This window comes from Amblyomma mixtum, chromosome 2 (assembly GCF_055824585.1).
Source record: "Amblyomma mixtum isolate Tamu chromosome 2, ASM5582458v1, whole genome shotgun sequence".
Lineage (NCBI taxonomy): Eukaryota > Metazoa > Arthropoda > Arachnida > Ixodida > Ixodidae > Amblyomma > Amblyomma mixtum.
This window is the reverse complement of record NC_143013.1, coordinates 230,849,210-230,993,388: the sequence shown is the minus strand read 5'-3', so window position 1 is coordinate 230,993,388 and position 144,179 is coordinate 230,849,210. Positions and strand designations below refer to the sequence as shown.

Genomic DNA, 144,179 nt, shown 5'->3' with positions numbered 1-144,179 from the left:
TCGCTTATGCAATGCCAAAGTTTGCGTTCCGTCACCATGCATAGCTACAGGCCGCTCTCGGTGCTTTTGCAAACCACACTTCTCGTCATTTTAAATTTCATCCAACTTTGATTTGCTTGGTGCCTTGTTGGTGCTGAGAAGCGGGAGATGGGTGTTCGGCGCTGGGAAGGCTCCTGCGAGACTAGGCAAAGTAAGCTACAGGCTGTCACTACAACTGAGGACATGCTTCCGTAGCTATGTAAGGAAGGCTACGCGGGAATGGGAAGAAAACCAGTCATAAGGCCTTTTGCTAGGAGCTCCTTTCTTTCCTTTTATTTAGAGACTGACTACATAGGTGTTCAACACAATGGAACCTTTTCCGGGTAATGTCCTTCCGATGCACCAAGCCTCACTTTGGCCGTTTTAACCGACCACACCTGTCTGCTCAGGCGAAACCAGAAACCCCACCCTACCATTGTAAAAGAATTTTCGCAGAAAGGCTCTTAGGCAATCCAAACTGGAAACGCTAAATTGGTGGGTTACTGGGAAATGGTCCATTGTATGACCCCCACATCCTTCTGTGCTCAATGGCTTGAGATGGGTTAACTTTTTTGTGCTTCGGTCCCCGGAACCATGGCCGCATACCTACAGAACGTTCTGGGCTCTACTTTTTGTACGCGGAAAAACGAATACTTTCGTGTCGCGGTGTAGTTTACACACCTGGAGGGGCAATAGAACTTCCCTCCTTTTTGGGGTACTCAGGTGCTGCCATCTATCCGCAGAAAAATTTCAAATCTGAGTTGCCTTGTAGCTGGTGAGCCCTCTAAAATTTCTCCATCGTTCCATCGAGCAGTTAAGATTGAAATAGAAAATCAAAGAGGCTTTTGACGGTAGCAAAAAAAAAAATACAAGGTCACACGTGATTGCGCTTTAGAAATTACTTGGGAGAACACACGGACGACACAAACACTGGTACGCAAACTGTCAACCGAAATTTGCAGCGTCTTGCACACATATATATAAGTTTCACGTGTAAAAGCAGAAATTGCCCCAAAAAACGCAGTTAAACCAGCAACTTTGCAATCATATCAACAAGCATCAAGGAAGACTTTGTCCCAGCTGATCGGTTTATCCTTGTTATTACTATTCCAAGAATTGCATTTCTGGTGTGGAGAACAAAACTGAAGGGTAATTACACAAGATCCTTCTCTAAGTCTTTCATTTAGACATCTGCCCGTCTGGCCCGCATATGCTCGACCGCAAGATAGCGGTGTTTTGTAAACCACTCCTTCACAGCACTCGATGAACCTGTTTGTGTGCCTGTCGCCGCATCAAGTTTTTTTCCGCACCAAGACAACTAAAAGGAATGTGCGCGAAGGTAAATTAAGAAACCAGTCCTAGAGAAGAGCAGTCTTGTGGCGACAGGCACACAAACAGGTTCGTCGAGTGCTGTGAAGGAGTGGTTTACAAGATACCGCTATCTTGCGGCCGAGCATATGTGGGCCCGACGGGCAGATGCCTAAATGAAACACTTAGAGATCATAACTGCAACTGTCGCCAGAATAACTCGCACGGAAATCTGGCACTACGTTGAGCCAGGTGCGATAGCTGCAAACCCCACTTCCAACAGACCACAGTTCTGCTGAAATCCGGAGATAGGGCAATCAGGGAGCTGTGGGAAGCTTACTGCATGGAATCAGGAAAAAGGACCTGTGTAAATGATCCTTCTGTTTTGCTTTCCAAAGAAGAAATGCAATTCTTGGAATAGTAATAATGAAGGTAGACCGATCTGCTGGAACAAAGTCTTTCTTTATGCTTGTTGATATGATTGCAATGTTGCTGCTTTAACTGCGTTTTTTTAACTTCTGTTTTGACATGTGAGGCTTATATATGTGTGCACAACGCAATAAACTTCCGTCGACAATTTGCTCACCAGTGTTTGTGTTGTCCCAAGTCACTTCAAAAGCGCAATTATGTTTGACCATGTTGACTACATACAAACTAGCCCAATTTGAAAACCTTTTAAGAAAATGCAAGCCTGCCGCCTGAACATCTGCGGCCATATTGATTGTTACAGTTAAATCTTACAAATATAAAAAAATTTCGTTGATAAACCCCTTTGCGTTCAACAATCCTTTTGTGCTGAATTTTTTAGTATAGGGTGGCCATAGAAACGCTTCTGCGCCATGAGCCATCCTCCACAGTCGCATCTAAATACAAATAACGAAAAAATTTGCTCAACATTTCTTTATTCTTTTGTTTCTTTCATTCACGCTGGCATAAAAAGGCTAACGCTGAGGGTAAGTACAGAAGATTTTCAAGCCTTTCCATAAAGCCGCCTAGAGTGTTCCATGCGTTGTAGTGCGGACGTCGTAGAAGAAAACTGTTTTCTTTATGTTTTAGTTCCTTTTGCTATTGATTGCCGTGCAGTCACTTAGAAGCTGCTATCATTGGCACGCAGACGTCCGTCGGTATCATAAGTTAGCTTGCAACTAGGCTACCTATCAACATCGACGATGCAGTGCAAAATGCCGTGACAGTGCCTAATCCACTTACCATCGCCTGCTCTGGTCTTTACCTTTGCTGAAGGCGAGAAACAGAATTAGGCATGCCCGGGGCCTTTTCCCATGCTAAACTTGAAACAAAGCTGGTGCAAACCTCTGGGGCCGCGAGTGGGACGTCACACGACTCGCAATCTGCTGACGTCAGTTGTTTCCTGCATCCCCCTTTTTAATGATATTCGAGCTCTGCATATAAAAAGAGAAGAGACGGCAGCGTTTCCTTTGGGAATGGTTTGCTTTGCAGCCATGGACGACGTCGAACACCACTTTCCTCAAGGACATTACGTCACTCGTAACTTATAAACATTCACTTATATATTTAGAAACATGCTGGGGACAAATGCGGAGTTTATACATATCAAAACAGAAGAAAAAACGGGACAAAGAAGCACACAGTACGAGCGCAGGTTGAAACTGGTATATAGCGCCAGCGCCTACTTTCTGCTTGAGCACCAAACACAAATTGCCATCAAAGGCACAATCAATAAGTCACGGTAAGCATGCAGATCCGCTTGCTTCTACTACAAGGGGATGGAAGTTGCACTTGCACATTTATCAGGGCCAGATCCCCACAGAAAGAACTGCGCGAACGGGACACGGATGGCGAAGAGGCAAAGGTGCTCATAAACGCATCTAAAATGAAACAGCTTACCCGTTAAGTTCAACCAAATCTCCAAGGCCTTAGGAATTTTTCCGAACTGATCACTTTTTCTTTGCCTTCCATTTTTGACCGCCGCGACCATCCATTCAAATTTAAGCGCTTGTCATGTCGTACATCTAACTATGCACATTCATTCGTACCACGTACTATAACTGACTGGAACGCTCTGCCATCACATATTGCTACCGTCACTGATGCGGATAAATTTTATAACCTAATGACTGCCACTATCTGTGCTTAAATTTGTGGGTACATTGTTAACTTACTAGTGCATTAGATTTCGGTCTTGTATTCCTGCTATTGATGATTCTCGTTTTATTTTCATGCCGTTGTTTGTGGGACATTGTATAACTTGTATTAACGGTACTGTCTGCTGCTCTGTTCATGTTTTTGTTTTTCCTCTTTGACTCATATGCTTTTATCTGTTTTGTTATGGTTTCTTGTGATTTATTTGTTTACTTTTAATTACATGCCTCTACCGCCCCCCCCCCCCCTATCTAATACCCTCGAACTGAGGGAAATTAAGGGTATTTTGTATAAATAAGTAAATAAATAAATTCCCGCCGCACGGATGCCTAAAGCTTAAACCTTTCAACTGGGCGGCGGCTCGCGCCACCTAGCTGTGATTCGTGAAATTTCACTTTTGTCTTGACTTTTCTTAACCGCCAGTCAGGTCACCTTCGCGTGGTTATTTGTGCCCGTTTCAAATTTATTTTTCCTCCACCGTCTTTAGACCCCAATGCTTTGAGTAAACAAGACACGTTGCTTTCATCTCTAAGCTGAAGCCCTTTCCAGAAAAGTATCAAGTGTTCACTAGTGCCCTCTCCACACGCACCACACGACGTGTCTATCTCGTGGTACCTGACTCGGTATGTTTTGGCTTGGTTTTGGTTTATGACTCGTGCTACGTGGGACGCCGTAGTGAAGGACCCCGGAAATATCGACCACCTGAGGTATTTTAACGTACACTGATATCGCGCAGTACACGGGCCTCTAGTACACGCGCAGTACATGGCTAGAGGCCTAGTACACTGGCCTCTAGCCGGGATCGAACCCCCGTCTTTCTGGTTAACAGCCGAGCGCCATAGCCGCTGAGCCACGGCGGCGGCGCGGTGTCATTGTCCGCAATACACCCGTCCTGGCCTCGAACAATGCTTCCCCTATAGAATTATCCTGGATATATTCTTTGGAAACTTACTGCTCAGAAGTTCTGTACGTTTCCACTGTCGATTCGATTCGCATCCCTGTTTTCCACTGACCCCTCTCTTTTTCTTTAACCTTTTTCTTGACCGACATTTCATGATTTCCCCCTAACTGCTGTCCAGGATTTACTTGTCACTTTACTGGTTCGCTTTCTCAGTGTTGTGTCGAGATTCCTCATGCACAAGTTACTGCAAACTTTCCTCGCCCAGTGCTTTTCCCCCATTTCTCTCAATCGCTCCTCAAATTCTACCTTACTGCTAGCTTCTCTGTTCTCGAATGACTCCCATCCGGTATCACCCTGTACCCCCTGATTTGCTCCATAGCCATGTTCTCCCAAAAGCAAGCCTCTATACGCCGCGTTGTTTGATTTCTAACCTTGCTTGAACATCTGGTCTCATCTACAGGACCGCACTGCAGGAAGTCAGACTATGAACGATCACCATTTTCTAGATCCCTCGTACCACTTCGTACCTATTGTAGTTCCGCAATGCCCTAGTTTTCACGACAGCTGCGTTCCTGCTACACTTAGTCGTTGTTTTTTGAGGGAAGGAAATGGCGTAGTATATGTGTCACATATCTCGGTGGACACCCCAACCGCCCCGTGAGGAAAGGGATAAAGGAGGGAGTGACAGAAGAAATAGGTGCCGTAGTAGGAGGCTCCGGAATGATTTCGACCACCTGGGTATCTTTAACGCGCACTGACATTGCACAGCACGCGGGCGCCTTTTTGCGAAACAACCTCTATGCTGTTGAAGACGGAGGAGCCCTGAAGATGACTGACTCGTTCAGCCCCACAGGTCCGGGCTCCGAAGGACGGTGTCGAACTCCAATATGGATGAAACTGTACAGAAGGTTTATTTTACACATTTACAGTCGCGATGAAAGTGCTTCGATCACAAAACAACATCCCGTTAAATAGGCTTCGGCTTCCCCAGGTCCCTGACTGGGGAATAAAGTTCGGAGATCGATGTCCAATCAGATGGGCAGATGTGTACACTGGTGGTACCACCCAAGGCAGGGTGCGGTGCTGGGCTCCCTCGCTCTCTCGCAGCTCGGTCGATGGGAAGGGGAAGACAGAATCATCATACACTGATGCGTCACTGCGGCAAGTCTTCTGTGCGTTGCCTCCGCGGGAAAGGAGTCTCCTGCAGTCTCTCCGCAGGTGAATGAACGTCCTCAAACATCCCCCCCCCCCCTTCCCACCGGATGGCCGAAGCACGAGACCTCTGTCGAGGACACAGCCGCCATTCAATCAACAGCAACCGCTTGACCTTGCGCAGCACCGCTCCGAGCGGCGACCCGAGGACAGACTCGGTCACACCACCCCCGCCGCTGCTGCCGCCGTCCTAGAATCTTTTCTTTGCGATGAGTCACGTCCGGTACTAATTCTACCCAGGCCCGTGTTCTCCGATCTTAACAATACATTCTGGAGTAGCATGCTTGGCGCATCACCAGGCAGACCTCTCCTTCGTTCATTAAAGTTTCTCTCTCTCCCTCTCTCTGTACACTACGTGAATGAAGACAGATTGCCCTCTAACCTCCATTGTCTCCGGATCCCTCTTTATAGCTTTCCTAGCTCTCCGTCGTTCTCCACCCATACCTGCAGTCTATCCTTTATAATCTTCATCACCACCCTCCAAACCACGACGTCGCTGTTATGGGACAGTTTGTTTCACCTTTGTCCCCTTTCCTATATCAATGTTCACCCTGCTTAGCCGCCAGCCTACGGGGCTTTCCCATCCATTATCATTTTGCTGACTACCTCTGTTAATGTTTGCTTAGATCTTGGTCCCAGTTTCTTGATTATCTTATTTGGAATAGTGGTTCTGTCGAACTGCTACTATATACAGTCGGGTACAACTCAAGAACGAAGCGGCTCTTTTTCGTCACAGGACCCCCTTCCGTCCAATTCCCTCGGCCGATCTTCATTATCCTACTGGCGAGACAATACAGGGAGGAGAGAGGGACATATCTCCTTTCATCAACCACTGCCTTCATTGTCAAATTCTCTTGCTCCTTTAATTGTCAAGTAAAAAAAAGAACAGCGGTTCAAAACAAAAAGAAGAAAATTTGTCTCTAACATTACATGACGACTCTTTTAACTTTTTTTTCTTCAGTTTTTACAAGATAACCCGAAGGCGGCTTATCGGAATTTGCAGCTCACGGCCACCAAGTTATGCCACTGATTATGTTTAATGGCAACGGCATCATGAAGCTCATTGTAACTTACATCTTCATCTGGTTTTGACGGCATAAATCCTAAAAGATACTAAAACCATTGCCGCCGCGGTGGCTCAGTGGCTATGGTGCTCGGCTGCTGGCCCGAAAGACGCGGGTTCGATCCCGGCCGCGGCGGCTGAATTTCTTTGGAGGAGAAATTCGAGGCCCGTGTATTGTGCGATGTCAGTGCACGTTAAAGAACCCCAGGTGGTCGAAATTTCCGGAGCCCTCCACTACGGCGTCTCTCATAGCCTTAGTCGCTTTGGGACGTTCAACCCCATAAACCAAACCAAACTAAAACCATTGCAAGCGTAATATTGCGCAACCTCTTTAAGCAGTTCACATGAACAGGTGTCTTTTCACAAGATCAGAAAGTTGGTCAGATCATTCCAGTCTCCAAAAAAAGCTCACCTGTTTCGTGCAAAAAGTACCACCTGTGACCCACACTTCGCGCACTTTTAGTGGGAAGCTCCCAGACACCCTTAGAGCGTGTGGGGGTAGCGGTCTCGGACTCGAAGGAGATGCCCTCGACTCAGCGTGGCAAGCTCAGTGGAGACCAGCCACCATGTGACAAGAGGTTTTTGGGCGTTCGGTGCCCAGCTTTCGCTGGTCGCAAGCCAGAGAATGGGTCGGAGCCAAAGGTTCACAAAACAAAGTGTATACAGCAAAGAGACGATACAGAGGATTTCACAATCACTAGTACAGACACATACAAAGTGATTAACAGAACAATGCAGCTCGTGCAAAATTAAACTCGAGAGAGAATGCAATACAAAGACAAAATTGCACCTAAAGTGCACTAACACACGAGAGAGAGGTAAAGAAACAAAACACAATTTGTTCACCGGGCACTGCGGCAGTCTGACGACCAGAGTTCCACGACGATGCCATCCCGCAGACTGGCGAACGTTGCCTCGTTGGTCCGATGCTGGCCGAGTGGTGTTTTCCCGGGAGTCGAACGGGCGCGCTTCGATGAAGCTTAAACGGCGGTCCGGACTGACTTGACAGTTGTTGTTGTTGTTGTGACTGAGAGAAGGATGAAAAGGAAATTGCACGGGCCTGCTACTGGCTCTAGCCAAGCCACCACCGCTGCCAACGTGCAGATAGAGGAGAGGTAAGAGAACAGAGGAAAGAGAAAAAGGCAAGAAAAGACGCGCGTCGCAGCAACAACTGCGTCCGCCGGAGCGGACGCTGCTGAAAAAAATCAGATAAAGGCCGTTGTACGATCGCTTTTGAGCGGATCCGCCAGGCAGGCGGACTGGCGGACCGAACGACCAGACAATAGGCATTCGCCCCGTTCGGCAGGCGAAAGGAAAGTTGGTGAACTTCAACTTTGGGGCGGACGAGCGAACCGCCCGGCGACCGAATTGCAGCGATTGGCTGCTTTTTACGTGACGTAGGCATCCGCTCCTGCCGGGCAAGATGGCCGTCCGTCGACTGAACTGGGGAGCGAGGCATAGGTCGTGGCTGTAGTGGTGGCACCTATGCCGCGAGCATACTATATTGGCCACATGTTGATATTACGAGTGTTCAGAGCGACTGCGAACTTCGCGTGCAGCAGCGGCGAGCAGCGACAGTTTCCCGAGTTGAAATCGACGCTGATGTAGTTGACCGAGCGCCTCTTCAAACCGACGCAAGATCTACGCGTTGGCGGTGTCACGAAGTGTTTATATGGAGCTGTTTGTGGTTGCTGCAAGCGTTCCTAATTCCTGCGAGGATCATCACGCACAGCGGCGAACAACAGCTGCTCACGGTGAACTTTTGTGCGTGCATGAGCTGCGTAGCACAGTGACTAGTGTCCGCGTAGTGAAAGTGATTGCGATCGAAGCGAGTGCTTTTACGTCAAGGCAGTGAAATGTGCGCCTTCGAGAGCTCACTACGCACGCCGTGCTTTCCGAATGCTGAAATGAACGTGGCGTTGTGCAGCTAGTCGCATTCGTTTCGATGGTTGCAGTGATCGCGACCGAAGCGTGCACGTGACGTTGTTGCTGGCTACGCATTCGTTAACATTTTGTTCGCGATTCGTGTTGGCACTGTGCTTGAGAATTGCCGTGTGTGCGACGCGACGCGACGCGAGCTTGGCTGCACGGCCGTAGGACTGTTTTGCGGCGACAACAGCGATGTCGCCATCCTTCTGCGCTTTGGTGCTCCATTCAGTACGTTTTGTGATGATGGGTGCTCGGTTTACGACTCGCCGGAGAAACTGTGTAACCTGTGTGAAAACATCGGTGCAGTGCAAATGTATCTTCGGGAGCGTCATTTATTTTTATTTCCTGCCGGCTGTGCGCACATTTGCCTGCAATAAACATATCGGCGTGATGAATGGGTGACTGAACACTTCCGCTAGCCATTTCGGTTTAGGTTGTAACAACATGGTATTACGCGATTACAAACAAGAATCATTGCCGCTTTTGAATCACGACTGATTGACAGTGTAAAAATCTCTAATATGTGCCAACTCATAAGTCTGTTTTTCATGAGCATTTCAATTGATGTAGTGCAGAAAAAAAATAAAAAGTGTGGCAGCAGCTTATGCAATCAAAACTGACCACAGAGCAAGTTGAGCATAACGAGTCTTGATGAAAAAGAAGAAAAAAATATTCAGAAAACCTTTGCCATTTGCTTTTTTTCTCTTTTTGCTTAGCAGTGTTAAGTCAATATTGACAAATGCTTGGCAGTATTCAGTTTAAGTGGGATGTTGGTTTCCACTGCAATCAGAAAAATACAGTGGTCTTGAAGCACCTCATAGACAATGACAGTGTCTGTTGTTGATTTTGCTCATGGTCCTTTTCGATCCGGGGATCAGTGGTACGAAACTGGATGTGTTCGCAATGCTATTGTTGCAGAGCTGCTCGCGAAATCGGCCTTATTGGTGTTAAGCGGTTGTTCAGCGGCGCTTCCTGGGTCAGCCGCAGCACTTTGTTTAACAAGCCATTCTCGAAGCTTTGAGAAGATCTCGTCGATGCACTTGCATATGTCTGTCTGCTACCACCTTCATTTGCCTGTGACTGCTTGCTACAGACATGACTACTTGCAGACTGCAAAATAAGCCCTGTGGAGCTGGTAAAGCTACGCTAGGAACAAAGACGATGGTAACAACATCACTGCACAGGGTAGCAATTCTTGCTCTGTTGTCGTCCCTTAGCACAGTTTCGACATGCCAACTTGCCACCGGTGCACCCCACAGTACGTTATGATCAAGTTCTGTGAAATTTACAGAAAGCAACAACGGGAGAGGAAGTAGGTTGTATAGGCATATCTAGTGCATGCTGTACAGATAGCTTCCTGCCTTATTATAGCCTGGCCCCTCTGTTTTTAATCCTTCATCACCCAGCACCTATGGCCCTATTTGTGTTATTGGCATGTGCTGCAAATCACCAAACACATTTCATACTCTTGACCCTGCTAGATTGTTTTGGCCCATTAAGTTGTTTGATTCAAATCGGCAAGCTTTTAGAAGACATTTCTGCAATAGCCAACTTTTTCTTGTTCTTCACGGCATGCACCTTGACTGCAACATCCCCCTATGATGCTTTTGTTCTTTGCTTTGAAAAAGCATGCGATTCCCCTATTTATGTGAGGCTGGTTTTCTCGTGCTTTAACTTGCATCCAATAGCTCTAAACTGGATCCAAGCTTAAACAGCCAGCCTTCGGCAGATTTCCCTTGCCAATTCTTATGTATCTTGCCTTTTCCTGCAATCTCGGACGTCCGCCAAGGCACTCCTTTGGGCCTCAGCTTTTCATTACTTGCATTATTACCGTTCCTTCAGTGTTTTGTCATATGCCTTCACTGACAGCCATATGGGGTGTGCCATATTGCAATCAATACCAGCATTTCAGTTGTTGAAAACAACAATTAGCATGCCCTGGATTGTCCTGTTTGCTAATGTTACTAAGAATGCAGTAATATTGTTTTTTATTGTCAGCATTACATTTTACCAACTTATAAGGCCTTCCGATAAAGGTATATTCACTGTATACTGGTTCAAATACCTAATAATCCTCATACACCCACCCACAACCTAGGATATTTACACCATGACGCCATGTTAGTATCACCGTCTTCCAAGTTACTTGCATTCAATTCCCCTGTCTGTCATCAACTTGGGTATTCTAATGGCACATGGCACAAATCTAATTTAACTAGAATCCTTGAATTAGTTCAGTCCTGAGCCGCTTGTTTTATTTTCTCACGCCATTTTTGAAGGTCCAGTTTGACAGCACTAAAAGTGCATATTTGAATGTCTTCATCTTATGCAGGTTTTTTTTGCTCCTTACCAACACATCCCCAACTAATCAGTCCCAACTTATAGTCTCTCGTGCACTAGGTGCACTAACACTCTTGTGCCTCATTTAGCTCATATGCCACTGAATTTCAAGATTCGTTTTTGTTCGTGCCACAGAAGGCTGTAACGGTCTTGCATCCCACAAGGCTGTGTATCTTACTGTCCTTCGAAGTGGTTACTACAGAAATCATGCTATAAATTACGAACTCACTGAGCTCCTACCTGGCACACCATTTTAAAGCTCGCTACTAAACTAACGTCATTTAGGACCACTGAGTTGGGATAAATATGAAAACAAATTGATCTGATATAGTGCTCAGTCACTCGGTCACCTCGGCAAACCAGTACAATGCTCTCTTATGCATAACGTGTTCATTGAGAACTTTGTTCATAATTTATTTCAAACTATATCGGGGCAGATTTACACAATAGTAGCATTTGGGCTAACTTTGCACAAGCTAGCTCTAGCTACCTACATTCGCTCACTGCAAAGCTAAACATGCATTAGTGCACCCACCTGTTGTTGACCAGGCTTCTCTTTGTGCTTGTCTGTTCTGCTCAGCTGAGCAACACACTGACTTCATGATGTGGCTCAGTGAGAATTCTACATGTGTATGCTTATGCATGTAACTTGTATATAGTCACATGTACTAAGGATAGTATTAACTGGGCAATTGGTTGAGCTTAAAAGCTCTCATCATCAGATTGCAGCAAAGAGATAGCAATAAAAGACAAAAGTCATCACTGCCTTTCTGTTTTTCTTCGTCATCCTTCGGCCTGACTTCAACTTGGTTTTTTTCCAACTTCCTTATGACTAATGATGGCTCAGTTAATTCGTTTCCTTGCAACCCAGACTGGCAGTGGAATAAGGATATTTTGCTAAGAAATTGGTAATTAGTAACTAGTACGACATTATTCTATATATAACAAGTGGTGCGGATATCGATTAACAAATACAGATTCTCTCTTTTGCTTGCTGCTTTGGGAATCGGAGTTGCCCTTAAAATTTCTCATATTATTTTTTACTGATCAGAAAGGACGTACCTTCAAGATTGCTGTAGAGCTTTACTGGAGAACTTAAGCATCTATGGCCCACACATACTTCAATGGCTTATTTTTCAATTCATTCTGTCCTGAGACATCATAGCTCTTATTTCTGAAAATTAACTTTTTCGCATTCTGCTTCATATGATTGTGTTTGTTTGAGGTAACTGCAAAATATGAAGCAGTTCCCGTTCCCTTGACTATACAAAGCATTCTATCCTAGTCTCCGCCAATATTTGCTATGTAAACTTTCCAAATCGGTTTTTGCATTTCTTTAACCTCTAGGCCAGTGTACTTACTCCCTTATCTAATTATGTATGGATTAATGAGGATGGCACATGTATACTTTTCTGAAATATGGAACGACCACTTTGTTTTAAATTCATGGGACAGTTAAGAATGCTTTGTGGTCATACGCACAATACGCCACCTTGTTTCTGTGCATGTCAACATTGATTGGCTCTCAACAGAACTTTCCACACTTGTTTACTATGCTGAATACTGGTTTGCACAATGTTCACTGCAATGTCACCTCAGGAAGCACTGGTAAAAGGAAGCGGCCTGCCCACTGTCACTGCAGAACAAAAGCGTGCACTTTAGTACAGTGATGCGCACCATATCCGCTTTGAAGCCACTGAGTGGTATTTCTATTTCGATTTCCGTAATGGTGTGAAAAACATGACGACGAAAAAAAATCAGAAAAGAAATCAGTAGTATTGCGTCGTCATTTTTCTGTGATATTGTAAACACCTGCAGTTAACACTGATCTTCCATATTAGTAAAGGTTGGGAACATTGTAATTTCCTCATGTATAGATGCATTCCTATCTGATGGTAACATGCTAAAATATGCTGATTTTTTCATGCATTCATAATACACACATACACATACACCTTTTCTTTAATGAGAGACAGTGGCGTGTTTGATGTCATTTGACCACACATACTATGATGTGGATAGAGTTGAAGTGCGGCGGGAGTGAACATGGACACAAGAAGAATGATATACAGGTGATGCTGGATTTCCTACAGCTGAAGAACCAAGCTGGGCAAAAATGATCTGGTTTGGTTTGGTTTGGTTTGGTTTATGGGGTTTAACGTCCCAAAGCGACTAAGGCTATGAGAGATGCCGTAGTGGAGGGCTCCGGAAATTTCGACCACCTGGGGTTCTTTAACGTGCTATGACAGAGCATTGTTAAAGGCTGTGAACAAGCAGTCCTCATCAGCAGCAGCAGCAGCAGCAGATGCCCTCTCTACAGATGCAACAACCAATCTTGTCAAGGTCACCTTGACGTCAGAAGCAGTAGCATGGACTAAGCCTCGGTACTATTCCCTTTTATCTAAGAGCACACAGAGGCATCTGCTCTACGTCACCTCTTGTGTAGGACAGTCCAGCATACACTTGTCCAGCATACACTGTTCGTGATATCGCTTTGGACAGTTGACAGTATCAGTGAGGTGTTTGTTGCGGGTTGTCTCTTTTTGTTTCATGTTAACTATGCGTATCTATTCCTACAACAAATATTTTTGTTTGCATTGAATTGGCATCTAAGCTCAGCCAACAACCAATGTTCAGTTTTGGTTTTTGGCTGTCAGAACATGTTATCACCGAACACTATAGTCAGATTCAATTTAAGCATGCAGTGAGGCTCTGCCATCTGGACCGCCGCACAGAATTCTTCCGCGCCAAAAAAAGTAGTCCGCTGTTAAAACTTTTATTGTATACTACCATAAGAAGCTTATTACAAGAAAAAATGATAAGCTCTAGAATTCTGATAAATGGATAGATTAATAAAGTCAAACATCGAACAACTTATTTTGTTTACTGTTGTTGGTTAGTGGAGTAATACAGGATGCCTCGGGCCATGACCGAGTGCTAACAACTGCTGTTTCTTTTAAGTTTTATCCTACTATACATGAGGTACGCGGTATGTGAACCAGAATCATAAAATTTCAGTCACAGCAATTTCATCTTGTTCAGATGTTTGATGTGTGTTCCACAAGGTCACCATCCTCAAATCCAGCAAACCATTGTCATGAAATGCACCATTATTTTTTTACTTGCAGTTATGTTGTAGGTAGGCAGCCAACGTCTGTGTTAAAGTACTCCACTCAGGATGTTGGTTTGCTTCTGCAAACAATGGAAACTAACTAAAAGCATGTGTTTGATTGCACAGACGGTTACCAGTTGAAAATAATAACAGTCATATTCACCCGACATCACTGCTATCATTCAGCAGCACAGAGAACCCTACGCAACGTCGTAGGGTTCTCAGGGCGCAGTTCGTCGGCAGCGACGAACTGCGCGACTAATGGCCAGTTCACCCTGTTTGTGTTGCCCATGTAAGCAGTCAAAACCTCTACAGCCGAGCTACTCATCTGGTAGCTGACGAGAGCCGCGTACAAGAACAAGAACTTCAAAAACCACGCCATGGCTCAGCCTAAGTGCCGCCTAAGTTCAGCCTAAGTGCCGGTCGCCTAGGAGCAAAAAAAGACCACGTTTTCGCGCCGTCTGGGTTGCCAACAGGAGCATGCTATTGGACAGACGGCAATGCCGGGTGCGCCAATCGGAACGCTTTAAACCATCCGCCTCGTCCGCCAGCTCCAAAACGGCCAAGGCCGTTGTACGATCGTTTTTGGGCGGATCCGCCAGCGAGCGAACCGCTCGCTTTCGGCCTTCGCTCGGGCGTTGGGCGGAATGGGTGTTGTACGATCATTTTGGAGCTGGCGGACGAGGCGGATGGTTTAAAGCGTTCCGATTGGCGCACCCGGCATTGCCGTCTGTCCAATAGCATGCTCCTGTTAGCAACCCAGACGGCGCGAAAACGTGGTCTTTTTTTGCTCCTCGGCGACCGGCATCTAGGCTGAACTTCGGCATAGCCATGGCGTGCCGAAGTTCAGCCGGCAACAGGACGAAGAACTTTGCACACGCAAAGGTGACGCCACGCGGCGAACCACGGAGATGCGAACCGGTTTCAAAGTGAATCGTCTCGTGGGTTGATGCCTTGATTCCCCGCTGTGCCCGCGCATTGAGCCGCTGCGAAAGAGCTTCCGTACTACTGGGGCACGTGATGGAGGGCGAAGAAACGGGCGCATGTACAGTATGGTAGCACTCGAAATTAAGGCAGGCTGTGACCTGTACATATCCGCGTGAGCGAATTCGGAAGCACATATTTGCGGAATCTGTAACGCGTACCAACCCCACGGATGCCGGGATGGATGCGCGCAATGTCAAGACCGCATACTAGGGGTATTTAAAATGAAGGATGTCAAATTTTCAGAAAGGAATGCTGCGACGGTCATACAATGACAAAGGATAACAATTTAACTGACAAAAGAGATTATGAAGTCTGAATTTATTGGGAGAAGCCCAAAAAACAACTAAGACAGGTGGAAAATGACATTATGGAGGAACATGTACCAGTGAACAGCCTCAAGAGGGAACAGTTATTGATGGATGAACAGAGGGGGCTAATTAGAAGCACTGTCCCCATAATGGGACAGAGGTGTGAAAAGGCCCAGGGAAAGTACCTGAAGGCATTCCTGAGGTTATAATTGAAAAGCAGGATTAATGATAGCCATCATGGGTGAACTGCTGACACTTACTGGGAATTCTTGTATGCAGTGCTGTACAGTTGGATACTAATTACCGCACATGCATTTGAGCATTGATCTTGCATAGTGATGGAAATGGGGCAATAGCTGCTGGGTGGTAACTGGCAAAGGCCAGCATTCTGAAGTAAGAAACAGTACGTGCAGCATGCACTCCATACATGCATATACACAGTGGTTCCTCCACTCTGTCGTTTGTTGCCACAAAATTGTTGCATAGGGTTTTCTGTGCTGCTGAATGATAGCAGTGATGTCGGGTGAATATGACTGTTATTATTTTCAACTGGTAACCGTCTGTGCAATCAAACACATGCTTTTAGTGAGTTTCCATTGTTTGCCGAAGCAAACCGACATCCTGAGTGGAGTACCTTAACACAGACGTGGGCTACCTACCTACAACATAACTGCAAGTAAAAAAATAATGGTGCATTTCATGACAATGGTTTGCTGAATTTGAGGATGGTGACCTTATGGGACACACATCAAACATCTGAGCAAGATGAAATTGCTGTGACTGAAATTTTATGATTCTGGTTCACATACCGCGTACCTCATGTATAGTAGGATAAAACTTAAAAAGAAACAGCAGTTGTTAGCACTCGGTCATGGCCCGAGGCATCCTGTATTACTCCACTAACCAATAACAGTAAACAAAATAAGTTGTTCGATGTTTGACTTTATTAATCTATCCAGGTATCAGAATTCTAGAGCTTATCATTTTTTCTTGTAATAAGCTTCTTATGGTAGTATACAATAAAAGTTTTAACAGCGGACTACTTTTTTTGGCGCGGAAGAATTCTGTGCGGCAGTCCAGATGGCAGAGCTTCACTGCAGACTTAAATTGAATCTGACTATAGTGTTCGGTGATAACATGTTCTGACAGCCAAAAACCAAAACTGAACATTGGTTGTTGACTGAGCTTAGATGCCAATTCAATGCAAACAAAAATATTTGTTGTAGGAATAGATACGCATAGTTAACATGAAACAAAAAGAGACAACCCGCAACAAACACCTCACTGATACTGCCAACTGTCCAAAGCGATATCACGAACAGTGTATGCTGGACTGTCCTACACAAGAGGTGACGTAGAGCAGATGTCTCTGTGTGCTCTTAGATAAAAGGGAATAGTACCGAGGCTTAGTCCATGCTACTGCTTCTGACGTCAAGGTGACCTTGACAAGATTGGTTGTTGCATCTGTAGAGAGGGCATCTGCTGCTGCTGATGTGGACTGCTTGTTCACAGCCTTTAACAATGCTCTGTCATAGTACGTTAAAGAACCCCAGGTGGTCGAAATTTCCGGAGCCCTCCACTACGGCGTCTCTCATAGCCTTAGTCGCTTTGGGACGTTAAACCCCATAAACCAAACCAAACCAGATCATTTTTGCCCAGCTTGGTTCTTCAGCTGTGGGAAATCCAGCATCACCTGTATATCATTCTTCTTGTGTCCCTGTTCACTCCCGCCGCACTTCAACTCTATCCACATCATAGTATGTGTGGTCAAATGACATCAAACACGCCACTGTCTCTCATTAAAGAAAAGGTGTATGTGTATGTGTGTATTATGCATGCATGAAAAAATCAGCATATTTTAGCATGTTACCATCAGATATGAATGCATCTATACATGAGGAAATTACAATGTTCCCAACCTTTACTAATATGGAAGATCAGTGTTAAGTGCAGGTGTTTACAATATCACAGAAAAATGACGACGCAATAATACTGATTTCTTTTCTGATTTTTTTTCGTCATGTTTTTCACACCATTACGAAAATCGAAATAGAAATACCGCTCAATGGCTTCAAAGCGGATATGGTGCGCATCACTGTACTAAAGTGCACGCTTTTGTTCTGCAGTGACAGTGGTCAGGCCGCTTCCTTTTACCAGTGCTTCCTGAGGTGACATTGCAGTGAACATTGTGCAAACCAGTATGCAGCATAGTAAACAAGTGTGGAAAGTTCTGTTGAGAGCCAATCAATGTTGACATGCACAGAAACAAGGTGGCGTATTGTGCGTACGACCACAAAGCATTCATAACTGTCCCATGAATTTAAAACAAAGTGGTTGCTCCGTATTTCAGAAAAGTATACATGTGCCATCCTCATTAATCTATACATAATTAGATAAGGGAGTAAGTACACTGGCCTAGAGGTTAAGGAAATGCAAGAACCGATTTGGAAAGTTTACATAGCAAATATTGGCGGAGACTAGGATAGAATGCTTTGTATAGTCAAGGGAACGGGAACTGCTTCATATTTTGCAGTTACCTCAAACAAACACAATCATATCAAGCAGAATGCGAAAAAGTTAATTTTCAGAAATAAGAGCTATGATGTCTCAGGACAGAATGAATTGAAAAATAAGCCATTGAAGTATGTGTGGGCCATAGATGCTTAAGTTCTCCAGTAAAGCTCTACAGCAACCTTGAAGGTACGTCCTTTCTGATCAGTAAAAAACAATATGAGAAATTTTAAGGGCAACTCTGATTCCCAAAGCAGCAAGCAAAAGAGAGAATCTGTATTTGTTAATCGATATCCGCACCACTTGTTATATATAGAATAATGTCGTACTAGTTACTAATTACCAATTTCTTAGCAAAATATCCTTATTCCACTGCCAGTCTGGGTTGCAAGGAAACGAATTAACTGAGCCATCAGTAGTCATAAGGAAGTTGGAAAAAAACCAAGTTGAAGTCAGGCCGAAGGATGATGAAGAAAAACAGAAAGGCAGTGATGACTTTTGTCTTTTATTGCTATCTCTTTGCTGCAATCTGATGATGAGAGCTTTTAAGCTGAAGCAATTGCCCAGTTAGTACTATCCTTAGTACATGTGACTATATACAAGTTACATGCATAAGCATACAGATGTAGAATTCTCACTGAGCCACACCATGAAGTCAGTGTGTTGCTCAGCTGAGCAGAACAGACGAGCACAAAGAGAAGCCTGGTCAACAACAGGTGGGTGCACTAATGCATGTTTAGCTTTGCAGTGAGCGAATGTAGGTAGCTAGAGCTAGCTTGCGCAAAGTTAGCCCAAATGCTACTATTGTGTAAATCTGGCCCGATATAGTTTGAAATAAATTATGAACAAAGTTCTCAATGAACACGTTATGCATAAGAGAGCATTGTACTGGTTTGCCGAGGTGACCGAGTGACTGAGCACTATATCAGATCTATTTGTTTTCATATTTATCACACCTCAGTGGTCCTAAATGACGTTACTTTAGTACCGAGCTTTAAAATGGTGTGCCAGGTAGGAGCTCAGTGAGTTCGTAATTTATAGCATGATTTCTGTAGTAACCACTTCGAAGGACAGTAAGATACACAGCCTTGTGGGATGCAAGACCGTTACAGCCTTCTGTGGCATGAACAAAAACGAATCTTGAAATTCAGTGCCATATGAGCTAAACGAGGCACAAGAGTGTTAGTGCACCTAGTGCACGAGAGACTACAAGTTGGGACTGATTAGTTGGGGACGTGTTGGTAAGGAGCAAAAAAAACCTGCATAAGATGAAGACATTCAAATATGCACTTTTGGTGCTGTCACACTGGACCTTCAAAAATGGCCTGAGAAAATAAAACAAGCGGCTCAGGACTGAACTAATTCAAGGATTCTAGTTAAGTTAGATTTGTGCCATGTGCCATTAGAATACCCAAGTTGACGACACACAGGGGAATTGAATGCAAGTAACTTGGAAGACGGTGATACTAACAACACGTCATGGTGTAAATATCCTAGGTTGTGGGTGGGTGTATGAGGATTATTAGGTATTTGAACCAGTATACAGTGAATATACCTTTATCGGAAGGCCTTATAAGTTGGCAAAATGTAATGCTGACAATAAAAAACAATATTACTGCATTCTTAGTAACATTAGCAAACAGGACAATCCAGGGCATGCTAATTGTTGTTTTGAACAACTGAAATGCTGGTATTGATTGCAATATGGCACACACCATATGGCTGTCAGTGAAGGCATATGACAAAACACTGAAGGGACGGTAATAATGCAAGTAATGAAAAGCTGAGGCCCAAAGGAGTGCCTTGGCGGACGTCCGAGATTGCAGGAAAAGGCAAGATACATAAGAATTGGCAAGGGAAATCTGCCGAAGGCTGGCTGTTTAAGCTTGGATCCAGTTTAGAGCTATTGGATGCAAGTTAAAGCACGAGAAAACAAGCCTCACATAAATAGGGGAAATGCATGCTTTTTCAAAGCAAAGAACAAAAGCATCATAGGGGGATGTTGCAGTCACGGTGCATGTCGTGAAGAACAAGAAAAAGTTGGCTATTGCAGAAATGTCATCTAAAAGCTTGCCGATTTGAATCAAACAACTTAATGGGCCAAAACAATCTAGCAGGGTCAAGAGTATGAAATGTGTTTGGTGATTTGCAGCACATGCCAATAACACAAATAGGGCCATACGTGCTGGGTGATGAAGGGTTAAAAACAGAGGGGCCAGGCTATAATAAGGCAGGAAGCTATCTGTACAGCATGCACTAGATATGCCTATACAACCTACTTCCTCTCCCGCTGTTGCTTTCTGTAAATTTCACAGAACTTGATCATAGCGTACTGTGGGGCGCACCAGTGGCAAGTTCGCATGTCGAAACTGTGCTAAGGGACGACGACAGAGCAAGAATTGCTACCCTGTGCAGTGGTGTTGTTACCATCGTCTTTGTTCCTAGCGTAGCTTTACCAGCTCCACAGGGCTTATTTTGCAGTCTGCAAGTAGTCATGTCTGTAGCAAGCAGTCACAGGCAAATGAAGGTGGTAGCAGACAGACATATGCAAGTGCATCGATGAGATCTTCTCAAAGCTTTGAGAATGGCTTGTTAAACAAAGTGCTGCGGCTGACCCAGGAAGCACCGCTGAACAACCACTTAACACCAATAAGGCCGATTTCACAAGCAGCTCTGCAACAATAGCATTGCCAACACATCCAGTTTCGTACCACTGATCCCCGGATCGAAAAGGACCATGAGCAAAATCAACAACAGACACTGTCATTGCCTATGAGGTGCTTCAAGACCACTGTATTTTTCTGATTGCAGTGAAAACCAACATCCCACTTAAACTGAATACTGCCAAGCATTTGTCAATATTGACTTAACACTGCTAAGCAAAAAGAGAAAAAAAGCAATGGCAAAGGTTTTCTCAATATTTTTTTCTTCTTTTTCATCAAGACTCGTTATGCTCAACTTGCTCTGTGGTCAGTTTTGATTGCATAAGCTGCTGCCACACTTTTTTTTTCTGCGCTACATCAATTGAAATGCTCATGAAAAACAGACTTATGAGTTGGCACATATTAGAGATTTGTACACTGTCAATCAGTCGTGATTCAAAAGCGGCAATGATTCTTGTTTCCATGTTGTTACAACCTAAACCGAAATGGCTAGCGGAAGTGTTCAGTCACCCATTCATCACGCCGATATGTTTATTGCAGGCAAATGTGCGCACAGCCGGCAGGAAATAAAAAGAAATGACGCTCCCGAAGATACATTTGCACTGCACCGATGTTTTAACACAGGTTACACAGTTTCTCCGGCGAGTCGTAACCCCAGCACCCATCATCACAAAACGTACTGAATGGAGCACCAAAGCGCAGAGGATGGCGACATCGCTGTTGTCGCCGCAAAACAGTCCTACGGCCGTGCAGCCAAGCTCGCGTCGCGTCACGTCGCACACACGGCAATTCTCAAGCACAGTGCCAACACGAATCGCGAACAAAATGGTAACGAATGCGTAGCCAGCAACAACGTCGTGTGCACGCTTCGGTCGCGATCACTGCAACCATCGCAACGAATGCGACTAGCTGCACAACGCCACGTTCATTTCAGCATTCGGAAAGCACGGCGTGCGTAGTGAGCTCTCGAAGGTGCACATTTCACTGCCTTGACGTAAAAGCACTCGATTCGATCGCAATCACTTTCACTACGCGGACACTAGTCACTGTGCTAGGCAGCTCATGCACGCACAGAAGTTCACCGTGAGCAGCTTTTGCTCGCCGCTGTGCGTGATGATCCTCGCAGGAATTAGGAACGCTTGCAGCAACCACAAACAGCTCCATATAAACACTTCGTGACACCGCCAACGCGTAGATCTTGCGTCTGTTTGAAGAGGCGCTCTGTCAACTACATCAGCGTCGATTTCAACTCGGAAAACTGTCGCTGCTCGCCGCTGCTGCACGCGGAGAAGTTCGCAGTCGCTCTGAACACTCGTAATATCAACATGTGGTCAATATAGTATGCCTCGCGGCATAGGTGCCATCTCTACAGCCACGACCTATGCCTCAATCCCCAGTTCAGTCGACGGACGGCCATCTTGCCCCGGCAGGAGCGGATGCCTACGTCACGTAAAAAGCAGCCAATCGCTGCAATTCGGTCGCCGGGCGGTTCGCTCGTCCGCCCCAAAGTTGAAATTCACCAACTTTCCTTTCGCCTGCCGAACGGGGCGAATGCCTATTGTCTGGTCGTTCGGTCCGCCAGTCCGCCTGCCTGGCGGATCCGCTTAAAAGCGATCGTACAACGGCCTTTAAGCGGCCGAAGCCGCGCTCGCCGAAGCGAGAGCAGATACTCATCTGACTTGACAGCGGTCAACGTACTTCTTTTATAGGCTCGCTTCCACGTGTTTGTTCTAGGTGCCAAAGTAGGCGCGCACATACACGCAACATCTCCCGTGTAGTTTCCCTTCCTTTCTCTCGCCGGCCGCGCGTCCTCATTGGTTAAAGTCAGGAGACGTTTCGCGAAGGTTCTGGCTTGTTCTGTCGTGGCGCCGCCGCCGACGGGCGAAGGGGGCGTGTCTTAGTGCACGCAAGGCTACGCGCTTTTCCCCCCGTCAGCTGCAGAAGCGACTCGGATGTTGTAGAGAAATCTTCCGCATGGATGACTCATTCTCTCGGCGCACGCCGCGTCGGTGAGCGGTGGTTGAGGGGAGAGAGCGCACACAGGCTAGGCGCCCAGCGGGGGTTTCCTTCTCTCCCTTTCGGTTCGCGCCGGCGAGACGTGTCCGCGCGGCGCTGTTCTTGCTTCTTTGTTTCCAAAATTGCGCCGAATTTTGTGACACCTCCCGATTTCCCTCACAAGTGTCTGTTCGAAACTAATGTAACATATTTTTTATTCCCACAAAGTAAAATTCCTTTCTCCGTTAAATTTTTCTATACTAACCAACATGGCTTTTTAAAAGGATGTTCATGTGACTTCCAATTAGCTGTCTTTATTAACGACCTATGCTCCAATCTTACGGAAACATTCTTACTGGCATTCTCTTCCTTGATTTCGAACCAGCTTTAGATAAAGTGCCTCATAAGAGAGTGCTACTAAAGCTACTTTGCTTAAATCTTAATCCGTTAATAATAGACTGGCTTTAACTTTTTTACTAACAGAGAGCAATTTGTCTATGCTAACAATTATTATTCTCCTCGTAGCCCGGTCATTACAGGCGTTCCCCAATTAAGATACAATTCTAGGACCCTTGCTTTTCCGCATCTACATTTACGATCTTCCTCTTTAATATTTCCTCTACCATCCGCTTATTTATTGACGATACGTAATTTACCGCCCAATCTCTAAAAGCATACGTTAACATTCTTCAACCAGATCTTAACCGAATCGAAGCTTGGTGCAAGCAATGGGTAATGTAGCAATGGGTAATAATGTAATGTAGCAATGGGCAAGGAATGGGTAATATTGCCAAAACATTTATGATTTCGTTCCATCGCCGTCAGATTCATGCTCCTTCTAAATACGGTCTTCTGGGTTCGGAAATGTCGTCCATTTCTTCCTGTAAGTACTTGGGTAGTACTGTAACGCAAAACCTCGCATCGTCATCCCGTTTCATGAACATCGCTAACAAGGCTTATCGTATACGATCGTATCGTATATCGATATCGTATATCGTATCGTAGACTGCGACATATAAAACCAGGGGTATGCCCCTGGTTTTATATGTCGCACTCTACGATTTGCCACCCCATCCATCCAATCATGAGGATAACTAATATTTGCTCGCCCTAAACAAGAAAACGCTTCAGCAATATTGGACCCTCCCCAGTCTAACCTCTCTTTTAACCTTAGAAGAAATACAGAATAGTGTTATCCACTTTATTTATTATGGTTACTGATACTAGACTAGTGCGTCTACTTTAAAATCTAGACCAAACTTGCCCAACCTTGAAACGCAACAAAAAATTTCTCGATTGCGCCTCTGTCGTATGTTTTATCATTCATCTCTTAGAGATTCAGTCATATCGTATCCCCATCGCCTCTCAAGGCATACTAGTCACCATAACGCCGTCTACGCCCCCATCGCAAGGACTACCGCTCATTCGCGATCTTTTCTCGTCACGTCACCCCGGGTCTGGAAGGACCTACCACAGGACGCCGTGCATCATATAAACGTCATCCATATTAAGCACGCTATCAAGACCATTGTTCTTTAACTACTACGCCCACCCCTCACGTACTGCCCCATACGAGGGGCCTTTGAGGTATAAAAAAATGGCAGTGGCACAGCGTCGGCCTCGCTCTCCTTGGCCGCCATGGTCGGAAGCGAGCGGCGCGGGCAGTTGTGACGTCACTCGGCGGCTCCTCTCCGTCGGAGGCGAGCTTCGCGGCCCACCAGCTGCGCGGCTGTGACGTCACTCGGCTCCTCGCGCATGCGCACAAGAGGCCCCGAAGGCCCACAGCGAAACGGTGAGACAGCGGGTAATGTAGCTGTCGCTACTAAAAGCTAACAGGGTCATCAGAATCGGCCGATGCCATTGATTGGAAGGCGGTTCTTTGACGAGGAAAAGTCGCTTCGTTCTTGAATTGCATCCGACTATAGGAACTTTCTACTCTGCCCTTACCCACTCTCTTTGTCCAAGCGAAACGATTGAAGTAGCCGGTCTATCCTCCTTCTATAAATTACGCGTAGCGTTTCTTCGTTTTTAAAATTTCTTCTGTCATCATTGTTCCCACATATACCGTTGCTTAATCCCTTTCTAACCGAATACCTTGATTTGTGACTATAAAAATACATCTGTTCTAGCCTAGACTCACTATACTGATTCAGTTCAGAGGTTCCAACTGGAGTGACTCTATAATTTCAACAAAACCCCCTCGATACTGAACGTAGCGACACTCTCCTCACTTCGGCCATTTTTGTCCTCAATTCTCCACCGATTTCACTCCCCCACTGGCCACGGCAACCGCCTGCACACGGCACGCTTTACCGGCAGGCACGCTAGCCGTGGCGGTAAAGTAAATGGGATCGCTTGTTCGATGGTATCTCGCTTCGGCGAGCGCGGCTTCGGCCGCTTATCTGTTTATTTCAGCAGCGTCCGGAGCGGACTGGACTCGCCCGATGCCCCCCCGCCCCGCCAAGTGGAGCTGATATGGGTGCCCGCGCACTCCGGGAATCCCGGAAACGAGGCCGCCAACCTTTTAGCCCGAGGTTCTTTAAACCGGGCTACGGTGGCCTCGGATCGGGGATTCACGAAGGAGCGCATGCACTCATTCAGCGAGCTGACGCAAGCCTACAGAGCCTCACGCCAGCTCTACCCCCGCCCCACTCCTCCCTAGATAATAAACAAGCAACACTCTGGCGCAGACTGCAGACACACTCTCTCCCCTCACCCCTTACCCTAGCCCACTATCATCCCTCCTTCCCCACTCCGGCATGCGCGCTATGCCCAGAACCCTTCGCTTCTTCCCTCCACATCCTTTCCCTCTGCCCGGCGGACCCTCCCCCGCGGGACCTAGAGAACCTCAAGACATGGAAGACCCTGCTGCGCTCGGAGGACCCGGCCGTGCAGACCATCGCCACCGGCCGGGTTGCCAGTGTTGTGGACCTTAGGAACATAAACACTTGACTGCAGTGGGGTCGTGCGGGGACCCTGGGGCGTGCCCCGAATTCCTCTTTAAATAAAGTTTTCTCTCTCTCTCTCTCTTTCTCGCGGTGTCCTTCCATGCTCGCGGTGTCCGCCGTGCGCTGGAATCATGCCAACTGTGGCCGGTCCTCCGTGCAGAGCGCAACCTCCTCCGTCATTTCCTTTCCTCAAATTCATTTTCTTCATTACGGCCCCTCGTTCTGTTCCTTCTTTCACTCCCACTTCCTTCCTTCCTCTACAAATGGATCACGGGTGTCCACCGAGATATGCGAGACAGTTACTGTGTAATTTCCTTTCCTCGAATACAATTTTCATTTCCTTCACCACGGCCCCTCTTTGTCTTTCTTCTTTCACTCCCACTTCCTCCCATCCATTACGGTGCGGTTCGGGCGTCCATCGCGACGGTTGCTAGGCAACGGCTCATACGCCAGCATCAACAACACAACAACGCGATTAAGGCGTCCACTGACCCAGCGAGCCAGTTTGCGCAATTCCTTTTCTTAAAATGATCGGAGTGGAAAACGTCAACGCAAACTCCAATGAACATTTTCAACGCCGAACGGGTGACGGCGGCGCCGCGAAACACTACGATAAAAATAGCGACCGCAGTCGCGAAAGGCAATAAAAACCGCACGTGCGGGAAGCCCGCCATGCGCCAAGCGGTTCGGGGAAGGAGTAGTGGGTTGACCACAAGGCTTTCGTCAAGCACACTTTTATAGTTTCCCAACTGTCTTCGGTAATCTTTTTTTTCCTTGTTGGCGCCGCGAAGATTTTTTCACTTTGTGCTAAAAGAACGCGCGAGCAGTCGTGTCCGCAATCAGCCTCGAGGGGCATACGCATTTTGATGGTCTTGACAGGCCACGGACATGAAAATTAAAAAAAATTGGTTTTTGAGGAAAGAAAATGCGCACTATCTGTCTCGCATATCTCGGTGGACACCTGAACCGCGCCATAAGGGAAGGGAGGAAGCTCCGACAGTGCGGGCTGAGTCCAGGAGGGATCGGCGTGGCAGAGCTAAAGACTGCAGCAATGCATCGTCACCACACTTAGATAAAACTTGATTTCTCCTTAGATGGCACCTGTCGTTTTTGCACTGCTTATGCGCGATGATAAAGAATATGTGTGAGCGGAGAGGAGGGACGGGGGGTAATATTCATTTTAAAGGAGGCCTTACTTAAAGCCTTAAAACACCTCTCAGAAGGATCAGAAGCCATTCTGCCAAGGGCTGTTACGCGTAGTCACCTAGAATTGGTGGTGTTTCCACAATTAGTCTCTTTCATACGCAGTGTCTTCCATTTCCATCGAGCAACCATGCCTCCTTGCACTACGCGAACTACTTACAGCGGTTTATGTTAGTACATTGTACCGCTTTTCATTGTTGTCATACGCAGTTTTTGTTGGTGTCTCACCATGGCATTCACGTGGTGCACCTTAATATATAATGTATAACCAGCGTGTTTATCTAAACGGCCCGCTTTTGACTATGCGATGCACAAAATCTTCTCGGTTTATTTCCGTTTGGTAAGTGCTGGATGGCCACGGTTACGTACCAGGAATGTTACAAAGCGGTGAAGCCGGTGCATATGTCTCTGGAATCCCTGCTCAACGGTAGTGTTCGACTCGTGCAAAGGAACGCAGATAGTCTTACATCTGAGTTCCTTGCGGGATATCTTAAATCTCGGTCATTCTTGTACCGCCTGGTTAATGGAGCACGGGTTAAATGTTGCACACGTTCTGCCAATCAAAACATTCTACGGTGGTGGTGAAACTTTATTGCCAGCGGATGCAGAGGAGCAACCGGAAGCCATCGACGGCCGCTATCCCTTGGACAGCGGCGGCGTCTTCAGCTAGCTGGTGGAACTTGATCTGTGTTCCCGGGTCGGGGCTGAACATCAGTAATGAAGTGACCTGCGGGTAGCGACTGCGGGCAGTTCTAAATCATGCGATCTAGATCGGCTTTACTTTCCCATTTTTGCTTTTGTCTGAGTAGAGTCCATACGAATAGAAGCTACACAATTGGGGATTTGGGTAGGTTTTAAATTGAAGTTTCCGCCAGACTTCGGACTGTTGTTTGGAGAGCGTTTTATCTTCTGGGGGGAATGTGTACCTTGCAAGCCTGCAGGGCTGCAGGTTGTCTCTGTAAGGAAATAGGGCGGGCTGCACGACCCAGCTCGGCTGGACAGTTCTAGAGCTAGGTTATAAGTCGTCTGATTACCAACGGAGCCATGAGCAGGCGTCCAGATTAGAAGAATGCCCCGTGCGAGCTGAGAATTCTGCAGCATCCGTGCTGCTTGTGGGTAGATTCTTCTCAACGTGTAGCTCCGTATCGCCAATTCTGAGTCACTGAAAATGCATGGTTTCTGCCGACGATCCCGAAATGGCTGTTCTTCTCCAACATGTGTGTGCTGGGTGTGGATAGTGCCCCAATGTAGCTATTAGTTGGTTACGTATAGCCGGATCCAACTGAAGTAGACAGCGGCAGTTCCCCTCGACGGAATCCTTGAAACTACTGTCGCCGCGGTCAGCCGCCTTTTAACTGCTGGCGTGGCACTGCAGCTGCAAGGCTGCTGATCATGACGTCACGAAAATACGACCATGCCTTTGGTTGGAAAGCCTGATTTGAGATCCATTCTATACGTTATTCTTGCGCTGTATCCGACTTTAGACATTATTTTTGTATGTTAGAGCCAAATAATGGTGTATTTCTGCTGTATATATGCTCCTCTCCACATGGGATTCATCGTTATGCAGTTCGAATTATAGATGTACCGAAATACAATAGGAAAACGACGTTTCTGTGCTGTTCCTTACTATTGGCACGCATGGCCACGCTACTTCTCGTTCACGCAATCATGGCAGCTGTTGAGCCGATTTGTAGCGATCTATGCCCTTGTTACTCAGAAAACGCAATAAAGAAGACGACAAAAAACTGGTTTATTGGGGTTTAACGTCCCAAAGCGACTCAGGCTATGAGGGACGCCGTAGTGAAGGGTTCCGGAAATTTCGACCCCCTGGGGTTCTTTAACATGCACTGACATCGCACAATACACGGGCCCCTAGAATTTCGCCTCTATCGAAAAACCCGTGTCTTTCGCTCCAGCAGCCGAGCGCCGTAACCACTGGGCCACCGCGGCGGGGCACAGGAAATACTATCCCAGCACTAGGCATTGCTAAAGCGTACGTCCGCTAGTCATACATGATCGTACGGTGCTTTGCTTCGTCTGTGTGTCCGCTCTTCCTAGCACGCACAGCCTTTCACGGTATTTCACTGCGTGCTTTACAATCAACTTTGCATGCGCCCTTCGGTATCCTCCATGGCCGCTGAATAGCACGGTCAGCAATCACCTCTTCGTCTCTTTTCGACTGCCTGAGTATTTGCTTGAAAACGCCAACTGTAATGCCGGTGCGAGATTAAAGTGTGCCCGGTTTTTCTGAAGCGCCTCACGCTCGTGTCTCCCTCTTGTATGTGGCTGCAGGGTCCGGGTGCAGATGCCCACAAGGAACTACGCAAGGGGCCGCAAATCCAGTGGATCCAGCCAGCAGGACGTGTTCCAGCCGCGGTTCCGGTATTATGCTTGCAAAAGTGGCCAACGCTGGCGAGGCCTCGTCGCCTGATCACGACTGGACACGATGGCTGCTGCGCTGTGCAGTGGCTGAACTAGCACCTGTGGTGACCGGACATTCCCATCAGCTGCATATCCCAGCCAAAGGGAGCGAATGGTCGAATCCGTGCAAGTGCCATTTCGGGATGCAAGTATCGTTGTCATCGATGCGGCGGTCGTCGAGGTTGGCGGTCACCTAGGAACTATATGGCCCTGGTGCCTTCGCCGAACGGATTGCGCTTGTTTTCTGCTGTATACGTATTTTCCCTTGAGGGAAATAAACGTTATTTTCAGGAAGTGTACTTTGAAATTCCCTTGCTTCATTTGGTGACTAACTCTTCATTTTCCTCCGTTTTCAACCGTTCGTTCTGCGCTTATAGTTGTCCGCTTTGAAGCCATGACCGTGCAACTGAGCCGGTTGAATTACGGGTTGAAGAGTTGCTTATGTCCGCATCGGCAACTTCATGTTGCTATGGCTGAAGTGGTCTTGAGGAAGCTCCGCGCAAACTCCCATGGACGGGGCGGCAGGTTTCCCTCCAGGTAATAGTAAGAAACTGTATTGGTGTCGAGACCGGCGCTGGGGGTTCGTTTCGATGTCAAGTGGCGCCCCTATGCAAAGTGGAACGGGTCGGAACTTGGAGGGGGAATTGATTACTTTTGCCCCCGATGGTACGTACGCAGGTATACCGGGTGTTTTTTTTTAGAAGGTCCAAAATTTTAAAAGAACGGTTCCTTTAGATTTATTTTAACCCTGAGGCTATACTGAGGGCTACGGCGGACGCCAGGTAAGAGGCAAATTACTTTCATTAGTTCGCTCATTAATTGAATACGTTAATTAACATTTCTAATTCTGATTTTAGGGGATATGTTGTATTAGCAGAATTGGAGATCATCTTCCAAATAGTCCAGCCAAGAAAAAAAATTTTTTGCACGCGTTACGAAGCGAGAAAAAGTCACCCTGGTAGGCAGCTTCACACTGTAACACATCGTCTGTGAGCGCCTGTGACGTAGTTCGCTCCGCTCTGCGCTTTGTGTCAGTGCGTTTTTGTTCCAACGCGGTATTCCGTGAGGTCGCGGAGCGAAGCAAAACAAGCAGCGATAGCGCAGGCCGCCCGTCCGGGCTTCAGGTGACGTCAGCCAAGCAAAAAATGTTTGACGCATATAACCCATATTGACGCACATAACCCATGCAGACCTCAAACGGCGGCTTGTTCCGATGACGTCTAAGCACGTTTGGAAAAGGAATGGCGCGAAATCTCTAAGAAGTGCAAGGCTGCGCCCGATCGAACTTAGCTGCCCCCTGTCAACGGCTCACTGGGCAAAGGCACAAATCCCGCGCGAAAATTTTGAATTTCGCCATCTTCCTTCTCAGCGCGGAAGGCGCTTTTGGGTTAAAGGGACTATGCAACGGATTAAAAGTCGCTTGTAAATTTTTTCAATGCTTATAAATGATGCTAATAAGCATTCGCACCAAGTATGAGTCTTCGAAACTGAGCCAGCAATTTACTATGAATTTTAAAAAAACCGCGGTTTTTGAAATTCGCGGGCCGATTGGTGTCTTCGTAGTGACCGATTTTGAAACTAAAATCGGGAAAATAGACTTCACTAGTCCCGTGACGACGGCAGGTCACCACACGCTGTCATTCGCTGGAGCCACGGCGCCACGACGTCACGGGCACACTTCCGGTAGCCGTGAAAATCGACTGCTCGTGCCGCCGCGCGACCCCCTCGGGCAAGCGAGAGCCAGCAAGGTATTGCGTTCGCGCAAAATGGTTTTAATTTACTCTTGCCGCCTGTTTCTGTCGGGAGCCACTCGCAGTGCCTTTGTCGCAGTGGCAAGCAAAGAAATCCGACACGCGCCTCAATCCAGGAAAGTGGAGAGGGACCGGAGAGGTGCTGCTGCAGGGTGCGACAACCGGAAGTCGCAAACCGAACGGCAGCGAATGATGTAATCATGGGCGGGGTCGAGACCCAGGGTTGTTTTCTTTATTTTTATTGTGGTGCCCCGCGTGTTCGAGTTGAGGGGGGAGAGTAGGAGCGTAATTTTTAATCGTCTCTAACTTCGTTGTCATTGATGCTAGCTCAAAAATTCTTGCGCCGGGGTGACGAGTGATGGAAGGCCTATCTCTCGTCTGCTTTACGTAATCTCAACTAACTTATTGCACAGTCCCTTTGAGGCTAGGGCTGCTCATATATCTGCATTTGCTGCTTCCTTCGGTGTTTTACAACTTCCCAAATGAAATACATCACAGATGCTCCAGGAAGTGTCTAAGGCCCATGAAGTAATAACCACCTCCCCTCCAAGTAACTGTCTGCAAGGGAGCTGTGCTGTTTCCGTGCGGCACATGCCGGGAGCCACTCTCCCGTTGAACTGGTGGTGTTGAGATCAAGTATGGTTAAAAAGAACAAGCATGCATTAAAGGTGAATGGAAAAAATACTTTATAGTGTGTGATGCAAAGAGGTATGGAAGTCTAAACCCAAGCATCTTCGTCTATTCGGCCCCCGGATTAGAATTGGGGGTGGAGGGGGGGGGGGAGGCTGCAAGTGAAGCAGTCGCACCCCTCCCCCGCTCGTAGGGACGGTGTGTGAACGTACCGATGTTATCGCGAGATCTGCTATGAGCGCATCTCTATGCACCCGTGATGATTGCTACTATGAGGCTGCACGTTAATCCTGCGGAAAAGCTACTCCGATATGAAATAAAATAAGCAAGCCAAGAGGCCAGAACCGGTTTTTCCACTTTTTGTAAACTGTAGCTTTCATATGAATTCAGCACTCCGCATTATGGCACAGTGCAGGCGAGGTTATGCAAGGACGCCTCTAAAACGGTCTTCTCGAGCCCTGAGCAAGAACGAACACATAGGCACAAGTTGATTTTCTCCGCTACATCCCAGCATAGCGTCTCGCTTTAAAACCGTGCGTGAGGGAAGGGAACAAACAAATGGTCAAAAAAACAGGTTTCTAGTCACTTGTAATCAGTAGCAGCTACCGAAGAGAACTGCGCATGCGCGATGGACCGTTTCTGTATCTTCTAAGTGGTAATCAGGTTGATTCCCAGTGGTAGTGTACCGGGTTTGTTTTCTTCTTGCGTCCTGCGAATTTTTTCCGCCTTTGTTCGCTGTCATCAATCGGCGAAAATGCCCAGTAGTCGAGGTCATCGAACGCAAAGGAGTACCTGCACTTAATCTTTACCTAGCGCCACTTTGCACGTGGAATATGTGAAGCATCAGGCAGGGGTTCAACGCAAGAAACTGCGGCGGGGAATATTCAGGTGGCATGGTCAATGGCACCGGCTTCGCCTTAGTACATAGTTAACCAGAAAGACGGACAGCTGTTCTTTGCCGTAAAAAGCATCAAACATAAACAAGGCTGTTGTTCAGCGCGTGCACGTAAACTACAAGTATATGGTTGTTAAAACGGATGGTGAGTAGATAGCAGTCATTCGCGTATTCGTTCTTGAGAAGGGCTTTCGTATTTTCATTTTCTTTATAAATTCCAATTATAATTGGGACATCGAAACTGCTGCGTTAACTTCCTCCACACCTGAGACTCCACTCCGGAGCTCTAACTGATGTGTATGTTACCATTATAGCGGCGCGAAAAGCTAGAACGTGAGGTACAGAATAACCTACATGCAACCCAAATACTAACCAGTGGCCCTCAAGATAAGGGACACAAATTTTAAAATTTGCGTTTCTGATCTTATGTCAAAGTTTTCTGATCTTATATCAAAATTGCATATTTTGTTGCGGAAGCAACACTACCCTAGTCGCCGAGCAGCTTCGCGGAGCCGAGGAAAGGCCATACTGCGCGAGGAGCAAGTGACGTCACTACGCACAGCTGGCGTGCCGGCGGCCCCGGCACGCTAGGTATGCGCTGCCACTGCGCATCGGAGAAGAGAGAGGCGAGGGGGAGCGCGTGGCAGCGGCCCTGGCACGTAGCTATGCGCCGCTACTGCGCAACTGGCGAACGCGGTAGCGGCACCTCTGAGTCACCCGCGCAGCGACGGTGGCGGCACGCCAGCTGTGCACCGTGCGACGTCAGCTGCTCGGCGACTAGCGTAGTGTTGCTTCCCAAACAAAATATGCAATTTTGATAGAAGATCAGAAAACTTGGCAGTCATGCATTCTGAAACACTACTTCCCTAGCTGCTTGGGGGTTGTTCTATGTTTGGCTAAAATGCCAAGGCATGCTGAGGAGCACCGCAATCCCTCGGAATGACCTCTCTAGAGTCATCGAAATGGAGCAAACAAAGGCGAGCCTAGACTTGAGCAAATAACATTTATTGTCTTCCCGAGAAAATGCATAGGGCAGAAAACAGGGACCAGTCGGCGCAAGCGCCAACACGTCCTAGCACGATGTTCCTGGGCGACCGCCGGCCCGACGTTCAGTGCATCGGTGACGACGATACTTGCACCACGAAGTAATGACGCTTCTACGAGTAGTAGAGCCACCGTAGAGTGGCGCTGTCATCTTGTCCGGTCGGTCAGATCAGCCGACGCAGCGTCGCTTATGGTGGGCACATTGCAGCTCCACAGTCGGCAGCCGGAACCCGTCTCTGCGCTGGAGGCACTCCCTCTATAGAGTGACAGTCCTTGCATGTTGAACGGTAGTCCTGCAGCCGCACGTGAGCAAGAGACAAGAACATAAGACGATCCAGAAAAAAAGGGCAACCTTCATAAACACGCAGCGGCATCGCGCTTGGGATCTACACGAAATCAATGAAGCAGCCGTCAAAAGCCGAACCACCGTTTGCCGACCACGCAAGGCAGCTAGCACGAAGGAAAGGGGGGGTGTCCGTAAGTGAAGCAGGCTGAAAAAAAAGGTCACGCGAAACTATCGCAAAAAGTGGTACAAGAGAGGTGCAACATACTCTGGTCGTTGATTAGCGTGCGTGCACATTGGTAGTAGTAGTAGGGGTTTATTTTTAAAAATAAAAAAAGTGAAGCACAAGAGTGTTGCCTGCCTCGGCAACTGCTATCTAATATCTAAGCACCCGAGCTGCAGCCGGCGGAAACGAAAGGGAAAGGAAGAGGATAGTGAGGAGAAGTATAGAGGATAGCGACAGCAAGAAAGGACAGAGGAGAGCTTTGTACAGTATTTACAAAATACAAAAGTTATCAAGTTCGCGCCGCTCACGCGCTAATGTCCAAGCATTGTCCGAAAATAATTGTGCGAGAGCGGCCACTGCGCACAATCAAGTAAAGCTTTGTGATAGGCTGCTTGGTTCTGCATTCAACCACTGCAAGGTGTACAAAAGCATGAGAAAACACACATCAATGCGTTCGTGTGTACCGTTTCATGCTTATGTGGCTGCCTATGTTTCTCCTACTTCGGTGAAAGAAAAAAATCAATTTCTAATTCATTCCTTATGAGCGTATAGCAAGAACATAAGTCGCTACCAACTTCCTCAAGTGCTGCCAGGAATGCTTGGACAGGAAGTCGCGGACACGTGCCACCGCCACGCAGCCAAAGGCACCACCACCAACGATAGGCCAGAGCAAGGAAACGTCAATTTACCATTCTTATTGACTTTAGTACGACAGGTGAGGCATGGTGCGTAAGAGTAGCCCTGGTGTCTCATTGCCTCACAGGCATTCAGGGCGCTCAGAACTACGTGAATTGGAGCGAGTGCTTAACAACAATTAAGTGCGCGCTGAGAGGATCACAGATGCGGCAGAAACTCACAACCAGTACGCGAAAGTATAAGGCACAGAAAAGCACGCGAAATACGCCATCGGATAGAACTCAAGAACACAGTGGCAAGTGCTCCCCAAAGAAGGTCCTCCAGCCAACAGCACAGACCGATCGTGATGACGTCATCGTCAGCGGCCTTCCACGTGACGGCCACGTGCAGTGGCACGCCATAGCCGCAAGAAGTTCGTTTAGCGCGGACACTGCGGTTTGAAGGCTTCATTTGCGGGGCATTTTACGCTGTTTTCTTGAGGTGTTCTATTTATTTTTATTTATTTATTTCAATACCCTAAGGGCCCATTGCGGGCCATAGGGGGGATTCATCAAAGAAAACAACAAATATACAACACAGAATACAAACGGCTGAAAACAGAAGTAAGCAAGTTAAGAAGGCAGGTACAAGTTAATAAGAGAAAGGAAAAAAAGGCTAGGAACAGGTATTTGAAAAAATGCACATGTAGCAAACCCCGCAAAAAAAAAAACAAGAAAAATCCCGCCTTCGAAAGTTACTAAACACAGAATCTAACATTTTGCGGAACGTTACGGCCGACACACACACACTGGAGCAACCAAAGAGAGAAAAAAAAAGAAGTGAATCACACAGTGATAAAAAAATAATAAGAACGCACATCAACATATGTTAGAATTTTCTAAATAGGACCAAAGAGCTGTTTGAAATGATGATGTTTCAGCGATAGTCGCAATGCTAGAAGGAAGCGAATTCCGAAAAACAAGAGTCAATGTATGCCTGCTCATCAGCGATATGTAATGCCCCCCCTATGTAACGCCTTCGGGCCTTTAAGGGAAACATGAATGAAATGAAATAAATTTTAGCATCGTCGAGCGAACACGGTAGAAATTACAACACCTCGTAGGCACCGTGAGCTGGGAAAAGCAGGAACTTTGTGGTTCGGAAAGTGCTGTCGCTGGCGATGTCACCTGCATAGAATATTTTTGATGAGTGTAACATGTGCAACATTTACTCAATGGTACATTAACCAGGCACCAAAACTATTACCGACAGTTGAGATTTCTTGACAGAATCTCGGGTGCGAGGTCTGAAATTAAAAATGAGAGACGAATGCGTCGGGTTTAATGCTATACATGTGCATGCTCTTAATTGAGAAAGGTCGCATAGCCGCGACCATTCAGCTATTAACAAAACGAAATAGATCGAACAGCTTTTGTGTCTCCGACGATGAAATGGGGGGCGTTAAAATAAACGCAAGGGCAGCTTTACGAAGAGGCTCCATGTGGCAACAGTGGTGAAACACCAATAAGTTTCGGGTATGATAGCAATGGAAGTTTAAGAGGTAATATGTACTAAGAGAAGCTACGGTGGAGGCAGATTCGGAGGAGAATTACAGAAAACATAATTTAGAAGTCAAGTTCACTGAACATGAAAAGCGAACACATAAAACAGTACTTCTTCCAGGTACCTTCGCGTAAGAGCGCTTCAAGTGGGACATTTTCTCCCGTAAAGAAATGCATTTTCCGCTGCGATTCCCACGAGACTGAACCACACACCGTGGGCTAAACGCATTCCTCTTTCTTTGGTCGCGAAAAACAAGAGAAAAAACGACTAGCGTGATCGAAGGAGAAGTTATGAAGCTCCACGTACCTGCATGCGTCTGGTGACGACCCGTTGTTGCAAACTTTGCGACGACTCTCGAACGCAGTCGGCTGTGTTGGTATCCAGGACGACGTAATGCAAGTTGCGGTCCCAGCAAGCACGATTTCTTGCACGTCCTGTGAATGCAAGTGCAGAAAGCCTGGCCCGAACAAAAACGGCCTGTGAGACATCACTGCTAAAAGACGAGATCTAACAATTATTTCATGTGACCGCACATCCTCTGCCCACTATGATGGCCAATCTCACCTTGTGTTGTACCTGATGCAAGCGGCCCAGGCGTATATGCCGACGGCGGGTGATCCTTTTGTGGACGGAGGTTACACTGCTTCCCTTTTTTTTTCCCATAATCGTTTATTCCGAGGGCTACACCCACTGGACAGAGCACGCCAAAAAGTAGTACCCCTGCGGCCAGCTGGAACATCCTGCTGACCAGAGCCTCAGCATAAAAACAAGCCTTCCCTGTTAGCTGGGCTGGCTGTTATGCCGGTTTAATACCCAGGACAATATATAGCCTTAGGAATAATTCACCACCATCAGCAAAATAATTTACCTGACACTTAAAGGGCAACTGCATCACTTTTTGAGAATTTCGCAATATTCAAGGATTCAAATTTATACAGGCTGTAGGTGAGGCATACCAAGTGTTATTGCACTAGCATTTAAAATAATGACGTAATCAGCGATTGAGTTTTGCGCTTCTTCTCAAAGCACCGCAGGAGTGCGGGGAAGTTCAGTGTGACGTCACGGAAGCTATGATTTCAAATTACCGCTGCCGTCAGCCACACCCTGCCGTGCACGGTTGGATGCTGCCAAACGACGCTCGGCGGCCTTTGCCGTCTGTAGCGTTGGTTTTTTTTTCTATCAAAGCAGGTGTCTATGCGTTGGAAATGTACCGATACCTTCGATGACGTCATCAGACGCCCCCCACTTGGTGTTGTGCACTGCGGAGAAGCTTGAAGGCAGTAGCGATTTTAATCGGCGATTACGTCACCATTTCAAAAGCTAGCCCAAAAGGACTTCGCATGCTTTACCCACAAGTTTCACACATTCGACCATTTCAGGCTCATCGATGTCTAAAATCTATTCAGTTGCCCTTTAAAGGCCCCTGGTGGGGCATTATATAATGAAAGGGGGGGGGGGGGGAGAGCAGTACACAAGAAGTTACACTGATAGGTGGCCAAACAGAGCTAATTATTAATCAAAAACACGCAAAGAGACAACTGCAGCGTAAATGAGAAGGAAGCTGTGATTAAACAGAACCAACCATCATACAAGGCGTTTCCAAAACTTCACGGAACTATCCTAAATGACAACTAAGTGGGGAAGCTGATTCCTTTCTTCTATCGCGGCTAGCACAAAAAGTTTTGTTAAAGTTTAACAACGATGCGCTGGATACGCAAAGATTAGAATTCGCCTAGCGTCTAAGCAGACCTCAAAACGGCGGCTTGTTCCGATGACGTCTAAGCCCGTTTGGAAAAGGAATGGCGTGAAGTCCCGAAGGAGCACAAGACTGCGCCCGATCGAACTTGCTGCTCCCTGTCAACGGCTCACAGGGAAAAGCGCGGTTGGCCGTGAGTTCGAAAGGCACATTCCCCGCGCGAAAATTTTGAATTTCGCCCTCTTCCTTCTCAGCCGTTTTTCCGTTAAAGGGACTATGCAACAGATTAAAAGTCGCTTGTAGATGTTTTCAATTCTTAGAAATGATGCTAAGAAGCATTCACACCAAATGTAAGTCTTCGGAACTGAGCCGGCAATTTACTATGAATTTTTAAAAACCGCAGTTTTTGAAATTCGCGGGCCGATTGGTGTCTTCGTAGCGACCGATTTTGAACCTAAAATCGTGAAAATAGACGTCACTAGTCCCGTGACATGCTGTCATTCGCTGAAGCCACGACGTCACGGGCACATTTCCGGTAGCCGTGAAAATCGTCTGCTTGTGCCGCCGCGCGACCCACTCGGACAAGCGCGAGCCAGGGCATTGCCTTCGCGCATATGGTTTCAATTTGCCCCTGCCGCCTGTTTCTGTCGGGAGCTACTCGCAGTGCCTTTGTCGCAGTGGTAAGCAAGGAAATCCCACACGCGCCGCAATGCAGGAAGGCGAAGAGAGACCGGCTGCTGCAGGGTGGGACAACCGGAAGTTGCAAACCGAACGGCAGCGAATGACGTAATCATGGGCGGGGCCCAGTCCCAGAGTTGTTTTCTTTATTTTTATTATGGTGCCCCGCGTGTTCGAGTTGAGGGGAGAGAGGAGCAGCGTAATTTTTTAATCGTGTATAACTTCGTTGTTATTGATGCTAGCTCAAAAATTCTTGCGCGGGGGTGACGAGCGATGGAATGCCTATCTCTCGTCTGCTTCACGTAATCTGCATTTGCTGCTTCCTTCGGTGTTCTACAACTTCCCAAATGAAAGACACCAGATATGCTCCAGGAAGTGTCTAAGGCAGCAACTAAATGCCCATGAAGTAATAACCACCTCCCCTCCAAGTAACCTCCGGCAAGGGAGCTGCGCAGTTTCCGTGTCACCACAAACGCCAGTTTATTTCTGCTTATCAACCTAGCTCGCTAACTCGGAGCCGAGCACCCAAATCCACTGAGCCACCGCGGCCGGTGGGAACGATCCGGCGGTTGACTACCGTGGAATTACCTTCCACGGTAGTCAACTGAGTGGGAGTGAGCTGAGAGGAGTAGTGGATACTGGAGAGCGGCACATGCCCAGTGCCACTCTCCCATTGAACTGGCGGTGTTGAAATCAGGTATGGTTAAAAAGAACGAGCATGCAATAAAGATAGACGGAAAAAAATACTTTATAGTGTGTCATGCAAAGAGGTACGGAAGTCTAATCCCAAGCATCTTCGTCTATTCAGCTCCCGGATTAAGATTGGGGGTGGGGGGTGCAAGGGCACTCTTCACATAGGGACGGTGTGTGAACGTACCGATGTTATCTCGAGATCTGCTATGAGCGCATCGCTATGCGCCCGTGATGACCGCTACTATGAGGCTGCACGTTAATCGTGCGGAAAAGCTACTCCGATATGAAACAAAAGCAAGCCAAGAGGCCAGAACCGGTTTTTCCATTTTCTGTAAAAATCTCGTTTTGATATGAATTCAGCACTCCACATTATGGCACAGTGCAGGCGGGGTTATGCAAGGACGCCTCTAAAACGGTCTTCGTGAGCCCTGAGCATGTACGAAGAACGAACATATAGGCACAGGTTGATTTTCTCCACTACACCCCAGCATAGCGTCTCGCTTTTAAACCGTGCGTGAGTGTAGGGAACAAACAAAGGGTCAAAAAGACAGGTTTATGAGCAAAGTTTCTACTTACTTGTAATCAGTAGCAGCTAGCGAAGAGAACTGCGCATGCGCGAGGGAGCGTTTCTATGTCTTCTAAGTGGTAATCACGTTGATTACCAGTGGTAGTGTACGGGGTTTGTTGTCTTCTTCCGTCCTGCAAATTTTTTCCGCTTTTGTTCGCTGTCATCAATCGCGAAAATGCCCAGTAGTTGAGTTGATCGAACGCAAAGGAGTACCTGCACTTAATATTTACCTAGCGTCACTTTGCACATGGAATATGTCTAGCATCAGGCAGGGGTGCAACGCAAGAAATCGCGGCGGGGAATATTCAGGTGCCATGGTGAATGACACCGGCTTCGCCTTTTAGTAAACAGTTAACCAGAAAGACGGACAGCTCTGCTTTACCGTAAAAAGCATCAAATATAAACAAGGCTGTGGGTTAGCGCGTGCGCGTACACTCAAAGTCTACGGTTGTTAAAACTAATGGTGAGTAGATAGATAGCAGTCATTCGGGTATTCGTTGTTGAGAAGGGCTTCCGTCTTTTCATTTTCTTTTTAAATTTCAACTATTATAGGGACATCCGAACTGTTGCGTTAACTTCCTCCACAGCTGAGACTCCACTCCGGAGCTGAACCTGCTGTAGATTTTACCATTATAGCGGCGTGAAAAGCCAGAACATGAGGTACAGAATAACCTACATGCAACCCAAGTACCAAGCAGCGGCCCTCAAGATAAGGGAAGCAAATTTAAAAATTTTTCCAGCCTGTGTGACTGCAATACGAATGCCCGCATAAACGAGTGACTACACAAGTATAATAAAAAAGAGGATAAAAAAGAATCAGCACACTTCCCAGTTGTGCCGTATCCTGCTGGTGAACTTGAGCAGCTTTGCGAGGAGCAGCCACTTGCGGAGGTCCCCTCGACGACGCAGCCCCCGGATCTTGAGCACGGCCAGCGCCTCGGCCTCGTTGACGTTCAGCGCCATGACGTAGCCACGAAGACAGCAGCTGCAAACACACCGTCACAGAGACAGGAGCAGACTGAGCAACGGGGTTTGGCGTGCACGTGGAGTAAGGGTGAGCACGTGACCATCGCAGCCAATCAGCGTCGAGGACGGGGAGAGGTGGAGAAACGCCCTCTTTCTTGAGCTCTGAAGCATTCTCAGCTTCCCTTTCTCCCTTCCTTCTCCCGAACCTGACATGCAACTGCCCTTGGTAGAGGTCTCTTATTTCCCCAATTCCCTCGGCCTAGTTTTCACCTTCGTGCCTGGAATTTTCACCACCACTAGGGCGTCTGTAGAATTTCTGCGTGCTTTTCGCGGTGAGAAGTCCCACTCGCATGCAAAGAGCTTCGCTCAGAAACGCGCGCTACTGTGTCTTCCTGAGGATGCGTTCTCTCCTCGGCAGAGTGCGTCCTTGAGTGCTTCTATATCGTGCTGTTACTTTTTTTTTAATGCGATGTTGATTGCCTCAGGGCATAAAACGGTATATAATGATAGATGAGGATGCCTAAATAAATGTGCAAATGTTCGCCGATCTAATGGAATCGAGCAGTGGACGATGATGAGGTCCTTGTGTCCAAGCGGTGTATGAAGCACTATTGTCGGGCGAAAGACCCGCTGCCGCCAGGTGCCGAATTCTTGTCGGCTTCAACGCCGGGCAAACCCCTAGCAGGTGGTGGACGTCGGCCTCAACCTGCTACATCGTACTGTTAGCAGATAGCCAGGAAGATTTACAAACTTTGGTTAATTGTTGTGGAGACGAAGGAGACGCTCTAGGTTTCAGTTTTAGCGCAACTAAGTCAGGTGGGATGATTTTCAACGATACAACTCATCAGGCGCTTACAATACAAGGCAACGAAATACCCAGAGTAGCCGAATGCAAATACCTCGGAGCATGAACAGTCTATTAGGGCAAAAGGAAGAGACGCCGGGATAATGGAACATAGGGTATTATGGGGGTACAACAAATATGAAGTACTGAGACGTATTTGAAAAGGAATAATGGTGCCGAGGCTTACTTTCGGAAATGCGGTTCTGTGATTAAGGGCAGAAGTTCAGTCGAGATTAGACGTAAATCACAGAGCTGACCAAATATTTAGGGGAATCCCCCAAGGTGGAGAAGATTTGTAATAAGGTAGTAATTACTCATTGACGTCCACCCGAGCGCAGCCATACGGCCACAAAGGAAAGCTATACAGCTTTCACAGAAACTTCGTAGTTAAAGAAAAAAAAGACCAGGACGAATTTTTCTTTAACAAAACTGAAGGGTAATTACACAAGACCCTTCTCTAAGTCTTTCATTTAGACATCTGCCCGTCTGGCCCGCATATGCTCGACCGCAAGATAGCGGTGTTTTGTAAACCACTCCTTGACAGCACTCGATGAACCTGTTTGTGTGCCTGTCGCCGCATCAAGTTTTTTTCCGCACCAAGACAACTAAAAGGAATGTGCGCGAAGGTAAATTAAGAAACCAGTCCTAGAGAAGAGCAGTCTTGTGGCGACAGGCACACAAACAGGTTCATCGAGTGCTGTGAAGGAGTGGTTTACAAGACACCGCTATCTTGCGGCCGAGCCTATGTGGGCCCGACGGGCAGATGCCTAAATGAAACACTTAGAGATCATAACTGCAACTGTCGCCAGATTAACTCGCCTGGAAATCTGGCACTACGTTGAGCCAGGTGCGATAGCTGCAAACCCCACTTCCAACAGACCACAGTTCTGCTGAAATCCGGAGATAGGGCAATCAGGGAGCTGTGGGAAGCTTACTGCATGGAATCAGGAAAAAGGACCTGTGTAAAAGAAGAAATGCAATTCTTGGAATAGTAATAATGAAGGTAAACCGATCTGCTGGAACAAAGTCTTTCTTGATGCTTGTTGATATGATTGCAATGTTGCTGCTTTAACTGCGTTTTTTAAATTTCTGTTTTGACATGTGAGGCTTATATATGTGTGCACAACGCAATAAACTTCCGTCGACAATTTGCTCACCAGTGTTTGTGTTGTCCCAAGTCACTTCAAAAGCGCAATTATGTTTGACCATGTTAACTACATAGGTTAACTACATACAAACTAGCCCAATTTGAAAACCTTTTAAGAAAATGCAAGCCTGCCGCCTGAACATCTGCGGCCATATTGATTGTTACAGTTAAATCTTACAAATATAAAAACATTTCGTTGATAAACCCCTTTGCGTTCAACAATCCTTTTGTGCTGAATTTTTTAGTATAGGGTGGCCATAGAAACGCTTCTGCGCCATGAGCAATTATCCTCCACAGTCGCATCTAAATACAAATAACGAAAAAATTTGCTCAACATTTCTTTATTCTTTTGTTTCTTTCATTCACGCTGGCATAAAAAGGCTAACGCTGAGGGTAAGTACAGAAGATTTTCAAGCCTTTCCATAAAGCCGCCTAGAGTGTTCCATGCGTTGTAGTGCGGACGTCGTAGAAGAAAACTGTTTTCTTTATGTTTTAGTTCCTTTTGCTATTGATTGCCGTGCAGTCACTTAGAAGCTGCTATCATTGGCACGCAGACGTCCGTCGGTATCATAAGTTAGCTAGCAACTAGGCTACCTATCAACATCGACGATGCAGTGCAAAATGCCGTGACAGTGCCTAATCCACTTACCATCGCCTGCTCTGGTCTTTACCTTTGCTGTAGGCGAGAAACAGAATTAGGCATGCCCGGGGCCTTTTCCCATGCTAAACTTGAAACAAAGCTGGGGCAAGAACCTCTGGGGCCGCGAGTGGGACGTCACACGACTCACAATCTGCTGACGTCACCTGGTTCCTGCATCCCCCTTTTTAATGATATTCGAGCTCTGCATATAGAAAGAGAAGAGACGACAGCGTTTCCTTTGGGAATGGTTTGCTTTGCAGCCATGGACGACGTCGAACACCACTTTCCTCAAGGACATTACGTCAGTCGTAACTTATAAACATTCACTTATATATTTAGAAACATGCTGGGGACAAATGCGGAGTTTATACATATCAAAACAGAAGAAAAAACGGGACAAAGAAGCACACAGTACGAGCGCAGGTTAAAACTGGTATATAGCGCCAGCGCCTACTTTCTGCTTGAGCACCAAACACAAATTGCCATCAAAGGCACAATCAATAAGTCAAGGTAAGCATGCAGATCCGCTTGCTTCTACTACAAGGCGATGGAAGTTGCACTTGCACATTTATCAGGGCCAGATCCCCACAGAAAGAACTGCGCGAACGGGACACGGATGGCGAAGAGGCAAAGGTGCTCATAAACGCATCTAAAATGAAACAGCTTACCCGTTAAGTTCAACCAAATCTCCAAGGCCTTAGGAATTTTTCCGAACTGATCACTTTTTCTTTGCCTTCCATTTTTGACCGCCGCGACCATCCATTCAAATTTAAGCGCTTGTCATGTCGTACATCTAACTATGCACATTCATTCGTACCACGTGCTATAACTGACTGGAACGCTCTGCCATCACATATTGCTACCGTCACTGATGTGGATAAATTTTATAACCTAATGACTGCCACTATCTGTGCTTAAATTTTTGGGTACATTGTTAACTTACTAGTGCATTAGATTTCGGTCTTGTATTCCTGCTATTGATGATTCTCGTCTTATTTTCATGCCGTTGTTTGAGGGACATTGTATAACTTGTATTAACGTTACTGTCTGCTGCTCTGTTCATGTTTTTGTTTTTCCTCTTTGACTCATATGCTTTTATCTGTTTTGTTATGGTTTCTTGTGATTTATTTGTTTACTTTTAATTACATGCCTCTACCGCCCCCCCCCCCTATGTAATACCCTCGAACTGAGGGAAATTAAGGGTATTTTGCATAAATAAGTAAATAAATAAATTCCCGCCGCACGGATGCCTAAGCTTAAACCTTTCAACCGGGCGGCGGCTCGCGCCACCTAGCTGTGATTCGTGAAATTTCACTTTTGTCTTGACTTTTCTTAACCGCCAATCAGGTCACCTTCGCGTGGTTATTTGTGCCCGTTTCAAATTTATTTTTCCTCCACCGTCTTTAGACCCCAATGCTTTGAGTAAACAAGACACGTTGCTTTCATCTCTAAGCTGAAGCCCTTTCCAGAAAAGTATCAAGTGTTCACTCGTGCCCTCTCCACACGCACCACACGACGTGTCTATCTCGTGGTACCTGACTCGGTATGTTTTGGCTTGGTTTTGGTTCATGACTCGTGCTACGGGGGACGCCGTAGTGAAGGACCCCGGAAATATCGACCACCTGGGGTATTTTAACGTGCACTGAGATCGCGCAGTAGACGGGCCTCTAGTACACGCGCAGTACATGGCTAGAGGCCTAGTACACGGGCCTCTAGCCGGGATCGAACCCCCGTCTTTCTGGTTAACAGCCGAGCGCCATAGCCGCTGAGCCACCGCGGCGGCGCGGTGTCATTGTCCGCAATACACCCGTCCTGGCCTCGAACAAAGCTTCCCCTATAGAATTATCCTGGATATATTCTTTGGAAACTTACTGCTCAGAAGTTCTGTACGTTTCCACTGTCGATTCGATTCGCATCCCTGTTTTCCACTGACCCCTCTCTTTTTCTTTAACCTTTTTCTTGATCGACATTTCCTGATTTCCCCCAAACTGCTGTCCAGGATTTACTTGTCACTTTACTGGTTCGCTTTCTCAGTGTTGTGTCGAGATTCCTCATGCACAAGTTACTGCAAACTTTCCTCTCCCACTGCTTTTCCCCCTTTCTCTCAATCGCTCCTCATTTTCTACCTTACTGCTAGCTTCTCTGCTCTCGAATGACTCCCATCCGGTATCACCCTGTACCCCCTGATTTGCTCCATAGCCATGTTCTCCCAAAAGGAAGCCTCTATACGCCGCGTTGTTTGATTTCTAACCTTGCTTGAACATCTGGTCTCATGTACAGGACCGCATTGCAGGAAGTCAGACTATGAACGATCACCCTTTTCTAGATCCCTCGTACCACTTCGTACCTATTGTAGTTCCGCAATGCCCTAGTTTTCACGACAGCTGCGTTCCTGCTACACTTAGTCGTTGTTTTTTGAGGGAAGGAAATGGCGTAGTATATGTCTCACATATCTCGGTGGACACCCCAACCGCCCCGTGAGGAAAGGGATAAAGGAGGGAGTGACAGAAGAAATAGGTGCCGTAGTAGGAGGCTCCGGAATGATTTCGACCACCTTTGTATCTTTAACGCGCACTGACATTGCACAGCACGCGGGCGCCTTTTTGCGAAACAACCTCTATGCTGTTGAAGACGGAGGAGCCCTGAAGATGACTGACTCGTTCAGCCCCACAGGTCCGGGCTCCGAAGGACGGTGTCGAACTCCACTATGGAGGAAACCGTACAGAAGGTTTATTTTACATATTTGCAGTCGCGATGAATGTTCTTCGATCACAAAACAACATCCCGTTAAATAGGCTTCGGCTTCCCCAGGTCCCTGACTGGGGAATAAAGTTCGGAGATCGATGTCCAATCAGATGGGCAGATGTGTACACTGGTGGTACCACCCAAGGCAGGGTGCGGTGCTGGGCTCCCTCGCTTTCTCGCAGCTCGGTCGATGGGAAGGGGAAGACAGAATCATCATACACTGATGCGTCACTGCGGCAAGTCTTCTGTGCGTTGCCTCCGCGGGAAACGAGTCTCCTGCAGTCTCTCCGCAGGTGAATGAACGTCCTCGAACATCCCCCCCCCCCACCGGATGGCCGAAGCACGAGACCTCTGTAGAGGACACAGCCGCCATTCAATCAACAGCAACCGCTTGACCTTGCGCAGCACCGCTCCGACCGGCGACCCGAGGACAGACTCGGTCACACTATCCCCGCCGCTGCTGCCGCCGTCCTAGAATCTTTTCTTTGCGATGAGTCACGTCCGGTACTAATTCTACCCAGGCCCGTGTTCTCCGATCTTAACAATACACTCTGGAGTAGCATGCTTGGCGCATCACCAGGCAGACCTCTCCTTCGTTCATTAAAGTTTCTCTCTCTCCCTCTCTCTGTACACTACGTGAATGAAGACAGATTGCCCTCTAACCTCCATTGTCTCCGGATCCCTCTTTATAGCTTTCCTAGCTCTCCGTCGTTCTCCGCCCATACCTGCAGTCTATCCTATATAATCTTCATCACCACCCTCCAAACCACGACGTCGCTGTTATGGGACAGTTTGTGTCAGCTTTGTCCCCTTTCCTATATCAATGTTCACCCTGCTTAGCCGCCAGCTTCCGGGGCTTTCCCATCCATTATCATTTTGCTCACTACCTCTGTTAATGTTTGCTTAGATCTTGGTCCCAGTTTCTTGATTATCTTATTTGGAATAGCGGTTCTGTCGAACTGCTACTATATACAGTCGGATACAACTCACGAACGAAGCGGCTCTTTTTCGTCACAGGACCCCCTTCCATCCAATTCCCTCGGCCGATCTTCATTATCCTGCTGGCATGACAATACAGGGAGGAGAGAGGGACCTGTTCCCTTTCATCTACGACTGCCTTCATTGTCAAGTTCTCTTGCTCCTTTAATTGTGAAGTAAAAAAAGAACAGCGGTTCAAAACAAAAAGAAGAAAATTTGTCTCTAACATTACATGACGACTCTTTTAACTTTTTTTTCTTCAGTTTTTACAAGATAACCCGAAGGCGGCTTATCGGAATTTGCAGCTCACGGCCACCCAGTTATGCCACTGATTATATTTAATGGCAACGGCATCATGAAGCTCATTGTAACTTACATCTTCATCTGGTGTTGACGGCATCAATCCTAAAAGATACTAAAACCATTGCCGCCGCGGTGGCTCAGTGGCTATGGTGCTCGGCTGCTGGCCCGAAAGACGCGGGTTCGATCCCGGCCGCGGCGGCTGAATTTCTTTGGAGGAGAAATTCGAGGCCCGTGTACTGTGCGATGTCAGTGCACGTTAAAGAACCCCAGGTGGTCGAAATTTCCGGAGCCCTCCACTGCGGCGTCCCTCATACCCTTAGTCGCTTTGGGACGTTCAACCCCATAAACCAAACCAAACTAAAACCATTGCAAGCGTAATATTGCGCAACCTCTTTAAGCAGTTCACATGAACAGGTGTCTTTTCACAAGATCAGAAAGTTGGTGAGATCATTCCGGTCTCCAAAAAAACTCACCTGTTTCGTGCAAAAAGTACCACCTGTCACCCACACTTCGCGCACTTTTAGTGGGAAGCTCCCAGACACCCTTAGAGCGTGTGGGGGTAGCGGTCTCGGACTCGAAGGAGATGCCCTCGACTCAGCGTGGCAAGCTCAGCGGAGACCAGCCACCAAGTGACAAGAGGTTTTTGGGCGTTCGGTGCCCAGCTTTCGCAGGTCGCAAGCCAGAGAATGGGTCGGAGCCAAAGGTTCACAAAACAAAGTTTATAAAGCAAAGAGACGATACAGAGGATTTCACAATCACTAGTACAGACTCATACAAAGTGATTAACAGAACAAGGCAGCTCGTGCAAAATTAAACTCGAGAGAGAATGCAATACAAAGGCAAAATTGCACCTAAAGTGCACTAACACACGAGAGAGAGGTAAAGAAACAAAACACAATTTGTTCACCGGGCACTGCGGCAGTCCGACGACCAGAGTTCCACGACGATGCCGTCCCGAAGACTGACGAACGTTGCCTCGTTGGTCCGATGCTGGCCGAGTGGTGTTTTCCCGGGAGTCGAACGGGCGCGCTTCGATGAAGCTTAAACGGCGGTCCGGACTGACTTGACAGCGGTCAACGTACTTCTTTTATAGGCTCGCTTCCACGTCTGTTTTTTCTAGGTGCCAAAGTAGGCGCGCACATACACGCAGCATCTCCTGTGTAGTTTCCCTTCCTTTCTCTCACCGGCCGCGCGTCCTCATTGGTTAAAGTCAGGAAACGTTTCGCGAAGGTTCCGGCTAGTTCTGTCGTGGCGCCGCCGCCGACGGGCGAGGGGGACGTGTCTTAGTGCACGCAAGGCTACGCGCTTTTCCCCCGTCAGCTGTAGAAGCGACTCGGATGTTCCAGAGAAATCTTCCGCATGGATGACTCATTCTCTCGGCGCACGCCGCGTCGGTGAGCGGTGGTGGAGGGGAGAGAGCGCACACAGGCTAGGCGCCCAGCGGGGGTTTCCTTCTCTCCCTTTCGGTTCGCGCCGGCGAGACGTGTCCGCGCGGCGCTGTTTTTGCTTCTTTGTTTCCAAAATTGCGCCGAATTTTGTGACACCACCCGATTTCCCTCACAAGTGTCTGTTCGAAACTAATGTAACATATTTTTTATTCCCACAAAGTAAAATTCCTTTCTCCGTTAAATTTTTCTATACTAACCAACATGGCTTTTTAAAAGGATGTTCATGTGACTTCCAATTAGCTGTCTTTATTAACGACCTATGCTCCAATCTTACGGAAACATTCTTACTGGCATTCTCTTCCTTGATTTCGAACCAGCTTTAGATAAAGTGCCTCATAAGAGAGTGCTACTAAAGCTACTTTGCTTAAATCTTAATCCGTTAATAATAGACTGGCTTTAACTTTTTTACTAACAGAGAGCAATTTGTCTATGCTAACAATTATTATTCTCCTCGTAGCCCGGTCATTACAGGCGTTCCCCAATTAAGATACAATTCTAGGACCCTTGCTTTTCCGCATCTACATTTACGATCTTCCTCTTTAATATTTCCTCTACCATCCGCTTATTTATTGACGATACGTAATTTACCGCCCAATCTCTAAAAGCATACGTTGACATTCTTCAACCAGATCTTAACCGAATCGAAGCTTGGTGCAAGCAATGGGTAATGTAGCAATGGGTAATAATGTAATGTAGCAATGGGTAAGGAATGGGTAATATTGCCAAAACATTTTTGATTTCGTTCCATCGCCGTCAGATTCATGCTCCTTCTAAATACGGTCTTCTGGGTTCGGAAATGTCGTCCATTTCTTCCTGTAAGTACTTGGGTATTACTGTAACGCAAAACCTCACATCGTCATCCCGTTTCATGAACATCGCTAACAAGGCTTATCGTATACGATCGTATCGTATATCGATATCGTATACCGTATCGTAGACTGCGACATATAAAACCAGGGGTATGCCCCTGGTTTTATATGTCGCAGTCTACGATTTGCCACCCCATCCATGCAATCATGAGGATAACTAATATTTGTTCGACCTAAACAAGAAAACGCTTCAGCAATATTGGACCCTCCCCAGTCTAACCTCTCTTTTAACCTTAGAAGAAATACAGAATAGTGTTATCCACTTTATTTATTATGGTTACTGATACTAGACTAGTGCGTCTACTTTAAAATCTAGACCAAACTTGCCCAACCTTGAAACGCAACAAAAAATTTCTCGATTGCGCCTCTGTCGTATGTTTTATCATTCATCTCTTAGAGATTCAGTCATATCGTATCCCCATCGCCTCTCAAGGCATACTAGTCACCATAACGCCGTCTACGCCCCCATCGCAAGGAATACCGCTCATTCGCGATCTTTTCTCGTCACGTCACCCCGGGTCTGGAAGGACCTACCACAGGACGCCGTGCATCATATAAACGTCATCCATATTAAGAACGCTATCAAGACCATTGTTCTTTAATTACTACGCCCACCCCTCACGTACTGCCCCATACCAGGGGCCTTTGAGGTATAAAAAAAAATGGCAGTGGCACAGCGTCGGCCTCGCTCTCCTTGGCCGCCATGGTCGGAAGCGAGCGGCGCGGGCAGTTGTGACGTCACTCGGCGGCTCCTCTCCGTCGGAGGCGAGCTTCGCGGCCCACCAGCTGCGCGGCTGTGACGTCACTCGGCTCCTCGCGCATGCGCACAAGAGGCGCCGAAGGTCCACAGCGAAACGGTGAGACAGCGGGTAATGTAGCTGTCGCTACAAAAAGCTAACAGGGTCATCAGAATCGGCCGATGCCATTGATTGGAAGGCGGTTCTTTGACGAGGAAAAGTCGCTTCGTTCTTGAATTGCATCCGACTATAGGAACTTTCTACTCTGCCCTTATCCACTCTCTTTGTCCAAGCGAAACGATTGAAGTAGCCGGTCTATCCTCCTTCGATAAATTACGCGTAGCGTTTCTTCGTTTTTAAAATTTCTTCTGTCATCATTGTTCCCACATATTCCGTTGCTTAATCCCTTTCTAACCGAATACCTTGATTTGTGACTATAAACAAACATCTGTTCTAGCCTAGACTCACTATACTGATTCAGTTCAGAGGTTCCAACTGGAGTGACTCTATAATTTCAACAAAACCCCCTCGATACTGAACGTAGCGACACTCTCCTCACTTCGGCCATTTTTGTCCTCAATTCTCCACCGATTTCACTCCCCCACTGGCCACGGCAACCGCCTGCACACGGCACGCTTTACCGGCAGGCACGCTAGCCGTGGCGGTAATGTAAATTGGATCGCTTATTCGATGGTATCTCGCTTCGGCGAGCGCGGCTTCGGCCGCTTATCTGTTTATTTCAGCAGCGTCCGGAGCGGACGCAGTTGTTGCTGCGACGCGCGTCTTTCCTTTCCTTTTACTCTTTCCTCTGATCTTTCCTCCTCTATCTGCACGTGGCAGCGGCGGTGGCTTGGCTCGAGCCAGCAGGCAGGCCCGTGCAATTTCCTTTTCATCCTTCTCTCAGTCACAACAACAACAACAACGGTTCGGCTCTGCTGTGCGTTAGTTTGGATCATTAGTGTGGATTTGTTTGCTTGTTGGTTCATAGTCTTCAAAAACACTGTAGCGCGGCAAAAGACGAAAACACAAAGAATAGAAACGAACACCACAACCGTCCGTGGTGTTGTTTTCTATTCTCTGTGTTTTCGTCTTCTGCTGCACTGCAGTGTTTTTTTATGTTATTTTAGAAACGGTCGCGTGCAGAGATCGCGATGGCTTCTTCATTACCAGACAAGGCTGTTGGGTAGGCATCGCGCTGTCATGGTCATCGCGAAGACCATGCAAATACGGTCTATACGGCAGGTTTCATAAAGATTCGGATTTGCACTGAAGCAGAGGGAGCGGAAAACGGACGAGTACGGATCAACCCGCCGGAGTGGCTCAGTTGTTAAGGGGTTCCGTCTACTGAGCCGGAGTTCCCGGGTTCGAACACGACCACGGCGGCCGCGTTTGAATGGAGGCGAAATGCAAGAGGCGCCCGTGTGCTGTGCGATGTCAGTGCACGGTAAAGATCCCCAGGTGGTCGAAATTATTCGGGAGACCTCCACTACGGCGTCTCTTCCTTCTTTCATTACTGTAGGTATTAGCAGCGCACACGAAACAAGGACGGACAGAAAAGGGAATGAAACACAGCGCAGACTTTCAACTGAGCTTTATTGGAAAAATAAGCGACATTTATACAAAGAATTTTATGCGTAGCATATTGCAATCACTCAGTTCAGCCCTTGGGCGCGGCCGGGCAGTCACCAAACCACGTGACGTCACCAAACCACGTGAAAAAAAAAGGAAAGAAAAAAAAAACTACGGCTAAGCATGGTGTCGGTTGCCACCGCCCCGTTTCAAAGGGGGCGCTCCTATCCATCCATCCATAGGTCATGGAGGAAAAGGTGCTGAGAAAATCGAGTGCCGCCAAGCAATACCTCGCGCAAAAATACCGCGCAATATGCAACGCATTCTTGGCTTAACCAAGCTAAGCCTGGGCATCTTTTTTAACATGTGACTCGGAAGATGTCAAAACGTCCTACTACATGTGCCATCCAAAATCACTGATACTCTAGATAAAACCTGATAAAGAACGTCAGTGATTTTGGATAGCACATGTAGTAGGACGTTTTGACATCTTCTGAGTCACATGTTAAAATATTTTGTATAAAAGTCGCTGATTTTTTCGATAAAGCTCAGTTCAAAGTCAGCGCTGTGTTTCGTTCCCTTGTCTGTCCGTCCTTGTTTCGTGTGCGCTGCAAATACCTACAGCATGAAAAACCAACTAGCCCAAGACAAGACGATTCTTTCATTACCTTCTTTATCCCTACCGTTACAGCGCGGTTCGGGTGTCCAGTGAGATATTTGAGGCAGTTACTGCGTCATTACCTTTCTTTAAAACCAATTTTCTTTCGGATCAACGCAGCCACCACACATTAGGCCGGGCCTTTGAAATCCCCTGGCCATACCCTCCATCCAGGATAGAGGAGGAGGAGGAAAACTTTTATTTCTATTTACAGTGAGAGGTCGATGGGGCTAGCCGGAAGGGCCCGCCCCTTACAAACACTAGGAGGGATCCCTAGTCCGGGATCCCTGTAGCTTCCGCAGCGGCCCGGGCTCTAGCTACCAATGCCTGTTGGGCATGGAGTTCGGAGCAGCCGCGCAGGGTAGCTTCCCAGTCCTCTCGAGTGGGGTGGAGGTGGGGTGGGTAGGCAGGATTGGAAGGGCATGCCCACACCATGTGGTAGGTGTCCGAAAACTTCTCCTCACAGTGTGGGCACGCGCCCGAGAAAGAAGAATTGAAGTGCTTAAGTACTGCCGGGCACAGTACAGTATTGGTATAGAGGCGGAGAAGCCAGCGCTCCTCCACCCTGGTGAGGCCTTTACAGGGAGGGGGATAGAGACCATGAAAATTTTGATAAAGAGAGGTGATCTCTTTAAAGGTGATGGCCGGATTGAAATTGAATTCCGGATCAGGCTGCGGATGAGGCGACGCCCGGTGAGTAAGCGCGCGGGCGGCAGCGTCTGCTGCCTCGTTCCCCTCAAGACCCGCATGAGCCGGAGCCCACACGATGGTACGATGGGTCGGAAACCCTGTGTATTCGCATGCGTGGAGAATTTTGAAAGCACGGTCTGGAATATACCCTTGCTCAATATTGCGGCAGGCTCCCCTGGAGTCCGTAATAATGACTCGGGACTCTGGATCTGCGGCGGCCAGTGCAATGGCGATCTCTTCCGCAAATGTAATGTTTGGGGCACGGAAAGTAAGGCCCTGAACTGTAGTGTTTTGGTGGATGACGGCCGCCGTGTACCAACCCCCATGGTGTGGGCCGGCCGCATCCACATAGAAGACACCTGGCTTATGGCCATATTGTTGAGAAATAGCCTCCGCCCGCGCGAGACGGCGACCATCATGGGTGTCTGCAGTCATGTTCTTCGGAAGGGGTCGCACCTGGAGTGCAAAGCGCCAGGCTTCAGGGATGCGGACCCGTTCTTCTGTATGTGTTGCGTAGGATATGTGTAAGCGGGTCAGAAGGCGGCTCCCCGCAGGTGTTTTGCTTAGGCACAAGTATTGATTGTTAAGATGAGCTTCTCGTAACTCCCCAAAGGTGTTGGTCATCCCCAGACCGAGGAGACGCTTGTTGGACGTCGTTATGGGGAGGTCGAGCGCTCTCTTATAAATCTTGCGGAGAACTACTTCTAAGGCATTCTCATCGCATTTGCGTAGGTGGAGGTAGGGAGCCGAATATAAAATCCGGCTGGTCACGAATGCATTGGCCAGCCGCAGGGCATCTTTGCATCGTAGTCCCCCCCTTTTATTGGACACCCGGCGGAGCATCCGACCCACCTGGTCCCCCACCTTACGTAGCTTGTTTAGGGTAGTGTCTATCTTGCGCCTATGATGAATGAAAAGCCCCAGTACCCGGATCTCCTCGTGTTCAGGTATCGGTCCGCTAAGTAGGGAAAGGGCAATTTTGGTTGTGCACTTCGAGTTGGGGCGTATGTGCACAAATTCAGATTTGCTCGGGGAGCATTCAAGACCACAGCGACGAGCGTATTCGTCCACAATAGCTGCCGCTTGTTGCAGGTTGGTCTCGATGTCTCCAACCGATTGTTGTGTTGCCCAGAGGGTGATGTCGTCCGCATACAGAGCGTGCTGCACACCGGCGACCTCTGCCAGCTGGGTAGGGAGCTTCATCATGGCCAGATTAAATAGTAATGGCGAGAGGACAGCTCCCTGTGGGGTCCCTCGTGTGCCAAGTTGATATGGGCCATATTAAGGCGAAAGCCTTTAATGTCTCATCGTTGTAAGCAGCAGTTGTCGACAGAGAATGTCACGCTTTTCAGTTGGTCGAAACGGTCGTGACGTCATAGTGCGCCAATTTCAAACGGGGCCAATTGTACTTTGGCTGGTAACCATGCAACCAATTGAACGGACCATATAGTGATGCTCCAAGTAAGTGGGACTGAGCTTAGTTAATTGCTTAATTACCCAATTAGCCTAATTAACTTCTCTAGTCAGGCCATATAAATAAATAACCTAGTAAGAAATTGGTCGAGCTCGGGAATCGAACCCCGGTCTTCGGAGTGCGAGACGAGCATGCTATCCACTCCGCCATGCCAGCTCGATGGTTTGGAACGAACAAAGGCACGTCTAGTGAATACGGTGTCTTCGCTCACTGCCATCCTCCTCCCTTCCCTTCCGGCGAGGTTTAGGTGTCCACCGAGATATGAGAGAGAAATACATTTCCTTCCCTCAAAAACCAATTTACCGACGAGCGAGGCGTAGAGCCGAATGGGCGATGGCGTTCTATGGACTCCCTGGCAGCGTTGCAAGACGCTCTCGCGTTCCACTCTTAGAGGCGAAGCTTAACATCTTAACCACACATCAGTGACCACACTTTAGTGCGGTGTCTTCTGACACCTATCACATGGTGTGGGCCTGCCCCTCCAACCCGGCTATTCCCCCCATCCCCAACCCAACCCGGGAGGACTGGGAGGCGACCCTGCTCGGCTGCCACGACTTACAGGCCCAACAAGCCTTAGTCGGGCGCGCCCGGGCGGCGGCCACCGCCACTGGGGTCCCATACTAGGGACCTCCACCTAGTGTTTGTAAGGATCGGTCCCTTACGGGCTGATCCAAGCATACCTCCTGTCCTTTCTTAATAAATGTTTTCACCACCACCAGGTCAAAAAAGTGCACCCCCCCCCCCCCTGAATTTTGACGGGTGTCCACCGAGATAGTGAGACAGTTACTGCGTAATTTTCTTTCCTCAAATACAATTTTCATTTTCTTCATTACGGGCCATCTTCATCTTTCTTCTTTCACTCCCACTTCCTCCGTTCCTCTACGGTGCGGTTCAGGTGTCCACCGAGATGACAGAGATTTACTGCGCCATTTCCTTTCATCAAAAACCGTTGTTGAAACGGCAAGGCATCGCGCCGAACGGGTGGTGGCGTTCCGTGGACTCCCTGGCAGCGCTACAACACGCTGTCGCGTTCCACTCCTAAAGGCGAAGCTTAAGCTTAAGCTTAATTAGCAGTTAATTAGTATTCAGGCATAAATCAGTAATTAACCATTAATTAGTGATTTGTCATCACTTAGTAATTAGTACTGAATTACATGTGACACCACCAGTGCCACAGAAGCACTGAAAGTGGTGCGGAAAACGCTTTCGCCTCTACGCACTTTAGACAGTCAAAGTGCACCCTGAATTTTTTCTGTGTCTTGCAGCCGGATATAGGATTGGCGATCTGTAAGGAATTCTTTGATATAATTGAAAGTATTGCGCCCACAGTCTGTTTGCGACAAGTGGGATAGGATGATCTCGTGGGTCACATTGTCGAAAGCCCCCCGCAGGTCAAGTGCGACGACTACTTTATCATTGCTGGGGTGCTCGACGGGGTCGAGAATCTCCTTGTGAAGTTGCAACAGGACATCTTGTGCGGATCGGTGTGGGCGAAAACCGTACATGGTGTCTGCGAAAATGTTTTGTTGTTCCAGGAAAGCCGACAATCTGTCGCGGACCATAGTCTCCATCAGCTTCCCCACACACGAAGTGAGGGAGATGGGTCGGAGGTTGTCAGTGTTAATGGCTTTACCTGGCTTGGGAATGAAAGTTACTAGTGCCGTTTTCCAATCTATGGGGAGTGCTGTGCCTCCAATCCAGATAGTGTTGAAGTAATCGAGGAGAGTTTCGTAGGCGGGATCTGGGAGGTTGGCAATAAGCTTTACCGTCACCTTGTCCCGGCCTGGTGCTGTACCTCGCTTCATTTTAGCCAGGGCCGCTTTTAGGTCATGGAGCTGGAACGGTTGATCCAAATCCGCGTTCTCGGAACCTGCATACGAGTACGCCTGACCACGGGGATCCTGGTGTATACTCAAATATTTGTCGCGGAGCGCATCGGCCAGTTTGGCCGTGTCTCCAGTGAAGTTATGTATAGCCCTTTGAAGCTGTTTTTGTGTCTCAGTACGGGTTTGTGCCGGATCAATAAGGGCGCGGAAGAGGCGCCACGTACTCCGACTCGACATTTGCCGAGCTGCAGTGTTGCATCGGTGCACCCAATTGGAGTCGGCGAGTTGGGCCGCGTATTTGCCGCCTGTTGGGTGATATCCGCGATGCGAATTTTGAGTTTCCGATTGTGTTTTTGACGACGCCAGCGGCGGACTAGGCTGTGTCGTGCCTCCCAGAGGTGGAGGAGGTGGTTATCCACCGCCGGGCTCGCCTCTGAGAGTTGAACATTTTGCTCGACTGATTTCAAGTGGGATACTAGGTGTTGGGACCACGTTGAGTATCCTTGGTCTATTATTGATTGAGGATTGGTGTAGCTGCTCCTAAATTTGGTCCAGTCGGGTAGTTTTGCATTGGCCTGTGGTCTTGTGAGTGGTTTGGTATGGATTGTAGTGGTAATTATGCAGTGGTCGCTACCGAGGGATTCCTCGGTGTTCCTCCAATCTGCATAGCGAATATGTTTCGTAAAGGTGAGGTCCGGACACGTATCGCGTGTAACGGAGTTACCTATACGAGTGGGTTGCGCGGGATCCGTGTGAAGAGTAAGACCCAGTGTGGAAACAAGCTCCGCCAACTTGCGTCCGCGTTTCTCTTCACGTGTGTACCCCCATAAGGGGCTGGGAGCATTAAAGTCCCCAACGATTATGAGGGGATCCCGATTCGCGACCTTCAAAGCCCGGCTGAAGATGTCTGCGAATGTAACATTTGGTAGCTTTGGGGGACAGTAAATGTTGAGTATGTGCAATGGGGGGTCCTGTTTGCGTAGCGGAAGGATCGTCACCATTACATAGGAGAAATTAGCGCTAAGATCCAGGTCAACCTGGGAGGCCGTGTAATTTTTATGTACGCAGAGGCAGCTCTGCGCATCCTGCTGGTACACCGTGTAACTGGCAAGGGTGGCGCCATTTCCTGGCTCCTGAAGGGCCACCACAGCAGGTAATTCTGGGAAAGTTGTAAGGAAAAGGCGTAGATCGGCTCGCTTTGTGCGTGCCTTGAATCCGCGACAGTTCCACTGTACAATTTGAATAGGGATCGAATTGCTTCGCGGATGCTTCCTATTTCTAGGGGCGCCCGCCATGATCAAGGGTAGAGTTGTGAGTTTGGAGAGAGGAGGCTTGAGAGCCAGTGGCTCCAAAGAGAGGAGCGTTCTCTATACTGGGGATGGCACAGGGGACCTCTTCTTCTTCTCCGGCGATTCGACGCCTAGACGCTTTGAGCTGCCGGCCTGCGAAGGTTTTGAGCGGGCCAGCGCGCTTGGGAGCGCGGGTGAGTTGAGCGAACTGAGCGGTTATGAGGTTTGGGATAGATGCCGCAAGGTGGCTAATTTTGTTGAGTGCCGCCGTAAGTGTGGCATTGATTTGCGTTTCCAATGCGGATATTCTGTTGTTAACTTGAGTTTCGAGCGCGCTCACTCTCGCCTCGAGTGCCGTGAGGGCATGCGCAGCCTGTCCTGAAGGGGTTGCGTCGCTTTCCATTGCCTCTGCTGCGGGTGAGGCAGAGGTGTGGTTGGGGGAATTTTGGCGGGCCTCCGCTATTGCGAGGCGCTTTTGAAAATTTGCAACCTGCTCGCGGAGAGCAGATATTTCTTTTTGTTCGGCAGAGATTGGCCGTGGTTGGGATTGGGAAGGGGGAGGGAAGGGAGAAGCTGCCCTGCCCGCGCCGCTCACCTGGGAGTGTTGCTTGACAACGTTTGCCCACGTCTTGGAGCCGCCGTTCTGGGGAGGTCCGAGGGGCTTCGCTGCACCGGCTTGAGGCGGCCGTGGCGCAGCTGGAGGTTTCCCCTGGCTCCCGGTAGAGGAATTCACAGGCTGGTCCATGGCTTGGTCGGCAGCCTTGGCCTTCAGCTTGTCCGGGCGACGCTTGCCACGCTTGCGTCGATTCCGCTTCGATTTACGGCCGCGCTCGGCATGCGGGGGCTGGATAGCGCGATATTTAGCCGTACACGCAGGGCCCCCCATGGCATGGGCCCCGCCGCACACTGAACACTTTGGGTTGCACTGGTGAGGGGCCCGCACCCCCTCAACGAGTAGAGCCTGCTGTCCGCACAGGCCACACCGGTCCAGCCTGTGGCCGGGGCAGGCGTCCACGCGGTGGCCGACCACACCGCAATGTCGGCAGGCTGGAATGGTTCGCTGGTAAGGCCTAACTTGTACAAGCTCTGAATCGTAGTGCACGAAACGTGGCTTCTCTGTTCCGGCAAAAGTCAGTCTCGCTTTGTTGGATGTCCCAAATTTTCGCACTTCCACGATGGTGCCGTAGCGCCATTGGAGCCTAGTACGGAGCGAGTCCGTAGTTTACGGAAGGTAATGACGCCGTAGCAGACGTCCTTGCCGTCTTGGCGCAGGTGCCCCACAAGGGGGACCCTCCCGTCGGGTCCATTAAGTTCAAATTCGCCGATGATCCGGTCGGCTAGCTCAGGTTTCGCAGTCTGAACAATAATGAGGTTTTTTTCTCTTACCGCTATTATGGTAAGGTCAGTTGCGGGTTGCGTGCCCAAGAGAGCCGTGAACGCCCGGCCGTAGCCGGTCTCCTGGAAAGTCTCGTACAACGAGACGCGGGTCCGGGGCTTGATGACGACGACGTAGTCGGCTGGAGCAGGCTTGGGTATAACAGGCGGTTTCCACTTCGTGAGCAGTCGCCGACTGCGGCCCGACGCGTGCGGGGCGGGTGACTGCTGGTTTCCGGCGTGAACGCCGGCCGCGTCTACGGACGCCGGCTTTAAGGCTTGGTCTTGCGCTCGGCGCAGCACTGCGGCGTTCAACGCGGCGCTGCGAAATCTTGCCGAATCTGGGCCTCCGGTTGCCGCTGGGGTAACCATTGCCGAAACTGGGCCTTCGGTTGCCGCTGGGTTAACCGTTGTCCAGTGCATGTTTTCGGGGTCGTAGCCTCGGCAGGAGATTTGCGGAGCAGCCATACTGGCGTCAGTGGCCAGAGGCCCCGATGTGCCGGGTACCGGTTCGGCCGTTAGGCCTAGCCGCGCCACCGGCCCGATCGGGCCATGTGTTGCCCGAAAAAGGGGTTTAACCGGGCCCACCTTGGAAAAAACTGGTGTCCAGATGTTCCCGACAGCTTTCGGTGCACGTTGGGGATGAACTTGCTAGGGTCAGGCGGAAACTTCCGCTGCTCCGGCTGAAAATCAGCGGAGCCGACGAACAGCACGTCTGACTCCCCGTGCGAACGCGCGCGTCCAGTCTCCAGGATAGAGGCCGTGCATCACAGTAAAGGCGTCGTTTCCTATCGTGCCAACTCCAATTCTTTGCCTCTCCACTTGATCCATTAGGCTCCTCGTCAAAATTAATTCAATGTCCTACTCACACCGGCTTGAGATTTTTTCCCCTAAAACGTACAGCGTCTTATTCATTCAATAACTGCTCTGGGTCATCTGCAATTTTGGCCACTTGTCACCTATCTCGACCGAACGGTTACTCTGTCGTGGGTCCCTGGGCATGCCTCGATCCCCGGTAATGAGCGCGTTCATGCGCTGGCCCGAGAACTCTCCTCCCGGACCCCGGAGGATCAGGCACCCAACCATGCGTAAGAAGCCCCATCGGTCCTCTCTACAAATCACCAAATCACCGCATTTTACAAACAGCCGCGTGACACTGCCACCACCCCACAGTACCTTGTCGCCCTCATCCAGCGCCACATGGCGGCAATTACAGACAGGCTGCTTTATTTCCCTCCACCGTCTCTCATGCTTTCACCCCACTTTTCCTCATTATTGTACCATCTGTGGCGTGCCCATATCCAATCTTTTCCACTACCTTTGGGAATGTCCTTCCCCAAAGGCAGTACCCCCCCCCCATCCCCAATCCCACTCATTCTTCCTGGGAGGCTGCTTTACGGACCGCTCAGCCCGCCGGCCAGGAATGGCTGGTGCGTCGGGCTTTACGTGAAGCACAAGCCCGTGGACTCCTGGACCAGTAGGGGACCACCCTGGAAGATTGTTTTTTTTTTGTGTCTAATAAAGTTGTTTCCATCCATCCACCTAAAATGCCCACAGACAATTCAGTCGGCTCCCCTCCCCAAGTCCTCTTTCGTGAAGTGCGCCTGGTTTGCCGCGGATAAGCTGCAAGATCAGCTGTCCCTTGTACACTAGGCCCACTCCCTTCTTGGCGCTTAATATGGAGTGACCGAATCAAGTGGCTCACCCACTTCCCGCTTCAGCGTACGCCCTGATCGCTTCCGCCATGAACAACACTGGTGGGATTCACCAGCATTAGTGGCCGACAGGTGTGCGCCACCATGAAGGAGGCATTCGCTTCCACCTTTTAGGAGTGCTGTTTTGCAGGTTATTAAGGCGAAAGCCTTTGTTTATTTATTTATTTATTTGTACCTCAAAGACCCCATTGAAGGGGTATTACATGGCTTATGCTAGCGGTGTCCGTCCGTGCTCGCGGTGTCCATCCGTGCGCTGGAATCGTGCCAACTGGGGCCTCTCCTCTGCGCAGCGGCGCAACCTCCTCCGTCATTTCCTTTCCTCAAATTCATTTTCTTCATTACGGCCCCTCTTTCTGTTTCTTCTTTCACTGCCACTTCCTCCCTTCCTCTACAAATGGATCACGGGTGTCCACCGAGATATGCGAGACAGTTACTGTGTAATTTCCTTTCCTCGAATACAATTTTCATTTTCTTCACCACGACCCCTCTTTGTCTTTCTTCTTTCACTCCCACTTCCTCCCTTCCTTGTACGGTGCGGTTTGGGTGTCCGCAGCGACGGTTGATAGGCAACGGCTCATACGGCAGCATCAACAAAACAACAACGTGATTCAGGCGACCACTGACCCAGCGAGCCAGTTTGCGCAATTCCTTTCCTTAAAATGATCGGAGTGTAAAATGTCAACGCAAACGCCAATGAACACAATGGACGTCGAACGGGCGACGGCGGCGCCGCGAAACACTACAATAAAAATAGCGACCGTAGTCGCCAAAGGCAATAAAAACCGCTCGTGCGTGAAGCCCGCCACGCGCCAAGCGGTTCGGGGAAGGAGCAGTGGGTTGACCACAAGGCTTTCGCCAAGCACACTTTAGAATTTCCCCAGTGACTTCGGTAATCTTTTTATGAGAAGCATATTAACGTAGGTTTCGGGCCATCGCGCGACGCCCGGCGGTGGCCACCATTGACCTTCAAGTGACTTTCAAGTAGGTCACGTCACATGACGTCACGTGATGACGTCAAACCAGCTGCAGATGGGGCCTCATATCGCGCCGTCGGTCGCCTCCCGGCGGTGGCCACCATTGACCTTGAAGTGAGATCACATGATGTGACGTCACGTGATGACGTCACACCGGCTTCAGATGGGGCCTCATATCGCGCCGTCGGACGTCGCCTGGCGAGGCCTCTACGCTTCGGTTCGCGCCGTCGCGCGCGACGCGGCGGTGGCGCCACCATCGCTGCATCACGTGATATGTGACGTCACGCCAGGGATGAGGCGGCGCGCGCCCGCCGTCGCGTCAGTCTCTTGGCCCGCAACCGCGCCAGCGTCTTTGCGCCGGGCGTGTATGCGGTCAAGATGCCTCCAAACGCTGACATGCTTCGCATCCACTGGGCTTACCCTTGATAAGCCTCCAATTTTTTATGCGAAGCATGCTAAAATAGCCCAACCCAGCTCCTCGAGCGCGGCGGTGTCGTTACCATTACCCTTTCGTGACCTCCATGTCATACCACGTGATGCGTGACGTCACAGCAGATGAAAAACGGGGGCCCAACTCGCGCCGTCGCGCGAGGCGTCGTGACCAAGGATGACCACGTGGTGCGTGACGTCACAGCAGATGAGAAACGGGGGCCCAACTCGCGCCGTCGCGCGAGGCGTCGGGACCAAGGATGACCACGTGGTGCGTGACGTCACAGCAGATGAGATACGGGGCCCCAGCTCGCGCCGTCGCGCGAGGCGTCGCGACCAATGTGTTTCCTGCTTCTGCCGCTAGGTGCGCTGTAGTGAACACGTGATGCTGGAGCGGCGGTATACAAGGGGGTGCGCCTGCCTCTGCTAGGCGTACACGGGATAGAGATGCCTCCTGGACAGGGCTGCTCGTTGGAATGAGAAGCAAAACTTGCGGCGTGCTACAGAGACTGATGAAGAGCGTGAAGAACGTCTAGCCAAGCGGCGTGCTCGATATGCAACTCGGCGTCAATATGCTTCGCATCTGATTAGGCTTAAGCTAAGCCTCAGCCATTTTTTTTATGCGAAGCATACTACTTTAGCTACCACTTCAGCCCTTCACCGTGGTTATGCGCCTCCAAACCACGTGATACATGACGTCACACCACGTGACACGATGACGTCACGACAGTAGAGAAACGGGGGCCCACCTCGCGCCGTCGCTGTGGTTGTGCGCCTCCAAATCACGTGATACATGACGTCACGACAGTGGAGAAACGGGGGCCCACCTCGCGCCATCGCTGTGGTTGTGCGCCTCCAAATCACGTGATACATGACGTCACACCACGTGACACGATGACGTCACGACAGTGGAGAAACGGGGGCCCACCTCGCACCGTCGCTGTGGTTGTGCGCCTCCAAATCACGTGATACATGACGTCACACCACGTGACACGATGACGTCACGATGTTGACGTCACGTGACCGCGTGACGTCACGATGACGTCACGCGGTGTCGTTACCATTGACCTTTCGTGACCTCCATGTCCTACCACGTGGTGCGTGACGTCACAGCAGATGAGAAACGGGGGCCCAGCTCGCGCCGTCGCGCGAGGCGTCGCGACCAATGTGTTTCCTGCTTCTGCCGCTAGGTGCGCTGTAGTGAACACGTGATGCTGGAGCGGCGGTATACAAGGGGGCAACGTTACTAGAACAAACTCAGTTTCACAGCTCCCCATACCGCCCAGCGGAGAAGAGTGTCCCAAGCGGCGGTCACGAGAACTAACGGCGCTGCAGTCGAGTCTTTCTCCCTGCCGGGCGCGTCGTCTGCTACACGCAGCGCGGAAGCGTGGAGCGGCCGGCACATATGAGGTTTTGGCGAGCTGCATTCGCGCTCTACATGGCTGCAGTAAAATAATACTTCCATTACGGCAGCTTTTGCTTCGAAGCTGCGTGTTATCTTGGAGAACACATTTGTGTGATGCGAAATTAGGCGGTTAATATTGTGAAAAAATTGCAAAAACGCTGAAATGACTGTCCGTGGAGTCATCGTTGGGATACCCGCTATTGCATCCCGGTGCAAAGCAGGTCAACATGAAGAGGCCCGATGTCACAAAATACAAAAAATTCAGGGGCCACTTTGACGATCTAAAGTGCGCGAGGCGAAAGCCTTTCCACGCAACTTTGGCCATTGGCACACACGAGGTGGCTATGGGGCGACTTGGTTTGGCTAGCCATGACAAATTGGGTCGAGACTAATTAGTCATGATCCATGAATAACTAGTCATGATTGATTAATTACGAAATAGTCATGTCTGTTTAATGACTAGCTAGTCATGACTAAGCAGTGATGACAAGCAAGTTCTGACTAACCAGTCATGACTGGTTAATGACTAACTAGTCATGATTACTTAATGGCTCACCAGTCATGACTGTTTAATGACTAACTAGTCATGACTAACCAATAATGACTAATTAGTCATGATTGGCTATTGACTAACTAGTCATGACTAGTTAATTGATGACTGGTTAATGACTAGCTAGTCATGATTGGTTAATGACGAACTAGTCATGTCTGGCTAAAGACTAGCTAGTCATGACCAACATTACTAGAACATTGGTTCTAGTAACATTGGTCATGACTAACCAGTCATAACTAGTAATGACTGGTTAATGACTAACTAGTCGACTGCCTAATGACTAACCAGTAATGACTAATCATGGTTAGTCATGGCTAACCAGTCATGACTGACCATGACTAACTAACCAGTCATGACTAGTAATGACTGGTTAATGAATAACTAGTCATGGCTATCCAATCATGACTAACTAGTCATGAGTGATTAATGACTAAGTCATTAATCACTCATGACTACTTAGTCATGATTGGTTAGCCATGACTAGTTATTCACTAATCAGTCATTACTAGTCTATTCACTAATCAGTCATTAATGACTAAGTCATTAATCACTCATGACTACTTAGTCATGATTGGTTAGCCATGACTAGTTATTCACTAATCAGTCATTACTAGTCATGACTGGTTAATGACTAGCAAGTCATGACTAACCAGCGATGCCAAACCAGTCATGATTGGTTAATGAAGAACTAGTCATGTCAGGCTAACCAATCATGACTAACTAGTCATGAATGATTAATGACTAAACAGTCATTAATCACTCATGACTAGTTAGTCCTGATTGGTTAGCCATGACTATTATTCATTAACCAGTCATAGCCACCAATCATGACTAACTCGTCATGAGTTGTTAATGATTCGTTCAAATGCCAAATGAGTAGTTAGTGACTTCAAATGTCAAAGGCCATGATTCGATTCTCAGCCTCGACAGTTTTTTTTAAGTAGTGACACCGAAATGCGGACACATCTGCCGACACGGCTGCTAACGGCAGTATGAGGCATTAAAGGCTTTCGCCTTAAAATTACCCGAGAAGCAGACGACACAAAACGGCTGTCGCGAGCGCTCTTTACAAAGGGCGCAGCAGGGCCAGCGAGCCGCACCGAGCGGCGACGAGGGAGCAAGAGGGGCTTTAAGCGAGACACGATCGCAGCGCCACTAGTTCGCGCGACCGCCACTTGGGACAGCTCTCCGGGCAGAGCTGTGAAACTGAGTTGGTTCTGGTAACGTTGCAAGGGGGTGCGTACACGGGATGGAGATGCCTCCTGGAGACAGGGCTGCTCGTTGGAATGAGAAGCAAAAGTTGCGGCGTGCTACAGAGACTGATGAAAAGCGTGAAGAACGTCTCGGATACCACTAACACACCCAGGGCGTCCACACTCATCCACCGCAGCCTCACCTACAAAACTCATCACATTACGTCTGAGACGCCCTGCGTGATCACGGAAATTATACATCACACACATTCACTTCCTTCTATATTTATAGCAAACATATACCACCCCCCGTCCCTGCCGATGGCCCCGCTAGAATCACTTCTGCGAAAGCTACACCATCTAGCAGGGAAACATCCCCTACTCATCGGTGGGGACTTCAACAGTCAGCATACTGACTGGGGATACACAACCACGACACATCGAGGTCGCAGGCTCTGGCTGCTCCTGCAGAACCTCCAACTCACTGTCCACAACACGTTTCAGACGCCTACGCGGATCGGCAACAGTGTCAGCATGGACACCAGTCCGGACCTGACGCTGAGCCGCTGTATCCGCGGCGTTACCTGGAACAGAACACAACATACACTGGGCAGTGATCATTACATTATACAAATCACTGTCCCATACAAACCACCCCGTCACGCAAATATGACACACGAACTCATTAACTGGGATGCCTTTCGCGCTGCACGCACCGCCCTCCCAGACACTCCCATCGCAGACATCGATGCATGGGTGCAATCACTCAAGCATGACGTTCACCACAACACACGACACATTGAAACTACAACCGAAACACCGACCCTTGACACACGCCTAGCCCACCTCTGGGAGGCTTATCACAGCATCCTGGAACGCTGGAAAGGCAACAAACACAACAGAACGCTTAAAAAGCGGCTGGCCGCGCTGCAGACACAAATCCAACAGCACTCTGAGGAGCTCTGTCGATCCAACTGGGGACAGATATGTGACGGAATCGCCGGAAACCTGTCCAGCAAACGTGCATGGCAACTCCTCCGACACCTCATTGACCCCACACGCACCAAATCAGCAGCACAGCACCTCGTGACACGCCTCACACATGAACACATTGACGATCCCGACACCCTTCTAGACACACTTCAAACCATGTACACATCTCCAGGCGGCCCCATACCTCTACCGCACTACACAGGACAAGCAAATCCAACACTCGACACCGACATCACGGAGACGGAAGTCAGAGCGGCCCTCCTGACTTTCCGCGCCAACTCCGCACCTGGTGCAGACCAAATCACAAACTCCATGCTCCGTAATCTGGATGACCAATCGATCACCCACATTACGAAATACTTCAACCAGTGCTGGAGGGAGGGTAACCTCCCGCAGTCCTGGCGCCATGCGAAGGTAATATTTATACCAAAACCCAACAAACCACTCACCATTCAAAACCTTCGCCCGATTTCGCTAACCTCATGCCTCGGGAAGCTCCTCGAGCATGTTGTGTTAGCGAGACTCACAAGTCACATGGCGGACAACAATCTCTACCCGCATAGCATGGTGGGATTCCGCCCTCATCTATCCGCACAGGATGCCATGCTGCAACTCACACACGACCTTTTTGACCCGCTTCTTCCAGGTCACACCAAGGCAGTCTTAGCTTTGGATCTCTCCAAAGCTTTTGATCGCATTGAACATCAGGCGATCATGACTGCTCTATCCCCATTGAATGTGGGTGTGCGCACGTATGCCTACATTCAAGCATTCCTGACTGACCGCACGGCTGAGATACACTTCGGGCCTCTGTCTTCCACCTCCTACACACTTCAGAGTATCGGCACCCCTCAAGGGTCCGTCCTTTCCCCCTTTCTCTTTAACATAACCCTCATACCCCTCGCCCGGAAATTGGCAACTATTCCCCACCTCAAGCACACTCTTTATGCCGACGATATCACCCTGTGGACCACCCACGGCAGTGACGGCGACATAGAGAACACCTTACAGGAAGCAGCCACCCTCACCCAAAATTACGCACGGACCATCGGACTGTCTTGCTCCCCAGAGAAGTCCGAACTGCTCCTCATCCGGCCTAAGAACCACCGCTGTCCCCGCTCCCCCATTGCCATTGAATTGAATGGTTACCCGGTACCTGAGGTTGGCACCCTCCGTGTATTGGGCTTGCACATCCAGAACGATGGCAAAAACACCACTACCCTCAAGAAACTCAAGCAGGTTGCAGGCGCGATATCGCACCTCATCCGCAGGGTTTCGGGACATCATAGAGGCATGAAGGAGCGCGACCTATGTCGCCTCATTCATGCCTTTGTCCTCAGCCGTGTACTGTACACTACCCCATACTTACAACTATCCAAACATGACATAAACGCTTTAGATGCTTTGATTCGCAAGGCATTCAAGGTAGCACTTCAAAGTCGCCAGCGCCCAAGCAGGACGACCAAGAAGTCTTCATCTCCGCGAATCTCTTGAAAGAGCAATAAAAGTTTTCTCTCTCTCTCTCTCTCTCTCCCCTCAACACACCCACAGACAGATTACTAGGCCTGGGCCTCCACAACACGATCGGGGAACTGGTGGAGGCCCACCGACAGGCCCAATACATCAGGCTCACAAAAACTTCCACAGGTCGGTATATCCTGGACTCCCTGGGAATCAAAATACCGGCCAACGACCCAACCCTTCTCGCCATCCCAAGATCCCTTCACCGAGAGCTTCTCATCAGGCCGCTCCCGAGGAATATGCACCCGTCCCACCATGAGCAGCGCCGCAGAGCCCGTGCGAAGGCACTCCATCGAGCGTACGGCCCCCAGCCGGACGCCGTATGGGTGGACGCTGCCTGCACGGGTGATGAAGCGACAGCAGCTGCGGTGGACTCCTCTTCATCCACCCTCTTCACACTACCTCTCCCTCCAGATACGTCCCCAGAGGCTGCAGAGGAAGCCGCCATTGCACTTGCTATAACCCGCACGGAAGCCCGGTATATCTTAACTGACTCTAAAACTGCGATTCTAAATTTTGCTCGAGGCCGAGTTCATGTCCCTGCTTTTGGCATGCTGGACTCGCCCGATGCACCCCCGCCCCGCCAAGTGGAGCTGATATGGGTGCCTGCGCACTCCGGGAATCCCGGAAACGAGGCCGCCAACCTTTTAGCCCGAGGTTCTTTAAACCGGGCTCAGGTGGCCTCGGATCGGGGATTCACGCAGGATCGCATGCACTCATTCAGTGAGCTGACCCAGGCATACAGAGCCTCTCGCCAGCTCTACCCCCCGCCCCACCCCTCCCTAGATAACAGACACGCAACACTCTGGCGCAGATTACAAACACATACTCTCCCCTCGCCCCTTACCCTAACCCACTATCATCCCTCCTTCCCCACTCCTGCTTGCGCCCTATGCCCAGAACCCTTCGCTTCTTCCCTCCACATCCTTTCCCTCTGCCCGGCGGACCCTCCCCCGCGGGACCTAGAGAACCTCAAGACCTGGGAGGACTGGGAGACCCTGCTGCATTCGGAGGACCCGGCCGTGCAGACCATCGCCACCGGCCGTGCTGCCAGTGTTATGGACCTCAGGAACATAAACACTTGAGTGCAGTGGGGTCGTGCGGGGACCCTGGGGCGTGCCCCGAATTCCTTTGTAAATAAAGTTTTTCTCTCTCTCTCTCTCTCTCTAGCCAAGCGGCGTGCTCGATATGCAACTCGGCGACAACATGCTTCGCATCTGACTAGGCTTAACCTAAGCTAAGCCTCAGCCATTTTTTTGTTGTTGGCGCCGCAAAGATTTTTTCACTTTGTGCTAAAAGAACGCGCGAGCAGTCGTGTCCACAAGCAGCCTCGAGGGGCATAGCTATTTTGATGGTCTTGACAGGCTACAGACATGAAAACTTAAAAAATTGGTTTTTGAGGAAAGAAAATGCGCACTATCTATCTCGCATATCTCGGTGGACACCTGAACCGCGCCGTAAGGGAAGGGTGGAAGCTCCGACAGGGCGAAATGATTTTATGGTTTGGTTTATTTGGGGTTTAGCGTCCCAAAACGACTCAGGCAATGAGGGACGCCGTAGTGGAGGGCTCCGGAAATTTCGACCACCTGGGGTTCTTTAACGTGCACTGACATCGCACAGTACACGGACCTCTAGAATTTCGCCTCCATCGAAATGCGGCCGCCGCGGCCGGGATCGACCCCGCGTCTTTCGGGTGGTGGTGGTGAAAACATTTATTACGAATGAGCAGGAGGTATGTTTGGATCAGCCCGTAAGGGACCGATCCTTACAAACACTAGGTGGAGGTCCCTAGTATGGGACCCCAGTGGCGGTTGCCGCCGCCCGGGCGCGCCCGACTAAGGCTTGTTGGGCCTGTAAGTCGTGGCAGCCGAGCAGGGTCGCCTCCCAGTCCTCCCGGGTTGGGTTGGGGATGGGGGGAATAGCGGGGTTGGAGGGGCAGGCCCACACCATGTGATAAGTGTCAGAAGACACTGCACTACAGTGTGGGCAGCTGCCGCTAAAGGAGGGGTCAAAATGTTTTAGCGCTGCCGGGCACAGCAATGTATTGGTGAGAAGGCGGAGAAGGAGCCGCTCATCCGCCTTCTTAAGGCCTTTACATGGGCTAGGGTAAAGGCGATGACAATTTTGATAATATGTTGTAATATCTTTGAATGTATAGACCGGATTAAAATCGGGTTCCTGATTGGACGGGGAGGAGAAAACAGCCCGGTGAGAGAGCGCGCGGGCGGCTGCGTCTGCTGCCTCGTTTCCTGCCAACCCCTGACGAGCAGGGGCCCATATGAGGTAACGGTGTGCGGGGTCCGTATCCCGTATGCAATTTTGGTATATTCGATAGGCTAGGAAGGGAGTGCAGCCTTGTTCCGGGTCAGCAGCCGAGCGCCATAACGACTGAGCCACCGCGGGGGCAGGGCGAAATAAGTCTAGCAGGTATCGGCATGGCAGAGCTCAATATTGCAGCAATGGAACGTCACCACACGTAGATAAAACTTCCTGATTTCTCCTATGGCACCTGTCGTTTTTGCACTGGTTATGCGCGATGATAAAGAATATGTGTGAGCGGAGGGGAGGGAGGGTTGCGTAATATTCATTTTAGTGGAGGCATTACTTAAAGCCTGAAAACACCTCCCAGAAGGATCAGAAGCCATTCTGCCAAGGGCTGTTACGCGTAGTCACCTAGAACTTGTGGTGTTTTCGCATTTAACGCTGACTACCACTTTTGTAGATAACTGTCCTCTGTGTGTGTACCGAATTGTTTCTTTGTTTTGGTTTGCACACAATAAACTTCTCTTTGTCCTCGCTTCGGCGAGCGCGGCTTCGGCAGCTTATCTGTTTTTTTTTTTTCAGCAGCGTCCGCTCCGGCGGACGCAGTTTTTGCTGCGACGCGCGTCTTTTCTTTCCCTTTTCTCTTTCCTCTGATCTGTTAACTCTCCTCTATGTGCACGTGGCAGCGGTGGTGGCTTGGCTCGAGCCAGTAGGCAGGCCCGTGCAATTTCCTTTTCATCCATATCTCAGTCACAAAAACAACATTTAGCCCCTTTCATAGGCAGTGCCTTCAAGCTGGAATGAGGGCAACCATGCTTCCTTGCACTTCGCGAACCTCTCACAGCGGTTTATCTTTGTACATTGTACCGCTTTCCATTGCTATCGTACCCAGTTCTTGTTGGTATCTCACCATGGCACGTGGTACGCCTTAATATATGATGTACAACCTTCGCGTTTATCTAAACGACCGGCTTTTGACTCTTCGATGCACAATATATTGTGGATTACATTTTGTCCATTTATTTCCATTTCGTAAGTGCTGGATGGCCACGGTTACGTTCCAGGAATATTACAAAGCGATGAAGCTGGTGCATTTGTCTGAAATCGCTGCTCAACGGTAGTGTTCGACTCGGGCAAAGGAACGCAGATGGTCTTACATCTGAGTTGCTTGCGGGATATCTTGGTCATTCCTGCGCCACCTGGAGCACGGGCTGAATGTTGCGGAGAGAGAGAGAAAACTTTATTTACAGAGGAATTCGGGGCACACCCCAGGGTCTCCGCACGACCCCACTGCACTCAAGTGTTTATGTTCCGAAGGTCCATAACACTGGCAGCACGGCCGGTGGCGATGGTCTGCACGGCCGGGTCCTCCGAGCGCAGCAGGGTCTCCCAGTCCTCCCAGGTCTTGAGGTTCTCTAGGTCCCGCGGGGGAGGGTCCGCCGGGCAGAGGGAAAGGATGTGGAGGGAAGAAGCGAAGGGTTCTGGGCATAGGGCGCAAGCAGGAGTGGGGAAGGAGGAATGATAGTGGGTTAGGGTAATGGGCGAGGGGAGAGTATGTGTTTGTAATCTGCGCCAGAGTGTTGCGTGTCTGTTATCTAGGGAGGGGTGGGGCGGGGGGTAGAGCTGGCGAGAGGCTCTGTATGCCTGGGTCAGCTCACTGAATGAGTGCATGCGATCCTTCGTGAATCCCCGATCCGAGGCCACCTTAGCCCGGTTTACAGAACCTCGGGCTAAAAGGTTGGCGGCCTCGTTTCCGGGATTCCCGGAGTGCGCGGGCACCCATATCAGCTCCACTTGGCGGGGCGGGGGGGCATCGGGCGAGTCCAGTATGCGAAAAGCAGGGACATGGACTCGGCCTCGAGCAAAATTTAGAATCGCAGTTTTAGAATCGGATAAAATGTACCGGGCTTCCGTGCGGGTTATAGCAAGGGCAATGGCGGCTTCCTCTGCAGCCTCTGGGGACGTGTCAGGAGGGAGAGGTAGTGTGAGGAGGGCGGATAAAGAGGAGTCCACCACAGCTGCTGTCGCTTCATCACCCGTGCAGGCAGCGTCCACCCACACGGCGTCCGGCTGGGGGCCGTACGCTCGATGGAGTGCCTTCGCACGGGCTCTGCGGCGCTGCTCATTGTGGGACGGGTGCATATTCCTCGGGAGCGGCCTGATGAGGAGCTCTCGGTGAAGGGATCGTGGGATGGCGGGGAGGGTTGGGTCGTTGGCCGGTATTTTGATTCCTAGGGTGTCCAGGATATACCGACCTGTGGAGGTTTGTGTGAGCCTGATGTATTGGGCCTGTCGGTGGGCCTCCACCAGTTCCCCGATCGTATTGTGGAGGCCCAGGCCTAGCAATCTGTCTGTGGGTGTGTTGAGGGGAAGGTGAAGTGCTACCTTGAATGCCTTGCGAATCAAAGCATCCAAAGCGTTTATGTCATGTGTGGATAGGTGTAAGTATGGGGTAGTGTACAGCACACGGCTGAGGACAAAGGCATGAATGAGGCGACATAGGTCGCGCTCCTTCATGCCTCTATGACGTCCAGAAACTCTGCGGATGAGGTGCGATATCGCGCCTACAACCTGCTTGAGTTTCTTGAGGGTGGTGGTGTTTTTGCCATCGTTCTGTATGTGCAGGCCCAATACACGAAGGGTTCCAACCTCAGGTACCGGGTCACCATTCAATTCAATGGCAATGGGGAGCGGGGGCAGCGGTGGTTCTTAGGCCGGATGAGGAAGAGTTCGGACTTCTCTGGGGAGCAAGACAGTCCGATGGTCCGTGCGTAATTTTGGGTGAGGGTGGCTGCTTCCTGTAAGGTGTTCTCTATGTCTCCGTCACTGCCGTGAGTGGTCCACAGGGTGATATCGTCGGCATAAAGAGTGTGCTTCAGGTGGGGAATAGTGGCCAATTTTCGGGCCAGGGGGATGAGGGTAATGTTAAAGAGAAAGGGGGAAAGGACGGACCCTTGAGGGGTGCCGATACTCTGAAGAGTGTAGGAGGGGGAAGACAGAGGGCCGAAGTGTATCTCAGCTGTGCGGTCAGTGAGGAATGCTTGAATGTAGGCATACGTGCGCACACCCACATTCAAGGGGGATAGAGCAGTCATGATCGCCTGATGTTCAATGCGATCAAAAGCTTTGGAGAGATCCAAAGCTAAGACTGCCTTGGTGTGACCCGGAAGAAGCGGGTCGAAAATGTCGTGTGAGAGTTGCAGCATAGCGTCCTGTGCGGATAGATGGGGGCGAAATCCTACCATGCTATTCGGGTAAAGATTGTTGTCCGCCATGTGACTTGGGAGTCTCGCTAACACAACATGCTCTAGGAGCTTCCCAAGGCATGCGGTTAGCGAAATAGGGCGAAGGTTTTGAAGTGTAAGTGGTTTGTTGGGTTTAGGTATGAATATTACCTTCGCGTGGCGCCAGGACTGCGGGAGGTTACCCTCCCTCCAGCACTGGTTGAAGTATTTCGTAATGTGGGTGATCGATTGGTCATCCAGATTACGGAGCATGGAGTTTGTGATTTGGTCTGCACCAGGTGCGGAGTTGGCGCGGAGAGTCAGGAGGGCCGCTCTGACTTCCGTCTCCGTGATGTCGGTGTCGAGTGTTGGATTTGCTTGTCCTGTGTAGTGCGGTAGAGGTATGGGGCCGCCTGGAGATGTGTACATGGTTTGAAGTGTGTCTAGAAGGGTGTCGGGATCGTCAATGTGTTCATGTGTGAGGCGTGTCACGTGGTGCTGTGTTGCTGATTTTGTGCGCGTGGGGTCAATGAGGTGTCGGAGGAGTTGCCATGCGCGTTTGCTGGACAGGTTTCCGGCGATGCCGTCACATATCTGTCCCCAGTTGGATCGGCAGAGCTCCTCAGAGTGCTGTTGGATTTGTGTCTGCAGCGCGGCCAGCCGCTTCTTAAGCGTTCTGTTGTGTTTGTTGCCTTTCCAGCGTTCTAGGATGCTGTGATAAGCCTCCCAGAGGTGGGCTAGGCGTGTGTCAAGGGTAGGTGTTTCGGTTGTAGTTTCAATGTCTCGCGTGTTGTGGTGAACGTCATGCTTGAGTGACTGCACCCATTCGTCGATGTCTGCGATGGGAGTGTCTGGGAGGGCGGTGCGTACAGCGCGAAAGGCATCCCAGTTAATGAGTTTGTGTGTTGTATTTGCGTGACGGGATGCTTTGTACGGGACAGTGATTTGTATAATGTAATGATCACTGCCCAGTGCATGCTGTGTTCTGTTCCAGGTAACGCCGCGGATACAGCGGCTCAGCGTCAGGTCCGGACTGGTGTCCATGCTGACACTGTTGCCGATCCTCGTAGGCGTCTGAAACGTGTTGTGCACAGTGAGTTGGAGGTTCTGCAAGAGCAGCCAGAGCCTGCGACCTCGATGTGTCGTGGTTGTGTATCCCCAGTCAGTATGCTGACTGTTGAAGTCCCCACCGATGAGTAGGGGATGTTTCCCTGCTAGATGGTGTAGCTTTCGCAGAAGTGATTCTAGCGGGGCCATCGGCAGGGACGGGGGGTGGTATATGTTTGCTATAAATATAGAAGGAAGTGAATGTGTGTGATGTATAATTTCCGTGATCACGCAGGGCGTCTCAGACGTGATGTGATGAGTTTTGTAGGTGAGGCTGCGGTGGATGAGTGTGGAGGCCCTGGGTGTGTTAGTGGTATCCGAGTGTGTAGATGTGTAGGAGGGGAGGGTCACCCGGTGTGCAGTCTCCTGTAGAAGTAGTATGTGGGGCGTGGGTGTGATGGTGGGAAGGAGAAGTTGCAGAGGCGCGCGCTTTGCCCGGAAGCCGCGGCAGTTCCAAGTTACGGCCCCCTAGCGGCCAATCCCTGAATGTTGCACATGTTCCGCCAATCAAAACATTCCACGGTGGTGGTGAAACTTTATTGCCAGCGGATACAGAGGAGCGACCGGAAGCCATCGACTACCGCTATCCCTTGGGCAGCGGCGGCGTCTTCAGCTATAGCTGGTAGAGCTTAATCTGTCTCCCTGGGTCGGTAATGAAGTGACCTGCGGGTAGGGACTTCTAAATCATGTGATTTAGATCGGCTTTACAATCACATTTTTGCTTTTGTCTGAGTAGAGTCGATCCGAATAGAAGCTACACAATTGGGTATTTGGGTATGTTTTAATTTGAAGTTTACGCCAGGCTTTGGCCTGTTGCTTGGAGAGCGTTTTATCTGCTGGGGGGAATGTGAGCCTTGTAAGCCTGTAGTGCTGCAGGATTTCGCTGTAAGGAAACAGCGCGGGCGGCACGACCCAGCTCGGCGGGACAGTTCTCGAGCTAGGTTATGAGTCGTCTCATTACCAACGGAGGCATGAGCAGGCGTCCAGATTTCAAGCATGCGCCGTGTCAGCGGAGAATTCTGGAGCATCCGTGCTGCTTGTGGGGAGATTCTTCCAAACGTGTAGCTCCGTATAGCCAATTTTCAGTGTAAGGGATCGGCAGTGCACGCGGGGTTATCGGAACGCGGCTGGAGGCGCTCAAAGCGAAGCGTCTCCTTTCTCGGAACGCTGCCGCTCGCGAATGAGACGGGAAGTACGGGTGTCCCCCGCCCCGCGGTACCGATTCACGCACGTGCTGGCACGAATGTATATTTGTGTTTGTTTTAGAGCGCAGCTCTTTGGCGTCCGTTCCTGGGTTTCGCGTCGGCGTCGGCGTCGGCGTCGGCGTCGGCCTCGTAACCAGCACCGCCCCCAATGTCACGCTTTTCAATTGGTCGAAATGCTCGTGACGTCACAGTGCGCGAATTTCAAATGGGGCCAATTGTACTTTGGCTAGTAACCATGCAACCAATCAAAGGGATCGTATAGTGATGCTGCAACTAAGTTGTACTGAGTTTAGTTAATTGCTTAATTAATCAATTAGCCTAATTAATATAGAGGAGAATGAAGATGTCAGAAGAAAAGAAAAGAAAGACGCGCGCCGCAGCGACAACAGCGTCCGCGGAAGGAGACGCTGCTGGAAAAAAACAGATAAGTACGAAGCCGCGTTCCCTCCACCACCACGCACTTCCCCACTCAGTAAGACGTTGCTCGTTTCATATACGTTGTGTCGAACATCCTAGACAGTTCCAACAATTGACAGGTTAATGACAGAACACGATGGATAGAAATACAATAATATAAATATGAAATAGCCTAATTAACCTTTCTAGTTAGACCGCATAAATCAATAAAACCGAGAACGAAATTGGCCGAGTTGGGGAATCGAACCAGGGTCTCCGGAGTGCGATACGAGCACGCTAGCCACTCCGTAATGCCAGCTGAATGGTTTGGAATGAACAAAGGCGCGTCTAGCTAATACGGCGTCTTCGTTCACTCCCATCTTCCCCCTTTCTCTTACGGCGAGGTGCAGGTGTCCACCCAGATATGCGAGAGAGATATATTTCCTTTCCTCAAAAAATAAATTTACCGTCCAGCAAGGCGTACAGCCGAATTGGCGATGGCGTTCTGTGGACTCCCTGGCAGCGTTGCAAGACGCTGTCGCGTTCCACTCTTACAGGCGAAGCTTAACATGTTAACCACACATCAGTAACACACGCAGACAGCCAATGGACGCGTCATTCGCTGGCAGCACTTGATTCATCATTCACAACCACATTCTTAACGTACGCTCCCTTGCCGCACATGCCAAGGACGTACACCACGATCACATTCTGCGCCATTCCTCTGTACTTTGCTTTGCTGAAACCTGGATGGATCCCGAAGAGCCTCTCGAAATCATAGATTTCCTATACTGCTGTGGTGCTCGCAGAGACCACAACAGAGCGGCGGGAGTCGCTATCTACTTGCGCACAGGTCTCTCTGCAATACCAGTCGAAATGTTTGGCACGTCACATGAAGTTGGCGAACTGTGCGCCGCAAAGTTGCCCAACGGCTTGCTGGTAGTAGCTGCCTACTTCGCCCCTACCGCACTCACGAAAGACGTCGTGCACTTCCTGCAACTCGCATTAACCGTCCATCGATCCACACCGATGTTAGTAGTGGGGGACTTTAATGTTGACATAAAGACAAACAGCAATTTCCTAACACTTATGCGGGAGAACATCCCGTTCCTCTCGCTCGTAACGCGTCCCACGGCTGTGACAACCTCGCGAGGCACTTGTATAGATCTCGTCTTTGAGAATCAAGCATTGGTGTACCAAGTCGAACATATATCAGTCTATTTCTCCGACCACAAAGCTTCCTTCATGACTGTCAAGAACTGTTAGTGGAATCTTTGTTAAAGGAATACGTGTGAAAAATAAAAAAAAAACTCTGTGATAGTGCATACATGTGTTGCTCGATTTCTTTGCCTCAATCTATCGAAAAGGTGAAACAGCTTATTTGCTGCGCAAAATTTCGCATTAGGAAGTAACGTAATCGTCGGTAATTTTTTTTTATTTGACACGACCGTGCTTTTGTGTTTGTGCAAAGGGCGTTTTGCTCTACGGAAGCTGGAGGGCTGGCCAGGCTCTCGATACACCAATCATGTGAACATTGTAACATGATTGGAAGCCACCAAATGTCGGCCGGGCCTTTAGGTCTTTAAAGCCGGGCCCAGGGGCCGGTATAAGGGTTCTGCGCTAAGGTCAGGTGCTATGCATCTTCGGCTATGCCGAGTAAGGGGCCTCCCCTAGTGTTAGCCAGTTCCACCTTTTTGTTGTTGTGTATCTTTTTGCTGTTTAATGTATCTCCAGTGCCTGAACTTGTGTATGGTGTAAATATTTGTATATAAAACTTCAAGTATTCGCCTTACCCCTGCGTCTCAACTCATCACGAGACCGTCTCTGGCGGGGCACCTCTGGTGCGAGGAAAGAGAACCTGTGAAATTTATTTTCAGTCACTATAGACGGCCGGTATAGAACCCATCTCTTTCGCTCCAGCAGCCGAGCGCCGTAACCACTGGGCCACCGCGGCGGGGCACAGAAAAAACTATCCCAGGCATTGCTAAAGCGTACGTCCGCTAGTCATACGTGCGCGTACGGTACTTTGCTTCGTCTGTGTGTCTTCTCTTTCTAGCACGCACACCCTTTCACGGTATTTCACTGCGTCCTTTACAAACAAAACACCCTCAATGGCCGCTGCATTGCACGGTCAGCAAGCACCTCTTCGGCTCTTGTCGACTGCCTGAATAATTGCATGAAAACGCCAACCGTAATGCCGGTGCGAGATCAAAGTGTGCCCGGTTTTTCTGAAGCGCCTCACGCTCGTGTCTCCCTCTTGTATGTGGCTGCAGGGTCCGGGTGCAGATGCCCACAAGGAACTACGCAAGGGACCGCAGGTCCAGTGGATCGAGCCAGCAGGACGCGTTCCAGCCGCTGTTCCGGTATTATGTTTGCAAAAGTGGCCAACGCTGGCGAGGCCGCGTCACGATGGCTGCGGCGCTGTGCAGTGGCTGAACTCTATGGCGACCGGACATCCCCATTAGCTGCATATCGCAGCCAAAGGGAGCGAATGGTCAAATCCGTTCAAGTGCCATTTCGGGATGCAAGTATCGTTGTCGCCGATGCGGCGATCGTCGAGGTTGGCGGTCACCCTAGAACTGTATGGTCCCGGTGCCTTCGCCGATGGGATTGCGCTTTTTTTTCTGCTGTATACGTATTTTCCCTTGAGGGAAATAAACGTTATTTTGAGGAAGTGTGCTCTGAAATTCTCTTGCTTCATTTTTGACTATCTCTTCATTTTCCTCAGTTTTCAACCCTTCGTTCTGCGCTTGTAGATGGCCGCTTTGAGGCTGCCGCCATGACCGTGAAACAGAGCCGGTTGAATTACGGGTTGAAGAGTTGCTTATGTCCGCATCGGCAACTTCATGTTGCTATGGCTGAAGTGGTCATCAGGAAAGCTCCACGCAAACTCCTATAGACGGGGCGTCACCTTTCCCTCTAGGTAATAGTAAGAAACTCTATGGGTGTCGAGACCGCTGGGGGCCCGTTTCGATGTCAAGTGGCCCCCCTATGCAAAACGGAAGGGGTCGGAACTTGGAGGGGGAATTTATTACTTTTGCCCCCGATGGTACGTACGCAGATATACCGGGTGTTTTTTTTTTTAGAAGGTCCAAAATTTTAAAAGAAAGGTTCCTTTAGATTGATTTTAACCCTAGGGTTAACGGTCGTGACGTCACAGTGCGCGAATTTCAAACGGGGCCAATTGTACTTTAGCTAGTAACCAGGCAACCAATTGAAGGGATCGTATAGTGATGCTCCAAGTAAGTGGGAATGAGCTTAGTTAATTGCTTAATTGCCCTATTAGCCTAATTAACTTTTCTAGTCGGGCAATATAAATAAATAAAACCGAGTAAGAAATTGGTCGAGCTCGGGAATCGAATCCCGGTCTTCGGAGTGTGAGACGAGCATGCCATCCACTCCGCCAAGCCAGCTTTTTTTTCTTTTTTTTTCTTTATTGCCTGTCTTCGGCTCATGACATTGCACAACAAAAATACACATAACGCTATATACATTCGACACTGTCGTGGTCAGCCAGCACGAGACTGGCTTCGTCAGCTTAAAATTCCCGCAACATACACAACGTCTCTAGTCTTGAGAGCCACTCAGGAGGCTCCGCAGCTGCTAACCGCCATGCCAGCTCGATGGTTTGGGAAGAACAAAGGTGCGTCTAGTGAATACGGTGTCTTCGCTCACTCCCATCCTCCTCCCTTCCCTTCTGGCGAGGTTTAGGTGTCCACCGAGATATGAGAGACCTTTCCTTTCCTCAAAAAACCAATTTACCGACGAGCGAGGCATAGAACCGAATGGGCGATGGCGTTCTATGGACTTCTGGAAGCGTTGCAAGACGCTGTCACGTTCCGCTCTTAGAGGCGAAGCTTAACATCTTAACCACACATCAGTGACCGCACTTTAGGTCAAAAAAGTGCCCCCTGAATTTTGGCGGATGTCCACCGAGATATGTGAGACAGTTACTGCGTAATTTCCTTTCCTCAAATACAATTTCCATTTTCTTCATTACGGCCCATCTTTGTCTTTCTTCTTCTACTCCCACTTCCTCCCTTCCTCTACGGTGCGGTTCAGGTGTCCACCGAGATGACAGAGAATTACTGCGCCCTTTCCTCAAAAAGCGTAAAAAGGGCAAGGCATCGCGCCGAACGGGTGGTGGTGTTCCGTGGACTCCTTGGCAGCGCTACAACACGCTGTCACGTTCCACTCCTAAAGGCGAAGCTTAAGCGTCATTAATCAGCAGTTAATTAGTATTCAGGCACAAATCATTAATTAACCATTAATTAGTGATTTGTCGTCACTTAGTAATTAGTACTCAGTTACATGTGACGCCACCAGTGCCACAGAGGCAGTCAAAGTGGTGCAGAAAACGCTTTCGCCTCTACGCACTTTAGACAGTCAAAGTGCCCCCTGAATTTTTCAAGCAGCTCTGAGCAGCGAAGTGCATGAACGATACTTTTATGCGAAGCATACTAAAATAGCCCAACCCAGCTCCTCGAGCGTGGCGGTGTCGTTACCATTGACCTTTCGTGACCTCCATATCATACCACGTGATGCGTGACGTCACAGCAGATGAAAAACGGGGGCCCAACTCGCGCCGTCGCGCGAGGCGTCGGGACCAAGGATGACCACGTGGTGCGTGACGTCACAGCAGATGAGATACGGGGCCACAGCTCGCGCCGTCGCGCGAGGCGTCGCGACCAATGTGTTTCCTGCTTCTGCCTCTAGGTGCGCTGTAGTGAACACGTGATGCTGGAGCGGCGGTATACAAGGGGGTGCGCCTGCCCCTTCCTTTAGGGAGTATCTGTTCTCGCTTCGGCGAGCGCGGCTTCGGCCGCTTCTTTTTGAGCAGCGTCCGCTCCGGCGGACGCAGTTGTTGCTGCGACGCGCGTCTTTTCTTTCCTTTTTCTTTTTCTTCTGCCCTTTAACTCTCCTCTATCTGCACGTGGCAGCGGTGGTGGCTTGGCTCGAGCCAGTAGCAGGCCCGTGCAATTTCCTTTTCATCCTTCTCTCAGTCACAACAACAACAACAACTCTGCTAGGCGTACACGGGATAGAGATGCCTCCTGGAGCCAGGGCTGCTCGTTGGAATGAGAAGCAAAAGTTGCGGCGTGCTACAGAGACTGATGAAGAGCGTGAAGAACGTCTAGCCAAGCGGCGTGCTCGATATGCAACTCGGCGACAATATGCTTCGCATCTGACTAGGCTTAACCTAAGCTAAGCCTCAGCCATTTTTTCCACGGCCGCTTAATGGCGACGCACTGGCTTTTCGCACGAGAAACCAAGTGAGAGAAGCGTTCGAAAATTTATGTCACCTAAAGAAACAAGCTTCGTAGTGTGACTTGGACGTTGGGTAACTCAATGGTATTGTGCCAGTAGACCTTCAGTCGGATACAACTCAAGAACAAAGCGGCTTTTCCCCGTCAAAGGACCCGCTTCCATTCAGCGGCGTTGGCCGATTCTTACGACCCTGAGCGCGGCAGTGTATGCAGGTAGTGGGAGGTGAAAGGCGATAGTCCACTCCCTAAACTGTCGCGCCGCCTCCTACATTTAGACGGTAGCATGGGCAATAAGAATCGGCCGACGCCATTGGCTGGATGCCCGGGTCCTTCGAAGGGAAAAGTCGCATCTTTCTGGAGTTGTATCTGACTATAGTCTACATGAAAGGATCGTTGTAATAAAGGGTTGTCCTCACTAAAAGCTGCAGAAATGTGCAAAATTGCAAAGTCAGTGTCGGAAAAACGCGCGCGAGTTCGGCAGGGAACAGTTTTAGTTGAGAAGGTGTAACCGCTAATGCAGACCGAGGCAGTGTCCAGCATTCAGTAAACTGTTCTTCGTGTGCCAAGGTTTTAACCGCTTGGCTATACGCTGTAGGAAGACAAAAAAAAGTGAGTGCAGTCCACAATTTTTAGGTACCTGCCCCGCATTCTTTGGCTCGGTCGATACCACAGCCATCGAAATACCATAGAGGACTGCTGGGGCCCAACAATGGATAGCCAGTGCAGAGTAAATCTCAGTGCTTGATGCTGTGCAGAGCCCAGCTCCAAGGAGATTGCTCCGGCACAATAGATAACCTCAACGCTTTCGTTATGACGCGGAATTGAATGAATTCGCATAACTGTTTTGGCTTAATGCATAGGTTCTATTTTTTGTTTGCGTCCGCGAAAGGATGTATGACGATGGGTCAGTATGACTAACATGCGGATGCGACCAGCCTGTTATCACTTGGTGGACAAAATAAGCAACACAGGATTCGTCTTGTGATGCCTGCCATGATACTGTTGGTACTTCTAGGATACAGGACTGATGTCGCATAGTAGATAGCTCTGACTGGGTGTCCTTGTAGAATCGTTTATAACTTATCTTTTTTTGTTTTTCTTTAGGAAAAGAAGTAGAAATTTGCAGTGTTTTTTGGTGCAAAGCCATCGAGCGGCCGACAGGGTTGACGACCTTTTATGCAGTAGCGTTCTACGCGTGCGCATAGCCTGCAGAAATGCAGGAAAGTCACATGTTTAGTTAAACAGTGGTTACGCTTAACTGCTGCTACCGAATTTAACTCACGGTTTGTCACAAAGGGACGATCCAGAATGCTATTTAACAATAAACCGCAAACTACCAGGCCACTGCTCTTGCATTTTCAAGAGATGTGTCACAACCTCGGCGTTCTAGACACATTTCCTGGAATTGCTCAGAGCTAGACGAGATGCACTTGTTCCATGGTACAATACTCCTGCAATCTGTGATTTCACTCTTACACAGTTCCATGAGAAACAAACTCCGCAACATATAATACAAGAATTTCTTGCACTCGAGAAAGAATACAGTGATTTCACAGCTTTTTATACAGATATAGTCCAAGAACAGATGTTTATGTTGGAAGCGCAGTGGTACAAGGGAATTGGAGTGAAATAGTAACGCTCCCACAGTGTTCATCCATCTTCACTGCCAAATGTTAAACCGTCTGTGTAGCTGTTAAAAATATATTGAACGAGAACCTCACAGGCATTATTATTTACACAGACTCTCTAAGTTATACTTACATCTCTAAACTCCACAAATACAATCGCTCCTATATTTGACGACATTATATAAATAGCCACAACTCAAGGAAAAAACATAAAACTCTGTTGGGTATCGAGTGATATCGGAATAAAAGGCAACGAGAGAGATGACTTCTGCGCCGCCGAAGCTCGTGGCAAACAAATTAAAATAGTAAATATTTCCGTTAAAGACTGCATGAACTTAGTACATCGTAAAGTAAGAAAAAAATGGCAATCCGCTTGGAACAATGAAGCAAATAACAAACTTCACTTTGTAAAACCATTTTTAGATGAATGGAACTCCTGCATCCACCAGGAACGTTTCAAAGAAGTGGTCATCTGCCGTCTTCGTATAGGACACGCACAGCTCACAGATAATTTCCTACTGACACAACGAGACAAGCTCAAGTGTGAATTATGCGACTAACAGCTAACAGTAAAACATGTTTTATTTTCATACAAAAACTCGGAACACTTACGAAAAAGCATTCTGCAGTTTTTTACAATGACCACATATAATTTCATCCAGCCTTGCTTTTAGGTGAAGATGCACTTGTTGACATATCACAGGTTTTTAAGTTCTTAAAGAGAACATGCATTTCAAACAAATTGTAGATTTAATAAAATATATTCAATTTACTACAACATACAGAAGTTTTACCCACGCCTCAGCCACTCTTTCAATCCTGAGAAGAAGGCTGAGGTTTTTTCTTTCGATTCGTTGGGAGCCTCGACATCCTTGCCCAGCCAAGGGTGGTCGCAGAGGGTTCCCAACATTTTTAAAGCTTTTACTACGGACCGTTTTTAAAATGTCTTTCCTTTGGCATCACTAGATAGTATAGCTAACGTTTTAGGCCCTCGACACCACCGACCACATTTTACTTTTATAAAAATCTGCACAAAACTTTTCTACACCTTGTGTTTGGCGCATGATGGGCTTAGCTGCCTATGTGCCATTAAACCCAACACAACACAAACAACCCAGAATATTCTATTTTTTGTTTGCTTCCTTCGATAGGATGTATGCTTATGCGTCTGTACGATTAACATGCGCGATGTGACCGGCCTGTTATCACTCGGGGAACTAGATAAGCAACACAGAGTTCGTCTTGTGCTGCCTGCCATGGTGCTGTCAGGTTCTTCTAGACTCGGATACAGGGTCTGATATCGCATAGTCGATAGCTCTGACTGGGTGCTCTCGTAGCCTCGTTTGTATTTTTTTTAGCAGGAACAGAAGCAGAAATTTGCAGTGTTATCTGGTGCAAAGCCATCGACCAGCCGACAGGACTGACGACCTTTTCTCCAGTAATGTCCTACGCGTGCGCATAGCCTGCAGAAATGCAAGAATGCAGGAAAGCCACATGTTCAGTTTAACTGCGGTTACCGAATTTAACCCACGGTTCGCCGTTGTAGCTCGCCGCCGTTCTTGGTTACGGCAACCAACGACCCCTTGAGTACAACGAAAGGTAGAGCGAAGAGTCATTTGCAAATATCTTGCAACGCAGTGTCTGGAGTGCCGTCTGACGGCGCCGTCCGGTGGCAGCTCTGCCTCCACCGCCGTACATACACCGCCGCGCCACCCGCGAGCCGACCGCGCCACGGCAACATAATTACGGCGGATGCAATTGCCCCAGCTTCGCTTATTGATTTATTGGGGTTTAACGTCCCAAAGCGACACAGGCTATGAGGGACGCCGTAGTGGAGTGCTCCGGAGATTTAGACCAACTGGGGTTCTTTAACGTGCTGTGACATCGCACAGTACACGGGGCTCGGGAATTTCGCCTCCATCGAAATTCGACTGAGATGGAACCCGCGTCTTTCGGGTCAACAGCCGAGCGCCGTAACCACTGAACCACCGCGGCGGGGAAACTGTGCCAGCTTCAGAAAAACGCGCTAAACATCTTCTCGTAAGTGATAAGCCCTTATATAAACGCATGCTTAAAACGAATCCTCCTTGTGGAACGCAAACCTCTGCCACTGGTATACAGCGCGACTGATCCGACCTGCCAGCACGCCAGTTCCATTGTTATGGCACATCGCTGGAATCCATCATATATCTTTCTTTTAATATGAGACAGTTGGGTTGTGAGTGAGGCAGTGCCATGAGTAGACCATGAGTACGCTGCAGTACACTGTTGCTGCGCCATCGGGTGGTATCTCTATACACACTGCCTTTTTAAACATGATTTTCTGCGACAAATTCGGACCAACTTGTGCGCTTTTTGCACTCGGACGCCGCCATTTTCTAAGCTAACGACACAAATCCAAGTCGACGAGATCGGTTTACGATAACCGCGGTTAGCAGCGTATAGCCGGGGTTAACAAAAAACCCTAGTTCACCGCGTTTTCACTTCCTGCTCTGCCAACAGGAGTGGTTAAAGCGAGGGAAGGTGAGTCAGCCGCCCCCCATTATATTCTTGCTAGAAAAGGAGAGGGGGGATGTCCCTTAATCTGTGTGAACCTGAAACCCCACACGTTGCCGCCAGCTTTCGAAGTCGAGTGCAGTTGTTGAAAGGGTACAATTCTCTAGCACCAATGTACGATCTCGAGCTGCTCCTCGCTTTCGCGCCCCTGTTCTGAACACAAAAGGGGAAGAGGGAATATTTATTTTGCGTATTATAAGCTTCAGTGACCAGGAAAGCTGAGGGCCGGGATGCGACCATAGCGGCGTTTACACGAACACGACAGGGTCGGGTTGAGTGGGAACTTAATTCACACGGGCAGTCTAACCGTGGTTGTGCTTAACCGCGATTACCGAACTTAACTGCGGTTATCGTGAATCACGGTTCGCCATTATCACACGGCTCCCCACTATTCTCGGCTAAGGCAGCCAACGGCAGGGTGCATTGTACGAAGTGACGCGATGATCGGTAGAGCGAAGCGGCATTTGCAAATACCTTACAACGCAGCGGCGTTATCGCGCCGCGTTTTCCGGGTTGCCAGACCACATAACTCCCAACGAGATGAATTATCTCTGTTGCCGCATATATAATATGTCCTTTGAATTACAGGGCGAGAAACACGGCGAGGTGTGAACAAAAAAACTATTCCTAAGCATTCCCTTCCTTGTAGGCAAAAATTTCCACCCCTCCAAATAGCTGCATACCGCGTGGTCGCCAGGCGTGTGGTGCATGTGCTTGGCGATAATAGACGTGCGCCTTTAATGCATTCAAAAAAATCAATTTTCGGCCCAATTTACATAATATTTACGTTTGTGACCAGGCGCAGGTGATCTTGGATATCCTGTACTCAAACAAACCAGATTTAAGGTCGCGTATATATACTATCGCATTTAAAGCGTATTAAACGGCAGCGACACGTTCAAATCGCGTTGTGGAATACGTTCTGGTGCATTATAATAGCGAAGGCCAACAGTGCAAACGACGCAGACAAAGTAGAAGAAAACACAGGAGAAGCGCTTCTCCTGTATTTTCTTCTACTTTGCCTGCGTCGTTTGCGCTGTTGGCCTTCAATATGTACCACCAACTCGCCCGTTTGGCTATAGTGTTGATTATAATAGCGTTATGCACAAAATATATTATTCACCTGCCTGGCTGCTTTAAACAAGCGGATCAAATGACCTAAAGAGTCGCCCTAAAACACTCATTTAGGCCTCCTCATTCGACCTGTATATATTTTACTGTGTAGATTGATTACTTGTACATTGTACCCTTCGCCCCCCACATCCTTTTTGCCTGTCTCCTCACCTCTTCCATTTTATTTCTCCAGTCTGCCTGCTATCCCTTTATTTCCGCTCCCCAGCTCAGGTGCTTCCCGTAGAGATGGCAGATGCCGGGGCTAGCAAAAATCTTTTACTTCCTTTTATTATTATTTTAAATAAAACCACCACTACTATTATTCCTCATCTTCTAACGATTCAGTGCTCAGCCAACACAGCAGCTGTTTATTACAGCCAGAACTCGCGTCGCAGGCAGTTAAAACAAGCGCGTTTTATTGGAATCCGTATAGCTTATTCGTGACAATTACGGGATGTGAAACCACAGTGCTCATTACCTGCCGGCATCCAGGCATACTGCCGGTTTGTCACGCCACAACCACTGAATTGGGACACACAATTCCTGCTTCCGCTCAGGCATCGAGTACACAGACACTTCCAGTTTACAACAACAACGAAGTGCTTTTTCTTGCCTGATCGGCCCATTTCACGCTCGCAAACGCGGAATTCCGTGTATTTCGGCGGTGTAGCGAACACTGCTGGCCACTATAGGCGGGGCGCGAAGCCGAAGAGGTCACGTGCCACCAACCAAGACTTTTCGCTCCCTTTAAAAAAATGCTGCTCTTGAACTCGCTGCTCGGATTCACGCTCAGCCACATCAGCGACGGCGTAAAAGACCGATGGATCTTGCCAGGCCTGGCGTTTACCGATAGTGTGGTGTTAATGGCAGGACCAAATGCAGAGCTCTGGGCACTCATCAACGAATGCGCGGAAGCCATGACACCACTTGGATTGAACTTCAACGCAAAGAACTCGGCGGTTCCGCACGCAGCCCGATTACGCAGCAAAACGCGAGGATCACCTGAAGAAAGCTGCACGGTGTACGGGGAACATACTGGGGAAGCGGTGCCTATGGGTTGTGTTACAAGACGCTCCGGTGGATGGCGCCAGCTGTAGCGGCAACGCACCTTCCGGCCGCCGTCCTCCTCACCCTCTTACAGGCAAGGGGCAGACGACTGGATTCCGCGGCGTCCCCACTTGAACAGCTACGCAGCTGACCCAGCCATGTATTCCTCCTAATCAGACCTATGTAGCCCATACTGTAATAAACGTTCAATAATCCCCATCTAAAAGAAGTCCGCAGTTAATTGAGTCATCCTAGATTAGACAGGCACGTAACATGGTGTCAGAAGTTTAAAATTACCGCCAACGCCTCAACATGGAGAAGATTCCGCCACCTGCGAAATTCGAAACCATTGCCAACGCAGCGGAACAACGGAGAGCCTTCAAGCAGAGCTTCACTCTGTACCTCAAAGCAACCAAAACAGCGAAAGCACGTACCGTCCGACCGGCAAGTAGCACTTCTTTTGACCGTCGGAGGCTCCACACTTCGTGACATTTATAACACTTTGGACTTCGGGAAACCAACAGGAGCAAGACCACACCCAGAATTTGACTACACGCATGTGATAAGCCTTCTCGACGCGCATTTCTTACCCAAGCATAACGAACTGTACTCGCGATATGTCTTCCGCTCACGAATGCAGCAACAGGAAGAGCAGTTCGATGACTTTCTGACCGACCTGAAATTGATAGCGCGCGACTGCGGGTTCGGTCCAAGAATACTATCTATCGTAGACAAGTTATGTGCACGCGCACTGCACTTTTAATTATTTAATTCTTTATCTACTTGCAGCGTGCCTGCGGTTTAAAGACCAAGCAAAGGGGCAAACTGTTGCTTTTTATTGCACAACAGTTTGCCCCTTTGCTTGGTCTTCAAACCACAGGGACGCTGCAAGTAGATAAAGAAATAAATAATCTAAAGTGCAGTGCGCGTGCACAAAACTTGTCTACGATAGATAGTATTCTTGGACCAATCTTCAGGGGAATACCCCAAGGTGGAGTAGATTTGTAATAAGGGCGGTTGAAGAGGCATAGAGATTCGACGTAAACTTCGTAGTTTAAGAACCAGGCAAAGGGGCAAACTGTTGTGCTTTTTATTCTTTTTCCTGTATTGGTTGAAAATGTTATTTATTGTTAATGAATAAAACTTCATACTATCGCTTCTTTTCTACCTGTCTACAAATTTGCTTTTTGCTACTTTCAGCTTCAGTTCTGGCTCCTTTTATAATATGCCCAACGGCAACCCTGCAGCAGACCCAGCCATGTATTCCACCTAATCAGACCTATGTAGCCCATACTGTAATAAACGTTCAATAATCCCCATCTAAAGGAAGTCTTCGGTTAATTGAGTTATCCTAGATTAGTCAGGCACGAAACAGGTTGCAATCGCTTTAGCGAGAGTTGTGGAAAGCACTCAGTGTGCCCGCAGTGACGTTTGAAAACGCCGTCGTCAGCTTGACATTGCCCACACGGGAATGGCTTGAGCGCAGCCAGAGAGCGGTGGGACGTCTTGCGCCAGGGTGCCATGGTCATGTGGCTGATCAGGCTGTGCAGTGTGATCTCGCCTGGTTAGTCTTCGAGGCACGGAGCAAGATAGCCTCTGTCGGCCTAGGATGCAAAAGTGTAGGTGGGCCAAAGTTTGTACTCTGTGTACGACGCGCGGGACGTAGGTCGAGACAACGCAACACACTGCGCTGTGCAGCAAGAAGCTATCAACACCATCGCAGGTGGGCGCTACGTTCCCGCGGGACATCAAGGAACCCTAACAGGAGCTGGGATTCTGCTCACCCGACGCGGACGGCACATTGGGCGCGGCAAACAGAGCGGCAGTCGCAGCGACGAAGCGCCGCTTGACTTTGTGGTGGACGCTAGTTCGACTTAGCCAATTGCTTTTGTTTGATAGTTTCGTAGCCAGCTCCGCAGCCGGGTCAGCGCGCTGCTCTAGTTGCGCGCGCTCCTGGCGCCATCTCCCGTGACCTCCCGATAACTTAATTCCTCTCTTCGCTCCTTCTCCAATGCCGCCCCTGTGCAGTGGCAATCAGAGCGGGTACAGCCGGCGTCGTCGCTTCGGCGGACGGGGTTGTTGCGATGCGCGTCTTTTCTATGAATAAAGCCCCAACTCCAACGACACTTCCTGGGCGTACGCGCCCAGCGTCGGCGCTCTTGGCGTACGCCGGAACGGGCGTCGAAAAGAGGCATGCATCTCCATGTCCCCGGTAAAGTCACTTTAGTCCCCGGTGCTGGCTGGCTCCCCCTCTCGAGTGGAAGGAAAGAATTTCAAGCCGTGAAGAAAAAGGGTGGGGGGGAGAGGGGGGGGGGCGCTGAAGGGACGAATTAAACCGCGAAGAAAAGTTCGGGGAACACGAAGCTATGAAGAAAAGAGTCCCCGAGAGCCCCGCGCTCCTCGGATTGTTGTCAACCGGACTCCGCTTCCGACGCGTGCGCCAGCGCCCGTGCGCTGACGCCGATATCTAGCACGGATAGATATCGGCGCCTCGCCGAGGTTCGCTGGCGTCTCCTGCAGTGCGCATGCTCAGACCTGTTCTGGCGTACGCCAAGAGCGCCGACGCTGAGCGCGTACGCCCAGGATGTGTCGTTGGAGTTGGGGCTTAATTCTTCTGACTTCTTTCCACTCCGCTGTCTGCACGTGGCAGCGATTGTGACTCAGCTCGAGCCAGTCGGCAGGCCCGTGCACTAGTGATGCAAAACTATCGGAAAATTGGCTATCGATAGCATCGATAGTTTTTTTAAACTATCGTTTTTTTAAACTATCGATAGTGCTTCTATCGATAGGCTATCCATACTATTATCGACAGTATTATCGATAGTATTGCTATCGATAGTGTTGCTATCGATAGCAAGACTATCGATAGTGAAACTGTCGATGTTAAGACTGTTGATAGTGAGAATATCGATATTATACATTTCTTGGCCAGCGATATAAGCAAAAAGATTTGCGATACCTGATTGGTTTCACGGTCTCATGAGGCTTAACGCCCCAAAGAGACTCAAGCTATGAGGGATGCCGTAGTGGAGATCTCCGGGTAAATTTCGAGCAGCTCTGGTACTTTAACATGCACAGGGACAGTTGGGAAAAATACCTGGAGCTGCATCCGATGAAATAACAAACAGCACTAGTTTGTGCTGGCTTACACGACACTATCATGCACTGCAGACGTCGTCTTTCTGACGTAACCGCTGCAGAAATGCTTTCATACACTTTCTTCGTAACTAGGACATTCGCGCGCTAACATTTCAACCAGCAACTTTACATAGAGAACGTCTGCAGAGCTCGGTGACGCGTAGGGCGCGAAAACGGGCGAGTCCTCTAAGTTAGTCATACCATCACATTCATACCACGCACTCGGGAAACAAAGTTTAGAATGCAGCGAGTACGCGTGCTTGATTTGATAGAATCGATAGTACTATATATAACAAATCGATACGGCTATCGATAGCACTATCGATAGTCTTTTTTATTATCGATAGCGCAGTAGTGACTCAACTATCGGTAGTTTTGCATCACTACCGTGCACTTTCCTTTTCATCCTTCTTTCAGTCGCAACAACAACAGCCAGAGCGCCGGATCGGTGGCGGCGGATCCCGATATGTGCACCACCTATTCTAGTACACTCTACCGAAGCGCATAGCCGCCGCCGTTCGCCACTGCGAACCGCCTGCCTATGTCGATATTCTCTGCCAGTTCTTTGTGAGCCATGAGCGAGGCAACCGGGGGAAGTCCTTCGTCTGCCGCTGCTGCTAAACGAGCTGCCAGAGCAGAGGCCCAGCGCCGTCACAGCCAGAATCCGGAGGGGCGTGCCGCCGAAGCAGAAGCTTACCGTCGCCGCCGGTGAATTCTTTTCCTCAATCTACCTTAAAGGGGCCCAGAAACACAATCTTAGTTGACTGTTTTGCCTGCTGATCGCATACAGTGAGTTACAATGGTGCTATTACAGTCGGTAATGCCGCGTATACTCCGTTTTTTAATATTTTAATGTCCTCCCAAAAACAAATTCATGGCTCTGATAGTGTCCCCCCACGGTGGCGAGTTTTAGCAGCGGATATGACATCACCTGGCGCGAGCTTGATGATTGAACAAACATTAAATATACTGCAAATTGTGTGAATAAATAGAGACACATTTTGTCACCTGTCTCCTTTTTCTATTAGATCAACAAAAACAACTTGTTCGTCTTAGATAAAAGGCCTGCAAAGCAAGTAAAATAAAAAATACACCACCAGGGGCTCTGGCATGGAAACGACGCTGCCAGCCTCATCAAGAACGAGTTACAGTGAGCAGGCAACCATGGAGTGCAAACTTCCGCGACGTGCTCTGGCAGGCTGTTTTGATTGGTTGCGCCAGGTGCCGTCATTGGGAGAGCGAAATAGGAATGGGAAGCCCCGCCAAAATCGAGTTGAGGGCAGCGTTTTGTTTGCGTGTATTTTGAAATTTCTTCATTGAATAACTCCCGTTCCTGTCCATCGATTCCTGTGATTCTTTATAAGTCAGCATCTGTGTCACATTAAGAATCCACCTGAAGTATAGCCGGTATCCCCCCGAGCAGTGTTTCGCAGCCCCTTTAAAGCTGGAACAGTTGATGAGCTGCGCTCAAATTTCGCATTAGGAAGTAACGTAATCGTAGGTAATTTTTTCGCTGTATCCGGCCAGGCTACTTTTTTTAGGCGCCCGCCCGTTTCAATGGGAAGGCCACATTATCATTTACGTAGCAACCCTGTACCCCCTCAGCCGCCATATTTTTGCGGAGTTCGGAGCTGAAATGGGATGCTCCCAAACGCTAAATCTTGCACTTCGTTCCGGGTGGAAAAGCGAGTCGGCGTTGGTATGCGCTAGCTTCTATGCAAGGAAAGCAATTTTTTTAACCCGGGGTGAACGCGCCCGCAGGCTAACTGCACGGTCGGGGACAGCGCTGACTGTCCGGGCTTCTTCCCAGAAGGGAGGGGGAAGGAGGCGCCTCCCGCAATCACTTCAACCGACCCCGCCGTGCAGCGTCGCCGCCGCTGTTCTCCCATTTCCCTCTCATAGCTGTTCTCTTTCTGGTGCCCTGCTGCACTTTCTACACGATTCTGAGAACTGAGCAGGAACGTTGCGGTTTGAGAGGAGGGCAATTAGTTCGGGGATGCGCGTTGAAGGGCTACACGGGTACTTTCGAATGACCTCTGAGTCGAATGGCAGTCGAGACTTGGAATGCCATTCGAACTCGACGGACTCCCGCGGGGCTACACGACTCTTTCCAAACGCATTCGAAATTCTCAGCTCGTTTTCAGTGTACAGCGACGACGAAGGTCATACTAGTCCGACAACGGCACTATAACGGTGAACAGCAGCATGTGATTATAGTGAACTATCTAGTTCACTTTAATATTATTGTAGTGGGACAAGTTTTTTGGCTCGCCCAACCAACCCGTTCCACAACTTCTTGTCACACTGCACGAACGGCAGGGAAACGAGACAGGTTGCTGGGGTGTTCCCTCGGTATGACAGGTTACGGGAACCGGAACAACAAACAAACAGCGTTCGTGGACCCAGTTGGCGCTGTTCGCCGGCCGGGCGAATTTCCTGGCGACACCGCACGAACCAAACCAAGCACTTTGCGGTGATTCACCGCTTTTGTGCCTTTCGAGTTTGGAAACGTCCTTTGCAAAGTGCAAAAAAGAATTCCTTTCGTGGTAATGCTGTCTGCTGCGGTGCGGCGTCTTGCAGGCGTGCGCATACAGACGGGAAGGCTGCCGTGGTCACCGTCGGCTGGCGGATGCGCCCGCCGTGGGGAAGCACGTTCGATCCCCGTCGCATTCTTGTGAGCAAGCGTACACTTCTGGCGAACGCGGTTCTGTAGGGAGCCAAAAGGAATGTCCTGTTCCAGGGACTGTCTCGGCTGCGAGCTTCAGCAGTTTCTTGACGGGTTTGTGCGCGAGAACCACCCGAGCAGGAGCCGGCATACGAGTGTGCCAGTCGCTCGCGTGAACATGCCGCTGTCGTACTCGTGCCGCCAGGAAAGTGACCTGATCGCGATGATTGAAGAGAGGCGTTTTCCATGGAATATAACAGACCCAAAATATCAACGATGTGATCTGAAGGAATCTGTGTTTCAAGAGGTCGCTAGTTGGGACTGTATTTCACAGGTGAGCGCGAGTTACCAGTTACCTGCCCTGCTATTTTTGAACTTGAGATGAAGAAGAAAGCAGTGCTGCATTTTTTTCTTTGAGATAGCAATCAGAATAACTTTACAGGGTTTCAATTTGATTGCAAGAATGATGCGTACAATTATACCCTTTTTTTAGTACTCTGACAGCTTGGAACAAACTCGATGAATCTGCCGAGATTGTGGCGGGATTTGTATTGACCGGCCGGGTTGATAATGCATTGTGGAACAGCAGCGCAAAACACAAAATGTGTAGAAGTAGACACAGGGCACAGAAAGTAGACGCGTGTAGCCCTTGTCTAATTTTTTCGCATGAAGTTTTCGAAAACGCCTCGCTCAGGCGCCTTTCTCAGCCAGTCAATAATCCAGCCCGGTTTCTCTGCGGTGGCGGCTGGTCGTCCGAGTCAGAATCGAGCAAGGCTGCACCTCAGCCGCCGCGCACGGTCATAGTTCGTCCGATATTCTGAAAAACCGCCAGTAGCTACAACAGCGCAAGGTGTCTCCAGTTTCCGCGGTTGTGCACAGAGCGCGCGAGCGAAGGCAGAGAATCGCCCGGGAGCGCGATTGAAGTGGTTTTTCTGGTGTGACAGGGTGTTTCTGAAAAGCGGCGCACATGTGGCCAACACAGGCTGGCGGGAGACATCGACACGTTTACCTACTGTTCGTGTTGACGCGGTGTAACAGGATCGCCAACCCGAAGAAAACACTGTTTTGTCGGACGGGTTGGCGGACTGTGTACATCCGCAGTGTGACTCGGCCCATTGAGCGAAAATACGCTGATGAGGTGACGGTGCGAATACATGCGCGCTTATACATTATCCGTATTGGAAATAGGCGAAACGAACGGCTATATTTCACATCTGCACACTTGGACACTCACTAACGATAACCACTTGCCAAATAAATTTCAGCCGACGACGACTCCGTTCCCTTCCGCGACGACTAGGCCTAGCGAGTCCGCAGGGTTCGATCGGCGGTTGCGGTGGTTGTGAAGAACGAATTCACAAGCATTAGCGAATGCAAATGGTCAATGAGTGTAGTTTTGACAACAGTGACATGAAATCAACTATTGCTTACATCGCAGGACGCGCGCATACGATGAACGGGAAGCGGCGGTATGACTCGGGCTGCCGAGCAGTGCTTTACGGCCAGCAGCAGTCGTCGCCATCGCTAGCTTGTGGATAACAAGTTAGGCCGTTTTAGCTAACGCGAATGGTCACCAAACATACTTCTGGATGAAGTAGATAAAATAAAGTACTGGGCATGTCGGAGGAAGCCCGGAAAATGAGCGAGAAGCGCCGGTCCTACGCGATGTAAACAACCCGGCTGTCAAGTGTTTCTCAGGCGAGCGATCGCGTCGGGAATTGCCACGGATTGTCGCACTGCGTAAACAAGCACGGGTACAACCGGTACAGAAGATAAGAGATTATTTAATAGAACTAACGCGCATATTTCGTTTTATGTCTTGCAAACGAGCACAAGCTGTTCATACGAAGCGATGTAAACAGCAGTATGAGTGCAGTCGTCCTCATCGGCGCACTCCTGGGGAAATTTCATGCACACGCGGTAAATGTTCACTGGTGTACTATTATCTGCAAGTACTCACTAAGGCAGAACACGAGCTACCTGCTAAACAAACAGCAGAAAAAAGTGAGCAGCGGGTAGAGATGAAGAGCCACAGAGCCGAAAGCAGTCGCGCGGCTGTTGGGCTGTGGGCGGGGCGAAGCGACGGCGGCGGCGACTACTATTGGTCGGTTCAGGCTGTGTTCGCGTTTCGAAGGCATTCCAAAATCTGGAACGTCTTCGCCGAGCTCCGTCGACTCGAATGTCATCTGAACCAAATCCCATCGAAAAACTTCGTGTAGCAGCGTAAGTTCGGCAGTCGAGTCGAATGACATTCGGTTGGAAGATATTCGAACAGCCGTGTAGCAGGGGTCAGTTCAAGTTCGTGGGCTCCTCGCCCTCTTCAGGCGAGGAGCCAACGGACGTTGACCCTCCCCATGAAAGGGAGCCAGCCCTCTCCAGCGGCTGCGCCTGCCTGACTCTCGAGCCTGGCTGCGCCTGACTTCACCATTCGGGAGCCGCGATTGAGGGAGAATGGTGATATACAAACTGGCTTGCTGACCGTTATGTGGACTCCGCCGGCGTACCCCGCAGTTACATGATGGCCGCCGGCGGTGGAACGCTTCCCAGCACCAGTATCAACAAGTTTGTGCGGTTCTCGATCTACAAGTTGACCGAGCACCAGAAGGGACCACATACGAGCGATTTCTACCTTCGCCAAGCGCTCCTCGCAAACTTAATCAGGAAGGGAAGGCAGCTGGCGGAGAGCCATCCGCAGTGCCGCATACAAGAAGACGGCACCGTCCTGACCGATGCCCGACGGAACGCCGGAATAGCCAACGAACCGCCATAGCCGACCCATCGCTGTGCCTTTTGGGACGCGGCCCGCGTTCGAGTTGGTTCCGACCGAGCGCCATTGCTTCAGTGGCTGAGAGAAAGACAGAACGCGGCAGCAAGGTTGCGTGGGAAACGACGCCGCCACTGCAGCGCACGGCGGCGGAAGCAGCAGCAGCCTAAACAACGACCAGGAAATGAACGCTTTCTAAGCTTGGATAACAGAACTTGTTAAAATCAAGTGTGCACGCCACTGCGGTACCTACAGCCCAACCGACGTGGACTAAGTAAACAAGACATAACACAGCACAGGGTTTTTTTCTCTGTGTCGTCGTCCATGCCTGTTGCGCAGTAGTTGGCTCAAGCTTCAAAAGAGTCGGTAAATAGGGAAGCAGACGCCGCAGGGCCTACGGAACTCGAGAAGACAGGGCTGCCACCTGTTAGCAACGGAATGCCATCCAGCCTCCTGCTGTCGGTGTTGCTAACCTCGACTCTTTGGTAGGTACGGTCTCACCTTGTACGCATTTTCCTACTTGCTTGCAAGCGCATGTACTACCCCTGTCAAGCGGGCACGTTAAGTGCATTTACGGAGAGTGTCACTTGTTGTAAGTACACTTTGCCACATCTAAACGACGCAAGTGAAGTGTCACTCGCGGAAAAGAGCACTCCGCTAGCAGTGCGTTCACGGACCGCACTTTGAGGGCTGAGTGCGTAGCTTCGCCGGCAGCAACTTCAAAGGCAAAATATGTATAGTGCATAGAAAGTACTTACAACTTTATTTTACATGCTATAACACTGTTTTCAGGAAAAAATTCGTTACATCTACAAGCGAAGGAACAAAATAAGGAAACGTGATCAGATGCGCAACTTCACTGCCCGCAGCCATCTTGTTTGTTGTCGCAATTCTGGATAGTCTTGGCTGGTCTTGGCTTTTCTTCTATTTCAATTTTTTTTTCATCGTTAAGACCTGTTGAACCTCGTTTTATTTGCGCTATCACGTTAAGCGATCAATTATTATGAGTCCTTTTTCTTTTCCATCGACCTCTTCAGGAATTCCGCTCATTTTCTGACACGATTTTTTTTTTTTACTACGAGTGCACTTTGCTTTCCCGTTTAGCACCGCGTAGCCCAAAGTGTCACTCGGGATACTCGGGATGCCGAAGCGGACTCCCCGTAAGTGCACTTATAAGCTGTCCTAGCTCGTGGAAGATTTTCGAAGTCTGTATGTATGGTTTGCGAATGACGCATATGCTCGATAGGTGGCCAGCTATTTCGTTTTTTTTTTTGTTTTTTTTTCGTTTTTTTTCTTTTTCAGCGCATTTGCTCTTACTACTTACGCGTTTCTTTGCAATGAAGGTCAAACAGACCAAAACAGTCACCACGTGACCACACTATATCACATAGCAACAGTGCTCAATTGATTATAAGTGGAACCCTCCGAGACCACCATTTGCATAAAATTTGGGGGCCACCTATTTAACGCAGAATGCTCGAAGTGGTGCCAAATGACTTGGCATATCCCTCAGGATAAAATTACTAATTGAGAAGAAGCCCAAAATATGTGGGATTCGCACCGACCACCTTTCCGCCCCAAAACCGTGCATTCCAAGGACCTTCAGACGGCCATTACGGCCGAACTGTTTGTCGCAGGGGATTCCGAATGGTGTCAAACGATTCGTCGTGTTGTGATGCGCACGTTTATGAAATTTATTAGCTGATATAACGAATAAATATAGTGGACATAGCGAAGGTGGCTGTAAATCGCAATAGTAGTGCAAAATCCATGGGGTAGATGGCGCTGAGATGCTTTACTGCCTCGACGGCCATCGCCGCTTTCAAGGTGAGGACAACGCTCTCGACGGAGCAGTATTGGGTCTCACTCTCCCGTTCGGCTACATTGGGTGCGATACGTCGGCGAGCTGTTTCGAACAGGGAACTGCCTTTACCGCGTGAAATTTCGCAAAATTGGTGTCCTCCCAAGACAGGGTGGTACCACAGATTGTTGAAAAAGTGAATCAATATTAGTTACGCAGAAATATATCTTCTTTCGTAGCTAATCTGCCGAGAAACACGGCGCCTTGTGAACAGACGTTACATTGTCGCAGCGGGCGTTGCATACACCAGTGGATTCTGCTGACCCGGATGCTTTGGATTTCTTTACTTTTCAATCAAACAGGGTTACTTATTTAGAGCTGCATTTTCATATTCGCCAAACATTGCCATTCAAACACCTTCTCGTTCGCCACGAAGTGCGAGAAGTTAAAGGGGATGAAACTTACAGTTGCGCATTACAGCAACCGCCCAAAGCAAACTTTGTTCTGGAATGCAAGCATTTCGCATACCTTGCCTCGCATACTTTGGAGATCTGTTGGTTTACAGCCATCTCACCTGACCAGACCACTAGCACGTGCGCCGATGACGTACCCCCCCCCCCCCCCCCGCCTCTTTCCTTCTTCTGGCGGCGCACCTCGCGCCTGCGTGAGGAAAACGACAGGAGCCTTTTTTTTTTTTCTCCACACGCAGCCACATCAGTAAAATTCGGCACACGGGTTTGTGGGCAGGCATTTCCTAGAGTTTGCGTTTCTTTTTTGCCTCTCTTGATGACAGCAGAGGCGGATGACAGTTTGTCAGTCCTGTTGAGTCGTGCCTGTCTTTCTACACGCTTTACTTTGAACTTTTAGGGGACCCCAGCTTCGCAGGGGGGCGCTTCAGACACAAGTGAAAAGCGCCCTCTCCGCCGGCTCCACATTTTTGACGGGGCAAACCTGTCACCCCTCCCATTGAAAAGCTGCGCTAGCGGCGCGCTTTCTCCTGAAAAAAAAAAAGCCAGTTCTGCACGTGCTTTGCACGTGTTGGCCGGCCTGCAAATCTCTTTGTGCAGTCGCGAGCTTTCTCCCTCGTGCTTGAACGCTGACGAGCTTCACAGGATTAGCAAAATGTACAAAGGCGTTAGAAAAATGCCAACAGCACAATACCCACGCGCTGCGCAGTCGGAATTTGTCTTCAATGCGCTTTTACCTCGGTAGTAACAAAAAGACGCTAGAGTGGTACATATCACGGATGTCTCTAGCGTATTTGTGTTGCGAGCCAGGTATAAGCGTGACGAAAATAAATTCCAACAGCGGAGCGCGTAGGCACCGCGCTGTTCGCATTTCTTTCTGTCGCGGCAGTACGCTCTGAGATGTAGGTTCAAAGAAGCAGTGGACAGTGATTTTTTATTTTTTTCGCTGCGAAAACTTGAAAAAAGAACTGCTAGGATCAGGTCCACTCCCTGAAGCAGATTGTTGACGAAAAAGCCGATACCGTAACGGCGAAGTGTGTATTGCAAGTAAATGACAAGATCATTTAAGACCTGCAATTCGAGGTAAATACTTTTTTTTGGCGCGGCCATCTTCGCAAAATACTTAATTTCGTTGGGTGGCTCAGAAGTTCGGTGCATGCAGGTTTGTTGTTCAAATAATAAGGATTTCGTTATGTGTTTCGCTGAATAATAATGGAACTAATTTTTATTTTAACTTAAAATAAAGTGGTCTTAAAGCGACACACGAGGCTGAAAAGAAAAACGCAAACACGCACGAAATGCGCCTACCAGCTGCTTGCTATATACGGATAAGAGAAAAAATGCTCTAGTTTGGTCAATCGCTACAACGGAGATAAGCGGTTGGTATATTTATTTTAGTGCCGATTACAGCGCACGCGCATCCCCAAAACAATTTATTTGCAGAGCCATCGCTCATATGCAAACGCTCATTCAGGTGCAAGCAAACATTTTTATTATTTTTTATTCTTAAAAATTTTTTACATGTAAAGCAACTTCGAAAATTGAGCCAGGCGTCACAAGTTGGAACATTGAGGTGATCACTGACCTCGCCTCACACGCGTCTGCATAACGCCGCTAGTTGTTGTTGTCAGTCTACAAAATAATGTTTTGCTTTATCTGACCGGCGCAGGGCTTTACTGGGGGAAAAAAAAATAAGTTTCGTTAGCTCGAGCTTTACTGAACACTGCATGCTTAGTGAATTACAGCAAATACTGGTCAGGAATAATATTACGCGTGCAACATACCAAACGTGTTTAGCAACAGAAAAAAGCTTACTTCACCCTGCCCACAGCAGTTATCGAGGCCTGCCGTTTCTCGTTCTCATCTGTTTCATACCCAACGATTCCGGACAAAAGCATTTTTGAATGGAAAAGAGTGTTTGAACGCATTTTTTTTCATATACTTAAAGATTTCACAGCAGCAATCTCCCATCGATAGGCTTGCTTTTTTTTCAGTATTAACGTTTTTCCTTTCGTCAACTGCTCGATACGAGCGATGAAAAATTTTAAGATTATTTCCATTACTGCACGTTACAATTTTCCAGTATTAAAATTTTTTTTCCCGAGAGTGTAGGGCATGTTCACGAAATCTGTAGAATTCCACGGGCAGCTCTTGGCCGTTGACGTTCAGAAAACTATTGTGACAGCCCCCGACACAAGTTTCTCCACGCATTCCAGCCATGACTCACAGCGAGCGGCAACACCACTTTTGTGCGCCCGCGAGCAGGACGGCGCGTGCTCACAATGAAAGAGTGTGCCAGCAGTGCGAGCAGCAGCACCTCCGCCGGCGACGTGCCCGGACAGTAGTTCGAAAATGTCCGCCAGGGGAGAGGGCGGCGCTGATGCAGCTCGACTACTAGCACTAGGTGCCCACGGCAAAACCACAAACGAGGCAGTACAAGGGGATATGGGCTGGGCATTGTTCGAAGCACGGGAAGCCAAGAGTAAAATACTATATGAAGAACGCCTGAGGAAATTGGACGATAACAGGTGGGCAGCTAAGGTATTTAAATATTTATACAGAAAGAGCGTTGACTCACAGTTGCGGAAAAGAACTAGAAAACTAACCAGTAAGTATGCAGGTCATGAGGACGGAGAAAGAACGAGCATTAAACGACAGGTTAAAAGCGCGGAAGTTAAAAATTGGATGAATTCAATGGAAAAGAAACATACTGTAGAACTATATCGATACTCGAAAAGGCAGATCAGGAAATAATTTTTCTATGATAACTCAAGAGGCAGTGCCCTACTTTTTGAAGATAGGTCAGGGTGTCTTAGAACGCGCAGCTATAAAAAGAAATTTAACGAAGACACATGTGCCGTGTGTGGTAGATCTGTGGAAACAACTGAACACCTCATAATCAAATGTGAGGGTATCCATCCGGATGTCGATGCAGGCGCAGTCACTCTTCCTGAGGCCCTAGGGTTTAAAGATAACAATGGTCATGTAAATAAATCTGCAGTGGAAGTTAGCAAAAAGCGATTGGAGGATTGGTGACTGAAAAGCAGAGATGTGGCATAAGGTTAGAATTGTAGGAAACTGTAGGTAAAGATGATGGCGATTCTTAATGAGAATCGCGAACACAGTAAACAAAGAAAATAATAAAGAAAGAAAAAAGCTGAGCATGGTGGCAAATGCCACCACCCCGTTTCAAAGGGGGCGCTCCTATCCATCCATCCATTCATCCATACTACTGAGTGAGGCGACAAGCCAGCGCCTTTTGGAAACTGGAGCAGATGGGACGTGGAAGCGAGGAAGGCGGCCCCGCGTTGCTCTGGCCCCTTTTTAAGGTTTGGTTTTTGTGGGGTTTAACGTTTCAAAGCGACTTGGGCTATGAGGGACGCCGTAGTGAAGGGCTCCGGAAATGTCGACAACCTGGGGTTCTTCAACGTGCACTCACATCGCACAGTACACGGGCCTCTAGAATTTCTCCTCCAAAGAAATTCAGCCGCCGCGGCCGGGATCGAACCCGCGTATTTCGGGTCAGCAGCCGAGCAGCATAGCCACTGAGCCACCGCAGTTTAGCTTGGCAGGGATAATGGGATTAAAACGAAGTGGTCATCAGAGGCTGATTTTGTGAGGTTACTTTGTTTTTTCTCGAAATTTTGACAAGGAAAAATTAACGTGTCTGTTAAATTTGTCCTCGAATAAGGCTACATAGCAACTACGAACGAGCAAAACGTCGCCTCATCATATCATCAATCTACATGTAGTAAACACCGTTGCGAGGGAAACTCAAACGCCTGCATGATTCCTTTGCGGAACAAGCAGTTACGAAAGTATGACCAATATGGTTTCAGACATGTCACAGCTGTCACAGTTCGGAAGAGAAATTTGCCATTACTGCGTAAAATTCTCCGCATATGGTGCAGTAATAAGACGAAGGGATCTCAAGTAATGTTGGAAAAGTGGGCGTTAACTACGCAGAAACAGTTATATTTGGAAGGTCATCCTCCGCGCTGCTGGCATACCCGAGGAACTTGGGGGGCCTGTGAACAGTCCCTTCGGCCGAACAATAAATTCAGCTTAATTCAACGGAATTCGGCGACCCTGGTACTCTATATTACGAATACGTAATTACATCAGATATCAGACGTTGGATATCAGCGGATATGGTGCCATCCAGCACCATACTGTCCAGCAGAAACAAGGCTTTATTCACTCGGTTTCAGTCGCACCATCGCTACAGGGCAAGCGTGGGCGTCTGTTCTTGGCGATGCCCCGGAGGCTTGGCGGGAAATGGGAAGAGACTGGTTTTTGTCCCCATGCATTTGGGAGTGGGTTTTTCATTGTTCGGGCTAGGGGTACAGAGGGGTGAAAGGGGAGAATTTATGGAGCCGAATAATGAACACCGCAGCAAGGGGGCAACACACTTCCCTTTCCCTTTCCTGCCTAGCTTCTACTGCACTCCCAGGAACGTGGCGTTTAGAAACAGCGCAGAAAAGACGGCGCCAGTGTCTCGTCTTTGCTCCCATTTCCTGCGCTGTTTCCGCAGCAAACTGCCTGTTCGGTTAGGAGCTTACTGCTCCGATGGCTCGGTTACCCCATGCGCCGGAGTCGCGAGGGTTGTGAACTGCCGTCGCGTCGCGCGCTTCGGACGCTGTCCAGTCCCCTTGGGGCTAAATGTATGTGGCCGACGTGCCACCAGCTGCCCGTGGTCACTTCAACCAAGATTAGTTACATCCCGTCCCTAAATTTCATAATTGGTCGCAAGGGTTTTGACGAGGATAGAATTCCCGCCCTAGATAGCCTAGAAATAACCGCTGCAGGCTCGGCTTTGCACAAGCAGATGCGCATAACGCAGTTTTATAAAAAATAAACGCCAGAGTGGTTTTACTGTTTTTGGCTGTTATACGGAGAGTCAGCTTACAGCGAACATCGGATATAACGAACGGAATTCGCGTGACCGTCAGGTTCGTGATAAATGGGCTCGAAAGTAGTTTCAAACGGCCGGGAAAACCTTTTTTACGCTTCAAACATGGACCTTACTCGTTAGGCCGTATCTTAGCGCCAATGTGGCGTTTGTGGCGTGGTCAGTGAACTACTGCCTCTGCGAGCAATGAGAAATATTGAGAAACAAAATGTTTTTTTCTGTCGTGATGCTGTGTTTTTTGGGGGACATACTTCAGAAATCTCTTAAAAAGGACATTGAGATCATGCACTTCACTATAACATATCTTTCTGCGATGAAAGACTCCGGAATTCCATGCGAACTCTTCGTGTTTAAAGGACCACTTAGCGTGTGGAAAACCCGCATGATGGATGAACACGCAGAACTGCCGCGTTCAACGAGGTGAATGTTCGGAGAACAGTGCTCTTTACAGCAGGTAAAATATGCTCCGCAAGTTCAACTTCCTGACTGGTTTCGGAATTTTGATGTGCGGGCCGAGTAAGGGAGTCATGGTGGCGAAGGACCTATACCGAGATCTTTGAATTCGACGAGATCAATCGAGGCGCGAGGAGGGTCAGAAAGGTTCCTAATATTACATGCAACAAAGATAACAAGAGGCCTCGGAGATGGTCGAGTGGCCTAAGGCATCTCTGAACGGAGTTTGTCTGTTGCGTCGCCACTGGTACGAATCCAACTCGAAGTATGGATATCGTTTTAGTTGTTCTTTTTAATGCGTCGGCAGTATAGCCTCCTTTCCAGACCCCCCCCCCCCCCACCCCAAAAAAAAAGTGTGCAGGGGGGGGGGGGGGGGGGGCATGTGCGCGCGTGCGTGCATCCTCCACTCACTAGTAAAAATGCACATTCAACAACCTTCCCCGTCCCCCCCCCCCCCCGTCGCCCACCTATGAGGCGGATTGTTGTGATAAACTTTCTGCCACTCCCTGTTACGCTTGCCGTCTCTTGGAATCAACTCAGTTATTCTTAAAGAACATCGGTTATCTTGCCTTCGCATTACATGCCCCGCCCATTTCTTCCTCTTGATTTCGACCAGGTTGTCATTCACCCGCGTTTGTTTCCTCACCCATTCCGCCCGCATCCGATCTCGTTAAATCTATCATTATTCTTTCCATAGCTCGCTGCGTTGTCATTAAGCTGAACCCTTTTTGTAAGCCTCCACGTTTCTGCCCCATAGGTGAGTACCGGTAAGATACAGCTGTTGCATACTCTTTTCTTGGGGGATATCGGTAAACTGCCATTCATGATATGACAGAACCTGCCATGTAAGCTCCACCACATTCTTATTCTTCTAGTTATTTCCCTCTCATGATCCGGATCAGCAGTCACTACCTGCCCTAAGTAGACATATTCTCTTACTACTTCCAGCACCTCGCTACCAACTGCGCACTGCTGTTCCCTTCCTAGGCTGTTGAACATTGCAGGTTTTCTGCATGTTAATTTTTAGATTCATCCTTCTGCTCTGTCTGTCTACATGCTTTGCAGTTCATGTACTGAGTGACTTAGCATGGCAATGTCATCAGCGAATCGCAGATTACTTATGTATTCTCCATTAACTCTTCTCCCCCAACTGTTCCCAATCCAGTTTTCGGAATACCTCCTGTAAACAGGCGGTGAATAGCATTGGCGAAATAGATGCCTACGGCGCCAGTAGCTTCTTTCCCCCTCTGGCCGATTACTGCCGTGTCCGTCGGAAGTCTGGAGGGGTCGAGAATGGAGACAACGCGTCGCGTGCTTCGGGCGCTCTCCAAGGCCGCGGGAAACGGGCAGCAGACCGCGAACAGCCTTGTCAGGGCTGCAGAGGGTTGGCGTCCGTCTCACATTGAAGAGAGATGAGCTGTCAAGTGGGGGTGGCGGCAGTGATGTCGGCGACTTCTTATACCCCTGTCACACGGCCAGTTCAATAACCATCGAGTCGAGGGCCTTCGAGATTTTCGATCGCCATCGAACTCGAGGGAGTTGTGGTGCTGCTACACGGCAAATCTCAATGGCCAATGAAATCGTTCTCGCGTCTTACGCCAAGATCGTGTGGCGCCGCAATCGCTACGTTCGGTTTCGCGTAAATAACAAAAATATATTGACGAAACTTAACGAAGTGTTGAAATACACTTTTTTGCAGTCATAAGGCGCGTTCACACTCGTTCAAAAGTCCGGCAAGCGAAGCGGATTCGCTCGCCGCAGAAACTAGGACCTGTTTTCATCTGTTGACGCCCGGGCGAGTTGGAACGGCCGCGCCGCTGCTGCTTCTCGCTGTGCGCACCACGTCGCCGCTCGCGGCGTACACAGATACAGTGAGAAAAGAGCATCAATTTATTCTGTCTACGTACCACGAGCGTATGCACGCTTACGTAAGCTAAACGCAGGCGCATTCCCACATTTAGTTCAGCGGCGGCGCGCGCGTCCCTGTCAGGAAGGCGGGGGCAGTCCGACAGCTCCCGCTGTGTTGCGCGCGCTGTCGCGAAGCAGTTGTACGCCTCCTTCTCGAGCACAAAATGGCACATAACAACAGCAGGACACATTGCTGTGTTGTAGGATGCTATAGTACATATATAAATTCACCTCGGACAAGATTTTATGGATTTCAAGCACGACATTGGGAGACGGCCACCCTTCGCGACGGACAACACGCGCGCGCGGTTTCTGGTCAAACAACGGTCAAACCCGTGCGGAATACGCTTGCTTGACTCGTGCATTACCTCCTAGACAGGTTTTTGAGTCATGGCAAATTCAGCAGACTCGGAGCAATGCTAATGGCTCTCTGGGAACCCTTCCCTCTTCTTGCACCCACGATTTCCGGATGACTTTGCTGTCAACAATATGTAAGCTTAAAAAAAATTCAGCAGACTCGGAGGAATGCTAATGGCTCTCTGGGAACCCTTCCCTCTTCTTGCACCCACGATTTCCGGTCACTGACTTGGCTGTCAACAATATGTAAGCTTAAAAAGCCACGCCGAAACTCGCCCGCAGTCACACCTAAAAGAGCCCAAATTTTGCGCAGTAAAGAATCGTTTCCCTTAGTTCCAGTTATGCGCGGAATCCTTGCTCGCTTCCACTGCGCCTTGTCGTCCAGCGTCTTTTTCGACAGTTCAAGGCACGTTTTAAGGGGCAATGGAAACATGTTCCTGATAAATATTTGCTCCACATCTGAAGGACTGGGTGATAATTTTCTACAACAAACATATATCTAAATGTCGAATATTCACGACACTTGAAATTAAACAAAGCTTGAAATGAAATTCCGCTTCTTGAGCACAAGCTTTCGGCAGGAATCCTGCATTAATTAGCTGGGAAACTCCTTTTTTGCAGAATCCAAATCAAACAGTTTGACGTTATCCGCATGACTTTCAGTGCGCACACCGAAGGTGCGGCAAAAGAGAATGTTATGAAGTCAGGTTTGCGTCGTTCGCTCAAAAACTGGAGTTTCCTAATTACCTTAAATGTTATGCCGCCTGGCCGTCTTTGAAAGTTTAGGGTAAGCCTTTTTAAATGTAGGAACACCCCAGGCTTGCGGGCGGCTCGTTTTGGAGAGCGTTTCACACCGCTCCAAAAACACAGCAACGGCAGCAGCGGGTTTACATTTGCCTGCCTTGCAACTGCAGCTCGGGGCAACAAGCTATCTACTGGAAGATAGCTACATAAAAAAAAAAACTCAGTGAGAGTGCAGCGCTGACAGGCGTTAGATAGAAATATTTCTTAGCATTAATTTGATCGTTTTCGGTGGTGCAGTGATGCTTGTGCGCGCAACGCACCGGGCTGCTACTTCGCTCCCGTCGCACGACACCACCTCTTTCACATTGAGTACATGGCCTGCTTCAAAAAGCTTCGTTCCTTTCCTGACGTTCGCTCCTCGAAAGAATTTTTCAGCCTCATGAATGAATAGGTCGAAATCCCGCCCCTATGCAAACAGCGGCAGCCGCTAGCAGACGCCATCCCTTCGCAGTCGCGGGGCGAGCCTTCCTGACAGGGACGAGGAACTGGCCGCGCGGGGGAGCTGAACTCTGCCTCGACGGTGGCGGTGCCTGGCGGGTGCAGGGTGCCTATAGTGGCGCCATCTGGTTCTCAAAACAGGAACCATTACTGTCAACAAACCGACTCTCTTAGGCCTAGCAGCGGCAGAATCGTCACTCTAAATAAAAAAATAAAGCAAATTTATCACTTATACGTTTTCTTGTAGGCAAGATGAGACGAAGCGAACGACCAGTGCCCCATTTATGACCAGTGAAGGGACAGAAAAACGCAGCAACAACGAGAATTCAGTCCGAAGCGAGGGGTCCGGCTTTGAAAGGCGCCGCCATGTTTGTTGTCGTTCGAAGCAATGCTAGCAACCTTGGGCAACGCTCGAAGGCCCTCGAAATCTCGATAGAGTTCCCGGCTGCTCCGTCGACTCGATAGACTATTGACTCGATGGCCATTCAAACTGGCCGTGTAGCGGCGCTCGATCGCCTTCGAGTCGATAGACTATCGATTCGAGGGCCTTCGAAATGCCCGTGTGACAGGGGTATTAAACCCCCGACTGTCTACCTAAGGGGTCGACTTTGCTGGCGCCTCGGAAAGTGCGAATGTTTCAGGAAAAGTGCGCGGTCCCCCAGAGTCGGGCTCTGGCGAGCACTGGGCTCCGCCCATTTGTATGTACAGTGCATTTGCAGCGGTATTGGTTGATATCGGGTGAGAACAGATTTGATAAAGCTCCGCCCAATTATCGAAGGAGTTAAAACCCGCTGCGAACAAAGAAAAGGCACGAGCGCGCCGATTCCCAGTCTCGGCCGCTTTTATTCAGCCCTTCTTTTAAACCGCCTTTTCTCTAAGTGTTTGTATTTTGCTCCAGTCTTCAATAAATTAGTTTTTTGCTTCTCAAGAAGTTTGGAGTTGCTGCCCCAACCGGCAACGTGTCGCCGGACGAGTGGACGCAGACGTGGTGCCCAGCATTCGATCAGACCAACCGGCCATTCCGACATTTTTAACTTCGGGTCTCTTTGCCTGACATCTTTCCTTAATGGAATTTTATTGCTGACTTTATGGAGGATTAAAGTACTATGCACAAGTAATTTCATTGTGTGCTTTCTTAAATGATGCCCTAGATAATATAATACCTGGATCACCGAGTAGGATTCGCCTGCGGCCGCTGAATAATTTATAAAAGAATTTATTCTTTCCATAGCGAGCTGCATAGGATTCGCCTGCGGCCGCTGAATAATTTATAAAAAAAAAATTATTTTCTCATGCTCTTTCGGTTTCATCAACCAAACGATGCTGTAACGTGTAGTTGAACTTTAGGTCCCGTGAGGAGCGGAAAAACTGTGATGTAAACGCTGATACGTTGTTTTCACTAACTACTGCACATAAACCAGCCTGCTTCATAGGCTAGAATTACAACTAATTACATATTAGCAGTCATATTGCCGTTTTTTTTTCGTGCCTCATGCAATCTGATTTTAACTACAGGTCACAGCCATCCCTCTGTTGATGAAAGCAAAAGAGCGTCAAGAAGAACGTCAAATATAATTTATTTCTTCGTCATAGGCGAATACCTCGGGGTGCTCCATATACACCAATGTGGGAAGCGAAAGAAGAAAACACCCATGCAAAAATTTGGTGTCTACAGTCCTCTATTGCGTTAGATCAGTGCTAACAATTTCTGTTACTTGATTAAAACCATACACAAAACTGTAAAGGGGGAGGAGTAATAACTCAAGATTTCAAATAAACGTGACGTACAGTGCTTTAGAATTGGTGCTACTACATTAAAGAAGCGTCAATTAGGCTTCTTCTCAGACACCAGACTTCATTGAATTGTGTTGTCGCATATACTGGGGGCCATTTTCGCACTTTCTAGCGCCGACAGCTTCGGATGGGCAAACCTACGCGCTAGACTATCTCATTTTGTCCCAAAGAAAAAAAGGGTGTGCAAGCAAAATTGGAGCTGAACCGAGTTCCGAACCGGTTCGGAACGGTTCTTTTGAATCGTTCCAGTTCACGTTCAGCTCCAAGAAGGCGAAAAAAATATGGGTTCGGTTCGGTTCCGGTTCCGGGCGAAAGTTCGTGTTCGGTTCCGGTTTCGGGCTCCGGTTCGACACCCTCCGTTCAAACAACAAATGTAGCATAATTGTACTGAATTCGGCGACCATGGCACTACAAATTACAACTACGAAGGAACACCAAATCACCGCTGTCCTATTTCAGTGTAGCCAGTGAATGGGGAACACGTCAGTCCGTCATTAATTTTGGGTTGCCGTGTGATTAGAGCGACTGTACGATGCATAATACACACTCAAAAGTACCAGAATATTATTGCTGCGAGCGAAACATCTATATACTGCATATTTTCCAGTTCAGTCGCATTATTCCAGTCTCCATGCAACCGCCTACAAACCACGCCACTCGCATAGCGCATGTTATAGTTACAGGAGGCGTTTACTCTACGCGACCTGCGCGTGGGACCCAACATGCCGCTGCGAGGGTGAAGCGGCTGCGCGGGGTGTTAGAAAGGACATTGTGGGGATCGGGTAGCGTGGTCAAAAAGAAAGCAAGGAAAACTTTATACAGGCTATTTACATGATTTACAAAAGAGCAGCTGAGAGTGACTCTCAGTGGAAGGGAACTTCGCCAACGGGAGTCTCTTGGCCGCACTCATAGCCTTAAATAGGCTCGCATTGCCCATATCCCTGACTGGGTAATAAAGTTCGAAGAACGGCTTCCAATCAGATAGGCAGTCGCCCAACAGGGCTGTTCCCCTCTCGCAGCTCGGTCGATGGGAAGGGGTAGAGGCCGAGTCATCAGACACTGCAGGAAAGGAATTTCCCGCAGTCTACCAGGGGGAGAAAGAACGTCCTCGTACTGCTCCGCCGAATGTCCCCGAGGGTAGACTCGGCCACCTGACGGCGCCACCGTCGCTACTGCTTCCGCCGCTGTGGCCGCCGGCGCCAGCCATCGCCCGCATCTTGGGCCTTCACCGGTCTTTGACCTTCGCCACTGTCGCCGTTGTCACCCTGGCCGAGGGAGGGGGCGGGGGGGGGGGGGGGAATCCCAAGCACTACAACATCAAGGCACACTAACCCACCCCGCTGTCCTCCCGTTTCCCTTTCCTGAGTTGTTAGAGACAGTTCTCTTTCTTGCGCCCTGCTGCACTTCTTGCACGATTGTGAGAACTGGGCAGGAAGGTTGCGAATTGAGAGGAGGGCGATTAGTTCGGGGATGCGCGTTGAGGGGTTATTTCCGCATGCCAACATAACGACAAGAAGAGTTCCTGGAACTGGGCGTTCTGCATGACCCCTTCAAACGGGGATCCCACGGATGGTAACCCTCCACGTGAAAGGGAGCGTTCTCGAGAGGAAAGACCTTCCTTCATCAATCGGGAGCCGCGACTGAGAGAGAGTGGTGATACTGACTCGCAGACCGGTGTGCTGAGGTCGCCGGCTTACCGCAGAGTGACATGACGACCGCCGGCGGTGCAACGCTTCCCAGCACCAGGATCAACAAGCTTGTGCAGTTCTCGATCCGCAAGTTGACCGACCACGAGGACCAGGAGGGACCACATCCGAGCGATTTCTACCTTCGCCAAGCACTCCTCGCAGGGGTCGTCAGGAAGGGGACCCAGCTGGAAGAGAACCATCCGCACTGCCGCATACAAGAAGACGGCACCGTCCTGACCGATGGCCGACGGAACGCCGTAAGAGCCAAGAAACCGCCTTATTAGCCGACCCATCGCTGTGCCTGTGAGGACCCGTCCCGCGTTCGAGTTGGTTCCGACCGAGCGCCATTGCTTCAGTGGCTCAGAGAAAGGACGCGGCAGCAAGGTTGCGTGGGAAACGACGCCGCCACTGCAGCGCACGGCGGCGGAAGCAGCAGCAGCCTAAACAACGACCAGGAAATGAACGCTTTCCAAGCTTGGATAACAGAACTTGTTAAAATCAAGTGTGTATGAAACTGTGGTACCTATACAGCCCAACCGACGTGGACGAAGTAAACAAGAAACAACACAGCAGACGGTTTTTTCTCTGTGTCGTCCATGTCTGTTGCGCAGAAGTTGAGTCAAGCTTCAAAACAGTCGGTAAAGAGGAAAGCGGACGCCGCAGGGCAACTCGAGAAGACAGCGTTGACACCCGTGTGCAACGGAATGAAATCAAGCCTGCTGTGCGCGTTGCGAATCTCGACTCTGGTACGTACGGTCCCACCATGTGCGCATTTTCCTACCTGCTTGCACGCGCATGTAAACTGTCCTAGCCCTTGGAAGATTTTCGAAGTCTGTATCTATGTTGTACGAACGACGCATGCACTCGTTAGGTGGCCACCTCTTTCTTACTACTTACATTTGGCAAGGACGCGCCTGTCTGCTATAAAGGGCGTATAGCGCCTCAATTGATACCCGTAGTTTCGATCCGTTACAAGTGGGAGCACCATTTGCATAAAATTTTGGGGCCACCCGTTTAAGGCAGAATGTTCGAAGTAGTGTCAATAGACTTGGCATGTTCCTGAGGAAAAAGACCCGATGAAAGAATCTGACGAAAAGAAAAAAATAATCCGACGAAAAACACGTTTCCCACGACGACAAAGACGGCACCCATATTATTTAGGCGCGCTCTCGCTTCTAAGCGAGCATGTGAGCTTTCGTCGAACATTTTCTTCACTTTATTTATCTTTATGTCGCAAAGGCATTCAACCCCCCCAAACCGCCTCTTTGCTTCTTCGCGCCAGCTCACTGGATATCCTGGGGGCGTACGTAAAGCCCCTAGGTCAGCTTTTTTTTTTTTTCGAATAAGCTCATAAAGGGACTTTAGGTGTACCTACATTCTGTGAGTCAGTAAGCGAAGAAGTCGTGACGCCAACGACAGGAGCCTTTTCTTTTTTTCGCCACTACCAAGAAAAAGCTCTCCTTTCTTTGGCGCCAAGCAGCCACGTCAGTAAAATTCGTCACACGTGTTTCTGGGCAGGCATTTCCTAGAGTTTACGTTTCTTTTTTGCCTCTCTTGAAGACAGCGGCGGCGGGTGAGAGTTTGTCTGTCCTGTTGAGTCTTCTGTGTCTTGCTACGCGCTTTATGCCAAACGCGGTTTTCCAACTAGCCCGGACCCATAACATACGGAGAGATCTGTTGCCTTGCCTGACTACTACTGAGTGAGGCGACAAGGCAGCGTCTTTTGTAAACTGGAGCAGATGGGACGCGGAAGCGAGGAAGGCGGCCTGCGTTGCTCTGGGCCCTTTTTAAGTTTAGCTTGGCAGGGATAATGGGATTCAAACGAAGTCGTTATCAGAGGCTGATTTCATGAGGTTACTTTGTGAATCGGTCGCTTATGATGAGATTTCTCTCGAAATTTTGCGCGCATAATTCGCGGCGACACGCCGCGCGATGAGCTGAGGGCCGCCGAACCACAGTAGCTCACCGCGTCGCTCAGTTTCTGGGTTTGCAGAAAATTTCGCCCACGCCCGGAAATAGCGTGCGAGGCTAGCCAATGAAGGTAGGCTTTGCGGGTGCGCAACTTCCGAGCCGTTTTGAGCGTGAAAGTCTTTTTTTTTTTTTTTCGGCGGAGCAGCAGCCGACGTACCCCTCACCATGGCAGGTTCTGAACAATGCGAGCGTTTCATGGCGCACAACGACGCTGGGAAGTGTGTGTGTGTGTGTGGGTGGGGGGGGGGGGGGGGGGCGGGAGCAGACGGAAAAAACGCGCGCTCATTGAGAAAGGAAAAAATGTGCGCACTTTTCTGACTTTGTGTATTAGACCAAAATTAAATTATTGCCTAAATATATTTCTGTCAATGTTTTTATTGTGTTTTATCTTGTATGGAGCCTTAGAAACGTTGTCCGACTCGTTAACTAACGCAAAATGATGAACGCAGAAGTGGCAGCAGTCGAGCAACAGTGAAAACGCGCCGCTCCGACGCTGAGTCCCGTCGCTTCGTGCGGTTTGCGCCAGCGACAGCGGTGGGCGACGGCGCCGTCATCGCGCGACGCATCGCGAAGGAACATCGCCTCATGCGGTTACCGCTTAAGGGCTCATTCACACTTGCGAGTCGCAAAGGGCGTGCGACTCGCAGTCGCATGCGACCTGGGAGCAGCTCGCCACTACCGATGTTCACACTAGCAAGGCGACTACGCGAGTCGCCTTCTCGTTCTGTTCTCGTTCTGTTCTCGTCCCAAACGAGAACCATCAGGAATGCGGTCGTACGCGCCCTTTTTCCGTCTGCTGCGGTTCGCGCCAGTCACTGCTCGCGCTTGTCCCGAGACATTTTGTTGCATCGCTCCTCGGCTCAACACAAGAATGTTTTACGGCGACCTCAGCGAGGAGGAAGACGTCGTCGCTGTTCTGATGTGCACTGCGGCCGCGCAAGCTTTTGCTGCGCGCGCGCGTACGGCACAGAAAGAGCGGCGACGGCGTCGCTGGTGGGTTCGACCATGCCTCCGATCGCGGGATGTCGCCGGACATGCAAGCCGCCTGCTACCGCAGCTGCGGGCGCACGATGAAGAATACTACCGAGAGTAAGTTTTCATTTCTGTCTTTATGGCGCAAAGCACAACTTTGCAACCTTCCTTGTTCAATCCTTTTTTCTCCTTTACGCATTCCAGCTTTCTCCGGATGCCGCCTCGAACTTTCGACACACTCCTGGATCTGGTGCGAAGTTCTATAACTGTGCGGGACACCAGGTTCAGGAGTGCCATTTCAGCGGCTGACCGTTTGGCCATGACAATTAGGTAACCCGCGTTGTCAGAAAAATGGTAACATTTTTTCTCATGTATAGCGTATAACAATTGTAGTTCCGATGTCATAACACAATGCTTGCTGAATTGATCTGTTTCATGAGTTCATGCTGCATAGTAGTGAGCACTGTTTTCATTATAAATAGTCAAGTATAAACAGTTCATCTGTGGTGTGTAAATCAATTTCCCAGTGAAGTGAGTATCTATGCTGTTCAACCTTTCTATGTCATTGCTTTGGCAGGTTCCTGGCCACGGGTCAAAGCCTCAGGGAGCTTTCCTACAACTTTTTGATAGGAAGGTCTACTGCGTGCTGCCTCGTGGCAACAGTATGCCAGGCACTGTGGGATGTGCTGAAGCCGCTTTACCTAAGGCATCCACAGGTGGCAGACGAGTGGCTAAAAGTAAGCTTCATTATATTAATTATGTTATTGTTGCTGTGCTCTGCAGGCAAAGGTTGTTACTGCACATGGTGTTCCGGAATACTTCACAGGATTAACTAATGAATGACCAACGCAATTCATTTTGATGAATGGAAGCATATCCGTTAAACTTTATTCTGCAGATCGCAGCTGACTTCGAAGAAAAGTGGCAAATGCCACACTGCGTTGGGGCCATTGACGGCAAGCATGTGTTAGTTGAATGCCCTGCCAACTCTGGGAGTGCAGATCGAAATTACAAAGGATCATTCAGCAAGTCATTGCTTGCTGTTTGTGATGCACACTACAGGTAAGGCTCTCTATTATGACAATCTTGGCATGTTCAGTTTGCAGACACCTTCTTAATAATGAGGCCGACCACAGGTTTGCATGACTGCTGACTATCAGGCAGCGATGAATAAATAAGACACACTGTCAATCTCAATGCCATGCAGAGGGCAACATTTCGTTTAAGCCCTTTGGGTTTCAATCCATGTATAAAATCATTGAGCCATAATCAAAAATGATGACTTCTTACTTACACTTGCTAGGTTAGAGCAAAGCAGAACTGTGTATGATACCCGCGCAGCAGAGCCTTGGAATGTTAAGAAATGCCGTACAAACTATGGCAAACAAATGTTGCAGCATACCTTACCGACACTTCTGAACCAGTTGCACTGCCACAAGAATCTTGATGTCTCCAATATTTCTCTGAAAGAATTGCCCCAAATATTCATGTAGTTCTTCTTTTTCTTGCTATTACCATTTTGAGTGCACCTGTCAGTTCTGCTGTCCTTTATTTTCTCCTCCCTGTGTTTGCCTTTATAGTCTCTTTGACCTAATATAGTTCTTTTTTCTTTTACAAGCAGAATGTACTGCTTACTGAACGTACATGTGTCATTCTATGCACAGAGCATACGAGTTTTTTCTTACTATTTGTTTGATGTCCTATTCCGCCGCCGTCAATGCTGCACTGTAAGAGGAAGCCAGGACCTCTCAAGCTGTCTATACAGCTTTTTCCCTGGCTGTCCTCGCAACACCTAGTTGCGGAAATAAACCTTCAAACCTTCAAAGTGCACATTCTCAGCAACTGCAACATGTAGTGACCTTTAAAACATAACTTACAGGTACAAATCAAAAGAGCAGTTGTCAGAAACACATTCATTGCTACTCAATCTGCACTGAATTTCAAACTATCTTCCATACAGGTTCCTCTACGTTGAAATGGGGCATTTTGGAAGCGATTCTGATGGCGGAATTTTCGCCTCGTCGACGCTCCAAAAGAAGATTGCTGGTGGCGAGTGGGGCTTTCCCACTGCAAGGCCTCTAGGTGGTGAGGGGCCGCTGCCCTATTTCTTCGTGGGGGACGAGGCCTTCCCGCTGAAGGACTACATGATGCGGCCTTTTCCAAGACGAGGTAGAGGACCACATCTGAAGTTTCAATGCACTTAAAACGTAAAGAGCTATGTCACTGGCATGATCAAGCAGTGAAGTGTGCATCTGTCATAATCTGAATTTTCAATATTTTTTTCCTCTCCAAATATTGCATGCCTAGTTTCATCAATGTTTGTCATATTTTACCATTTCAAGAAAGCTGTAACACAGGCCATGTAAAGCATTCTAAGAGTTTTGTGTTGCATGCCACAAATTTGTCAGCCCAGCCTTTGCAGTGTCACTTTTTCATCTAACTAGGACGTTTGTGGTTCATTCCTGTAAACCGGTGACCTTGCTGTTAACAAGTGTATCGAAATCACATTACAGAAATGCCGCTCTAGGTGTGCATTGGCAGGAGTACTAGAAAAAACAATACACATGCAGTAACTTTTCTACACTTGGCAGCAGCATGAGCCTTAAGTATTCTTCATGCTTGAAACTTTTCAGCTTCAGTGAAGGCTCCAAGGTCATGCTTCCCATGCAAACAAGTAGACTGTTTGGTCTCACAGTGCATTGCTTGCGACTGAGAAGTGCATGCAAATGTTCTCTATACTTCATCACTCATGTTCTTGTCTTCAGCCCTGCATGAAACTGCGGTGCAGTCAAACTACGAGCGCCGGATTTTTAATTATCGGCTGAGCCGGGCACGCCGCATCATCGAAAATGCGTTTGGCATCCTGGCACAGAGGTGGAGGATTCTGCGGCGACCCTTTAAGGCAAAAACAGTTAACATCAATAGATATGTTGGTGCATGCATAGTGCTGCACAACTATCTCCTTAAAGAGTCCGCAGAATCCTCCTCCATGTACTGCCCGCCAGGCTCTGCCGACGCTGAAGATTGGGAGGGCCGCCTCTGTCCTGGAAGCTGGAGGAGTGACGACTCCAGCTCGGCCTTGAGGGCTCAAAGGCTCACAGGCTGCAACGCAACACGGTATGTGGTTTGTTATACAGCTGTTTGTTCCAATCATTGCACTACATGTGCCACCAAAACAGGCGCATACATTAGGTGTCCGGCATTGTCAATCATACTTGTTCAACTTACTAAACCTCATGTAATTTGTTTTGATTTCTTATGTACAGAAAATCTCAAAGGAAAAAAGTAACCCAATAAACTAGAGGGTTCTGTAGAACCCAGTTTCAGAAGTCCTCGTTTATAATGGTACACATCAGAGGCTCGGAGCATTTCGGCATTGTGTGACATGTAGCACTGGAGTTGGCTTATCAAGATAATGAAATATAACTTGAGTGCAATTTCTTCCCAGGCATGCCAAGCAAGTACGTGAAAAGCTCACGCACCACTTCGTCACGGCAGGTGCAGTACCGTGGCAACATGGAATGGTGACCGGAAATCACGAGTAACCAGAGGTGGGTTACACAATGGTGCATTTTATTTTATACAATAAGTGCTTGCAAGATGATGTTTTGCTTGATAAAAATATGTACTGTCTGTAGCAAAAGTTGACATTCCTCCATGCCTTTGCTTCTAAGGGTATAGCACACTGTAAACTTTTGCAACAGATGGTACTTTTACATGAAGAGGGAAAATATGAGCTTCTTTCATAAGAACAATGCATGAAGTGAGGTCATTCATAAATTAAGTGCAAGTAACATTAGCAGTGAGTAGTTGAAGATGAAGATTGCACAAGTGTTTGTAAGTAAAAAGCCATTGGTAATTTTTATCGGTTCCTTATTTTAAAAATATCACATAATCACATTGATCACAAAAAATAAACAGGAACATAAATACTAGGCACATCGATATCAACTTGTACTTTTAAGGGCAGTCACGTCGCCGCAGTGGCTCGGTGGTTACGGTGCCAGACTGTTGACCTAAAAGATGCAGGTTCAATCCCTGCCTCCACTATGACGTCCCTTATAGAGTTGCTTTGGGACGTCAAGCCCCAGAAAACTCGACTGTGGTATTACAATTCTACAGCCAACCTTACACAAAGTGTGGCTGGGTGAGGGCTTATGGGTTTAAACTTCCTAAAGCGACTCGGGCTATGAGGGACTGGGATCAAAAAATATCACAGTTTAGTCATGTCACGTAAAACAGCGCTAAAAATGGGAACTTCTGCGGTTCAATACAATAAAATCTGGATTAGCATATATTAACTTGAGTACTATAAATTACATGGTAGCGCTTAAAAAAGGAACATAAAAAATGACTAAGTCGCAATTGCACATTCATTTGTATAAAACATTTGCAGTTAATGAAAAATAAAAGCACAAAAAATATCACAGTTCAGTCATGTCACGTAAAACAGGGCTAAAAATGGGAACTTCTGCGGTTCAATACAATAAAATCTGGATTAGCATATGTTAACTTGAGTACTATAAATTACATTGTAGCGCTTAAAAAAGGAACCTAAAAAATGACTGAGTTGCAATTGCACATTCATTTGTATAAAACATTTGCAGTTAATGAAAAATAAAAGCACATCAACACTACAGCGTGTTCCGCAATTAAACGTGCTCCATAGAATGCACCTCATAGCTAAACCAGTGAATTGTTCAAGCTCAATTATCGCAAATACATGGCATTTGGTCGGCAGAATTGCTTTCTACCACATTTCTTTGGGGTACTTGCCTGAATCAATAAGAAGAAGTCGGATATTCCCATAGTTTGCAGCAACGACGAAACGAAATGGGTCGCTCTCTCGGTGATTGCACTGGTGGTGCCATCTCGTTGGTCAACCATGGAGATTAGGCAAATGAGGGGGTTCTTTTGTGGGAGGTTTGAAGACTTTTCAGCAACTGCTTTATCAATGACCACAAAAGGCTTAGTTTGGCCAAAACTGCACCAAGTTTGAACTTTCTTAGGGTAGAGCACCTTCAAAACCTCCCACAAAACTCTGCCCCACCTCCTTTGCCGAATCTCCATGGCCAACAACGAGATGACACCACCAATACAATCGCAGAGAAACTGGCCCATTTCATTTCATCGTTGATGCAAACTATGGGAATATCCGACTTCTTCTTATTGATTAAGGCAAGTACCTCAAAGAAATGTGGTAGAAAGCAATTCTGCCGACCAAATGCCATTTCTGCACGAAATTTGAGCTCAACCAATTCACTGGTTTAGCTGTGAGCAGCGTTCTACAGCGCGCCTTTAATTTCGGAACAGTCTGTATGTTAATTATTCAATCCTGCCCTGCACCTGCAGGCTATACGTCATGACTTCAATGTTGTGCATGAGGTCTTCAGCCTGGTGTTGTGGCATGAGTCTCATGCGGGCGTCCAACAGCATACAAAAAAGTCCGATGGGATCCCTCTGCTGTTGCCGCTGTTGCCGCTCTTCCCTAATCTGAGCCAAATGGCTCACACAAGCCCTCATGACGTCATCGCCAGCATTCCTGCAGACCAAGCAATTTAGTGTAGTGCAAACTGGTTAGTCAGTTCACCAACCGTCATGGAAGGTAATCATGGGCAAAAGCGATTGGACAAGGGAGAGCAACAGACAAACCGCAGTCTCACAGTTAACCTTACTGCAAATGCCTTCAACTTTGGGAACACAAACATGTACACTCTCAGTAATGATCAGATTGCAAAACTCACCCAGAATTTTCTGTTGTTCTCTTCTGCGACGTGCGTGGCCTATAATGCAATACAAAGTTTTCTTCATTAGACGAAAGAACTTGTCTTGGTCCGCCTGTTTAGCAAAGTAATTGTTTTGCCAGAAACTCTGCCCACGTACCGTTTTGCAGGTGTCGGCTCAGCAGCATCCTGCTCATGCACGTCAGGACTGCATCTGCAAGACGAGTATCATTAGGGCACTTTTCTTGCACGTGCAATTTATAGCAGAACACAACCTAGTGCAAAGTAGGTGGACGACAAGAATGTGAAAATCTACCAGGGTATTGCAAATTTTACTTACTCTTGCTCCCAGGTTTCTCCTTCGGCATCGCTGCCAGTGGCCTGAGGCAGTAGCTCCACATGCCCCTCCTGCGTTGCCTGCGTGGAGCTGCAATGCCAGAGATCAAGGATAAATATGCAGCAGCATGATAACAGACTGTGCAAAGGCACCATGAATATGTTCTTTGTTTTCGCTGATGGCAACAGTTTAAACAAGACCGCTTTAAAAAAAGACTGCTTTCAAAGCTCTGCTCCTGCTGTACTTTTGGGCCTGTAGCGTGCCATCGTGGTCCGGCAGCCGAAGACTACGACTGTCCCAGTACGCCTGCCAAGCACGCGCAGACTGGATTTTCATGGCTGCTTAACTGCAAGGCCGGCGCAGCGCTGTTCCATCCAAGCCTGGCTGAGCGCGTCCAGCCGAATATATTTGTGGAGACCTGACGTCCGCTTTTCCTTCGCCATGGATTGAGCGCCTACCCTTCGCCCTGCTTGGTCTCCGCACTGCACTTCGCAGTGACTCTTCTACCTGTGCAGCAGAGCTAACGTTTGGCACTACTCTCTGTGTCCCTGGCGAATTCTTCGAGCCCTCACCACCCACGCCTGCTGACGTCTCAGATTACGCCTACCGCCTACGTAGCGCTATGAGCAGTGTAGTTCCACCACGTCAACGCCAGTATTCCCGTCGTGTCCACGTCCCCTCCGACCTTCAGCGGTGCATTCACGTCTTTGTTCGCCACGACGCCGTACGCCCGCCCTTACGGCCACCATACGATGGTCCGTACCAAGTGCTCCGGCGTGCTCCTAAGCACTTTCTCCTGCTCATCAACGGCCAGCAGGACACAATCTCAGTTGACCGTGTTAAACCTGCTCATCTTGACACCGACGTCATCGCTAACTGTGCCGCTGCATTCCCTCCCGACCGTGCCAGTCCTCGTCGCGTACGATTTGCGCCAAGCCTATCCGCTTTTCGCCATTCACACCTTGCTCGTGGCTTCATCGCTAGAGGGGGGGCCCTGAAGCGTGCCATCGTGGTCCGGCAGCCGAAGACTACGACTGTCCCAGTACGCCTGCCAAGCACGCGCAGACTGGATTTTCATGGCTGCTTAACTGCAAGGCCGGCGCAGCGCTGTTCCATCCAAGCCTGGCTGAGCGCGTCCAGCCGAATATATTTGTGGAGACCTGACGTCCGCTTTTCCTTCGCCATGGATTGAGCGCCTACCCTTCGCCCTGCTTGGTCTCCGCACTGCACTTCGCAGTGACTCTTCTACCTGTGCAGCAGAGCTAACGTTTGGCACTACTCTCTGTGTCCCTGGCGAATTCTTCGAGCCCTCACCACCCACGCCTGCTGACGTCTCAGATTACGCCTACCGCCTACGTAGCGCTATGAGCAGTGTAGTTCCACCACGTCAACGCCAGTATTCCCGTCGTGTCCACGTCCCCTCCGACCTTCAGCGGTGCATTCACGTCTTTGTTCGCCACGACGCCGTACGCCCGCCCTTACGGCCACCATACGATGGTCCGTACCAAGTGCTCCGGCGTGCTCCTAAGCACTTTCTCCTGCTCATCAACGGCCAGCAGGACACAATCTCAGTTGACCGTGTTAAACCTGCTCATCTTGACACCGACGTCATCGCTAACTGTGCCGCTGCATTCCCTCCCGACCGTGCCAGTCCTCGTCGCGTACGATTTGCGCCAAGCCTATCCGCTTTTCGCCATTCACACCTTGCTCGTGGCTTCATCGCTAGAGGGGGGGCCCTGAAGCGTGCCATCGTGGTCCGGCAGCCGAAGACTACGACTGTCCCAGTACGCCTGCCAAGCACGCGCAGACTGGATTTTCATGGCTGCTTAACTGCAAGGCCGGCGCAGCGCTGTTCCATCCAAGCCTGGCTGAGCACGTCCAGCCGAATATATTTGTGGAGACCTGACGATGACTGGTGCCCACGATCCATCTCCACAGGCCTAAGTTGGCCAGCTGCTCAATCGGCAGTTCATTTATCATGTTTATTTCCATGTTGCCTTGGCAGGCCCATACCATGCGGTATAGGTCTTAGGTTGTACCTAAAAAGCCTCCTTTTTGTCACTAACCTTTCACCACCGTCATAAGCAGCATGGACAAAGCTGAAAAGAAATTAACGTACATATTTTACACCAGAATGAACTTTTTGAATAACCAAGTGCAGTTGCTTGTGAAATTTGTTTGCGCAAGATTAGTTGTTTTTTTAGTGGCCTATTTGTTTCTCACCTTGTACCATCTTCCTCTGTACTGCATAGGACTCTGGAAAAACAAATTATGTAGTTCAACATTTCATGATCCACTCTCATGAAAGCAAATACAGCTGCTTGATTACACGCAGAGATAACAGTACTACTGCTCAATGCACTGAGGCACAGATGAGAGGGTGACTTGTAAACATGTGACTTGGACATTGACTGCCTTAGCAAAAGAAATCCTAGCGTTCAGCTTAATGTTGCTAGCAGTGTAGATATGTAACAAGAATACTGCTAGAGGCACTAAGCATATAGTTTGATAACACTAAACTAGCCTTTCTGCTTAGACTACCCCAACAATCACTTTGTTTGTTCAATGCAGTGCTCTATGAGATGCCCGTGTTGTTCAACTACCATATTTTTGGCCTTGTAAAAGTCACATTATGCTTGCTCTGGCTCTGTTCTCTTTTTCACATGTATTTCTACATCAAGTGTTGCAAAAGTTCTCATTACACCAGCAAATTAAACTCACAGTGCAGGCTGCAGTGAAGATTCCATGAGCTCCATCATGGATTCAAAATGCGGCCATTTCACAGTAGGGATATCTGCCGCCCCAGCTCCACTCTTCTGCTTTTCTTTTATTTCCTGGCGTTTCCTAATGTAGATATCCTTCAAATTTTTAAATTTTTTCTCTGCCTGGGTGCCTGGAAGATAAAAACGTTCTCATGAATATATATGGCAAATAAAATAATCATCATTCAAAAAACGCTGTGCATTCAGCTTGTTTTGTCTGACTGTGCCTGAAAGCTCAAAGTGTTGCTTCTTTCAAGTAATCACTGCTGTGGCTTATCTCTAGAACTTTGTGCTGCATGGAGATGCTGATGCACGTGCATGTTCCGCATGTGCACATTTTGTGCTGTCGTCGAAGTACCGCAGTTGGGTGAGCATGGAAGTGCGTAGCGATAATAACTTGCACCTGAGCAAGCGTTTCACAAGGCGCGGGGAGAGAAAAAAAGATAAGAGGCCGAGCGTACACTGTCCTCGCAGTAGCCAACGCACGTGTCTACGTGCACACAATGCACGCTTTTACGCGAGCGTAAAAACACACGTCTCGGCCCTAGTCTTCTCCGATTTCGAGCGAAACGGGGACGAACGCCAAGCGGTAGAAGGAAAAATCGAGTTCGGAATATGTTTTCATCGTGTGTAAACATGAGCACGCGCTCTTGTGAGGAAAAACATGCTGCCCTCGTCATGCATGCTACAACAATACGAACTGAGCACATCTAAAAAACAAACGCGGGATACTTACGGGTTAAGCCGAATAGTCTTCCAATTTCTTCCCATGTGCAGTCCTTTTTAGTTCGGTTTTTAAATTCGGGGTGGTGTTTGTCATACAAAAATCTGTACTCGCGCACAGCGTTGATGAGCAGCTCTGCGGAGTACTCCATCTTTTGAGTGACCACGCTGGTGTGACGCCGATTTTGATCTTGCCGCCGGGAATGAACAACCGGATGTAGGTGACGCTTTCGTCAACTTCCGAAGCGCCGCTGATTGGTTCAGCGGTTTGCGACTCGCAGTCGCGAAGCTGAAAAATCGAGCAGCGAGCGACTGGCCTGTGACTGTCGCATTTCGACCAAGGCGACCGTTTGCGACTGTCGCTTTTCGACCAAAACAGTCGCGCGACCTCTGCGACTCGCAAGTGTGAACGGGCCTTAAGGCTACTTAGCAACTAAGAATCAGCAAAACGCCGTCTCATCGTATCAATGTACATGTTCAGAGAAAACCTCAACCGCATGCATGATTCTTTTGTCGAACAAGCAGTTAAGTATGACCAACAGGTTTCAGACAGGTCACAGCTGTACACCTGATAGCAGTGTGGCGGCAGACCTTTTGGAAGAGAAATTTTCCACTGCTTCGTGGAATTCTCCACATATGGTGCAGTAATAAGACGAAGAAATCTCAAGTAATGTTGAAAAAGTGGGCGTTAACTACGCAGAAATATTTATATTTGGCAGGTCATCCTCCGCGCTGCTGGCATAGCCGAGAAAATTGGGGCCCTGTGAACAGTCCTTTCGTCCGAACAATAAATTGAGCTTAATTCAACGGAATTCAGCGATCCCGGTACTCTAATTACGAATGCGAATGAAGTCCGAGTAACCGCTGTCCTTTTTCAGTGCAGCCAGCGACTGGAGAACGCAGCAGTCCGTCACATCTTTTCGATTGTCTTGTAGTGTGAGCGACTGCTCCGCGCATAATAGACACTCAAAAGTGGCAGAATATTGTTGCCACGAGATAAACAACTATGCACTGCGTAGTTCAGTCCCATTATTCCAGTCGCCACGTAACCGCATACAAACGATGCCACACTCACGGCGCACTGTACGGGGCCGGCGCGTGGGACAAAACATGACGCTGCGAGCGGGAAACGGCGGCGCGAGGTGGTACACAAAGGGTGTCCCCACCCTGAAAGCTGAGGCGCGCGGACATCAAGGCACCCTATTACTTAGAAGGGCGCCACCCTCCCTGAAGCACTGGGCTTTGTGGAAGTGGAGCGTGAAATGGACACTGCAACCACCTAGGCACGCTAGCAACACTGGTGGACTCAAGCCAAGAGGCTTTGGTGACTGCAGGTGTGGGTGTGCAGTGCGTCTTTTCATTGGTGTTCTTTTTTTCTGTGAATTTTTTTTTTGGCTGGTAACAACAACGTGTTGCCAACATGGGCATCATCATCATTAAGGGATATTTCCGGAAACATCCGCGGATGTCCAGATTTTGTCTTTTCCACGTTTGCTGAGCTCTCCGAAGTAAACACTTGAAGCTCCCGTAGCTAACGCTCTCAAGTCGAACACTGAGACAGTGTTGGCGAACAATTTTCGGTTTCGTGGGGAGTGGGAGGAGGGGCAGCGTACGTCACCGACATCAGATATCAGACTCTGTTGGATATCAGCTGATATGGTGCCATCCAGCATCATACTGTCCAACAGAAACAAGCCTTTTTTCACTCGGTTTCAGTCGCACCATCGCTGCAGGGCAAGCAATGCCCCAGAGGCTAGGCAGGAAAGGGAAAGAGACTGGTTCTTGTCCCCATGCATTTGGGAGTGGGTTTTTCATAGTTCGGGCTAGGGCTACGGAGGGGTGAAAGGGGGGAATTTATGGAGCCCAACAGTGAACAGCACCGAAGGGGCAACGCCTCTCTCTTTCCCTTTCCTGCCTAGCTTCTACTGCACTCCCAAGAAAAGCGGAACGCACCGGTACAAAGACGGCGCCAGTGTCTCGTCTTGCTCCCATGCCCTGCGTTGTTTCCACACCAAACTGCCTGTTAGGTTAGGAGCTTACTGCGCCGATGGCTCGTTTACCCCAGGCGCCGCAGTCGCGAGGGTTGTGAACAATGCCGTCGCGTCGCGCGCTTCGGACGCTGTCCAGTGTCCTTGGGGCTTAATGGCACCGTCAAGGTCTCAAAGGGCCGAATACCTCTTGCTCTTTGAAGGGCCACTGACCACCCTCAGGCCGACAACACTCTCTACCTAAGTTGGAGCGAGCCTCCTCTCCTTCCATTCCCTCCTCGAGATTTTTCTCTCCCGCTCCTCGTCGAGTAGGCTCCGCAAGGCAAAATCACCCCTTACTTCTCCGAGGTTAGCCGGAGGCGTGGTGTCTGTGGAGTGCGTCACACGGCTGCGTCATGGCCCTGCCTTGAATAGAATTCTTTTCTTGGTTTTTGCTACTGGATTTATTCGAGGGGAGGGGGGGGGGTGCTGCGGGTTTCCTAACACCCACTCTGTTTTGCTCTTTGGGTCTCCTCGCGGTGTTTCGCTGCTTTCATACATCTGTTTTTCATTCCCAGTTAGCGAGCCACCTTTTCATTTTTTTTTTTTAGGCCTCCCCACCGTTTCACGAGCGGAGGGGCGGAAGTCGGTTCTGTTCGAAACACACGGCGAAGCGCGGACCCGGCAACCGCCCGTTTGCTTTTCTCCATGCGTGTTTGTGTTCTGTGTGTTTGTGTCTTTTCTCCGCTCCAAAGCCCATGTCATTCATTGGAGTCAAGGCGTACGCAAGATGCACGGAGAATAAGCGGTGCCTGTGCGGATAGGTCAAGTGGGCGAGCGAGGGAAAGGCTCTGCTGCACTACTAATTAAAACCTTGCTTTGGGGGGCTTGCATAGAAGAAAAAAAAATGAGAAGGGAGCGCGCACGCAGAGCGTCTCGTGACGTGATCACGGCGGAAGGGGGGGGGGGGGGGGGGGGCGAACGGCGAACCAACTCACTCAGTTTTACTGTTTTTTACTTTTTATGGCTAGGGTTCAAGGCTGTCGCCGTACGCTCCCTCCGCAGTTTTTTTGTTGTTGTTGTTGTTCCTTCATGCGGTTTGCAAAACAGAAGACGCTGCTGAAAGCGTTGTGCAGACGACGCGACGCCAAGGCGACGCCCAACCGCCTCCCGTCAGTCAGAACGATGCACGAATGGAGTGCCTTTAGCGAAAGTAACCCCCATGACGTCAACGGGGTTCAGAGTAGTGGGGCGGGGACGTTTTTGTTGAAAGAAAGAACGAACCGGCTTTGATTTGAATTTTTGCAGCTTTTCGGGGCGCGCATGGCATGGCTCTAGTAGCCATGCCATGCGCGCATGGCATGGCTCTAGAGGTTATCTTCGATGCCTCATCTATGCAGTGGGCTTGTTTTTCAAAAATGTCCGGACCCTGGTCAGTGGCCCTTTCAAACGGGCGAGCTCTCAACAGGGGTCTTCATCAAAGTTGGCGGCTTCTTATACGCTAACTCGATAGACACATCCTAGGCGTACTTGCGAAGCGCCTACGCCCACGGGAGTACGCTGGAGCCTGTGTGCGCATGCGCGACGCGCGAGAGGGGCGCAGATATTTGTGCATGTCAGATATCGGCGCCTGTGCACGGGCGATAGCGCGCGCGTCGGAAGCGGGATCCGGTTTACAACAATCGGAGGACCACAGAACACTCGGAGACTCTTTTTCTTCGTGGCTGGGAGCTCTTCCAGGTTCCCCGAAGTTTTCTTGGAATCCTTGCAGCTCCCCAACCATCTTCTGTTCACGGCTTGACATTCTTTGTCTACTCAAGAGGGGGAGCGAGCGCAAAAAACCTGTTTTGAGTCGTCGCGGCGATGAGCTCACAAGATTCTTGGTCGGGTTCGTGAACGTCCTTTCGTGCTAAAATTGATGGCACAACAATCCTTGACTTGGTCCGATAAGCGCCTCGCTTACTCTGTTTTGGCCATGAGCCACTCCCTGTTTCTTGCGATTGCCTGGGGGAAAGCACCTAGAATACGGATATGAAAAAAGCCAACAGCCACAGAAACCAAGGGGCACAGGGGATTTTGTTAATTTATTTATTTTGTGGTGTTGATCAATTTAGAATATTACTGAATATGTTATCGCTTAAAGCTAATTGATTAGAAAAGCAGAAGAAAAAACAACCACACGCTGCCGGTGGGATCCGAACCCACGACCTCCGAATTACGCGTCCGGTGCTCTACCTCTGAGCTACGGCGACGGCTGGTAAATGCGGATGGTATTTTCGGAAGCAACTATAGGTGGGATGCACGGGCACGCAGCCGCGGCGCTGCGCTGCGCAGTCGCCGGCCGCCATGACTGAGGTGCACGTGGCAGACGAACGCCTGCTCCGCAAGCATGTTTCCTTCGAGTGTCGCGTTCAGACTGCCGTTTGGAACCCGCGTGCACCGGAAATTCGGCCGGTAAGTCACCGAGCGCTAGAGCCGCGCGAAACTACGTCGTAAACGAATGCCAATTTGATTGGGAAGCTGCGCTTGTTAGCGCTGCTCGAGCCGGCCGAGAAAACAGGCGCAGCGAAGAAAGTTGGTCGCATGTTTAGTTCCCCTCGATTCTGGGATAGAAGCTCGGATAGCAGCAAATGACACCAGCGCTTCCGTGAAACCGGAGAGCCGCATGTAGTTCAGGCACACTCGCGGGAAAGTGATCGGTGACTCGGCTGCACTCGACAGCTGCGGCGCGTCTGCGGTGCTCCTTGCATAACTGTGGACTGTGTATCTGCGCAGAGCCGTTGATTTCCGAGCTGCACTAAATATCTGACCGTGATATAACGTTTCATACTTTAATCTTAGGTTCACCTGCAAAATTCTTGGACAAAGTGCAACCTGAAAAAAACGCAGGTCGGCCCCCAAAGTTTGCTTACATATGTTGAATGAAAAGAGGTGGCCTCGTACTTTTTTGGGGCTTGAATTACTGGAGCATGCTCTTCGTTTTTCGATGGAATCGTGGCCACCAAGGCGGCGTCCTATCGCGGATGGTGAAATTTGCACTTGCGTCAGGGTGATACTGCATGGCTTGCGAGCTGCATGGCAAACCCGATCCTTACCAAAACAGCTCACAAATTTTTACACCGTGCGCTGTGTTGTCAGATGCTCACCCGAAAAAGAGAGGATACTGACAAAGCGCGGGCTATCAAGTGTAAGCAAGCAGGTACTCTCGCGTCGAATTTTGTCAACATGGCGTGCACTGTACTGAACAACTACCTAGCCCAGCCTGCTGCCTTACAAGTAGCCGTTGTGACAATCTATACGACCACCTTTGTGCAGAAGAACGACTGCTCCAGAGCGGTAAGAAGGCTTTCGATGTCGTTGTTGTTACGACTGAGAGACGGGTGAAAGGAAATTGCACGGGCCTGCCAACTGGCTCCAGCCGAGCCACCACCGCTGCCACGTGCAGACAGAGGAGAGTTAAATGATCAGAAGAAAGATAAAAGAAAACACGCGCGTCGCAGCAACAACCGCGTCCGCCGAAGCGGACGCCGGCTGAGAAAACAGATAAGCGGACGCAGCCGAAGGCTTTCGATGTCCGCGGCCATGTGCGTGCGTTGTGTGCAGAGGACACCTACACAAGACATAATACCGGCCCCTTTTGTCAGACATTTACTCGGTGTGCTCATGAACCGCGGCCGCCGTAGCGAGTGACGCCGAGTCACCGATCACTTCCCCGCGAATGTGCTTGAAGTACATGGGGCTCTCCGGTTTCACGGATGCGCTGTTGTCATTTACTGCCATCCGAGCTTCTATCCCAGAATCGAGGGGAACTAAACACGCGGCCAACTTTCGTCGCTGCGCCTTTCTCGGCCGGTTCGAGCAGCGCTAACAAGCGCAGCTTCCCAGTCAAATTGGCATTCGTTTACGACGTAGTTTCGTGCGGCTCTAGAGCTCGGCGACTTACCGGCCGAATTTCCGATGCACGCGGATTCCAAACGGCGTTCTGAACGCCGCACGCGAAGGAAACATGCTTGCGGAGCAGTTCGTCTGCTACGTGCACCTCAGTCATGGCTGCCGGCGGCGGCGCACCGCAGCGCCGCGGCGCGGCTGCGTGCCTCCGAGTGGTAGTAAAGACGTTTAGCCTCTCGAGATCGATGACAAAAAATAACTACGCACTCCGTTTTCACTGACCATGTTGATCCCCTCGATGAAGTTTTGCGCGGTGTCGATGCCTTCTTGAAGGGAGCAGTTTTGAATTGATTGTGCCGCCGCGGTGGTTCAGTGGTTACGGCGCTCGGCTGCTGACCTGAAAGACGCGGATTCGATCCCTGCCGCGGCAGTCGAATTTAGGCGAAATTCTAGAGGCCCGTGTGCTGTGCGCTGTCAGTGCACGTTAAAGAACCCCAGGTGGTGGAAATTTCCGGAGCCCTTCACTACGGCGTCCCTCATAGCCTGAGTCACTTTCGGGCGCTAAACCCCAATAAACCAATCCTCTTCTAAGACGTGCATGCCGCGTCTTGACATTTCTCGCCTTGGCAGCTGCCGCCAGCACTACGAATTATGCTCCCCATCGTGCTACACAGCGTTCTCGCCTGTCCGACCGTTGCACTTCGCCAGCCTCTGGCTACGCCCAGCCGCGGGCTTCTGAAGTGCCACTTTCATTCCGACTAGATTAGGCATCGGACTGCAACTTGTATACAAACTTGCATTGCAGATATCTGTAGGTACACGCCTCTCTGTAGGTACACAAATACTCCTGTAAGGTAGTACAAAGGGATTAAACAGTCCTCTAACACACTCCTTTTTATAAAAAGGAGTACGCTAGAGGACAGCTTACTCTCTCTTTGTTCCTCACCGCTTGTAATGTAATACCTTGCTTATAGTGTCCTTAATGTTCTCCTTTCACTCTGCATCACATTTTTTCCCTTTTTCGATTTGTTGACCTGTGGTCTGGGTGGGAGGCTTTGTAGTAACACCAAAGGCGCTGTTCTTCGAATGAAGACGAGGTGTCTGGCAAGCGCAGAGGCAACCGCTTATTTCGCCTGTCCGGTCCGCGATTTGGTGTTGGTTATGGTTTCTATTGTCCCAAGCTCACTAAGGCTATGAGGGAGGACGCCATAGAGGGCTCCGGATAATTTCGACCTCCAGGGGTTCTTTAGCGTGCATTGACATCGCACAGTACGCGGGCCTCCAGCGTTTCACCACCATCGAAATGCGACCGCCGCTGCCGGGATCGAACCCGCGTCTTTCGGGTCAGTAGCCTAGCAGAGTAAACGCCGAGCCTCCGTATGCGGTTTGCTTCTCTGAGAAGAACGTATGTGGAGATCCCCCAAGTTCGATTAGGGCTTAACCTTTTCTATTTTGGTTCTCCTCTGCTATGGTGCAAAAGCCAGGGTACACGTCCATAAACGCCCCACCTAATCCTCCATGACTATACTTGAAAGCCAAGGAGATTTTATTTATTTGGTTTGGTTTATGGATGTTTAACGTCCCAGAGCGACTCAGGCTATGAGAGACGCTGTAGTGAAGGGCTCCAGAAATTTCGACCACCTGGGGTTCTTTTAACGTGCACTGACATCGCACAGTACACGGGCCTCTAGAATTTCGCCTCCATCTAAATTCGGCCGCCGCGGCAGGGGAAACTCTTTGTTTTATATTTCTAAATTGCATTATTTTCAGTCCAGTGTTAACCAATGCCTGCGTCGCATAGTTAGGTAAACGTTTATTTCCTCCATTAGTATCCAGCGAACCGTGGCCAATCCCCCACGGTGGCTATGTGCCATTGAGGCCAACAACCAACCGGCTCTGGGGCACAGCTGACATGCTCGTTAGGTGGCCAGCGCTGCTTTACAACGTGCAACCCGCCTTCGATTGACGTGGGAACGCACTGCCCTACGGCCTCTTCTAGAAATACCACTTGTGGGGAAGTAGATATATTACTGCGCTCTAAAATTTGTGCCCTGCCTTGATTCTTCTCGCAGGAAAATGGACGCAAGCCTTTGGAGATTTTCATCCAGAAACAAAACTAAAGCCTGCGCACTTGCTACGATTGAGCTTCAGGAAACACTGCGGGGCTAACATTACGGCTTCCTGGTCGGTGGAGTCACGCGTGGTGGCGCCATTTGGAACCACAACATGCGGCGGTCTTTCGGTTTAGAAGGTAAGAAGCAGTGTCATATTATATCTTGATTAAGTTTTTGGTTTAGTTACATCAACAGATTTTCACAAAAAAAAAAATACCAGGGCGGCAGCTTCATCAATGTGATCCCACAACAAGTTTTGTGTGACAAAAGCTGTAATCACAGGAAAGGTGCCCTATTATTTATTATTATCTATTGTTATTTATTATCTATTAGTTGTTTGCTTCTGCCTTTTGCTACATCTACTGCGTGCGGAGAAGTGCCCATGACGACGTCCGTTTGGTCCTAGGGTATGTTTTGACTTGCTCTAAACAAGGAACTGGATGTTATACATTTTGGTGTTACCAATAGAGCGCGTCGCGCTAAAGCTGACTGTGACACTGACGCGAGACGCTGCTTTTGACAGTGAATGTTCTGTTCTTTCAGATAAGAGGCCTTTACCATCACGCGCAGCTGCTGCTACAAGGACCAAGTAAAGGTGCACAGGCCTAGCGTTGACAGTTGTGCCGTCTACGTCTTCCCGGACTTTCCGCACGTGGTGAAGAATGTGTGAAGAACTGGGTAACACAGTGCAATGGAAGACGAGACAAGAGAAGGACAAACACCAGCGCTCGTCTCTTGTTTCCTCTTCCTAACCAGTTCTCCAAGCATGTACAGTCAGGGACAAAAGTCTCCGGACCACGTGTTCCTCAAACGAAGCATATAGCTCTACTATCAGACAGCGGCTGGAGACCGCACTTGTGGAGATGAAAGAACAAAAAAATAACTTTTACCTCCACAAGTGTGGTCTCCAGCCGCTGACTAATAGCAGAGCTATCGGCTTCGTTAGAGGAACACGTGGTGCGGAGACTTTTGTCGCCGACTGTACCAACCAGCCCGTATTTGCCCTCTTCTGAAGAATGTGCATTGTGCGTTCTTAAAAACTGGCTTCAGTAGACCAAGGGGACGTGTGCACGCTGCTTACATAAAAAAAAAATACAGACGGTTAAACTCGGTTAATCACGGAATATCGAGCAGCAGTACATTTTTACATGTTTCAATGTTTCAACTGGCGGTTGTGTTTCTTGACAAAGCCAAACGGGTTTTCCGCAAACTCACGCCTGGATGTTTTCGTCGCTGCAGCATTGTTAGCCTCTTCGATTTTTGCTTTCCGTAAGCCGCCTTCGCATCCAATCGCAACTGCCGTTCTTCATCGGTTTCTTGCTGACGTCTTCCCTGGAAGTACTGACTCTGTGCTTCGAATTGTTTCCGTGTCATAGCCACGACATCGACCTTAGTTGATTCTCACTGCCGCTGCCGTCTTGTTCGTTGTTGTTCCCGTCGCCGCACAGGACGATACTCTTCGTCTGACAACCCGGACAGCCCCGGGTTAGCCTGCATGCTATCCCGAGAAGCAGAGCCATGGCAGAGATTGGTCACGCCCGTCTAGTCGCGAATGTCAAGCGAGGTGATATTCGCCTTTGGCTTCGCTTGTGAACCGGTTTCGCACGTGTCGAGCATTCCCCCCACCACCTTTTGTTCTCCCGGTTTAAGCAATATTCACATGGAGGGGAGGAAGGGGGCGTTCAGGGAAGGTGTGCAGGGAACCAGCCTCACTAGTCCGGACGCAGCTGTGTTCCTCCACTTTCCCCCCCCTGTCTGTGTTCGCAAAGGTGAAAGGTCAAATCGGCCTCAGACACCCGGTCTTTGAGAGAATGCGGATAATAGTGCTGCTCCGCCAAAAAAAAAAAAGGCAGGAAAGAAGAACAGCGAAAACGTCAAGTCAGGCATGGTACCAACAGTATTTATCAGTTTCCAAATGCATTAGAAAATAAGAGTTGGCCCAGAAGTTCTTTGCTCAGTGAAAGTCCTTTCAGGACTTTCTCCAACAGCAATAAGTTCAATAGGTGTACGGCCCAGCTCATGAGACCGAGGCGTTAATTGCGGAAATTTCAAAACTTAATAAAATGATGACCTTGTGGATTCCAATACATGCATTAAGGCGCGGTTCCCTAAAAGAAAATTCCTTCAGAGAATTTCAAAACTGAATGAATGTATGTTGCTTGTAAAAAAAAACTGAAAAACTGGATTTTTAAGCGCCAGCGCAGCGAAAACTTTGATCGACATTGAACTCAACAAAATACATTGCAAGTTACACTTGTGAAAAATGCAAGTTTATAGACGTTTTAACATCGCCGGAAAACTTAGAAATGTCTTCGGAATCGTGAGACAGAAAAAAAGAGCTAACGGCCATCCCAGGCCAGCCGTTTTTAATAAACGTAAATGCATTGCCTGCCCTGCCTATAGCGCCGAAAGGCAGTCTCTCAGCCGTGCGCTGGAGAGTCTATATACAGGCCCACTGATGGAAATGAACATTCTCGGCCACTGACCGCGGCGATAGTCGGCGGTGAAGGCCTCCAAGGCACTGCTCCGCTTCTTGCGAACTTCTGGCCTTCAAGATGGGCTGTGACTTTAACGAATGCTGACTTTTCATAGTGACTTCAGTTTTCTGCTACTCTCCTTTCTTTTTGATTTGTTGTATCCCCTCACCCCTTTCCCCGGTGTAAGGTAGCAGACCGATTATTCTCCCGGTTAACTTCCCTGCATTTCCTCTTATTCATCCTCCTCCTCTCCATCGTTTTTGTATAACCTCATACAGCCACCCAGTGCAGGAAAATTCAACTCCTTCCATCTACTCAGGTCGCTACTGGACCAAACATTTGCGCAATAGTCAAAAACAACCGAGAGTATTATTTAATGAACTGGACAAGCTTGTCGATGACGGGAAGTTGCGACGACGCAGTGTGTATACTCTTGTCTGCTTCTGTACGACAAGTTTGGCTGCACTGTCAAGAAAAAGTTCGAGGCCATTGGTGTACCGCAAGACTGGAATCAGAGCTCTGAGCATCCCCCCCCCCCCCCCCCCGAAAAAAAAAAGAAAGGTCATGTAGTGTGCGCATGATTTCTCACCGTGAATAAGGATTGTGCAAGATCCGGTGCTTGGTCTCGATCAATTTACTCAGATATTCGACTCAAGTGTTCGTCTCCACACAACTGGGCACCTTTTTAATCCAGCTAGCACATTGTAGGAGGACACATTCATGATTTTTTACTTTTGGCTTCGCAATGCTGTGCACGTCTCTTACGTCAGATTTCTCACCTTTCCCGGAAAGTGTTGAAGTTAGAAAGTTGGGCTGTGGACGGCATGAAAAAGAGTTTACCTTTGAAGTGATAATGGTTTCTGTTCTCCTACAGATTGGTTTTTAGCCAGGCCAATAAAACCAGACAGGAGTTCATAACAAGAACGAGCAAATAGCGAAGTTGTGGAGGAGCAAGTAATCGAACTTTGCTTACAATGCGTCGCGTAATGTCTTAAAGGATCTCAAAACTGTACCTCGCCTGTTTTTAGCAGCTATGCCATTTTGTTCGGTGGCTCAGAGGTCAATGCGCTCGGCTGCTGACCTGAAACACGCGGGTTCGATTCCGGTCGCAGCGGTGGAATTTCGATGGAGGCGAAATTCTAGAAACCCGTGTACTGTGCGATGTCAATGCGCGTTAAAGAACAACAGATGGTCGAAACTTCCGGAGCTTCTCACTACGGCGTCCCTCATAGCCCGAGTCGCTTTGGGACGTTGAACCGCATAAACTGTAAACCATCTTTTCGGCATAGTGTAGTAAATTGCGGCAATTCATTTCTTGCCCTGTACACATATATCGCCACATTCATTAGCTATTTTTGAATAGTGTTTACTTCGGAACATTGATGCCTCTCCTTTGCGTCGAGTGAAGTGTACATTTTGCATGTACTATTAGGCTGAAAGCGAACCCAAGCCTCGCTTATATATTGTACAGCACAATTTTTCACCTTGCTACATTGAGCTGGAGTGAATAACTGTAGCCTGATTAGTTTTACTACATAAAAGGTAGTTGCGAAGTGTTACTCTTCGATGGTAGATGCCGCGGCTAGCATTATCTGTTCCTTCATTCTTTATTTTCTTATTACCAATAAATAGCCACTAACAACAAGTGTAACTCATCAAATGATTGCACATAGCTGTCCCACACTTTTATGAAATAACACCTGCAAGAGTTCGCATTCGAACTCTGTCCGTTAGTACTTCTAGTGTGTATTGCTCTTGCAGGATATTTTGTTATTGTAACATTGTTTTCGCACATTTCCGTGCTTAGCTTCTCTTGATGTGCGCAGATAAATGTAAAAGGCTTTTCAGGAGGCATGGAAGTGCTTCTTTTTTCGCTCTGTAAATATCGGCAGTGTTTGATTTGTTTTGATTTATCCGGGTTTAACGTCCCAAAGCCACTCAGGCTATGAGAGACGCCGTAGTGAAGGGCTCCGGAAATTCGACCACCTGGGGTTCTTTAACGTGCACTGACATCGCACAGTACACGGGCCTCTAGAATTTCGCCTCCATCGAAATTCAGCCGCCGCGGCCGGGATCGAACCCGCGTCTTTCGAGCCAGCAGCCGAGCGCCGTAACCACTGAGCCACCGCGGCGGGTAAATAAATATCGGCAGTGTATGTTTTTATTCAATAACCTTCGTTACTCGAGTGCATACTGTTAACTTTGTTGTATGTGACATGTTTCATTCATCACAATTATCCCGCAGGCTACGTCCGTGATATTGGTGCTTATTGATCATTAACCAAGACACCTCGGAGCCACGTGTATAATTTTGTGTACCGCTATTTAGTGCAATTTTTTAACTTAATGCATTCTTGAATAAAGGCTTTGCTGAACACCCTTCCTTGTCTTTTTTGTTCGCACCACTTTCGGGGTGATAATAAGAAAGACTGATTAGAAGGCCTCATCATAGAACTGGATGATTTAAGCTCTAACAGAAAGCACCCGCCATGAGGACCACGCATGTTAAGTTTTCCACCGCATTCATTACCTGGCGTACAATTAATGGGCGACTGGCACTTCCCTGCAGTAACCTGTATTTGCTTACAGGAATATATAGCTGTAAAGCATCCTGCTTCTCTTGAAATCAGTACCCTGAACACTTGATTTCGGCCCTTTCAGACTAGCAGAACGAAAATGTTCACTTTTAGCATACCGTGTGACCGCAGCTGTTACGAGAATAGCGGAAGCTGCCCAGCGCCAGTGAGCACGCGCTGATTGGTCCCGACGCGCGCAGGCAAATGTGGTGCCATCCGGCGCCCTCAGAGCTATCTGCGCATGCGCAGTCGCGGTAAGGGGTAGCGGTACGCGCTCCGCGAAATATATCTAAATGTATCGCGCAAAACGCGCGTATGAATCCCTTATCGATAAGATACATTTAGCATAGAGCGTACTTCTACCGCTTACGGCGTGCAGTTCGACGCCACTACGCATGAGCGGATTGCCCTGAGGACGCCGCGCCACGTTCCTTTCAACAGTATAAGATCCCTCAGGGAGCAGAGTGGCGCGAAGGTCCGCCATTTTGTTCCAAGTTCTGCGGGAAAGCCGCTTCTCTTGTGCCAGGAGCCCCACGAGAAGGCAGTTTAGAGGCACCCTTCCTCCTCCGGGTGTAAGTTTCACTATACCCCCTCGCTGGGATAACAGAGCAGATTAAGCTTAGGATGGGAGCGGCTGCCCCCCTCCGACTTATATATTGGGTATGAGCCGACACGAATTGGAACAAAATACATCAGCGGGATCATGTGATCACCGCTCCATGAATAGTGTTAGCAGCTGCACTGGGAAAACAGTTGCACAACTCTACTAATTCTAACTCTACTAGACAACAGCGCGCCCGTATGCTGCGTCGTCGAAGTCTGCCGGAGCTATGCAGCAGCACAGATTCGAAAGGTTGGCTCATTTGAAGAACAGCTGCTTTGAGCCTTCCGGTTCTCTGCCGAGCCTCGCCAACTTGGCTTCGTAGTCAACTTTAACCGACACTGCCGCTTCAAATGTCTCGCCAAACTGTGCGTCCTCGTTGACCCGTGGAGGACACCGGAGTAATTGGCATAACACATATACGCACTGTCTGTAATTGCGGGCTGTCTCGTTCGACCGCCAGAGACCAGCGCGCCTCCCGAAGAGCAGTGACGTCACCTTCGACTCCATCCGGAAGGCCAGCGTCGCGAGGGTGGCATAACTGTTTCGCGAAATGGCGTCGAAGAAGAGCAGACGGACGGCGACCATGTGGGGGACGAACACTATGTTTGTTTCCATGCCCCCCACCCCCCAGTCGTTGGACCTCCACTGTCTCAGTGAAGTACTCGTCTTGGTCATCGTCGAGTCTTTAACCACCGTTCTTCTCAGCACGTTCAGCTTTTTACAGATCCAGTCATTCTCCAGCATGTCGTAGCTCGAAATGTACCTGCTGCTGTCAATCTCCCCCCTTAAAAAAAGTGTTTACTGAACCTCGTTGTGTGCAGAGTCTTGAAATTCAGGAAGATGCGGCTACTGCTCCTTTCTTTCATGGAGCGACAGCACTACCTAAAAAAAATATCGAAAACCAAAGCAAGAAAATACCTAAAGACGCCTTCGGAAGTATGCAATGCAGGATCACATCCGTCGATATAAATGTTGAAGGGGACACTTAAACTCCGCCTTAGTGGTGTAAGACGCGAAATTCCCATATAATGCAGAAGGTCATTTTGTACTTTTTATTTATACATCCCTGGGAGTCCTCATACTCCTCCTGGCCCAGCGCTGCAGCGGTTAACTTTAATTTATCCATGAGCTAACCTCATAAGCACATTGTTCTTCTTACAGCGAAAGTTGTTTTACAGAGCCATAGCCACTAAATATTGATTATCTACGCGTATACCGTTAATATCCGGTCACGCGACTAACGCCAGTCACATGACTGCGGGCCCGTTGCTATCGTTCTAGTAGCCCAGGTTGTCAGAAAGTATTACGATCTTAGACCACTCTAGTTCTTAGCCGTTAGTAAATGGTGGCCATCAGAACGGCGGCCGCTTTCGTCGAGTTCAGCGCATTACGCAGGAAGGCCTAAACACTAGGCAATCGGCCTTTTTCATTTTCCTGTGCTGCCACCTCGCGTACAACGCTGGAAGCTCATTGGTAGGGTACTGTGCGCCCAACCCGGCCGGACTGAGTGCCGCTGCGGAGCACGCTTTGTTGGAATCTCTCGACGATGGGGTGTCCTGGGCAGCACCTGGTATCTGGAGAATTTCTACGGCTGACTGATGGCTGGGTGCGAAGTCCGAGGCAGACTGCTGTGCCCACCGAAGAGCAATTTCTTCAGTATCTCCGATCATCCGGCATGCGATACGATCGCCACCTAATTGAGGGCCGCCGCACCAAAAGATGAAGGCTACATTCGGAACATAATGTTCAATGAAATATCCCCGATCATTTCCCATTCATTGGTGGTAGTGCTGTTTAGCTTTATCAAAACGTGCCGCAGCTTAGCTGCATGGAGGCCGATCTGCATTCAGTCGCGATATTGAATGTGCAAACTCGCATGTGCTTGCTGGTGTGCGATTCCGGTTTGCTGTGTTTTAATGCAGGAACAGATGAAATGGCCACATTTTTGCATCGAGTGTCCTCTATTTTTTCTTCCGTTCCACCATCCGCCCGTCCGTAGGGATCCGTACTGATGTGCGTGCTGCAAAACTTTTGGAAATAACTTAAATATACCCGATTCACTTTTTGCCCTACCGGTATAGAAACCTAAAGCCATTTTTGGTGACGAACTGGAAGCGTGTGAGGCTACCGCCGCAGTGCACCTTTTCTTGTTTCTTCAAAAACAGTTGTCTGCGATGAGCGCACGCCATGGTATTATACATGGATTTGAACGTCTGAAACATGGGCTGCGTGGAACGCTTCAGTGGAGGGCTCCGTATTAATATATGCGACTTGGACTTATTTCACGCGCATTGACATACACAGCTCACTAGTGCTATTGTATTTCGCCTCCACTGAAATGCGGCTGTCGTGGTCTGCATCGAAACCGCGACCTTGAGATCAGCGACCGGAAGTCCGGGTGCCGCGGTGCCGAGGCCTTCCTGCCCACGAATAAAAGATTTCGTGATGGACTGCACACGCATTTAACCGCGGTAACTTGTCCGTACCTGTCACAAAGTGATTCCCGCTCAATTTTGACGTTCTTGACGATGCCCAAGGGCGGCCACGATCGTCGAGCCGGCCAACTGCTTTTATCCACGCTTCGCGTCGAAGGCGGTCCCGGGAAGCGTTCGGAGAGCGAAAAAATTCGGCTTTGCTTCCCTTTACATATTGGACATTGCAGCCGTATGCGACACATGTCGTAGGCATCGCCAAATGCGTCGTGCTGAGCGCCCGAATTCTAAAAAGTTTGTATTTCTAAAAAGTTTGTATTTAATCAGCCAGGTAATAAAAATAACTTTTAGGCCCTTTACACCACCGTTTTTATCAACTTTGTTTTCACACTCTGCTCAAGCCAATCTTTCCATACCTTGTTCTTGGCGCATGATAGCCTTAGCTGCTTATGCGCCAATAAACCCAACACAGCACAGCTCCTCAGCAGAAATGTTGGGGGGGGGGGGGCAACCGGCTCCCTTACCTTCCCCACCCCTGCCTGCTCCGAAGTCTCCTGTTCCCCAGAAAATCTGGTGTCGGCGTGGCCGGTTTCGGTGTTGTGAGCGAAAAATCACAGTTATGGCTCTGAGATGTGCTCCCCAGAGAGCAACCTGGGAGGCAGGAGGGCCACCTAGGTCACGTGACCTTCTGACGTCATCGCAGCCTGTCCAACGGATAGTGAGCAAAGGATGTATCTGGGCCCCTATGCACGCACCCCCAGCCTTTGGCTACATGGTGCCACGCCTGCCAAAGATCTAAAGGAGCTTATCGTTGCACCTTACACATATACAAGGCACCCTCACACTACAGGTAACCACTCTTCGAGGTAGCGCAGTGGCTAAGGCGTTACGTGACTGCGTTGGGCAGGTGCACGGGCTAGTAACCCGGCCTCGGAGACTGCGCCCAGGTTGGAGAATGGGTGCGAAAACGCCCGTGTACTATACGGGTACACGTACATAAAGCGAAGGATTCCGTAGGACTCCACTGCGGAAACAGAAAACTTCGTGACACAACTGTAAAAGGATATAAATAAAAACAACAATACTGGAACTGTAAGATAATAGAACTAATGTAAAATAATACTAATACAAAACAATAATGCTCTAACTGTAAGATAATATAACTAATGTAAAATATAAACTAATAATACTGCAAGTGTCAAATGTAATATCCAATGTAAACAATAGCTTTAGCGTACTGTGTGATCGCTTACCGCGGCCGCTAGTGCGCATGCGCAGATGGAGGCATCTGCACGTGCGCATTGGCGGCTGGCGGCCGCGGTAAGCCGAGGGTGGAGGGTGGGTGGGGGCGGAAGCTCTTAGGTGTTACATAAATTTTTATCGGCGGCTGCCCGGAGGTGAAACTAGTTTCACTGCGTTCGTAGTATACTCCCTTTATCAGTAAAGCTACCTGGTATACTTCTGAAGCTGCTGTGAAGCACAAAGGAAACCGTGGATCAAATATCTCGTGGTGGACTTTCACATAATATGGAAGCAGTCTGCGGGAGCAAAAATTGTGAGGACACTTTGGCAACTAAAGTGTTGAGAGGCGAAAGCCGAGGACACTATGCCGTGACGACTTCCGGTGGATGTGACGTCACACCGTTCCCGCGGCTATATCGACGTCTGCGTTATTTCGACGCAATTTCGGCATTTTCGACTATAATTAATTAACCAATAACTCTACAGTCATCAAACTTGGCTTCTGGGTTCCTCCCCTATCCGAACCACCATTGGTTTTCTTCTATCTCTTTTAGTTCCCGAGTTAAACGCGTGTGACACCCTCTGCTGACGGACGACAGCAGCCATTAAAGCTTTCGCCTTAAAAAAGCAGCCGCTGCCGGGTCCCATTCACGCTATCGCGTCACACCCTTAAAGGGGCCCAGCAACGCTTTTTCCATACGCTTTAGATGATTTCTTCATGACACGCAGATACCGAACCAAAAAGAATTACTGCAATCGGTGCTCTAGAACTGGAGTTATTAAAGGTGCACTGAAGAGGAATTTGAACTTGTCTTTTTGCCGCGGGAACTCGATCTACACGTTCCTAGCATTCTTAGAAACTGCGACCTATTGCCCTGTGTGGCCGATTTCCCAAATTAAATCGAATTAACGGCCGGCTCCCGCCCTTTTTTTGAATTCTGCCTCGTACGGTGGGCGGAGTCGACCAACGCGTGGAGTGCCTTTCACCCAGTCCCGTGGCGGCTTGCCGCTCTGCCATCGGCGGAGTAATACGTAGTAGTCCTTAGTAGCAAATAGTCCACGCGTATTTTTATTTCTGCGGGCTTATTTTGCGGCTATATTATCTGCAAATGAAACTATTTATTCATGGAAACCTAAAAAACAAAATAAAGCGAAAGAAAAGCCGCCACGGAGCTGGCTGAAAGGAACTTCACGCGTTGGTCGACTCCGCCCATCGTACGAGGCAGAATTAAAAAAAAAAGGGCGGGAGCCGGACGTTAATTCGATTTAATTAGGGAAATCGGCCATACAGGGCAATAAGTTGCAGTTTCTAAGAATGCTAGGAACGTGTAGATCGAGTTCCCGCGGCAAAAAGACAAGTTCAGAATCCTCTTCAGTGCACCTTTAAGGAATGAATTTTCAAAATACAAGCAAACAAAAAATTGCCCTCAACTCAAATTTTCCCGGTCTTCGCTTTACCGTTTCACTCACCCAATGACGACGCACGGCGGGACCAATCGAAACAGCGTACACGAGCACGTCACCACAACGTCTCGGAAGATAGCTTCTCATGGTTTCCTGGTCGCTGTAACACGTTTTCGCTGACGCTGACGGCGTCGTTTCCATGGTTGAAGTTGAAGTTGTTGAAGTTTATTTCTCGCTCTCAGTGGTACAAGTATTACTTACAGTATTACAGTATTACAAGTATTACAGTGGTACAAGTAAAAGTATTACTGGGAGAGAGAGGACGCAGGGAAAAAAGCTGCTTGAATGCAGCTTGAGAGGCACCCTGCGCCCACACTGCTGAGGCAACGTATTGCCTCAGTTGTTAGTTTACAAGACAGCTACAGGTGAGGCACTCGAAAACAGTAAATAAAGTATTAACATGAATATAATATCTACAGTGGCACTTAAACATTAGTATCACAATCACAACAAAAAGCGTCATAAATACTCAAAAAAACCAAAAGCATCACATCAACCAGGTGTACAACAGCAGAATTCACACGTGTTACAGCTTTAATCACAGTTCGGAACAAGTTGTAATTAAATGTCTTCAAAAAGATACAAAATGGTTTTTAAGCTCTTTACCGTGATGCATTTTAGCGATATGTTGTTATTTTCTAAAATGTTTAGGTATTTCGACAGAATAAAAGATAAAGATTGCATACCGTATTTGGTCCGACAAAGAGGCAGTGACCAAGGAAAATGAGAGCGGGTATCGTAGACGGTTGAATAGCGAGACATTTTTAGAAGTGAGAGAGTGGTTTCATTGTTAGTAAAAACCGCAGTTTTGTACATTGATAGCAATCTGAAAGGAAACAAAGAAGTGAACTTTAGAATGCCAAATTTAATGAAGTATGGATGTGTGTGGGTCTGCCTCGATACGTTTGCTATGAGTCTAATTGCCCGCTTTTGTACTGTTATTAGTTTGGATATGTTGTGCTGGGTCGTCGTTCCCCAAACTGTGAGACAGTAAGTCAGTGATGGGAGAAAGAATGCTTGATAAATGAGGACCTTTACTCGAGACGGAAGTGTGTCCCTAAGTTGGCAAATAAGACCGTTGAAGCGATTCAGTTTTTTCCGAACATGATTGACCTGTTCGTCCCAGGTGAGACACTCTGAGAAGATAACTCCTAAGCATTTTATGTTTTTCACGATCGCAATTGTTTTGCCTCCTAATGATAGGGTGAAATTGGTGTGAACAGTTTTGTTTCTTGTTCGGTATAAGACGGCCTTCGTTTTTTCAGAATTAACTTTTAGATGATTATTTCTTGACCACTCGTGAAGATATTCCAGAAACTTATTTGCTCGCGAAAATAATTCGGCTTCTGTTCTACCCGACAACAGTGCTGTAATATCATCAGCAAATCCCACAAGGTCAACGGCAGGGGTAGAAAAGATGCCATTAATGCAAACAAGAAAAAGTAAGGGCCCCATTATGCTGCCCTGGGGAACACCAGAGAGAAGTGGCTCAAGGCTAGATAACTTGTTATTATGAGAGACCATTTGTCTGCGATGAGCTAAGTATGATTTGAGCAGAGACAAAGTGACTCCCCTAATTCCGTAGTGTTCCAGTTTTTGCAGCAGCAGATTATGGTTGAGCAAGTCGAAGGCTTTTGAAAAATCGACATAAATGCCAAGGACCAGGCATTTCTTCTCAAAGGCTTCAACTATTAGTTCTTTTTGTTTAATCAAAGCTGTCTCTGTCGATTTTTTAGGCCTAAAGCCAAACTGTTGGTCAGATAGGACACCATGCTTATCTAAAAATTTAGTTATTCTGGAACACATAATTTTTTCTAAACCCTTTGATAACACAGGCAGGATCGAGATCGGCCGGTAATTTGATAATTCTGATGTGTCGCCTCCTTTATGAATGGCAATAACTTTTGC

At 48.9% G+C, this 144,179-nt stretch overlaps 1 protein-coding gene, 1 long non-coding RNA gene and 2 pseudogenes across 2 annotated transcripts; all 4 read right to left on the bottom strand.

Annotated features, from left to right (window-relative positions):
- Positions 1–33,557: 33,557 nt before the first annotated feature.
- On the bottom strand, positions 33,558–36,528 carry LOC149362953 (uncharacterized). Its single transcript, XR_016288543.1, has 3 exons — positions 36,357–36,528; positions 35,604–35,674; positions 33,558–33,656 (listed from the first exon to the last, which is right to left on the bottom strand). It is a non-coding gene; the product is annotated as an uncharacterized LOC149362953 (long non-coding RNA).
- A 3,973-nt stretch (positions 36,529–40,501) lies between these two features.
- Positions 40,502–110,538, bottom strand: LOC149362952 (uncharacterized; annotated as a pseudogene).
- An 8,749-nt stretch (positions 110,539–119,287) lies between these two features.
- LOC149362951 (uncharacterized) lies at positions 119,288–122,093 on the bottom strand. The gene is made up of 4 exons (XM_089568397.1): positions 120,026–122,093; positions 119,846–119,899; positions 119,707–119,745; positions 119,288–119,504 (listed from the first exon to the last, which is right to left on the bottom strand). The coding sequence occupies exons 1-4, from the start codon at positions 120,175–120,177 to the stop codon at positions 119,288–119,290; spliced, it is 462 nt and encodes a 153-aa protein (XP_089424523.1). The 5' UTR covers positions 120,178–122,093.
- Positions 122,094–123,399: 1,306 nt separating this feature from the next.
- On the bottom strand, positions 123,400–127,822 carry LOC149362950 (uncharacterized; annotated as a pseudogene).
- Positions 127,823–144,179: the final 16,357 nt, after the last annotated feature.

What these genes read in the sequence shown, in the direction of transcription:
- LOC149362951 (XM_089568397.1), bottom strand. Translation starts at nt 120,177, where the DNA reads ATGGTGCCTTTGCACAGTCTGTTATCATGCTGCTGCATATTTATCCTT. An exon ending in GGAGAAACCTGGGAGCAAGA is followed by an intron (nt 119,900 to 120,025) that starts GTAAGTAAAATT and finishes CTCGTCTTGCAG; the next exon opens with ATGCAGTCCTGACGTGCATG. An exon ending in AGAACAACAGAAAATTCTGG is followed by an intron (nt 119,505 to 119,706) that starts GTGAGTTTTGCA and finishes CTTGGTCTGCAG; the next exon opens with GAATGCTGGCGATGACGTCA.